General features: G+C 45.7%; 1 protein-coding gene across 1 annotated transcript; it reads left to right on the forward strand.

The window, feature by feature from the left end:
- The first annotated feature begins 61,676 nt into the window (after window positions 1-61,676).
- Window positions 61,677-113,182, forward strand: LOC137322201 (uncharacterized). The gene is made up of 5 exons (XM_067985316.1): window positions 61,677-61,859; window positions 65,163-65,292; window positions 68,457-68,631; window positions 72,031-72,144; window positions 113,029-113,182. The coding sequence occupies exons 1-5, from the start codon at window positions 61,716-61,718 to the stop codon at window positions 113,180-113,182; spliced, it is 717 nt and encodes a 238-aa protein (XP_067841417.1). The 5' UTR covers window positions 61,677-61,715.
- Window positions 113,183-144,179: the final 30,997 nt, after the last annotated feature.

Here is a 144,179-nt window from a genome sequence, read left to right on the forward strand (position 1 = left end):
CTGTTCCCTGGTTGGTTTCCCAACGTATTGGTCTAAGAAACAGTCCCTAATACACTCTATGAACTCCTCCTCAGGGCTATTCTTGCCAATTTGATTTGTCCAGTCCATGTGAAATTTAAAATCGCCCATGATTATTGCATTACCTTTTTTACAAGCCCCTCTTATTTCCTGATTAATATTTTGCCCTACAGTGCCCTACAGGGGTCGGTGCTGGGTCCCCAACTCTTTACAATCTATATTAACGATTTGGAGGAGGGGACCGAGTGCAACATATCAAAATTTGCAGATGATACAAAGATGGGAGGGAAAGTAGAGAGTGAGGAGGACATAAAAAACCTGCAAGGGGATATAGACAGGCTGGGTGAGTGGGCGGAGATTTGGCAGATGCAATATAATATTGGAAAATGTGAGGTTATGCACTTTGGCAGGAAAAATCAGAGAGCAAGTTATTTTCTTAATGGCGAGAGACTGGAAAGTACTGCAGTACAAAGGGATCTGGGGGTCCTAGTGCAAGAAAATCAAAAAGTTGGTATGTAGGTGCAGCAGGTGATCAAGAAAGCCAACGGAATGTTGGCTTTTATTGCTATTGGGATAGAATATAAAAACAAGGAGGTATTGCTGCAGTTATATAAGGTATTGGTGAGACCGCACCTGGAATACTGCATACAGTTTTGGTCTCCATACTTAAGAAAAGACATACTTGCTCTCGAGGCAGTACAAAGAAGGTTCACTCGGTTAATCCCGGGGATGAGGGGGCGGACATATGAGGAGAGGTTGAGTAGATTGGGACTCTACTCATTGGAGTTCAGAAGAATGAGAGGCGATCTTATTGAAACATATAAGATTGTGAAGGGTCTTGATCGGGTGGATGCAGTAAGGATGTTCCCAAAGATGGGTGAAACTAGAACTAGGGGGCATAATCTTAGAATAAGGGGCTGCTCTTTCAAAACTGAGATGAGGAGAAACTTCTTCACTCAGAGGGTGGTAGGTCTGTGGAATTTGCTGCCCCAGGAAGCTGTGGAAGCTACATCATTAGATAAATTTAAAACAGAAATAGACAGTTTCCTAGAAGTAAAGGGAATTAGGGGTTATGGGGAGCGGGCAGGAAATTGGACATGAAGCTGAGTTCGGATCGGTCAATGCCCTGTGGGTGGCGGAGAGGGCCCAGGGGCTATGTGGCCGGGTCCTGCTCCGACTTCTTGTGTTCTTTAGATTTGTGGTTGGGATCAGATCAGCCATGATCTTATTGAATGGCGGAGCAGGCTCGAGGGGCCGATTGGCCTACTCCTGCTCCAATTTCTTATGTTCTTATGTTCTTATGTAGCTGCTGTTAGGGGGCCTATATACTACTCCCACCAGTGATTTCTTTCCCTTGCTATTTCTTGCTCCACCCAAATTGATTCGACATCTTGATCTTCTGAGCCAAAATCATTTCTCACTATTATACCAATTTCATCCTTTATTAACAGAGCTACCCCACCACCTTTACCTTTTTTCCTATCCATCCGAAATGTTAAATAATACTGAATATTTAGCTCCCAACCTTGGTCACCTTGCAACCACGTCTCTGTAATGGCCACGAGATCATACCCATTTGTTTCTATTTGTGCCGTCAATTCATCTATCTTATTGCGAATACTGCGTGCATTCAGATGAAGAACCTTTCATTTTGCCTTTTTGCCATTCTTTCTTTCCCCGGCCCCATTTGCTACTGCACTCTTATGTTTGTACACTCTGTCCCTTCCTGACACACTCTGTTTATCATTACCCCCATCACTTTCCTGTACTACTTCCTTGTCTTTTCTCTTTATCAATCTAAATTTTGCCCCACCTGAGCCCTCCCCCCCCCTCTATTTAGTTTAAAGCCTTCTCTACCGCCCTAGTTATTCGGTTTGCCAGAACACTGGTCTCAATATGGTTCAGGTGAAGCCCGTCCCAACAGAACAGCTCCCTCTTTCCCCAATACTGGTTCCAGTGCCCCATGAGTCAAAACCCACTTCTCCTACACCAATCTTTGAGCCACACATTCATCTCTCTGATCTGATTTACACTGTGCCAATTTGCTCGTGGCTCAGGTAATAATCTGAGATTATCACCTTTGTGGATCTGCATTTTAATTTAGTCCCGAGCTGCTCAAAATTCCTCAGCAGAACCTCTTTCTTAGTCCTACCTATGTTGTTGGTACCGAGGTGGACCACGACAACTGAATCCTCCCCCTCCCACTCCAAGTTTCTCTCCAGCCCTGAGGAGATGTCCTTAACCCTGGCAACACAGCCTTCGGGACTCTCGCTCTTGGCTGCAGAGAAGTAATGGAGGCCTTATTCACAAGAGCAAACACTTCGATCAAGTTTATTCTCCAGCAGGTTCTGCTGTTAATGAGGAGACCTTGAGCTGATTAATACACTCAGACAGCACCTCATGATCTATTGTTTGGCCAATTGTGACCCAAACCTGACTTCAGTATTTCTCCAGTTCATTAATTTTAAAGTGGTTTGAAAGTGTCCAGAAACTCAAATATCAGAGTGTTGGAATCACCCTGGAGATCCAAATATCTCATTAATCTGTGACTGACATTTGCTTCCCAGCCGTGAGATTCAGAACTTTTCTCCAATCCCCAACATAATGTGGATAGCAGGGCTAGATGGACCAAAGGTCTTCTCCTGCCTATTATGTTACTTACTATGTAACAGTGACCAGTTTTATTTCTGAGTAAGAATCTAACATGAGACCAAGTGTTGTGATGCATCACCCTCTTTATTTCACAGTGAGAATACATTCCCAGCAGTTTGAAAAACAAAAGACAAACAAAGGCTAGAAGACAATGGATTATTTACACCACAAGAGAAGCCTGTGAATGGGCCGCCTGTTAACAGGAGCAATATCTGAATAGATCATTTTCTCAATCACAGATTCAGTCCGTGTATATTCCAAGTGTGAGCACCCAGTATAGGTGTGAGGAGATCTGAATCTGAAATTTATACCATCTTCAGTCTCTGGATTTGTGCTGATCTGAGTACGGTCAAACTGGATTCAGAAACTCCCTTTCTTCTCATCATTAACACAATGTCCAGTGTTTGCACATTAGGAATGGTCGGAAAAGGGAATATTTTACTCCTCACACAGGGGGTCCCCATTAGCAGGTTTCTCCAGTGAATGTATTGCTCTTCCTACAATTCACAGCATGAGGTCGACATTGTCTATTATACAGTCTATTCCCATTAGTGTGGAGATGCCGGTGATGGACTGGGGTTGACAATTGTAAACAATTTTACAACACCAAGTTATAGTCCAACATTAAAAATAAAATTGTTGGACTATAACTTGGTGTTGTAAAATTGTTTACTATTCCCATTAGAGTACAGGAGACAGAACAATTTAAACAAAGAAGGAAATTCTTCAAAATTTCGCGTTCAAAGCCTCAACAATTTACAAATATTAAACACACTGCATTTTTACAGTTCAAATATTCTTTCGTAAGTAATTCATTATTTTCAGTGTTGAACTAACTCTTGCAGATAAAATGCACATCATTTTGTCTAAACCATTTAACTGAATGAATTATGTTGTTTACTTGCTGAATATTTGAGGCTGAGTGGACAATCTACCCCAGGAAAGACAGACTTTTGCTGGGCAGCAAAAGGAGTGTGAGAGGGGCCTGGTGACAGCTTGCTCTGTGGGAGCACCTGGTCTCTGCCTGTGGTCAGCAACTCACAGAGTGAGAGACCCCAGGTACGATCCCACATCTGACCACTCCATGATTCCACATGGAACAACTTCAATACTCTGTGCTCTGAAATACTTTCCATTTTCCATTGGCTCTTTTCACATCACCTTTAAATGTTCTGATCAGCATGACTGGGATAAACAGAAACATAATCCATCGCTGTGTGAAGATAGAACATCCTCGAACGAGATCTGCCACCAGATCCATCTCAATCTCAGTCTGTGCACGATTCATTTAAAGCAAGATTATAGAAAAGAGAAATTACTGTCGTGAATAATACCTGTTGACCAAAGGAGGGCCCACCACCCATGTACAACTGGATATAGCCCTGTGTATGTGCAGTGTGGAGACGTCAAACAAATATCTTGTTGTCTTAATGGTTCCTTTTTAAAATTCCTAGATTTCTATTTTTTTTATCATTCATTCTCAGATGTGAACACCACTGGCAATCCCGGCATTTATTACCCATCCCTAGTTGCCATGAGAAGGTGGTCGTGAGTCTGCTTATTGAACCACTGTGATCTGTGTGGTGAAGGTGCTCCCACAACACTGTTATGTAGGGGGTTCAAAGGTTTTGACCCAGCAACGATGAAGGAAAAGCTATGGGAGTCAAGAGATGAGGTAGTCGCTGCAGAACACCCAGCCTCTGACCTGCTCTAGGAGCCACAGCATTGATGGGACTGATTCACTTGAGTTTCTGATCATGGTGACCCCCCAGGATGTGGATCGTGGGGGACTGAGTGATGGTAATCCTATTGAATCTCAAGGGGTGGTGGTTAGTCTCTCCCTTGCTAGAGATGGCCATTGCCCAGTACTGGTGTGGCCCGAATGTTACTTGCCACTTATCAGCCCAAGCCTGGACGTTGTCCATGACTTGCTGCATGAGGACATGGACTGCTTCATTATCTGAGGAATTGTGAATGGAACTGAACACTGTGCAATCATCAGTGAACAGCCTCACTTCTGACCTTATGATGGAGGGAAGGTCATAGATGAAGCACCTGAAGATAGTTGGACCTGGGATGCTGCCCAGAAGAAATCCTGCAGCGTTTTCCTGAGACTGAGATGATTTGCCTCCAACAACCACAACTATTTTCCTTTGTGCCAGGTATGACTCCAGCCACTGGAGAGTTTTCCCCTGATGTCGACTGTCCTCAGGTTTACTAGAGCTCCTTGGTGCCACACTCATCAAATGCTGCCTTGAAGTTAATGGCAGTTACTCACACCTCACCTCGCAAATTCAGCTTGTGCCCATGTTTGGACCATGGGTGCAGTAAGGTCTGGAGCTGAATGGTCCTGGCAGCACCCAAACTGAGCAGGTTGTTGGTGAGCCAGTGGCACCTGATGGTACCGGTGACGACTCCTTCCATCACTTTCCTGATGATTTGGAGTGGACTGATGGGGCGATAATTGGCCAGATTGCTATTGTACTGCTTTTTCTAATGGGAAATGGTTCAATGTTATGAGGAGGGGGTTCCTATTACTGGCTGATTAATTCTCCTTTGTCCTTCAGAGTGGTTTCTCCACACTTACACAGCTGGTTGATCACCATAGTTGCCCCTCAGATGTGGTCGGTCAGCAATGAATCTGGGAGTTTGGCAAATAACTTGGAATTGAAGGGGGCATCAAATTATAAACAATATTAAAAGGAACAACAGCAGCCAGGACTCCTCTGTCGGGGCATGGGGGGAATCTATCAAAATCCCAATACTGACACGCACATGGTTAAATCCAGTGTGTACATCATGGGACGCTCAAATTAAAGTTAAAAATAGAGTTAAGCACATCTCACTGTTTGATGTCTGTAAAGGTAACAGAACCTTTCAGAAATGAGCTCTGTTTCATTTCTTCAAAGTAGCAATTCGCATTAACCCACGTGTGTTATACCAATCAATGTAAAAGAAATCCCTGTAAAAGGGACGATTGTCTTGGTCCAAGTCCTTTATGAATTCCTTGACGCGGCTGCCAAGATCTTGGTTGTGATGCCGGAAAGTCCTGCAAAACAAATAAGAATAAAGATACTTTATATTTTTATTTCTCCTGTCAAAACCTATCAAAAGATATTGAAAGGGAGATGGTCTCATCACTCCCTCTGGACACAGGGTCACAGAATTAGCCCCAAGTAATGAAAATCAAAGGATGCTCACCATTTGGAGGCCTCTGAATTCCCCCTCCCTCAGTCCCTTTATTCCCCCACCCTCATAAACCTGATGACCCTCCCCTCAGAAGGACTCAAAGGTCACATCTTTGGTGACCTCCCTCCTGCCTGCAACTTCTGCCCTCTGTTATTTGCAGCCTTCTCCTCCAAGTCGACATGAAAATGACTCATGTGAACAACAAATAGATGCTGAAGAGGGTGTGATGGTGTGGTTATAGCACTAGACTAGTAGTCTTAGCTATAATGAATTCAAATCCCAGCTTGGCAAGTTGTGGAACTGAATGTAGTAAATCTGGTACAAGGCAGGGGAGAAAATGACAGTGAAAGTTTCCAGATTTTTGTAAGGACAAACGGGGTAGATCTTGACTTTGTGCAATAGTGTAAAACGGGTGATCGCGAGTCGACAGCCCCTTTTACATGCCTACCGATTTGTATTTCCATTGACGTCAATCGGGAGAGATGTAAAACGGGCTGCTGACTCGTTATCACCCATTTTACATTATCACACAAAGTCTAGATTTACCCCAACAAGTTCACTGATGTCCTTCAGGGAAGGGAACCCGTCACCTCTGTGCAGTGCTCAAAATAGTCAACAGATTCACTAAGATGGATACAGGGTAACTATGACCTCTGGTGGAGGAATGTGGAACTGGAAGGCTTAATATTAAAATAAGAGCTGGATCATTCAAAGTGAAATCAGGAAGCACTTTTTCACACAGAGGAGTGGAGATCTGAAACTCTCTCTCCCCCAAAAGGCTTGGGGTCAATTGAAACTTTCAAGACTGAGATTGATGGATTTTGTTGGTAAGGATAACAAGGGATATTGAAGAGGACAGGTCAATGGAGTTGAGGTACAGATCAGCCATGATCTAATTGAATGGCAGAACAGGCTTGAGGGGCTGAATGGCCTACTCCTGCTTTGATGTCCTAGAAGATGAGTTCCACTAAAGTTACCAGGACAAGAGCCACCTGATGTGAGTGTGTGAACATGGAGCTATGAGACCCTTGTGCTGGTGTCATATCTCTGGTGCTTTATACTTAATCCATTAATTGCTGACATAGGCAGCACTGTGATATGGCAAAATGGCCAAGAGAAACAGAAGAGAATGAGCATTTCTGGGCATTTACAGGGATCGGCAGTTCTGAAAGTGTCCTGCGTTCCCCCTCTGTGATGCTGCAGCAATTGAGGAGCAATAAAGAAACTTGGAAAGTCAATCTCTGGAAGTGATGTCACGAGTTTACACACTTACGTTCACAGAAACCAAGATCTCCTTTCTCACCTGCTGCCAGGTTGGGGCCACAAGTGAGACTGCACTGATGCACTGTGTCATCTCCAACCGTGGTGCTCTGCAGTTCTCTTTATTGCTGGGAGGTCTCTCCTCCAAATAAGGTCTCCCTTTGCTGGAGGACCTCCTGAACCAGGCCCACCAGCACCTGATCGTTGAATGGGATCATTCTGCACCCACCTAAGATGCAACTTCAATGGCCACTAGCAGCCCTTTAAGAGCTGTTGTAATTATTGTATTAATTATAATCTGGAGTAGGTAAATCTCACACAACAACTCGACCACATACTGCCAACCTAAAGAAAGAATGATCCGTACCCAGCCTTCATTTCTATCTCCGAAACAACTCATACACCACATTCTGTACTTTAGAGGAAACACTTCCACTCTCTCTGATCTATTTATATAAGAGGGCTGATTCCCTGATCGGCAGCTCCTGGAGTGAATGACGAGTGACGAGGAGCACAGGTTGGGAAATCACAGGCCTGAAGCCTCGGATTTTCTGACATTTTATATGAACAGTAAATCAGGCCCTGAGGGCCCTTTATCTCCCAAACACACTCCCTCTGATCTCCACTCCTCACGGGGAATAACCCATCGTGGAAACTCCACTGACGATAAAATAACACCACAGCTCCTAACGAAAGGTGCACTGTCAGAGAGGAGGACATTGTCCACATCGGGGATCATGCTGTGTAGTGACCCTCATTGATAGTGTGAGTTGGTGAATGTGGAGTGAGGAAATGACTGGGCCCAGCTCTGATGCTCTCTCTGATCAGTAAATCACACTGACGTTCATCGTCCAGACACATATGTGGAAAATATCCCCTCCACAGGGCACTGGAGGGTGGGCGGTAACACTGGAACCGTGTAATTCATGACTGTGACCAGAAGAGAGCAGATCATAGAATCATAAAATCATAGAAAGTTATGGCACAGAAGGAGGCCATTCGGCCCATTGCGTCCGTGCCGGCCGAGGAAGAGCTATCCAGTTGAATCCCACTTTCCAGCACTTGGCCCATAGCCCTGTAGGTTACAGCATTTCAAGTGCACATCCAAATACTTTTTAAACGAGTTGAGGTTTCTGGCTCTACCACCCTTTGCCTTGCTTTTCCTAACTTTTTCCCCAGAGCGGCAGTGGACCTGAGCAGTAGAAGACTGAGATTGGGGAATAAAAGCAGCAGCAGACCTGCAACAAGAGAAAACTACTGTGCGACGTCACAGGTGAGGCAGAGGTGAGCACAGTATAAAAGGAGAGACCGAGAGCGGGAGGAGAGTCTGATAGTCTAAGGCAAGTCATGGCAGCAGAGCTCGCACCCGTGATATGCTCCTCCTGCACTATGTGGGAAGTCATGGACAATACCAGTGTCCCTGGTGGCCATGTGTGCAGGAAGTGTGTCCAGCTGCTGCGACTGGCTAACCGTATTTCGGAGCTGGAGCTGTGGGTGGATTCACTGTGGAGCATCCGCCATGCTGAGACTATCGTGGATAGCACGTTCAGTGAGGTGGTCACACCGCAGGTAAAGATTATGCAGGCAGAAAGGAAATTGGTGACCGCCAGGCAGAGTAAAAGGTAGAGCAGGAGTCCCCTGGGGCCATCTCCCTCTCAAACAGATATTCTGCTTTGGATACTGTTGGGGGAGATGGCTTATCAGGGGAAAGCAGCAAGAGCCAAGTTCGGGGCACCACGGGTGGCTCTGCTTCACAGGAGGGGAGGAAGAAGAGTGGCAGGGCTATAGTGATAGGGGATTCAATTGTAAGGGGAACAGATAGGCGTTTCTGTGGCCGCAAACGTGACTCCGGGATGGCATGTTGCCTCCCTGGTGCTACGGTCAAGGATGTCACGGAGCGGCTGCAGGGAATTCTGGAGGGGGAGGGTGAACAGCCAGTAGTCATGGTCCATATTGGTACCAACGACATAGGTAAAAAAAGGGATGAGGTTCTGCAAGATGAATTTAAGGAGTTAGGAGATAAATTAAAAAGCAGGACTTCAAAGGTAGTGATCTCAGGATTACTACCAGTGCCACGTGCTAGTGAGTATAGGAACAGGAGAATAGACCGGATGAATGCGTGGCTGCAGGGATGGTGTAGGAGGGAGGGATTTAGATTCCTGGGACATTGGGACCAGTTCTGGGGAAGGTGGGACCTGTACAAGTGGGACGGGTTACACCCGAGCAGGACCGGGACCAATGTCCTCACGGGGGTGTTTGCTAGTGCTGTTGGGGAAGGTTTAAACTAGAGTGGCAGGGGGATGGGAACCTGAGCGGGGAGTCAGAAGGGAGTAAAGTTGAGAGCAGCAAGAGAGGGGAAGACCCAGGGGAAATTTACAATACAAATAGTACAAACAGTTGTTCAAGAACAAGTGAAAGGGAAAAGCTTAGAGCAGCGGAAAGAAAGTGTACTTCAGGCACTACAGATAAAGTGAAAACTAGAAGGTGTAAGGCGATTAACTCAGCATCAAAGCTGAAGGTCAGGCTAGGGTGTGTGGCCCAACTAAGAGTTCTATATACAAATGCACGGAGTATAAGGAATAAATTAAATGAACTACAGGTTCAAATTCAAATTGGAGGGTATGACATGATAGCTATTACTGAGACATGGCTGCAGGATGGTCAGGATTGGGAACTAAATATACCGGGTTATAAGGTCTACAGGAGAGACAGGGAAAATGGAAGAGGGGGAGGAGTAGCCTTAATGATTAGAGATGAAATCACTTCAATGATAAAGGGGGACTTAATGAGAGGTAAGCAGCCAACAGAGACCTTATGGGTTAAATTGAGAAATAGGGAAGGATCTGAGACTATAGTGGGAGTTGTATATAGGAGCCCTGGCAGCAGCTCTGAAGTGCTAGATTGTATAAATGCAGAGATTAGACAAGCGTGTAAGAGGGGCATAGTGGTCTTAATGGGGGACTTTAACCTTCATATAGATTGGGAAAAGCAGACTAGCAACTGTAAGAAAGGTAGCGAATTTCTTGAGTGTGTCCGGGATAGTTTTCTACAGCAGTATATCCTAGAGGCAACAAGGGGGCAAGCCATACTCGATTTAGTAATGAGTAATGAACTAGATTTAGTTATCGGCTTAACTGTGCATGAAAATCTATCTGATAGTGATCATAACATGATCGAGTTCAATGTAGTGTTTGAAAGGGAAAAAAGTGAGTCAGCTGCTAAGATTCTAGACTTGGGCAAGGCCGACTTCAATGGGATGAGACAGAGACTGTCCACAGTAAACTGGGCAAATCTGTTAATGGGTAAAACGACTGATGATCAGTGGGAAATGTTTAAAGAAACATTTAACGTGATACAGAATCGGTTTATACCCCTGAGGGGCAAGAACTCCACTTGCCAAAAAAAACAGCCATGGACAACTAAAGAGATAAGGGACAGTATAAGACATAAGGAAAGGGCATACAAAAAGGCAAAAAATGGCACAGATCTTGGTGAATGGGAAAGATACAAAGATCAACAAAGGGTCACAAAACAGAAAGTAAGAGCGACAAAAAGAGAGTATGAAAAGAAACTCGCAAGGGATATCAAAACCAATACAAAGAACTTTTATAGTTATATTAGGAAAAAGAGGGTGGTCAGGAGCAATGTTGGCCCCTTAAAAACTGAAAGTGGGGATATTGTCATTGACAATGAGGAAATGGCGGACATGTTGAACAATTACTTTGCGTCAGTATTTACAGTCGAAAAAGAGGATAGCATGCCGGAAATCCCAAGAAAACTTATATTGAATCGGGGACAGGGACTCAATAAAATTAATATAAGTAAAGCAATAGTAATGAAGAAAATAATAGCACTAAAGAGTGACACATCCCCAGGACCAGATGGTTTCCATCCCAGGATTTTAAAGGAAGTAGGTGAGCAGATTGCAGATGCCCTAACTGTAATCTTTCAAAGTTCTCTAGATTTTGGAACTGTCCCTCCAGATTTGAAAATTGCACATGTCACTCCGCTTTTTAAGAAAGGAGAGAGAGGGAAACCGGGGAATTATGGACCAGTTAGCCTAACATCTGATGTGGGGAAAATGCTGGAGTCTATAATTAAGGATAGGGTGACTGAACACCTCGAGAATTTTCAGTTAATCAGAGAGAGCCAGCATGGATTTGTGAAAGGTAGGTCGTGCCTGACAAAACTGATTGAATTTTTTGAAGAGGTGACTAAAGTAGTGGACAGGGGAATGTCAATGAATGTTATTTATATGGACTTCCAGAAGGCATTTGCTAAGGTCTCACAAAAGAGACTGTTAGCTAAGATAGAAGCCCATGGAATCGAGGGAAAAGTACGGACTTGGTTAGGAAGTTGTCTGAGCGAACGGCGACAGAGAGTAGGGATAATGGGTAGGTACTCACATTGGCAGAATGTGACCAGTCTAGTCCCGCAGGGATCTGTCTTGGGGCCTCAATATTCACAATATTTATTGACGACTTAGATGAAGGCATAGAAAGTCTCATATCTAAGTTTGCCGATGACACAAAGATTGGTGGCATTGTAAGCAGTGTAGATGAAAACATAAAATTACAAAGCGATATTGATAGATTAGTTGAATGGGCAAAACTGTGGCAAATGGAATTCAATGTAGACAAATGTGACGACATCCACTTTGGATCAAAAAAGGATAGAACAGGGTACTTTCTAAATGGTAAAAAGTTAAAAACAGTGGATGTCCAAAGGGACTTTGGGGTTCAGGTACATGGATCATTGAAGTGTCATGAACAGGTGCAGAAAATAATCAAGAAAGCAAATGGAATGTTGGCCTTTATATCTAGAGGACTGGAGTACAAGGGGGCAGAAGTTATGCTGCAGCTATACAAAACCCTGGTTAAACCGCACCTGGAGTACTGTGAGCAGTTCTTGGCACCGCACCTTCAGAAGGACATATTGGCCTTGGAGGGAGTGCAGCGTAGGTTTAAGAGAATGATACCCGGACGTCAAGAGTTGAGTTACGAGGAGAGATTACACAAATTGGGGTTGTATTCTCTCGAGTTTAGAAAGTTAAGGGGTGATCTGATCGAAGTTTATAAGATATTAAGGGGAACAGATAGGGTGGATAGAGAGAAACTATTTCCACTGGTTGGGGATTTTAGGAGTAGGGGGCACAGTCTAAAAATTAGAGCCAGACCTTTCAGGAGCGAGATTAGAAAACATTTCTACACACAAAGGGTTGTAGAAGTTTGGAACTCTTCTGCAAACGGCAATTGATACTAGCTCAATTGCTAAATTTAAATGTGAGATAGATAGCTTTTTGGCAACAAAAGGCATTAAGGGATATGGGCAAAAGGCAGGTATATGGAGTTAGATCACAGATCAGCCATGATCTTATCAAATGGCAGAGCAGGCACGAGGGGCTGAATGGCCTACTCCTGTTCCTATGTTCCAATGTTCCCCTTTCATGTAGTGAGTTCCAGACCCCCACCAAATTTCTCCTCCTCTCCCCTCTAATCCTTCTACCAATTTCTTTTAACCTATGCCCCCTGGTCGCTGGTCGCTCTGCTAAGGTAAATAGGTCCTCTCTATCCACTCTATCTAGTCCCACCATAATTTTATATACCTCAATTAAATCTCCCCTCAGCCTCCTTTGTTCCAAAGAAAACAACCCAGCCTGTCCAATTTTTTCTGATAGCTAAAATTCTCCAGCCCTGGCAACGTCCTCATAAATCTCCTCTGTACGCTCTCGAGTGCAATCACATCTTTCCTATAATGTGTTGACCAGAACTGTACGCAGTACTCAAGCTGTGGTCTAACCAATGTTTTATACAGTTCTAGCATAACCTCCCTGCTTTTATAATCTATGCCTCGGCTAATAAAGGAAAGTATCCTGCATGCCTTTTTAACCACCTTATCTACCTGTCCTGCTACATTCAGGGATCTGTGGACATGCACTCCAAGATCCTTTTGTTCCTCCACACCTCTCAGTATCCTCCCATTTATTGTGTACTCCCTTGTCTTGTTTGCCCACCCTAAATGAATTATCTAAAACTTCTCTGGATTGAATTCCTTTTGCCACTTCTCTGCCCACCTGACCAGTCCACTGATATCTTCCTGCAGTCTACAGCTTTCCTCCTCACTATCAACCACACGGTCAATTTTTGTATCATCTGCAAACTTCTTGATCAAGCCCCCCACAATCAAGTCCAAATCATTAATATATACCACAAAAAACAAGAGACCTAGTACTGAGCCTTGCGAAACCCCAATGGAAACTGCCTTCTAATCGCAAAAACATCCATCGACCATTACACTTTGCTTCCTGCCACTGAGCCAATTTTCGATCCAACTAGCAACTTTCCCTTGGATCCCATGGGCTTTTACTTTTTTGACCAGTCTACCACGTGGGACTTTGTCAAAAGCCTTTCTAAAATCCATGCAGACGACATCAAAAGTGTTACCCTCATCATCCCTCCTTGTTACCTCCTCAAAAAATTCAATTAAGTTAGCCAGACACCACCTTCCCTTAAGAAATCCATGTTGACTGTCCTTGATTAATCCATGCCTTTCTAATTGACGAATAATACTGTCTCTGAGAATTGAATCCAATAATTTGACCACCACCGAGGTTAGACTGACTGGCCTGTAACGACTAGATCTATCCTTTTATCCCTTTCAAACAACGGTACAATGTCAGCAGTCCTCCAATCCTCCAGCAACACGCCTGTAGCCAGGGAGGATTGGAAAATGATGGTCAGAACCTCCGTTATTTCCTCCCTTAATTCTCTTAACAGCCTGGGATACATTTCATCTGGACTGGGCGATTTATCTAGACTCAAAGACACTAAACCCCTTAATAGTTCCTCTCTCACTATGTTTATCCCTTCCAATATTTCACACTCCTCCACCTTAACTACAGATAAAGGGACATTTAAAATAATTACAGTAGAATAGAACATCTCACATCTCAATGAAATTATGTTATATTTTGGGAACTGATCAAAGGAAGTGAAAGTTTTTCCCAAAAATACAGAATGTGGTACGTGTGAGAATATCTGAAATACAGGAGCCGGCCCCATTATTGTTACAATAGAGGAGTCTAATACTAATGGGACAATCCAGCAGAGAAAAGCCCAACTACTTTAGTTACAAGGTATAGATTTCACATCCTGGGATCGTGTCCCGAGGAATTGTGGGTCCGCCATGTCCAGTGCTCCAGATGAACCTGAGTAATGTGAGTGTGGAGGTCCAGCCGTGTCCTCAGAAGAAGGAACTGAAGGATGTGAGACATGAACAACCTCATTACATGATCAATGTTGGCCAACGTCCCCACTTGACTGGACCAGCCCAGTAATCACAGTCTTACTACAGGTTGAGTGGTGTTGGCAAGACAGGAAATGTAAAGATATATCAGTCACAACAAACCATCAACGAGACTGACCTGATGTAAAGATTAATAGGAGGCGAAGTCGATATTAGAACTGTTGGATCTTTTGGTTCGGGTGGACTACGGACCAAAGGTGATAAATAAAGATAGACCTGGAATTCCCGTTGTATTTTGCCGTTCAGCAATGATACTTTTATCCCCCAAGGAGCAGAGACAGGAACAATTGTTTCTGCAGACAAAGAAAAACACTGTTATAGCATTTCACTAGCAGATCACCTGTGGCATTGCTCATGGTGAGTCAGGAGTTACAGGACGGGGCAGGGTGAAGACACTCACATGGTACCTTATCAAATGCATTTTAAAATCCATATCAACCACATCCACTGCATTTCCTTCATCCGTCTTCTCTGTTATTATTTCAAAGACGGTTGGTCAGGTTTGACCTGCCATTTGGAAACCTGTGCTGACTGGCCCTGATTAAATTATGAATTTCCAAATATGGAGTCATTTCTTCCTGTATTATAGACTCCAGGTCCCAGAGCCAGCGTTGAACGAGGACATTGAGTGAGATGAGTGAGACGATACTGTTGACATTGAGGATAGTGAGGAAGAGGGAGGGCTCCAACACCAGCTCATAGCCAGAGTCATTGAGCAGCAGCTCATTGAAGTGTGTTTCAGCTGAACAAATCCTGCATTAACAGTCATGACCAACAATCCCAGTCCTTCCACCCTCCAATAAACTACATCTGCCCAAACACCAACATTGATCTTCATGTCACCTGACATTGCAGGGTCACCAGCTACTACAGGAACACACTGCACACAAAGATTTCAAAAAGGTTTAGCATTTTACTGTCTTAGACAAATGTCTACAAACTAATTATCACCCAGGTGTGAGCCTATACTGCCTTTCTTAAATGTCACCTGACCTATTCTACTACTCCTACGAGATGTGCTTCCAGTGGCTTCAACATGGCAGGTGGAAAGTTGCTGTGGACTCCCTGAGCCAAGAATTCCCACCGAGTCTCAAACAGGACATGGTGGTTCAGTGGTGTCCTGTACATTGAGAGAGATGAGGGGTGCTAAATCATGCCATTTAGCATCCATTGTTTCGGCTCTACGCGGCCTCCCAAAATGCCAAAATGGCATCTCGGCTGAGGGCGCACGTTTCCAGCATGACGTGCGCCAGATGCCATCTTGGTTTCGGAGTTTGCGCAAGTGCAGATAATGAACGCTGGAATCATGTAAAGTAAGGAGAAAATGGACACAATTAGTGTGCAATGCTGATTTAAAGTAAGAGACACCATTTTGGGATTTAACGCTCAAGTCAACGTACAGTTTTAACCCCAACCGTATGAACGTGTCTTAGATTGCCTGGAGGACCCCCCACAGCGCTATTTAAAGGAACCATGCAGGATTTACAGGTTAGTGGCTGGATTATTGCTTCTGGTTGCCCAGATATTTATAACTGTTTTTGGAGGTCTCCTATACTTGAATACTAGTTCTAGGGTCATAGCCTAACATTTAGAGCCAGGACATGCAGGAGTGAAGTTAGGAAATGCTTCTACATGCAAAGGGTGGGAGACGTTTGGAACGCTCTCCTGCAGACGGCAGTTAATGCGAGCTCAATTGTGAATTCTAAATCTGAGATTGATAGATTTCTGTGAACCAAGGGTATTAAGGGATATGGGGCTAAGGCGTGATCTCATGATCTCATTGAATGGCAGAACAGGCTCGAGGGGCTGAATGCCACTGCCACTTGCTGCCTCCTGATATGTGTTACCTTCTCCTGCAAGAAAGCTGGATGTGTGCCTGGGTGATCAATAGAATCATAGAATCATAGAAAATTTACGCCACGGAAGGAGGCCTTTCGGTCCATCGTGTCTGCTGGCTGAGAAACGAGCCATCCAGCCTAATCCCACTTTCCCGCATTTGGTCCGCAGCCCTGCAGGTCACAGCTCTTCAGGTGCACATCCAGGTATTTTTTAAATGAGTTAAGGGTTTCTGCCTCTACCACCCTCTCAGGCAGTGAGTTCCAGACCCCCACCACCTTCTGGGTGAAAACAATTTTCCTCATTTCTGCCCTAATCCTTCTAGCAATCACTTTAAATCTATGCCCCCTGGTTATTGACCCCTCCGCTAAGGGAACTAGGTCCTTCCTATCAACTCTATCTGGGCCCCTCACAATTTTGTACACCTTTTTTTTTATTCGTTCATGGGATGTGGGCGTTGCTGGCGAGACCTCAATCAAATCCCCCCTCAGCCTCCTCTGCTCCAAGGAAAACAACCCCAGCCTATCCAATCTGTCATCACAGCTAAAATTCTCCAGTCCTGGCAACATCCTCGTAAATCTCCTCTGCACCCTCGCCAGTGCAAAGACATCCTTCCTGTAATGTGGTGTCCACAACTGTACACAGTACTCAAGCTGTGGCCTAACTAGTGTTTTATACAGTTCCAGCATAACATCCCTGCTTCTATATTCTATGCCTCGGCTAATAAAAGAAAGCATTCCATATGCCTTCTCAACCAACTCAAGACGCCACTTGACACTTGACCTCACTCATCTTGACCACTCATGTCAAAGCATTGAACTTCTTCCTGCACTGCATCCATGTTCATGATGCCATGCGCCTGGCATTGACTTCATCCCCTACTGCCTCCCGCTGCCTTTTGGGTACATGTCTGGAGGGCCTCTTGACCCCTCCCCCCCAACTCTCCGGATATAGGATGTCCCTCCTTCTGTCCACCTCTTGCACCAAGGCCTCCAATGCATCAGCAGAGAACCTTGGTGCACGGACTCTCGCAGGCCTGGTATAAACTCAGATCGGCAGATTGGTGAGGTATGGCATGCAGATTGGATTTAGTGGTGCGCAACCTTTATTCAATGTTTTAACATAAGACCATAAGACCATAAGAGATAGGAGCAGGAGTAGGCCATTCGGCCCCTCGAGCCTGCTCCACCATTCAATGAGATCATGGCTGATCTGATTTTTACCTCAACTTCACTTTCCCAACTTTTCCCCATATCCTTTGACTCCCTTGCTGATCAAAAATTTGTCTAACTCAGCCTTGAATGTATTCAATGACTCAGCCTCCACAGCTTTTTGGGGTAAAGAATTCCAAAGATTTGCGATCCTCTGGGAGAAGAACTTCCTCCTCATTTCCGTCTTAAACGGGCGACCCCTTATTCTGAGACTATGCCCACTAGTTTTAGATTCCCCCATGAGGGGTAACATCCTCTCAGCATCTACCCTATCGAGTCCCCTCTGAATCTTGTATGTTTCAATTAGATCTCCTCTCATTCTTCGAAACTCCAGAGTATAGACCCAACCTGGAGTCATAGAGTCATAGAGTTATACAGCACGGATAGAGGCCCTTCAGCCTATCGTGTCCGCGCCGGCCATCAGCCCTGTCTACTCTAATCCCATATTCCAGCATTTGGTCCGTAGCCTTGTATGCTATGGCATTTCAAGTGCTCATCCAAATGCTTCTTGAATGTTGTGAGGGTTCCTGCCTCCACAACCCTTTCAGGCAGTGAGTTCCAGACTCCAACCACCCTCTGGGTGAAAAAGTTCTTTCTCAAATCCCCTCTAAACCTCCCGCCTTTTACCTTGAATCTATGTCCCCTTGTTATAGAACCCTCAACGAAGGGAAAAAGCTCCTTAGTATCCATCCTATCTGTGCCCCTCATAATTTTGTACACCTCAATCATGTCCCCCCTCAGCCTCCTCTGCTCCAAGGAAAACAAACCCAATCTTCCCAGTCTCTCTTCATAGCTGAAGCGCTCCAGCCCTGGTAACATCCTGGTGAATCTCCTCTGCACCCTCTCCAAAGCGATCACATCCTTCCTGTAGTGTGGCGACCAGAAGTGCACACAGTACTCCAGCTGTGGCCTAACCAGTGTTTTATACAGCTCCATCATAACCTCCTTGCTCTTATATTCTATGCCTCGGCTAATAAAGGCAAGTATCCCATATGCCTTCTTTACCACCTTATCGACCTGTTCCGCCGCCTTCAGGAATCTGTGAACTTGCACACCAAGATCCCTCTGACCCTCTGTCTTGCCTAGGGTCCTCCCATTCATTGTGTATTCCCTTGCCTTGTTAGTCCCTCCAAAGTGCATCACCTCGCACTTTTCCGGGTTAACCTGTTCAATCTTTCCTCATAAGACAACCCTCCCATACCCGGAATCAACCTCGTGAACCTTCTCTGAACTGCCTCCAATGCAAGTATGTCCTTCCTTAAATAAGGGCACCAGAACTGTAGGTCGTACTCCAGGTGTGGTCTCACCAGCATCCTGTACAGTTGTAGCATGACTTCCCTGCTTTTATACTCCATCCCCCTAGAAATAAAGGCCAATATTCCGTTTGCCTTCCGGATGACCTGCTGCACATGTAGTTGACTTTTTGTGTTTCATGTACGGGGATACTCAGATCCCTCTGTACCGCAGCATTTTGTAGTATTTCTCCATTCAAATAATATTTTGCTTTTTTATTTTTCCTCCCAAAGTGGATGACTTCACATTTTCCCACATTATATTCCATCTGCCAAATTTTTGCCCATTCACTTAACCTGTCAATATCCCTTTGCAGACACTTTGTGTTCTCATCGCAACTTGCTTTTCCACCTATCTTTGTATCATCAGCAAATTTGGCCACAAGACAACCTGTTCCTTCATCCGAGTCATTGATATATATTGTAAATAGTTGAGGCCCCAGCACTGAGCCCTGCGGCACCCCACTAGTTACAGATTGACATTTTGAAAATGACCCTTTTATCCCGACTCTTTGTTTCTGTTAGTTAGCCAATCCTCTATCCATGCCAGTATACTATCCCCAACACCATGAGCTCTTATCTTGTGCAGTAATCTTTTATGTGGCACCTTATCGAATGCCTTTTGGAAATCCAAATATACTGCATCCATTGGTTCCCCTTTATACACCCTGCCTGTTACTTCCTCAAAGAACTCTAATAAATTTGTCAGACACGATTTCCCCTTCATAAAACCATGTTGACTCTCCTTGATTGTATTATGAGTCTCCGAATGTCCTGCTACTACTTCCTTAATAATGGATTCTCGCATTTTCCCAATGACAGATGTTCGGCTGACTGGTCTATAATTACCTGCTTTCTGTCTCACTCCCTTCTTGAATAGGGGTGTTAAGTTTGCGGTTTTCCAATGCGCTGGGACCTTTCCAGAATCTCGTGAATTCTGGAAGATTACAACCAATGCATCTATTATCTCTGTAGCCACTTCCTTTAAGACCCTCGGATGCAAGCCATCAGGTCCAGGGGACTTGTCAGCCTTTAGACCCATTAGTTTACCTAATACTTTTTCTCTAGTGACAGTGATTGTTTTTAGTTCCTCCCTCCCCTTAGCTCCTTGATTTTCTACTATTATTGGTACATTATTAGTGTCTACTACTGTGAAGACAGATACAAAATATCTGTTCAATTCCTCTGCCATCTCCTTGTTTTCCATTATTATTTCCCCAGTCTCATCCTCAAAGGGACCAATGTTTACTTTAACTGCCCTCTTCCTTTTAATAACTCATAATTCATAACTCATCACTGTGTAAATATAGTGATGGAACCAGCATCTGTGCTTTACGTGTGTGATGTCTGATCTCCGTTCAGACTCCGTGCAGATAGTGGGCTGTTTTTTCAGTAAATAACGGGTATCAGCTCCTTTAAGAGATTTCGAACAGCCAGCTTGTCAGAGATTGGCGCTCACCCTGCTGGTGGAAAGTGTGAATTGCATGGAATCCTCGTTCAACACTTATTTCCAAAGCAGATTGCAGGTGAGTCCTCAGGCCTGACGAAAATCAGGTCCTGCCTACGCAGGGACGATTGGGCACGGGGTAACAGCGAATCGTGCTACTCCCGCCCAAAAACACGCCATATCCAATTTTCCCCCCGAGGTCTATCAGCCTCCACAAGGTCCATGTGGGCTCCACCAGAGGAGTCCATTCCTGGGAAGGATACGGTGGTGTAGTGGGGCTGTTAGTAGACTAGTGATCCAGAGTCTTGGGCTAATAATCGGGAGGACGTGACCTCATATCCCACTGTTGAAGTTTGAGAATTTGAATTCATTGTTTAAAATTTGGAAATCAAAAAGCTGATATCAGAAGAAGTGACCATGAAGTTATTGGATTGTCACAAAAATCCAACTGGTTCGCAAATGTCCTTTAGGGAAAGAAATCTGCGGTCCTTACCCTGTCTCAGATATCTGTGACTCCAGTCCCACACCAATGTGGTTGACTCTTAACTGCCCTTTGAATTTGTGTAGAAAGCCACACAGTTTAATGAAACTGGGGATGGGCAAGAAATACCAGCCTTACCCATGATGCCCGAGAACTAATAATAAAAAAGGGGCCAGCACTCCCAAACACAAAAATTTCTTTATCCGTAGAAATACATAGAATGTACAGCACAAGGACAGGCTCGTCGGCCCAACAGGTCCATGCAGGTGTTTATGGTCCACACGAGCCTCCTCCCTCCCCACTTCATCTAATCCTATCAGCAAATCCTTCTATTTCTTCCTCCCTCATGTGTTTACCAACCTTCCCCTTAAATGCATCTATGCTCGTCACCTCAACTACTCCTTGTGGTCGCGAGTTCCACATTCTAACCACTCTCTGGGTAAAGAGGTTTCTCCTGAATTGCCCATTGGATTTATTAGTGACCATCTTATATTTATGACCCCTAGTTCTGGTCTCCCCCACAAGAGGAAACATCTTCTCTTCGTCCACCCTATCAAACCCTATCATCATCATAAAGACCTCTATCAGGCCACCCCTCAGTTTTCCCATTTCGAGAGAAAAGAGCCCCAGCCTGCTCAATCTTTCTTGATGGTGTAACCTCTCAGTTCTGGGATCATCCCAGTAAATCTTTTCTGCACCTTCTCCAATGCCTCTATATCCTTTTTATAATATGGAGACCGGAACTGTTCACAATACTTCAAGTGTGGTCGAACCACGGTTCTATACAAGTTTAATATAACTTTTCTGCTTTTCAAGTCTATCTCTTTAGAAATGAACCCCAGTGCTTGGTTTGCTTTTTTTATGACCTTATTAACCTGTGTCGCCAATTTTAGTGACTTGCTCCCAGTATCTGTACTCCCAGATCTCTCTGCACCTCTACCCCATCGTGGGTGCTAAATTGGCCTGTGTAACGCCCATTGTTTCTGCGCTACACGGCCTCTTCGACATCCAAGATGGCGTCTTGGATGCGCACGCAGGTATTCTGCGTGACGTACGGCAGACGCTATCTTGGAAAAGGAGTTAGCGCAGGTGCAGATAATGAATACTGGAATCATGTAAAGTAGGGCGAAAATGGCTACAATCAATCTACAACGCTGATTTAAAGTGATGGACCACCATTTTGCAACTTAACACTTAACTCAATGCACAGTCTTAACCCCGACCATCTGAACGTGTCTGAGAGTGCCTGGAGGACCCCCTACCAGCACTATTTAAAGGGACCATGCAGAATTTACAGGTTAGTGGCTGGATTATTACTTCTGACTGCCCACACATTTACAACGGTTTTTGGAGGTCTCCTATTCTTGAATACAAGGACGCAGGGACATAGCCTAATATTTAGAGCCAGGACATGCAGGAGTGAAGTTAGGAAATGCTTTTACTTGAAAAGGTTGGGAGAAGTTTGGGAAGCTGTTCTGCAAACGGCAGTTGATGCTAGTTCAATTGTGAATTCTAAATCTGAGATTGATAGATTTCTGTGAACCAAGGATATTAAGGGATATGGGCTAAGGTAGAAATATGGAGTTAGGTCACAGGTCCACCACGATCTCATTGAATGGCGGAACAGCCTCAAGGGGCTGAATGCCACTGCCACTTGCTGCCTACTGATATGCGCTACCTTCTCCTACAAGAAAGCAGGACGTGGGTCTGGGCAATGTGCCTGTCATTTATGAACAGCTGCCAGTGTGTGTGGCCTGTGAGTTGTGGTTCGGCGGCTTGCAACAGTGGCGATGTGTGAGGGTGAGAGGAAGCATCTGATTGGAAGAGTTGAGTTCTGATGGAAAGAGTTTGATGGTATGTGGGTGATGGGGGGTGAAGTGAGTGGAGCAGTGGATGTGGCTCATGGTGCAGTTGGTAGGAAATGCCATTTGACAGTTGACCTCACTCACCTTGACCACTCATGTCAAAGCATTGAACTTCTTCCTGCACTGCATTCATGTTCATGATGCTGAGTGCCTGGCATTGACTTCATCCCTTACTGCCTCCCACTGCCTTTTGGGTGTCTGTCTGGAGGGCCTCTTTCTCCCTCCAACCGCCCCCCCCGCCCCCCCCCCCCCCCCGCGGATATAGGATGTCCCTCCTTCTGTCTACCTCTTGCACCAAGGCCTCTGGTGCATCAGCAGAGAACGTTGGTGTACAGAAACTTTAAAGGTGTATTCGACTCAGTGTTTGCTGAACCAGACTGAGGGTAAAAGAATCCAGTTTATCATTTGGTGTCAGAAGTGGGATCTCAACGGTCAGTCACCGAGAGTTCGCGGAGTAAGAGGCGGATTGTCTTGGACACGGAGGAAGGAGAGAGCGCGCCCGGTGTGAGTAAAATCTTTTTGCTACACTCGGCTTTCCGAAATCTGTTAAGTCTGACGACGAATTGTCCAATCGCTAACACTCTTGTGGCGTCCATATGAGATCCAGGTCAGTCTGGCGAATACACAGAAATAGGTCAGTGATCAAAATATCACTGAGAGTCAGGGTTCGAGTCCCTGGTGATTGAATATAAACCGGAACTTCGAGTCAGTGATCAAAATATCACTGAGAGTCAGGGTTCGAGTCCCTGGTGATTGAATATAAACCGGAACTTCGAGTCAGTGATCAAAATATCACTGAGGGTCAAGGTTCAAGTCCCTGGTGATTGGGTATAAACCAGAACTTCGAATCCCTGGGGAGTGGGTATAAACAGGAACTGATTGCTTGTGCTGATCGACTATATAAGGAAGTGCCTGTCTCAAACGTGCAGCCTTAGACCGGTTGTTAAGAGGGGAGATCCCCGCGCGAAGGTCAGGACCCTGAAGTGGGCGTAGAGGCCCCAAGGCACTTAGGATTGTGAAGCACAAGAAGTCAGGACCATCATTAAATCCAGTAAGCGACTGGGTGGTGATAATACGGTTGTGTTAACTAGTTGACTAAGAGTAAAGGAAAACGGGAAATAAAATGGGTAATTGTCTGGATACCACTGCGGAACCGGATAGTGCCTTACAGACTTTGTGTGAAAAATATCCGGACAAGGCAAAACTATTTAGACAATTGTCAGGGGGACCGAATGAAAGACTGGGGAATGGTCAATGGCCATTGGCAGGAACTAAAAACTTAGATGCCACCAAAAAGGCTCAGGAATTAATTTGGAAAAATAACAGAGGTACCACAGCCAAAGAACTAATTGCTTTATGGAGACAGTACTGTCAAGAAAAAAATATTGCATAAGTCAGCTGATTCAACTAAGTGCAGACGCCTGAGCTGGTTAAAGTAGGTGTAGAGAACACATGACGTCTTGTCCAATCAGCTGAATTATCAAGTATAGAATTGTGATGGTTAAGATAGGCCTTGATTGTTGTGTAATTATAGTGTGGAGGATTGTATAAACTATTGTATAAACTATAAGCCATGGGCGCCAAAGCTAGCAAAATCCCTCCAAAGGGAACACCTGCTGCTTACATGTACAGAAACCTTGGGAAAGAAACAACTGACGAGTTGATAGTTTGGTCCAAATGGACCAGGACTAAGAAATATCCCTTTCCAGAAGACGGTACATTTAATATGGATAGAATTAAGTGACTAGAAAAATGTTTAAAAGACAGAGACCCGAAAAAGAAAGGTTCTGTTGTTTCAGTGTACTGTCCCTTTAAAAAGCCTGTCCTGATCAGTGTTTTTTTTGTCGGTGTTGTGGGCCACGCCCCCTTCTTACTGCGTCTTACGTGTTTTCTTCTTTTGTGTAATGTATCTGTTTTGTCCTGTGTTTAATTCTGATATTGTTGAATTAAAATTGGAGTTATTGAGGTTAAGTGACCTATTAAATTCTGGTTCTGAAAAATGTGAGCATGTCAAATTCCAGACAGGGGATCTTCTAAAAAATTGGCATTTTGAATTTTTATCTTGTGATTGGCTATGGTTAAAAAAAAAGAGGTTAAAAAATTATTAACGGGACAGATAAAAAAAAACTATCTGGTATCACCGTGATAGGAAAAGTCGGAAATCTGGAACAGCTCGGAGCGTTGATTATAATCACACCCACTAAAAGTATGTGGGAAAAAAAGTGAATTGGACAGCAAATTATAAAACTTACGAAGCAAAGTAAAGGTTGATCAGTACCTAAACAAAAGTTGATCACAACAATCTGGAAATACTAGACTAACTATAAACTAAAATGTACGATGGGAGATGTTATTTCCCGGTATGAATTTTAAAAAAAAGAATTTATGTGAAAATCACATTGACGTATGCTGAGAACGCTGCGTGAATCTGATATCTGACTCCGTCGGTTTGTTAAAAAAGTTAACCCTTCCAAGGACACCGACATCTGTTTTCAATTCACCAAGACAAAATGAGGTTTAATTGTAAAAGAAAAGATAAACTGCAGATTTAAAGAATTACAAGTTACAGTTGCAGGATGATCTCTAGTTATAAATTAAACTGATCTTTGATGCATTTTGTGCTGTTGTGATTGATTAAACACTATGATTAAAATAAATCTCAAAAATAGTGTGCAAAAAATATAGTGTAAAGCAATCCACAAATGTGAGAAGTGAGAAAAAATCAGTCAAACCTGTGTGAAGAGAAAATTTGAAGGTGGGATGTGGAGACTTGATCTCAGAGGCAGTAGTATCGATTTTCTGTTACACGAGAGAGCCAGTTAATGTTAACCCCTTTCATCCCAAGACGCCAGACTGTCATGCCAAGAGCAGTTCAAACAGAAAGAAATGACCCAGTCGGTTGAGAACTGTCTGAGGCTTGCCCAGAACACAGGTGAACATGAGGTAATAATTGGTATAGGGTATATTATTAAAATTGACGCAATTACTCGGAAATGCCAAAGGCTACAATTGACTGAGATATAAGTTTCCACACAGACAATGCTACAGTGAGAAAAAATTGATAAGAAAGGTGAATGTAAAACAAATCGTATGAAAAGAAAGCATAGGTTAGACAATTGGAAGTCCATTACTTGAGCTATGTACTGACACAGGGTACTAAACGCCTATCAGTTTTACCCCGCCACAGTTCGACAAGTTCTGGGGCGATTCAATTCTCTTTGAAACTAATAGTAGCTCCAATACAAGATCTGACCAAAGAGGGAAGACCTTCCCTGACAAATTATATAACTCGAATTGAGACTGCTAAGAAAACTCAACAATTATATCAACACCTCCTAACTCAAGTGTTAAAACAAAGCACGACATGGAATGGAGGTGGACATCGTAAAAGGGATAGACAAATATGGAGACGTAAAGATCTGTGATAAGTGATATAGCAACTGCCTTTGCCTCAGTTGTTAACACCATTGATTTGACAACATTAGATCAAAAGGTCAGAGATTTAGGGTCTCGCATTAAAGATATATTAAAAATAAATGAAAATACAGATAAGAAATTGTCTGAGGATCAAATGCTGACCATACATTTGCAAAGGATAGCTACAGTGCTAGAAACACATGCCCAAACCATTAATAAATTAATAAAAGAGGAATATAACGTATCTTAGCAGGCGGCTGCTAATGATATCTGCTTAATGTGGTTACATCTTGAAAGCACAGAGATTAGGATTTGGAGTTGGAAATTCCAGTCTGCAGTCCTGCGTACATCTGTATGTGGGAGAGACAGTGTTTATTTCAGACAGGTTGCGTGCTCCAGAGAGAGAGAGAGAGGGACTAGGCAATTTCTCTCTCCTGTTTTGTTTTCTGATTTTGTTTCGGGTAAAAGGATTATTCCTTTGGACAAAATAAATAATAAATCATGATTTGACAAATTAACCCCTTGGGCTCTCAAGAAGAGCCGCAATGGATTTTCTGTGTTTCTTTTAAAACAGGTGACCCTGGTTTTTGGGACCACGTGAGTGTTGATGGTGCAGGATTACCAAGAGTAGTTCTTTGACATAAAATGGCTTTACAAAGTTACGGTGCAACCTTTGCTGGAGAAATTTGGTGCAGGAAATGATCCAGTGGTGTTAAAAATTTAAGACTTTAGCTGCAGACATCAGCAGATATCAAATGTCACAGCGTGGTGATATCAACCTGATTCTCTTCTTTTGAAAACATTTTGATTTGTTTTGTTTTAACCCATTTATTGTCTTCTGAGACAGAGTGCTCGAGGTGGGAAGATATGGGAGTTACATCCAAAAGTAATTACGAGCACTTCATCTCTACTAAAAAACCACAAAGCCTGGACATAATTTGTTTCTGAAATTGGAATTGATAAGAAAAGTTTATATGAGTTGCTATTCAAGCACTCGAGAAAGAAAATTTTAAGGGGATAATCAAATTATATTTTAAAATAAAAGAAGTCCAGTCTAAATGGTTCCTATTGAATGCTGTGTATCAAGGAAGAATTCTTTTCAAGAGGGAAGAAAATTTTACATTGACAAATCCTGTCAGTCCAACAATACTGCTCTCAAGTTGGGATAATTGTGAAATGATAGAAGGGACTCGGGCACAACGTAGTGGGATATTTTGGGAAATGAAAAGCGGTTCAAGAAGAAATTACTTAAAATGAATAAATTTGGGGATGTTGGTCCGGACTGTAAATATTGTATCGGACAGTAACGTTCCTCCAGGGCTCATGATAGGTAATATAATGGGTTATGTAAAATTGGATGAGAGGAAGTGATTGAGAATTAAAGTAAAGAAACAGAGAAATTACACCAAATGGGAATTTCTCTAAAGTCATTGAACTGCGCATGATTAAAAAAAAATCAATCTGGCATAAATATACAATCTAGTGAAAGTCAGGAAAGTGTAGTTGAGAATAGTAAATTGATAGCTTTCTCATGGAGATATTTGTGTCTTTGCCTATAATGAACAATGAGAAAGCTACACTCAATAGCCTGGCCACTACCCTGACATTGGGACCATGCAGGGGGAGATAAGCACTCCAGACACCCCTGATCTTTTTGATAAGATAACCTGAAAACCTAAGAATGGCTACAGTGGACATAAAAGATTCAAATGTATGTTGCCATCATCTGAAACGGAGACCAGGATGAAGAACATGATTACAAAGGCCTATGGCCTGGTGAGCTCGTGCAACCACTCTTCAAACAAACCAGTTGCTTTTACAGGACTGAATCCTACAGGACATATGATGTGTGCCATGGAAAATGCGTTCGGAAATACCATGAGGGAAAAAGAGACTGGCCAGCAGAAAGTTAATATCCAAGAACACTACCTATGATATGTTGCTAGTATCCGGAAATACATGAAGAAGATACACTGAAGAATGAGTCTCAGACAGGCTCAGTTACTTGACGACAGCACAACATGAAATGGTTAATGTGGTCCAGGCGAGTGAGAAATCCTTTTAAACAAGGCACTGACACATGGTCCATAGAGAAACCGACTAATTAATGAAACAGTCAGGAAACACTGGTACTAAACAGAAGGACTGAAATTAAAGTAAAGAGGGACATAGTAATTTGGATTTCCAAAATTCAGGGTTAGGTTCCCATCAGTTAACAATGAAATTGAAAGAAACAATACTTAGAAGATATCCGCACGATGGATACAAAATTACAAAATTATGAGGGGCCCAGATAAAGTAGACAGGAAGTACCTGTTTCCCCTAGCAGAGGGTTCAAGAACTAGAGGACATAGATTTAAGCTGATTGGCTGGAACAAAATTAAAGGGATGTGTTACTAGACATGCTGTCACTGTGTGTCCACATAGTGTTGGACACAGCCCAGAAGCACAGTGTGGGTTTAACAATACCGGTACCAATCGGGATATTAACTGTACCATGGAGGCCCTAGAGGCGGATCTAAAACCCATTCAAGTGGCATATGCCGGAGAGGGCGAATACTGTGTTACAACTAATTTGAAAACATTTAAATATGCCAATCTAACTTGTGATATTTTAAGTCCAGAATTCTACTCCATTCCTGAAGTCCTGGTTCGGATTGGACCCGAGGAACTGGTAGAGATACACCGGCATAACCTCACCACCTTACAAGTTTCTGAGAATGTCAGAAAGGACTTAAAAGAATATCAGGACACATTTGGGTATCTGACACCCCTGTTGCCTAAATACTTGAAAGCATTGCGAATGGAGATACGCCTCTCCCAGAAGGTTTATTATAACCTACAACAGGACAATAAAAAATATTAAGCATGACATTGACCACTTGGTGAGATGACCTCTGGAATTTGGGACTGAATATACAGATCCATCCTTGGATTAGGTTAATTTCATATGTATTAGTCGTAGTGCAGTTGTTGTAATGTGCTTCTTGATTTTCATTGCATGTAATAAATGTAAGCAGAGGATGAAGGGTTTGGCAAAGATAGTAAAACAGAGCCTGGGTGAGAATGTCCCCATTGTCTCTGTGGTTTCAACTAATTAAACATCTTAATGGTACCGGGAGTAGCACCCGCTGGGGTAAGGTACATGTAAAAGGGAAGACAATCATAGTTTGATAGGATTATCAGATGCTCTGCCTCTCTTCCACCCGGACTGGTGGCCAACACGAAGGGAACCTGGTTAAAATGAGGTACAGCATCTAAGAGGATATTGTAGGGATAAAATTTGGATTAAGGGATATAAAGGGGAGGGCCCCAATTCACAGGTATAAAATGGTCTGAAAGGTACCATTCAGTCCAGTGAGGTTGGAAACAAAATATAAAGCACCATGGGATATTTGACTATGTTAGCCCTTTTCAAACTAACATAGATAGGTGTTGTGGGAAAAAATCACCACTCGGAGTCAGACTTAAAGATTCAACATGCAGTTTATTGGACAAAGTACTCTGGGAGAAGGCTGGACATTCCGCAATGTACGCATATACCTTCTCAACTTTAAAATGGTTGTCATGCTTTTTTATACCTTTGAAATACAGATTTCAGTAGCTTTTACATCATAAATCTTGATTACACACATTAACCAATTAAGTCCGCACAGCAACAACGGACAGTTTACACATTAACCAATTAAGTCCGAACAACTATTATCACCTTAAGACAGCATGCCTTTGTTTTATGCAGTCTGGTTCTATAGTTTTATCAGTTCGTTATGAAATGTCCTTTGTATTCCCAGACTGTAAGCCAGTTCTGGAATGTACAAACTCAACACTTTTAACTGTCTTTCCCACAGTCACAGAATCTATTTTATTTAATAGTGTCCCTTTGTTAATAGAATCCATTTTGTTTAATAGTGTCCATTTTATTAATAGTCAAGCGTTATATTTAAGCCTTTAATTAAGGTTAGTCTAATCTACACAAAGCGCATTTCAATGTGGTTTTAGGGTAAATACCACTGTCATGTACCCATCAGTCACTTCATCGTTGCCTTTAATTCAACAGTCCAAAATCCACGCTAACATAGGTTTAGCTGACCAAGGACATTCGCAGCTTACTTGAGAAATGTTTAGAAGGAGTCTGTTCCTGAGAAGAGATAAGAGTACAAAGGCGTATTGATGAAACATGTCTGAGTTCTATTGGGACTTCGCTAGTTCAAGGGCTAGTCATATTTGTTGTTATAATTCTTATAGGTTATTGCTTACTTAAATGTTGCTGCGCTGCAGAACCAGTGAGCACCGTAATAATTGGTTATCATGGAATGATAAAAGGAGGGAATGTGGAAAACCATAAAGACCACATTAATGTAAGAAATACGTGAACAGTTACTTGACCATAAAAAAGAGAAAAGCATGATGGAATAAGTTGACCATGTTAGCTGACCAGCTGAATATATATTGGGAAGCTTAAAGTGTTCATGTTCCCAGCAAAGACACACAGAAGGGCTATTGTCTGCTTATGAGATAACTGTCTAACTAACAGTAATTAATGACCATATAGCCTTGAGACTAGGAACAGTGTCTTCTGATGAGGAGCAGTGTTGCTAAGGCAACGTGTTCCCAGATATTGTTGAGGGGCCATCCTGACAGACATGAGAAACTGGAGGGTGGGTTCCCTGCTTGATTGACTAACCACTCGAACCAATGGAAAGATACCAGGGCGTGACTACCAGAATGTGTACCGCTTATGAGTCATGCTAATGTTCTTGCTAAAAATGTATAAGAATGTAACGCACTGAATGTTAACTGCTTGTTCTGTTGGACTTGACAGACTCTGTGGGAGTCACTGTCAAGGCAATAAGACCAAGTCCTGCGCGCAGAATAAAGATTCTGTTTAACTCTGAAGGTGTATTCGACTCAGGGATTGCTGAACCAGACTGAGGGGAAAAGAATCCAGTTTATCAAAGGCACACGGACAACAGGCACTAAGGGAATGCACAAGGGTGAATAGTTCTGTTCTGTTTCCATAGTTTCATTTATTCATTGATAAATGTAACTTTGAATTTGCATTTGGTGGTGATTTTTATTTGTGTGATGAGCTGAGGGGGAAACCAAGGTGTAATCAGATGGAGGGCGATTTGATTGTCTTGTGGGAGAGGAAAGGTGGGGAGTGTAGGACTGTTGGTGAGTTGGGAGATGTCGTGACATTATTGATAGCAGGCACGGATCAGGTGAGCATGCAGAGCCCTTACAGACAAGACGTGTGGTTCCTGTTGCACCTTGCGTCTTCCTCCACTTCCTCTTCCGGCTCCTCCCCTTCCTCCGCCTCAGCCTCTTCCTCTTCCTCCTCCTCAGCCTCCTACTCCTCCACCTCTGGCTCAGGGTCTTCTCCGATCATTGGTGGCAAAGGCTGGTCCCTCATGATGGTGAGGTTATGCAGCATGCAGCAGACCACCACAAATCTGCCCACCCGTTCGGGGGAGCACTGCAGGGCTCCTCCAGACCGATCCAGGCAGCGGAAGCATTGTTCGAGGGGGTCTATGGTCTGCTCCATGATGTTCCATGTGGCAGCATGGCTCTCATTATAGGCCTGCTGTGCACGTGTGCGTGAATTCCTGACCGGTGTCATGAGCCACGGCGTGAGGGGATAGCCCTTGTCGCCCCGTAGCCAGCCTTTGACTTGCCGAGTCGGGTGAAAGATAGCTGGCACGTTGGACTGCTGCATGTCAAAGGCATCGTGACTACTCCCAGGGTGGCGGGCATCGACCTCCATGATTCGATACGTGTGGTCGCACATCAGCTGCACGTTCAGGGAGTGAGACCCTTTCAGTTGACGAAGATGTCTGAGTTGATATGTGGGGCACGCAGGGCAATGTGCGTGCAGTCCATGGCACCCTGCACCATGGGGAAGCCAGCAATGCGGGTGAACCCCTGTGCTTGCTCGTTCTGCTTGTCTCTGTGCAGAGGGAAGGTGATGAACCTTTTCCTCATCTGGCACAGTGCGTCTGTGACCTCCCTTATACAGCAGTGCACTGCATACTGCGAGATGTTGCACATGTCGCCAGCAGAGGCCTGAAATGCTCCTGAGCCGTAGAAATTCAGTGCCACGGTGACCTTCACAGTCACAGGCAATGCTGTCCTCGCCCTGCTCTGAAGTTGCAGTTGTGGCCGCACCAGATCTCGGTCACGGCTTCCTTGGTGAACCTCAGCCACCGGATGCAATCCTCCTCGATCATGTTTAGGAAAGAGAATTAGTCCCGGAAGGCTCTCATTGGATACGGCCTCCCGCTCAGTGCCCTGCAGCTCCTCGTCCTCCCTCTCCTCACAGGTTGACCCACTGTGCGTGGTCTCTCTGCATGCTCCCAGTCGTGCTCAATGCCCAGCAGGAGCCCGAGCAGATTGCCAGGTTGTAACTTTCCGAACTGTAAGGCAGTACCTGCCAAACCATCTCAAATGTACTCTAGGAACTCTCAGTAAGTATAGGGAGCTTCAAAAAACTCTTCCTACTCCCCCAGCAGCCAGAAGCCATAATCCAGCAACTAACCTGTAAATCCTGCATGGTCCCTTTAAACCATACGTCTTGTCTGCAAGGGCTCTGCATGCTCACCTGATCCGTGCCTGCTATCAATAATGTCACGACATCTCCCAACTCACCAACAGTCCTACACTTCCCACCTTTCCTCTCCCACAAGACAATCAAATCGCCCTCCATCTGATTGCACATTGGTTTCCAACTCAGCTCATCACACAAATAAAAATCACCTTTCTCGAGTGCAATTAGGGATGGGCAATAAATGCTGGCCTCGCCAGCGACGCCCACATCCCGTGAACAATTTTTTTTTTAAAATAGCGCTGGTGGAGGTTGCACCAGGCACTCTAAGATATGTTCAGGTGTGTGTGATGAAGACTGTGCTTTGAGTTGAGCGTTAAGGTCCAAAATGGTGTCTATCACTTTAAATCCGCGTTGCACACTGATTGCACACATTTTCTCCTTACTTTACATACTTCCGGCATTTGGTATTTGCGCATGCACTAACTCCTATACCAAGATGGCGTCTGCCATACGTCATGCTGGAAACACGCCATCTTAGATGTTTGAGAGGCGTAGCGCTGAAACAACGGGCACTACGTGGCCCAATTTAGCGCCCAAAGTATTAAAAGCAGAGCTGTAATTCTCAGATTCACATGGTTGAGCAGCAATTAATTCCAGAAAGTGCTATGTGATAAGATAACCAGAATAAGGAATTGTACCGATGCCATTACCTGAACTGTAGATAATTATACGTTTGCTAGGAATTCAGCCTGTTAACTGAGTTATAGATAAGGTATATACTCACTTAATAGTTTCTCCTTGTGTGGAATTGTGTTTAACTCTTTTGGCCCAATCATGTAATGGGTAGATGTGTCAGTGGGCACGTATACCTGAGGCATTGATGGTTGAAAATGGAAAACTTTGAGCAGCTCTGTGAGTTCAACCCCGGGAGCACACAAACTAGAATTAGCCCAGGCTGGTGAAATTACTGGTGTCTCCCAGATTGGCAATCTATCATCTGTTTATGTCTATCGAGTAAACCTTTGCAAAGAGGCTTTTGGGGGTGGAGTGTCTCATTGTAGAGCCTCAAGCCTAAATTATGGACTAAATTTTAAAAAGGGTTATAAACCTCAGATCTGAACGGTTTAACTCTTATAGAAATGCACCAGGGGAATAGTGTGGATTGGAGGGTTTGATGGACCAAAGGTCTTCTCCTGCCTATTATGTTACTTCCTATATAACAGTGACCAGTTTAATTTCTGAGTAAGAGACCATGAGACCAAGTGTTGTGATGCATCACCCTCTTTATTTCACAGTGAGAATACATTCCCAGCAGTTTGAAAAACAAAAGACAAACAAAAGCTAGAAGACAATGGATTATTTACACCACAAGAGAAGCCTGTGAATGGGCCGCCTGTTAACAGGAGCAATATCTGAATAGATCATTTTCTCAATCACAGATTCAGTCCATGTATATTCCAAGTGTGAGCACCCAGTATAGGTGTGAGGAGATCTGAATCTGAAATTTATAACATCTTCAGTCTCTGGATTGCACATTAGGAATGGTCGGAAAAGGGAATATTTTACTCCTCACACTGGGGGTCCCCATTAGCAGGTTTCTCCAGTGAATGTATTGCTCTTCCTACAGTTCACAGCGTCCAGTCGACACTGTCTGTTATACAGTCTATTCCCATTAATATCTCAGAGTACAGGAGACAGAACAATTTAAACACAGGAGGAAATTTTTCAAGATTCCTCGATGAAAGCCTCAACATTTTACAAATGTTAAACACACTGCGTCTTTACAGTTTAAACATACGATTGTAATTAAATGATTCAGTGTTGAACTAACTCTTGCAGTTTAAATGCACATCATGCTGTCTAAACCATTTAACTGAATGAATTATGTTGTTAGTTGCTGAATATTTGAGGCTGAGTGGACAATCTGCCCCAGGAAAGACATACTTGTGCTGGGCAGAAAAAGGAGTGTGAGAGGGGCCTGGTGACAACTTGCTCTGTGGAAGCACCTGGTCTCTGGCTGTGGTCAGCAACTCACAGAGTGAGAGACCCCAGGTACGATCCCACATCTGACCACTCCATGATTCCACATGGAACAACTTCAATACTCTGTGCTCTGAAACACTTTCCATTTTCTATTGGCTCTTTTCACATCACCTTTAAATGTTCTGATCAGCATGACTGGGATAAACAGAAACATAATCCATCGCTGTGTGAAGATAGAACATCCTGGAACTATATCTGCCACCAGATCCATCTCAATCTTAGTCTGTGCACGATTCATTTAAAGCAAAATTATAGAAAAGAGAAATTACTGTAGTGATTAATCCCTGTTGCCCAAAGGAGTGCCCACCACCCATGTACAACTGGATTTCGCCCTGTGTATGTGCAGTGTGGAGACATCAAACAAATATCTTTGTGGTTCTTTTTCAATATTCGTAGATTTCTATTTTTATTATTATTCTTTCTCAGGATGTGGGTGTCGCTGGCATTGCCAGCATATGCAGTTGTTTAAACAGGGAACGAAGGATAGACCGAGTAATTACAGGCCACCATTCAGCCTAACCTCGGTGGTGGGCAAATTAATGGAATCAATTCTGAGGGACAGGATAAACTGTCACTTAGAAAGGCACGGGTTAATCAAGGACAGTCAGCACAGATTTGTTGAGGGGAGGTCGTGTCTGACTAACTTGATTGAATTTTTCAAGGAGGTGACAAGGAGGATCAATGAGGGTAGCACAATTGATGTAGTCTACATGGATTTTAGCAAGACTTTTGACAAGGTCCCACATGGTAGCTTGGTCAGAAAAGTAAAGGCCCATGGGATCCAAGGGAAAGTGGCAAATTGGATCCAAAATTGGCTCAGTGGCAGGAAGCAAAAGGTAATGGTCGACGGGTGTTTTTGCGACTGGAAGGCTGTTTCCAGTGGAGTGCCGCAGGGCTCGGTACTAGGTCCTTTGCTTTTTGTGGTATACATTAACAATTTGGACTTAAACGTAGGGGGCATGATTAGGAAATTTGAGGATGCCACAAAGATAGGCCATGTGGTTGATAATGAGGAGGAAAGCTGTAGACTGCAGGAAGATATCAATGGACTGGTCAGATGGGCAGAAAAGTGGCAAATGGAGTTCAATCCAGAGAAGTGTGAGGTAATGCATTTGGGGAGAGCAAACAAGGCAAGGGAATAAACAATAAATGGGAGGATACTGAGAGGTATAGAGGAAGTGAGGGACTTTGGAGTGCATATCCACAGATCCCTGAAGGTAGCAGAACAGGTGGATAAGGTGGTTAAGAAGGCATATGGAATGCTCTCCTTTATTAGCCGAGGCATAGAATATAAAAGCAGGGATGTTATGCTGGAACTGTATAAAACACTAGTTAGGCCACAGCTTGAATACTGCACGCAGTTCTGGTCACCTCATTACAGGAAGGATGTGATTGCACCAGGGAGGGTGCAGAGGAGATATATGAGGAGGTTGCCAGGACTGGAGAATTTTAGCTGTGATGACAGATTTGATAAGCTGGGGTTGTTTTCCTTGGAGCAGAGGAGGCTGAAGGGTGATTTGATTGAGGTGTACAAAATTATGAGAGGCCTCGATACAGGGGATAGGAAGGATCTATTTCCCTTAGCGGAGGGGTCAATAACCAGGGAGCATAGATTTAAAGTGATTGGTAGAAGGATTAGAGGGGAGCTGAGGAAAAATGTTTTCACCCAGAGGGTGGTGGGGATCTGGAACTCACTGCCTGAGAGGGTGGTAGAGGCAGAAACCCTCAACTCATTAAAAAAATACCTGGATGTGCACCTGAAGAGCCGTGACCTGCAGGGCTACGGACCAAATGCGGGAAAGTGGGATTAGGCTGGGTGGCTCGTTTCTCAGCCAGCGTGGACACGATGGGCCGAATGGCCTCCTTCTGTGCCGTAAATTTTCTATGATTCTGCGATTCTATATTACCCATCCCTAGTTGCCGTGAGAAGGTGATGGATTTTTATCTCGTAATGATGAAGGAAATGCTATGGGAGTCAAAAGATGAGCCACTTACCGCAGAACACCCAGCCTCTGACCTGTCCTAGGAACCACGCCATTTATGTGACTGGTTCACTTGAGTTTCCGGTCATGGTGACCCCCAGGATGTGGATTGTGGGGGTCACAGAGCTGGTTATCCTATTGAATCTCAAGGAGAGGTGGTTAGATTCCCTCTTGCTAGAGATGGCCATTGCCTGGTACTTGTGTGGCCCGAATGTTACTTGCCACTTTTCAGCTCAAGCTTGGATGTTATCCAAGTCTTGCTACATGCGGACATGGACTGCTTCATTATCTGAGGAACTATGAGTGGAGCTGAACACTGCATTCATCAGTGAACAGCCCCACTTCTGACCTTATTTTTTTTATTATTCGTTCATGGGATGTGGGCGTCGCTGGCGAGGCCGGCATTTATTGCCCATTCCTAATTGCCCTTGAGAAGGTGGTGGTGAGCCGCCTTCTTGAGCCGCTGCAGTCCGTGTGGTGAAGGTTCTTCCACAGTGCTGTTAGGAAGGGAGTTCCAGGATTTTGGCCCAGCGACGATGAAGGAACGGCGATATATTTCTAAGTCGGGATGGTGTGTGACTTGAAGGGGACCGTGCAGGTGGTGTTGCTCCCATATACCTGCTGCTCTTGTCTTTCTAGGTGGTAGAGGTCGCGGGTTTGGGAGGTGCTGTCGAAGAAGCCTTGGCGAGTTGCTGCAGTGCATCCTGTGGATGGTACACACTGCAGCCACAGTGCGCCGGTGGTGAAGGGACTGAATGTTTAGGGTTGTGGATGGGGTTCCAATCAAGCAGGGAAGTTCATGAATGAAGCACCTGAATACAGTTGGATCTAGGATGCTGCCCTGAAGAACTCCTGCAGCGTTTTCCTGAGACTGAGATGATTTGCCTCCAACAACACAACTATTTTCCTTTGTGCCAGGTATGACTCCAGGCACTGGAGAGCTTTCCCCTAATGTCGACTGTCCTCAGGTTTACTAGGGCTCCTTGGTGCCACACTCACTCAAATGCTGCCTTGAAGTTAATGGCAGTTACTCACCCCTCACCTCGCAAATTCAGCTTGTGTCCATGCTTGGACCATGGGTGCAGTAAGGTCTGGAGCTGAGTGGTCCTGGCAGCACCCAAACTGAGCAGGTGGTTAATGGACCACTCCTTCCATCACTTTGCTGATGATTGGGAATAGGCTGATGGGGCAATAATTGGCCTGATTGCTATTGTCCTGCTTTTTCTAATGGGAAATGGTTCAATATGTGGTGGGGGGGTGGTTTCTGTTCCTGGCTGATTGATTCTCCTTTGTCCTTCAGTGTGATTTCTCTGCATTTACACACCTGGTTGATGACCAAAGCTGCCCCTCGGAGGTGGTCGGTCAGCAATGAATCTGGGAGTTTGACAAATAACTTGGAATTGAAGAGGGCACCAAATTATAAACAATATTAAAAGGAACAACAGCAGTCAGGATTCCTCTACCGGGGGCAGTCAGATCTGCCAGGGTCGGAGCTAAATGTCTGGTTAATGTGTGGGTGGACGATCAGGTGGCTCCCCAACATATTTGGGGAATGTCAAGGAGGTCCATCCCCCGGTGAAAACCAGGGACTATCTGTCACAGGATGACAAGTGGTGACACATTGAACTGGGCACCTGGAAAGAGCCATTGGTTAGACTCATCGGACAAAACCAAATAATGTGAACAGTGAATGTAAAATACAAAACAGAAAATGCCAAAGCAAACTTCACTGTTGGAATTATCGTAGCTGAATAATTCTGAATAAAGAAGCTCCACCTCACAATGTAGCAGTGTGGGTGGGAGAACTCGTGTGGGGCATTGGGGGGAGTCTATCAAAATCCCAACACTGACACACGCACATGGTTAAATCCAGTGTGTACTTCATGGAACGCTCAAATTAAAGTTAAAAATAGAGTTAAGCACATCTCACTGTTTGATGTCTGTAAAGGTAACAGAACCTTTCAGAAATGAGCTCTGTTTCATTTCTTAAAAACAAGAATTTGCATTAACCCACTTGTGTTAAACCATCCGATGTAAAAGAACTTCCTGTAAAAGGGACGATTGTCTTGGTTCAAGTCCTTCATGAATTCCCTGACACGGCTGCCATACTCTTGGTTGTCATGCTGGAAAGTCCTGCAAAACAGTTAAGAATAAAGATACTTTATATTTTTATTTCAAAAGATATTGAAAGGGAGATGGTCTCATCACTCCCTCTGGACTTGGTACACAGGGACACAGAAATACCCCCAAGTAATGAAAATCAAAGGATGCTCACCATTTGGAGGCCTCTGAAATCCCCCTCCCTCAGTCCCTTTATTCCCCCACCCTCATAAACCTGATGACCCTTCCCTCAGGAGGACTCAAGGGTCACAGCTTTGGTGACCTCCCTCCTGTCTGCAACTTCTGCCCTCTGTTATTTGCAGCCTTCTCCTCCAAGCCGACACGAAAAGGATCCATGAAAACAAGAAATAGATGCTGAGAGGGTGTGATGGTGTGGTTATAGTACTAGACTAGTAGTCCTTGCTGTAATGAGTTCAAATCCCAGTTTGGCAAATTGTGGAACTGAATGTCGTAAATCTGGTACAAGGCACAGGGGAAAAAATGACCATGAAAGTTTCCCGATTTTTGTTAAGACATAACGGGGGTTAAATTGGACAAGGCCAATAATTGGGTCTGAGTAGTGCGATCCACGACTAACCCACGCCCGGTGATTCCTGCGCAGGCAGGACGAGACATTCGTCAGGCCTGAGTACTTACCTGAAAGCAGCGTTAAAAACCAGGCCTGATAAGAGGATTCAAGGAAATGTGCACTTTCCACCAGCAGGGGGAGCCTGAATGTCTAATGGAGGATGTCTCTGAAAATCTCTTGAAGGAAGCTGATACTTGTTATTTGCTGAGAATAACAGTCTGCTCTCTGCACGGAGTCTGAACGGAGATCGGATATCGCACACGTAAAGCACAGATGCAGGTCCCATCCTTATGTTTACAAACTGATGAGTTATGTTAAAACATTGAATAAATGGTACGTACTACTAAATCCCACATCCTCCAATCTGCACACCAGACCTCACCAATCTGCCGACCTGAGTTTATACCAGGCCTGTGAGAGTGCGTGACCAAGGTTCTCTGCTGATGCACTAGAGGCCTTGGTGCAAGAGGTGGACAGAAGGAGGGACATCCTATATCCGCAGGAGGGCAAGAGCCCCTCTGGACAAATGCTCAAACGGCAGTGGGAGGCAGTGGGGGACGAAGTCAATGCCAGGCGCATAGCACCACGAACATGGATGCAGTGCAGGAAGAAGTTCAATGCTTTGACATGAGTGGTGAAAGTGAGTGAGTTCAGTTGTCAAGTGGCCTCTCCGACCAACTGCACCACAAGCCACATCGACTGCTCCACTCACTACACCCCCCATCACCCACCAGAGGTGGCGCTACAGTGATATACAGTCAGGAGGGAGTGGCCCTGGGAGTCCTCAACATTGACTCTGGACCCCATGAAATCTCATGGCATCAGGTCAAACATGGGCAAGGAAACCTCCTGCTGATTACCACCTACCGTCCTCCCTCAGCTGATGAATCAGTCCTCCTCCATGTTGAGCACCACTTGGAGGAAGCACTGAGGGTAGCAAGGGCACAAAATGTACTCTGGGTGGGGGACTTCAATGTCCATCACCAAGAGTGGCTCGGTAGCACCACTATTGACCGAGCTGGCCGAGTCCTGAAGGACATAGCTGCTAGACTGGGCCTGCGGCAGGTGGTGAGCGAACCAACACGAGGGAAAAACTTACTTGACCTCGTCCTCACCAATCTGCCTGTCGCAAATGCATCTGTCCATGACAGTATTGGTAGGAGTGACCACCGCACAGTCCTCGTGGAGATGAAGTCCCGTCTTCGCACTGAGGACACCATCCAACGTGTTGTGTGGCACTACCACCGTGCTAAATGGGATAGATTCAGAACAGATCTAGCAGCTCAAAACTGGGCATCCATGAGGCGCTGTGGGCCATCAGCAGCAGCAGAATTGTATTCCAGCACAATCTGTAACCTCTTGGCCCGGCATATTACTCACTCTACCATGACCAAAAGTCAGGGGATCAACCCTGGTTCAATGAGGAGTGTAGAAGAGCGTGCCAGGAGCAGCACCAGGCGTAGCTAAAAATGAGGTGCCAACCTGGTGAAGCTACAACTCAGGACTACATGCATGCTAAACAGCGGAAGCAACATGCTATAGACAGAGCTAAGCGATTCCACAACCAACGGATCAGATCAAAGCTCTGCAGTCCTGCCACATCCAGTCGTGAATGGTGGTGGACAATTAAACAACTAATGGGAGGAGGAGGCTCTGCAAACATCCCCATTCTCAATGATGGCGGAGTCCAGCACGTGAGTGCAAAAGACAAGGCTGAAGCGTTTGCAACCATCTTCAGCCAGAAGTGCCGAGTGGATGATCCATCTCAGCCTCCTCCCGATATCTCCACCATCACGGAAGCCAGTCTTCAGCCAATTCGATTCACTCCGCGTGATATCAAGAAACGGCTGAGTGCACTGGATACAGCAAAGGCTATGGGCCCCGACAACATCCCAGCTGTAGTGCTGAAGACTTGTGCTCCAGAACTAGCTGCGCCTCAAGCCAAGATATTCCAGTGCAGCTACAACACTGGCATCTACCCGACAATGTGGAAAATTGCCCAGGTATGTCCTGTCCACAAAAAGCAGGACAAATCCAATCCGGCCAATTACCGCCCCATCAGTCTACTCTCAATCATCAGCAAAGTGATGGAAGGTGTCGTCGACAGTGCTATCAAGCGGCACTTACTCACCAATAACCTGCTCACCGATGCTCAGTTTGGGTTCCGCCAGGACCACTCGGCTCCAGACCTCATTACAGCCTTGGTCCAAACATGGACAAAAGACCTGAATTCCAGAGGTGAGATGAGAGTGACTGCCCTTGACATCAAGGCAGCATTTGACCGAGTGTGGCACCAAGGAGCCCTCGTAAAATTGAAGTCAATGGGAATCAGGGGGAAAACTCTCCAGTGGCTGGAATCATACCTAGCACAAAGGAAGATGGCAGAGGTTGTTGGAGGCCAATCATCTCAGCCGCAAGGCATTTCTGCAGGAGTACCTCAGGGCAGTGTCCAAGGCCCAACCATCTTCAGCTGCTTCATCAATGACCTTCCCTCCATCATAAGGTCAGAAATGGGGATGTTCGCTGATGACTGCACAGTGTTCAGTTCCATTCGCAACCCCTCAGATAATGAAGCAGTCCGAGCTTGCATGCAGCAAGACCTGGACAACATCCAGGCTTGGGCTCATATGTGGCAAGTAACATTCACGCAGGATAAGTGCCAGGCAATGACCATCTCCAACAAGAAAGAGTCTAACCACCTCCCCTTGACATTCAACAGCATTACCATCGCCGAATCCCCCACCATCAACATCCTGGGGGTCACCATTGACCAGAAACTTAACTGGACCAGCCATATAAATACTGCGGCTACGAGAGCAGGTCAGAGGCTGGGTATTCTGCGGCGAGTGACTCACCTCCTGACTCCCCAAAGCCTTTCCACCATCTACAAGGCACAAGTCAGGAGTGTGATGGAATACTCTCCACTTGCCTGGATGAGTGCAGCTCCAACAACACTCAAGAAGCTCGACACCATCCAAGATAAAGCAGCCCGCTTGATTGGCACCCCATCCACCACCCTAAACATTCACTCCCTTCACCACCGGCGCACTGTGGCTGCAGTGTGCACCATCCACAGGATGCACTGCAGCAACTCGCCAAGGCTTCTTCGACAGCACCTCCCAAACCCGCGACCTCTACCACCTAGAAGGACAAGAGCAGCAGGCGCATGGGAACAACACCACCTGCACGTTCCCCTCCAAGTCACACCACATCCCGACTTGGAAATATATCGCCGTTCCTTCATTGTCGCTGGGTCAAAATCCTGGAACTCTATTCCTAACAGCACTGTGGGAGAACCGTCACCACACGGACTGCAGCGGTTCAAGAAGGCGGCTCACCACCACCTTCTCGAGGGCAATTCGGGATGGGCAATAAATGCCGGCCTTGCCAGCGACGCCCACATCCCGTGAACAAATAAAAAAATACACTTTCAATCAGTACTCAACTCTTCCAATCAGATGCTTCCTCTCATCCTTACACATTACCACTGTTGCAAGCCGCCTCCCCACAACTCACAAGCCACTCACACCCTAACCCTAACCCTAATGCACCGACAGCTATTCAACCATGACTGGCATATCACCCAGACACACGTCCCTCTTTCTTGCAGGAGAAGGTGGCACATAACAGGAGGCAGCAAGTGGCAGTGACATTTGGGCCCTCAAGCCTGTACCGCCTTTCAATGCTATCATGGTGGACCTGTGACCTAACTCCATATACCCGCCTTCGCCCCAAATCCCATAGTACCGTTGGTTCACAGAAATCTATCAATCTCAGATTTAAAATTCACAATTGAGCTAGCATCAACTGCATGAACTTCTTCCTGCACTGCATCTATATTCGTGGTGCTATCCACCTGGCATTGATTTCGTCCCCAGCTGCCTCCCACTGACCTTTGAGAATATGTCTGGAGGGCCTCTTGCCCCGCCTGAGGATATAGGATGTCCCTCCTTCTGTCCACATCTTGCACCAAGTGCATCAGCAGAGAACCTTTTTGCATGCACTCTCGCAGGCCTGGTACAAACTCAGATCAGCAGATTGTAGAAGAGCGCTCCAAACTTCTCCCACACTTTGCGTGAAGAAGCGCTTCCGAACTTCACTCCTGCACTTCCTGGCTCTAAATGTTAGGCTATGTCACCTAGTCCTAGTATTCAAGTGTAGGAAACCTCCAAAAACAGTTACAAATGCATCAGCAACTAGAAGCAATAATCCAGCAATTAACCTGTAAACCGTGCGCGTGCGCAGCCAAGACGCCATTTTGGCACTTCGAGAGGCCGCGTAGCACCGAAACAACGGGCGCAACGTTCATCGTCCAGACACATATATGGAAAATATCCCCTCCACAGGGCACTGGAGGGTGGGCGGTAACACTGGAACCGTGTAACTCATGACTCTGATCAGAAGAGAGCAGATAAAGGGATATTTAAAATAATTACTGTGGAATAGAACATCTAACATCTCAATGAAATGATGTTAGATTTTGGGTGCGGAACTGATCAGAGAAAGTGAAAGTGTTTCCCAAAAATACAGAATGTGGTGCGTGTGAGAATATCTGAAATACAGGAGCCGGCCCCATTATTGTTACAATAGAGGAGTCTAATACTAATGGGACAATCCAGCAGAGAAAATCCCAACTACTTTAGTTACAAGGTATGGATTTCACATCCTGGGATCGTGTCCCGAGGAATTGTGGGTCCGCCATGTCCAGTGCTCCAGATGAACCTGAGTAATGTGAGTGTGGAGGTCCAGCCGTGTCCTCAGAAGAAGGAACTGAAGGATGTGAGACATGAACAATCTCATTACATGATCAATGTTGGCCAACGTCCCCACCTGACTGGACCAGCCCGTTAATCACAGTCTTACTACAGGTTGAGTGATGTTGGAAGACAGGCAATGTAAAGAAATATCAATCACAACAAACCATCAACTGAACTGACCTGACGTAACTAGAAAGAGCAGAATTAAAAGTCATTATTTGAACTGTTGGATCTTTTGGTTCAGGTGGACTGTGGACCGAAAATGGTAAATAAAGATAGACCTGGAATTCCCGTTGTATTTTATCGTTCAGCAATGATGCTTTTATCCCCCAAGGAGCAGAGACAGGAACAATTGTTTCTGCAGACAAAGAAAAACACTGTTATAGCATTCTACTAGCAGATCACCTGTGGAATTGCTCATGGTGAGTCAGGAGTTACAGGACAGGGCAGGGTGAAGACACTCACATGGTACCTTATCAAATGCATTTTAAAATCCATATCAACCACATCCACTGCATTTCCTTCATCCGTCTTCTCTGTTATTATTTCAAAGACGGTTGGTCAGGTTTGACCTGCCATTTAGAAACCTGTGCTGACTGGCCCTGATTAAATTAGGAATCTCCAAATATGGAGTCATTTCTTCCTGTATTATAGACTCCAGGTCCCAGAGCCAGCGTTGAACGAGGACATTGAGTGAGATGAGTGAGACGATACTGTTGACATTGAGGATAGTGAGGAAGAGGGAGGGCTCATAGCCAGAGTCATTGAGCAGCAGCTCATTGAAGTGTGTTTCAGCTGAACAAATCCTGCATTAACAGTCATGACCAACAATCCCAGTCCTTCCACCCTCCAATAAACTACATCTGCCCAAACACCAACATTGATCTTCATGTCACCTGACATTGCAGGGTCACCAGCTACTACCGGAACACACTGCACACAAAGATTTCAAAAAGGTTTAGCATTTTACTGTCTTAGACAAATGTCTACAAACTAATTATCACCCAGGTGTGAGCCTATACTGCCTTTCTTAAGTGTCACCTGACCTATTCTACTACTCCTATGAGATGTGCTTCCAGTGGCTTCAACATGACAGGTGGAAAGTTGCTGTGGACTCCCTGAGCCAAGAATTCCCACCGAGTCTCAAACAGGACATGGTGGTTCAGTGGTATCCTGTACATTGAGAGAGATGAGATGTATCGGCCTCCACAAGGTCCATGTGGGCTCCACCAGAGGAGTCCATTCCTGGGAAGGATACAGTGGTGTAGTGGGGCTGTTAGTAGACTAGTGATCCAGAGCCTTGGGCTAATAATCGGGAGGACGTGGCCTCATATCCCACTACTGAAGTTTGAGAATTTGAATTCATTGTTTAAAATTTGGAAATCAAAAAGCTGGTATCAGAAGAAGTGACCATGAATTGTTGTAAAAATCCAACTGGTTTGCTAATATCCGTTAGGGAAAGAAATCTGCTGTCCTTACCCTGTCTCAGATATCTGTGACTCCAGTCCCACACCAATGTGGTTGACTCTTAACTGCCCTTTGAATTTGTGTAGAAAGCCACACAGTTTAATGAAACTGGGGATGGGCAAGAAATACCAGCCTTACCCATGATGCCCGAGAACTAACAATAAAAAAGGGGCCAGCACTCCCAAACACAACAATTTCTTTATACGTAGAAATACATAGAATGTACAGCACAAGGACAGGCTCGTCGGCCCAACAGGTCCATGCAGGTGTTTATGATCCACACGAGCCTCCTCCCTCCCCACTTCATCTAATCCTATCAGCAAATCCTTCTATTTCTTCCTCCCTCATGTGTTTATCTCGCTTCCCCTTAAATGCATCTATGCTCGTCACCTCAACTACTCCTTGTGGGAGCGAGTTCCACATTCTGACCACTCTCTGGGTAAAGAGGTTTCTCTTGAATTCCCGATTGGATTTATTAGTAACTATCTTATATTTATGGCCCCTGGTTCTGGTCTCCCCCGCAAGACGAAACACCTTCTCACGGTCCACCCTAACCCTTTCATCATCATAAAGATCTCTATCTGGTCACCCCTCAGTCTTCTCTTTCCGAGAGAAAAGAGCCCATGACTGCTCAATCTTTCTTGACCTCTCAGATCTGGTATCATCCTCGTAAATCTTTTCTGCACCTTCTTCAGTGCCTCTCTATCCTTTTTATAAAATGGAGACCAGAACTGTTCACAGTACTTCAAGTGTGGTCTAACTAAGGTTCGATACGAATTTAACATAACTTCTCTGCTTTTCAGTTCTATCACTCCAGAAATGAACCCCAGTGTTTGGTTTGCTTTTTTTATAACCGTATTAAGCTGCGTCAACAATTTTAGTAACTGTACCCTCAGATTCCTCTGCTCCTCTACCCCATTTAGAATCTTATTATCCAAGAAGTGTGTAGCTCCCTTATTCTTCCTACCAAATGTAATACCTCACGCTTACCGATATTCATTTGCCAATTACATGCCCATTCTGCAAGTTTATTAATGTCTTCCTGTATTTTTTCGCACTCCTCTTTGGTATTAACCGTACCCCGCAATTTGATGTCGTCCGCAAATTTTGAAATTGTACATCCACTTCCCCAATCCAAATCGTTTATGTAAATGGTGAACAACAGTGGTCCCAGCACCGATCCTTGTGGAACACCACTTCCCACCTTTTGAAAAGAATTATACCGTGGGTGGCCCCCCACAATTGGGGCCTGATTGAAGTCATGACTGGAGTTGAGCACAAGGGCTTGGCATCCCACCCCTCCATGTGGGGCGGCTGCCCAGATTCTGGTCGCACAGGGTTAGATGGGCACCATTGAAGCACTTCAATTGGCACATCCGCCCAATGGTCCCACACAAATGAGGAACCCTCCCATTGACCCCTCCAAGCTCTAGCAGGGGTGAGAGTTGGAGGGCTCCAGGGTGCAGAATCCCAGCCCAACCACCTGGAATGCCAAACATGGAATTCTGGGGCCAATGTGTCTCTCTTTCCAGGAGTTTCAAATAAACAGGTCAAACAGCGAAGCCTTGCTTTACATTCTGTGCTGTTACATTGAAGGAACATCGAAAGTACCTGCAGCATTCGATAAATTTGAATATTTCAAAAGTTTTTCCAGGCCGGTCTTTAATGCAGTCTTCATATCCGTCCCACTAACATCTGTTTCAACCCATTGGAGGCTTGGAAATTCCATCTCTTCATAATTCTAAGGTAACAAGAGGAAAGATATCACCACATGGCACAACTGTACAGTTACTGAAACACATCTATGTTAAGAGGACTATCCCAGGGGCCCAGGTGTGGCAGCAGTATTCATGTTCTGGATGGACTGGGCTTTAAGGAGAGTTAAGAGCTTTTGATGGGACTCCTGGCATCAACACTTCCTGATTCACTTTCCTTTCTCTCTCACTCTTTCACCCCTGGTGCTGTCCTGCACTATGGGCCTTGGTCCTTCCCTTTGGGTTTTCAATAAACATCGAGAACATTATTAAAAGCTTTCCACACTGAATGGGTGCTCATGACTTTAGCCCGAAGACGGGAAGGGGGTGGGGTTCGAATTGAGGATGGGAAATCCAGAAGTACGGGATTTCCCTGGCGCGCTTTCGATTTTGACATAAGGTCGGACGCCTTTAATTTTTTTTTGCTGTCCGACTGGCCCGACTGATTGACAGGCTGGTCTCAGTGGGACGGGAGCAGAGCAAAGAAGAGGACCTCATCAGATAAGTGTTCAGGTAAGTCATAGATTGTATAGATGGGGGGGGGCAGGTGATGGGGGGCATGTGGGGACATGGAATCATTGATGGGCATGGGGGCATCGATGGGCATGGGGGCATCAGGGGTTTGGGGCCATGGGTGGGCATGAGGGTATCGGCAGGCATAGGGGTCAGCTGGGGGGGGTCGTCAGTCATCGGGGGGGGTCAGGCATCAGAGGTCAGTCATCAGGGGGGCAGTCAGTTATCGGTGGGGAGATCGGGGGTCATGTGGGGATCAGTAATTAGGGGGGTCAGTCACAGGGGGTCAGCCATTGGGGGGGTCAATCATCGGGCGTCAGTCATCGGGGGGGATTGGGAGTCATGGGGGGGTGATTGTTTGTCAGTCACTGGGGTGGGGTCTGTCACGGGGATCGTAATCATTGTGGGGGTCTTGCGATCATTGGGGGGAGGTCGCTGCAGGTAGTCGTGCAGGTAGTTCTGCTCCTCTGGGCCCACAAGCAGTGCCTCTCAAGCGGCATGAAGGAGAACACCTGGGAATCCCGGCTCACAGAGGTTGAAATCCCGCAGCCTCCTTGAAAGGTTTTCATGTCCAGCCAGCCTCCTGAGAGGGGGTTGGTTGCCCGCCCCTCGTCCCACCCCGGTGAAAACCGTTCCGGTCTGAAATTGTTCCAATTTTCAATCCCCCCTCCGACCCCAACCCACCCATTTTCATATTTAAAATCCTGCCCCATGTCTCCAGGTGCAGAGTTTCCCCCTGAGTCTTTTACCACATTATCTTTCAACAGACATGTTTCAATATCTGAGTATCAACCACTGGGGAACAGTGTTGAAACTTTGACTTGCCTGAGACGAGTGAGCTCAGTTGTAAAGTGGACAGCAAACGATCCTTTCATCTCAAGGGAATGGGTTTGAACCCAGCTCAGGCTGACAGGATGAAGGTCTCCTCTCTCTGTCAGCTGTAAGGATCCAATGTGAAAGGAGTTTGTGGAGTTTAGACCCAGTTCCTAGAGGGGCTGGATCCAGAAGATAGAATGGCTCGAACTATCCACTCATTGATAATCTGACTCAGAGTGGGGAAAGGATCAAGTGTTGTGGGAAATGGAAGTGTCCAACTGGTGGAGGAGTGGTTGCTCTTGTGAACTTTGGCCTGAGGTTCCAGTTGGGACTTTACTCTGCAGCTGTCTGTGTTACAGCCGGTCCAGGAGTACTTGATGCTGACTGGGACCATCTGAATTGTGGAGAACATTCCAGTCCCCACACTGACATCTCTTCCCCTGACACTTCCACCTCTGTAAATTTGGTGATCAGTGTCTATCTGGAGAAATTGTGTAAACTGCGATTTATGCCGTTTCTCTGGGGTTTCTGTCAAGTATACAATGAGAGCAGGAATATAGGAACAGGAGTGGGCCATTCAGCTCCACAAGCCTGTCCTGCCATTCAATTTGATCTTGGCTGATCTGTACCTCAACTCCATTTACCCACCTTTGCTCCATATCCCTTGATACCCTCACCGAACAAAAATCGATCAGTCTCAGTCAATTTAAATTGTCCCAGCATCGACAGCACTTTGTGGGAGAGAGTGCCAGATTTCCACTGCACTTTGTGTGAAAAAATCCTTCCTGATTTCACAGCAAAATGGCCTGGATCTAATTTTAAGATTATTCCCCCTTGTTCTGGATTCCCCAATCAGAGGAAATAGTTTCTCTGTATCTACCCTATCGCAGCACTTTATCAATTGAAAATCCTCGAATAGATCACCATTCAACATTCTAAACTCCAGGGAATATAAAGCACGTTTATAAAACCTGTCCTCATAATTCAACCCTTCAGGGCCAATAGATCCTTCCTGAGGTTCGGTGCCCAAAACTGAACACAATATTCCAGATGGGGTCTGACCAAGACTCTGGACAGCTGAAGCATCATCCTCACTTTTGAATTCAAACCCTCTTGAGATAAAGACCAACATTCCTTTAGCCCTTTTGATTTCCTTTTTACCTGTACACTAGCTTTAAAATTCCTTTGCTCCTCCTCAGCTCCTGGACTCTCACCATGAAGAAAATATTCTCATTTGTCTTTCTCAGATCCAAAGTGAATAACCTCACACTTCCCCACATTGAACTCCATCTACGACAGTTTTGCCCATTCACTTTTTCTGTCTATTCCTTTTCAGCTTCCTTCTCCTATTTACGCAACTTACTCTTCTCCCAATATAAAACTATCTATCCTTCATCCTGTCCGATGTTTTATTGTTTCTTACTGAAGAGAGAAAAATGAACTGGTAGAAATGTGCCAGCAAACGGTAGATGTTAAACTTTACTTACATTGCGTTGAATTATTTGTGTGGGCTGGTGACAGATAATCTGCTGGCAGAAATCGATCACCGCTTGATCTGCTCCTGTTGCTGTAATTTGAAGCCCGAGTAGGACAGACAGAGTTAAGCAGAGTCTCAGCATCTTGGTGTCCATTCTGATCACTGTTGAACGCACTGATTGACTCTCAGGCCCTTCAGGTGGATCTGGTGTTTGAGCAGCGAGTTCAGATCTTTTTATACTGTTTTATAAAGATGATTTTGAATACAACTATCTGCAGGCAGGAACATTAGATGCTGGAGAGAAAAGCAGGTGATATATTATGGAAATGTTGCTTTGTTCCAACCTTGTGATGGATTTAGAAATCATTAACTCTCTGAGTGCCGGATCCAGGGAAGTCTGATCACCCGGGGCAGCTCCCATTTTTTAAAATGTTTCCAGCTCACACACTGTAAGGCTGAAAAACTCCCCAATAATACAGTAATAACATTGATGAAGTGTCAGGAGTGGCTTGTTCTGTGTGTTACATTTCAGCCTCTCCCAATACTCTCTCCTTGTTCTCACTGCAAAAGACAGATTCCAAATCGAGTGACGATGCATCTGCATGAAAGCTGGCCTTCTGTTCCAGAAGAGATACAGGGGCATTGAGATTTTCAGCACCTGAAATAAAAGAGAGGGACAAGAGTTAGCTTTTAGTGTGAAGAGAGAGCAGGGAGAGATGAGTGGTTGGTGAATGCAGCTGCAGTTTGTCATGCAGAGTGTGTAGGATGAGATACAAGTCGAAGGGGAAAAGGGGAGAAGGTGTGAAGAAACCCTACGCGATGTCTCTCCAGAGTTACCACTCGCCACGGACATGACCCTCCCTCTGCCCGTGATGGCCAGCACATTTTCTTCCAGAGGGGACAGGGCGTGCAGGCGGTCTCTGCCTCCTCCCGTCATGGCCTGCTGTCGCAAGTTGTGCACCACCTTCTCCTGTAAGAATGTAATGTGCTGGTGACAGCCTTCGGAGGTGTTTTGAGAACGTGACTGTCATGATGGAAGAGGTCATATGTTGTGCGGAGCAGTGATTGCAGGAGAGTGATGGGAAGCAGGGGAGGGAGTGTTGTGAGTCGTGCAGCTGTAGGTGGTGGAGGTGTGAAGAGAGAGTAATTGAGGTGAGAGATAAGATTCTTACCTTGACAACTCTAGTGAGGTCATTGAACTTTTTGTTGCATCACAGCCATGTTCTGGAAGCTATGCTCCTGGCATTGACTTGCTTTGTAACGTCTTCCCACTGTCTTCGGATCAAATTGCCTATAAGGAGTTCAGCCTCCTGGAGGGGAATAGGATCTTCCTCCTTCTGTCCTCCACCTGGACCAGAACTTCTAAATCATAATCAGAGCCCGATAAGCAGGCCTTGCAGCCATTTATTTCTTCAGAAGCATTCCCTGCTGCCTGCAGCCTGAATGTAATTTCCCTTCAAGAGGTGCTGGCTGCCTTGAAGTGATGCCAGAGAAGCCTGATTTCGCGGCCCTCTGAAACAGGTGTGCAACCAATGAATATCAGGGGGAGCTGGCTGTTCACCTGACTTATTACTGGAAGCACCAATTTAACCAGGTCCCTTCAACCACATGAACAGACTCCTGACACGTCCCCTGTTTGCCTGTTTTTGGGCCCAATCGAATTTGTAGGCCGTCATGTTTAAAAATGGGTCTCTGGAAATCTACTGTTTTCTCAGTTGATAAGTTGGCCTGCAGTGTGGAACAGAACCATAAAGACCAGCTAGGACTGAGGTTTAATCTCCAGTCTGTGCTCAGTCATCTGATCTCAGTCAGGTGGCTGTAGTGACACAACAGTCAGTCTAATATCCCGAGTCTGGGAAATGGGAAAAGAGCAGCAGGGTTCCTGTTACTGGCGACTATCCACTGATCCCTGCTGAAAAATGTACGTGTGTGGGTGTGAGGAGAGGACAGGATTGGGCTCAGCTGTGCTGCTGTCTCGTTCCCTGGTTCCATTGGGAATAAATGAAGTGTGCAGCCCATCAGAGGAGAGCATCAGTCGGAATCTTAATGTAATCATGAGTTGCTGCCTGAATAATATGGAAAAATATGAATAATGGTGTCTGGAAGGTCCAGTTACAAAGAAATTCAAGACGGTGGTTGCTTTGAGTGGAAAAGATGGTGGAAGTGGGCTGCAGGTCTTCAACCAGTAGTTGACATATCTCCCCAGTAGTCTCCAGGAAGCAGTGAGGCTTTCTGAGGCAGTGAACTGCAGAGAAATATAAGCCTGTCTTACCTGTGAACCCTGGTGAGTGCACATCTGCACATAGTGAGCTTACGCCTTCTGTGATACCTCACTCCAGGAGCCTCCAACTTAACTTCTTCCAACTGCACTTCCTCTTCAAAAGTTCATGTCCAGAGTGCTAGTCATCCCAACCTGGTCAGGCCTACATGAGACTGTAATTCAAACAACATGGCTCACTCTTAATATGCTCTGACATGGCCCAGCAAGCCCCTTCATTCAGTTGTACTTGCGTGTGATGAGGTGCTATTAATGTCCCAGCACATTCAACCACAGAATATAACAAGCTCATCCAAACCGATCTCAGTGTAATAGGTTTCCACATTCCACCAGTGGGTCGAAAGGAGGAGCAAAGATATTAGTGAAAGCAGGAGGTGTTTTTTTTAATGCATTCATGGGATGTGGGCGTCGCTGGCAAGGCCAGCATTTATTGCCCATCCCTAATTGCGCTTGAGAAGGTGATGGTGAGCCGCCTTCTTGAACCGCTGCAGTCTGTGTGGTGAAGGTTCCCCCACAGTGCTGTTAGGAAGGGAGTTCCAGGATTTTGACCCAGTGACAATGAATGAACAGCGATATATTTCCAAGTCGGGATGGTGTGTGACTTGGAGGGGAACGTGCAGTTGGTGGTGTTCTCATGCATCTGCTGCTCTTGTCCTTCGATCATGGCTGATCGTCTAACTTAGTACCCTGTTCCCACGTTTTCCCCATATCCCTTGATCCCTTTAGCATAAAGAAATTTATCTATCTCCTTCTTGAATACATCTAATGACTTGGCCTCCACTGCCTTCTGTGGTAGAGAATTCCACAGGTTCACCACCTTCTGAGTGAAGAAATTTCTCCTCATCTCAGTTCGAAATGGCATACCCCATATCCTGAGACTGTGTCCCCTAGTTCTGGACTCTCCAGCCATCGGGAACATCCTCCCTGCATCTAGTCTCTCTAATCCTGTTAGAATATTATATGTTTCGATGAGATCACCTCTCATTCTTCGAGACTCCAGTGAATATAGGCCAAGTCGACCCAATCTCTCCTCATACGCAGTCCTGCCATCTCAGGAATCAGTCTGGTAAACCTTTGTTGCACTCCCTCCACGGCAAGGACATCCTTCCTCAGATAAGGAGACCAAAACTGCACACAATACTCTAGATGTGGTCTAATCAAGGCCCTGTACAACTGCAGTAAGACATCACTGTTCCTGTACTCAAATCCTTTTGCAATGAAGGCCAACATACCATTCACCTTCCTAACTGCTTGCTGCACCTGAATGCTCGCTTTCAGCAACTGGTGTACAAAGACAACCAGGTCTCGCTGCACCTCCCATTTTCCCAATCGATCACCATTCAGATAATAATCTGTCTTTCTGTTTTTACAACCAAAGTGGATAACCTCACATTTATCCACATTATATTGCATCTGCCATGTTCTTGCCCACTCACCCAATTTGTCTAAATCACATTGAAGCCTCTTTGCATCCTCCTCACAACTCACATTCCACCCCAGCTTTGTGTCGTCTGCAAACTTGGAAATGTTACATTCCGTTCCCTCATCCAAATCATTGATATATATTGTGAATAGCTGGGGCCCAAGCACTGATCCCTGCGGTACCCCACTAGTCACTGCCTGCCACCCGGAAAAAGACCCGTTTATTCCTACTCTCTGTTTCCTGTCTGTCAAACAATTCTCAATCCATGCCAGTATATTCCCCCCATCCCATGTGCTTTAATTTTGCACACTAACCTTTTGTGTGGGCCTTATCGAAAGCATTCTGAAAATCCAAGTACACCACATCCACTGCTTCTCCCCTATCTATTCTACTAGTTACATCCTCAAAAAACTCCAGTAGACTTGTTAAGCATGATTTCCCTTTCATAAACCCATGCTGACTTTGTCCAATCCCATTAATGCCTTCCAAGTGTTCTGTTATCACATCCTTTATAACAGACTCGAGCATTTTCCCCACTACTGATGTTAGGCTAACTGGTCTGTAATTCCCTGTTTGTTCTCTCCCTCCTTTTTTAAATAGTGGGGTTACATTTGCCACCCTCCAATCTGTAGGAACTGTTCCAGAGTCTATAGAATTTTGGAAGATGACCACCAATGCATCCACTATTTCCAGGGCCACTTCCTTTAGTACTCTGGGATGTAGATTATCAGGCCCTGGGGATTTGTCAGCCTTTAGCCCCATTAATTTCCCGAGCACTATTTTTTTTACTAATACTGATTTCCTTCAGTTCCTCCCTCTCACGAGACCCTTGGTTCCCTAACATTTCCGGCAGATTATTTGTGTCCTCCTTTGTAAAGACAGAACCAAAGTATGTGTTTAATTGTTCTGCCATTTCTTTGTTCTCCATTATAATTTCCCCCATTTCTGACTGTAAGGGACCTACATTTGTCTTCACTAATCTTTTTCTCTAGACATCTTTATAGAAGCTTTTACAGTCAGTTTTTATGTTCCCTGCTACTTTGCTGTCATACTCTCAATGAGCTCTGGGGCCGAGTGGTCCTGGCAGAACCCAAACTGAGCATCGGTGAGCAGGTTATTGGTGAGTAAGTGCCGCTTGATAGCACTGTTGACGACACCTTCCATCACTTTGCTGATGATTGAGAGTAGACTGATGGGGCGGTAATTGGCCGGATTGGATTTGTCCTGCTTTTTGTGGACAGGACATACCTGGGATAATTTCCACATTGTCGGGTAGATGCCAGTGCTGTAGCTGTACTGGAACAGCTTGGCTAGAGGCACGGCTAGTTCTGGAGTACAAGGCTTCAGCACTACAGCCAGGATGCTGTAGGGGCCCATAGCCTTTGCTGTATCCAGTGCAGTCAGCCGTTTGTTGATATCACGTGGAGTGAATCAAATTGGCTGAAGACTGGCTTCTGTGATGGTGGAGATTATGGGAGGAGGCCGAGATGTATCATCCACTTGGCACTTCTGGCTGAAGATACTTCAGTTCCACCGTTAGTATCAGTTGGTTCGAGGCCTGGGATTATATCGCCTGTCCGAGCAATCAGATGGAAATTGGTGAATGGCACAGAGAGACCTGAGGCCTAAAAGACAAAATAAATAAGATAATGATGGAAAATATTATATTTTATAAATAAAAAGAGAGACTTGTGTGCACCTGACCATAAATGATCTGATTTCAGTAAATTCCCAGCTATTTGGTGAATTGAGAAGAACTGGCCCACTGAGGTCACTTTCTGACCTCTGACACACACTGCTCTTCGTTGCTGACAACCAGTTTGGCTTCAAGCTGAAAACAAGATGTAAAGCACCTTGTAAATGTTCCAGGGATTAAAGAGCCAGAGAGAATTGCTGGTACATTTCATGCCTCAATTATAATATCTCCCATTAGTAAAATTCAGGTATTCGGTTTGTCCAAAGGAACAGGTCCAGATGAGGTCACTTTCCGACTTGTGACAATGTTTTTCTTCATCTCTCATGAGCTCAACATAAAAAGATGTAAATCACCTTGTAAATGTTACTGTGGAGAGGGGCCAAGGGATGACTTGTGACTCTTAATGCAAAGTAATAAAATCAGCTCGATACCTCGCTCAAAAACAGGGTCATTGTAAATGTGGTTGCGATCTGGACCACCCAAAGTTCACTGAGGTGAAGCCGACCTCCAAAGGAGGATCTGGAGCCAAATTCCAATTGTCCATCCCGACATTGACAGGATCTCCATTTCAGAACAATACGTGGAGGTGATTTTTATATTTGTAAATTGTTCAAGTGCTCTTCAGTCACGGAGCTCAATCCTTTTCCCTTATGTGGGTTTGTTCAAAGAAAAGGACATTGTGGAGTGAGGAAAATAATCCCCCAAAAATGCAGCTGACCCCAACATTGAAATATTGATGAGAAGCCCTGATGGGAGTAAGCTGCTGAGGTGCATAGATATTAAAGTGCAGTGTTTAAACAGTCAGTGCTGGCTGAAGATTGCAGCAGCAGGCTGGGGTGTAGCAGGTTGGTAAGAAATAGTTAAATAAAACCAGAAAATGCTGAAAGCACTCAGCAGGTCAGGCAGCATCTGTAGAGAGAGAGAAACAGAGTTAATGACCTTTCATCAGAACTGGAAGAAGTTAGAGATTTAACAGTTTTGAGAACAACATCTCCTCCCTTGTCAGGAGGTTTAATGACAATGAGAGGGTTGGACCTGAGAGAACGGAGTGCTGCAAGTTCAGAGGCAGATAGATTCGAGTGAGTGAGGGGAGTAGAGAAATTGAGACGACCGATGTCACGCCGGCAGTACCCAATGAAAAGATCAAGAGAGGGTAAAAGGCCAGAGGGAGGGGTCCAGGTCCAGCATCACGTCGAGCTCGAAATTCATTGAGGTGGGGGCTTAAGGAAATGAAGCTGAGGCCATTGCTGAGGACTGATCGTTCGGGGTCACAGGGGGAAAGGTCAGAGGGGATGGTAAAAACACGACAAGGCATGAGATTGGAAGGAGGGTTGGGGTCAGAAGAAAGTGACAAGAAAGTCGGATCAGGAGGGGTGTTGGCATCGAAGAGTTGTTGAAGATTGTGGTCCTTGAAGTAACGGAGAGAGTTGATGACGGTAGTGCGGTAGATTTTATGTACATGGACTTTCAAAAGGCATTGGATAAGGTACCACATAATAGATTTGTTTACAAAATTGAAGGCCATGGGAATTAAAGGGGCAGTGACAGCATGGATTCGAAATTGACTGAGAGACAGAAAGCTGAGAATAGTGGTGATGGGTCTTTTTTTGACTGGAGGGAAGTATACAGAGGTGTCCCCCAGGGGTCGATATTAGGATCACTGCTCTTTTTGATATATATTAATGACCTCGACTTAGGTATACAGGGCATAATTTCAAAATTTGCAGATGACACAAAACTCGGAAATGTAGTAAACAGTGAAGAGGATAGGAATAGACTTCAGGAGGACAGAGGCAGTCTGTTGAAATGGGCAGACATGTGGCAGATGCAATTACACACTTAGATGTGTGAAGTGATGCATTTTGGTAGGATGAATGAGGAGAGGCAATATAAACTAAATGGTATAATTTTAAAGGGTGTGCAGGAACAGACAGACCTGGGGCTGTCCCTACACAAATCTATGAAGGTGGCAGGACAAGTTGAGAATCCTGTTAAAAAAGCATATGGGATCCTTGGCTTTATAAACAGCAGCATAGGGGCCATGAAGAGAGTGGGAGAGGGGGAAGGAAGATTTCCGGACGGGAAACCTGGAAGTTCGAGTTTCCCGGACGCCCAGACGATTTTGTCCTCAGGACATCTTTTAAATTTTCTCAGCGCGTTTCCCGCTAAACAGGCCGCCAGATTGATAAGCTGGCTGCTTATTGGGATGGGAAGGAAGTTGGGGAGCAGATGCCAAATAAGTGGGGTATCAGAATGGGGGTAGGTCATCGGTGATGGGCGGGGGGGTCGGAGATCGTGGGGGTTGTCAGAAATCGTCGGGGTTCGGTCATCACAGCGGGGGGGTCGGAGATCGTAGGTTGGGGGTCAGAGATTACGGATGGGATCAATAGTGGGTGGTTGTCGTAGATCATGTGAATTGTTGGACATGGTGGGGGTTTGGCCTATCATGTCGGTGGGGGGGTTCAGAGATCATGGGGGTGGTTGGATATCATCGGGTGGGGTGTTCGGACACAGTGGAGGGGGTAGGGTCGGGCGATTGTGGGGTGGCAGGTTCAGAGATCATGGGAGTTTGGTATCATCGGGGGGTTTTGGACATGGTGGGGGCGGGGGTGTGGGCCGGCCGGTTGTAGGATGAGGTTTGGAGACCGTGGTGGGGGTCAGAGATCGTCGGATGCGGGTGTTTGGACATGGAGTGGGGGTTCGGCCGATCGGTTGTGTGAGATCATGGCAGGTAAGTGAGGGCCTTCTCGCCTCCTCTCATGTGTCATGAATCAGAAGGCCCGGGAATCCCAGCCTCCAGGAGTTAAAAATAAAAAACCTATTAAAATGGAGGCCCACACCCTCCTTAAAAGATTTTACTGATCGACCCGCCTCCTGAGAGTGAGTTAGTCGCCCACCCTCTGACCGGCCTCTGTTAAAACCGGAAGTGGGCGGGTTGGAACGAGTTGGGGTCGGGGTTTACATTTTTACAATTTTTACCTTCTCATCCGCCCCCAACCCACCCGTCGCTGGGGTTAAAATTACCCCCATAGATTACAAAAGCAAGGAAGTTATGCTCAACCTTTATAATTCACTGGTTAGGCCCCAGCTGGAATATCCTGTCTGATTCTGGGCACCACACTTTAGGAAGGATGTCAAGGTCTTAGAGAGGATGCTGAGGAGATTTACTAGATTGGTACCTGTGACGAGTGACTTCAGTTATGTGGAGAGGCTGGAGAGGCTGGGGTTGTTCTCCTTAGAGCAGAGAAGGTTAAGGGGAGATTTGATAGAGGTGTTCAAAATCATGACGGGTTTTGAAAGAGTAAATAAGGAGAAACTCTTTCCAGTGGTAGAAGTATCGGTAACCAGAGGACTCAGAGGAAAGGGTAGGGAAGGGAACTAATTGGATAGCTCGTTCAAAGAACTGGCAGAGGTACGATGGGCCGAATGGCCTCCTTCTGTGCTGTAGCATTCTATGATTCTATGATTGACACCTGAAAGGAAGTGAAAAAGTTTTTTGTTCAAGTGCCGGATGAGGCGAAGGATGAAATGGAACTGCGGTCCAGGACAGCTCTGAAATAGAGTGAGTCTCTATTCCTTCATCTAACATCTAACCCTCCACAATACACTCTGGTTAGGGGGAGTACAAACTCGGGATTTCCCCATATGGCTACCTATCACCTCATGATGGTTCACACAATCTTCAACTGCAAGCCTTCGCCTAATTTACTCAATCTTCTTCAGGTAAAATTGCGCTCAATGCCGGCAACAGGCAGAGCAACTGGAGGAGCATCTCCAACCTAAATCACCTCATGCCCTTACATTTATCTTTATGTTGTGTGGGGGAGAGGGGTTCTGGTTTTCAATGGTTGGGGAATGATTGTAAATTGATTCTTCCATTCTGCCCAATGTGGACTTTGTGGTGATCTGTCTCCACACCTCTCCCCATTGTCTGGTGGCCGAGGTCTGGTTCCCTGTCCCACTTTAAACTTTCTTTGTTGCCATGGAGTTCAATAAGGAGATGGAACTGTGTTTGTGGGATGGAGGGAATTCTTTACTGTGTCGGGGGTGGTGGTGTGTGTCAGCTTCACCTCTGACTTCTGAGTGGTTCAAATCGCTCCCACTCCCTGGGTTCTAGATCTTGGTCTTATTTGGGGATTGTGACAAAGTGCAGCAGACAACTGGTTTTGGTGCAAGAAACTTTGACCTTTATTCAAGAGAGAAAATACAACACAACAATCTTAACACTCTAATAAAATGGGGAACACTTCGATACACACGAGGGAAATTACAGTCGAAAGATACCTCACCCCTCCCAATCCCACTAACTAGCTAAGTTGGACTCTCAAGGACCAGAGATAATGCTCCCCAAATGAATCCTTGACAGTAATTCACCCAGAGGTAAGTCAGAAATAGATTGTGGAGTGGAAACTTTGCGGATCTTCGGTTTTCTCCCAAGTTGGTTTTCTTTGGTCGCGGTGGCCCAATATTACCCGGTTGGTTGGTGGTAATATTCGGTTGGTTGTTTCGAAAGGCCCTTGTTGCCGTGAGGTGTCCGATAGTCACTGGGGCTGTTGCTCTGATTTCTTCTTGTGTGTCGGCCTGCTTCTAGAGCTGCTGACCTTCTCTCTGTTGCCCCCTCGCCTTGTTGTTCGCTGGAAGCTGCTCTTCCTTCCAGAGACAGGCAGAACAAGACAAGCAGCTCACAAGCGCCAGCAAGAATCAGACAAAGAGAGAGAGTTATCGAGTTTCTACTTCTATATCCCTCTCTTACAATGGTTTTCGTCACTTTTAAAAAAAATTTCATGTCTGTTGAAACAGTTCATACAAAGTCCTTAAGAATCTTTGATGGCTTTTTGATGGTCCCTCATCATGTTGCAATTGCTTCTCGCGATGGGTCATTGTTAATTACGATTTTTAGAGCTTGTCACACAAGGCTTCCTTTTGTATCCAACGTCCTAGGTGTTGATCGGTTTTGCTTTAAAACAAAGACATGGCCCCACCAAGTCTGGAGCAGTTCCCTCTTTCAATGGCCGACTGCCTTTCGAATTAGTGCTGAATGTTGACCACCTGATGTAGGCTTTGCATTAAAACAGAGACATGTCTGAAGCAGTAATTCTCCCGCATTCCACTGTGTGTTGTGGTGGATTCGTCTAGTGACCTCTCACCTATCCTTCCATCTTAGGATTACAGTCAAGGTCCAAAGTTTTTCCATACTCAGGGAAAAGGTGACTTTCTTTCGGGTTTTTCTCCGAGTTTTGGGGGATCTGTGAATTTTGAGAATCTTACAACAATAAGAGTAGCTGTAAGACCTTCCTCAGAACTGAAAACTGAAAGATATCCCAGCCTCTCAGCTTTCAGTCTTACACCTGAATCATTAACCCCGCCCGTTTTACTCCCCACCCGTTTTACACCCTGCCTGTTTTATATCTTACCCAATTTATACCCGGCCCGTTTTTCTTTTTTATTCAATTTAACATCTCATCCGTATTTCACATGAAACGTTAAACCAAGGCCCTTTCAGGTTGATGTAAAAGATCCAACAGCACTATTTGAAGAAGAGCAGTAGAGTTCTCCCAGTGTACTGGCCAATATTTATCCCTCAACCAACACCTAAAACAGATGATCTGGTCATTATCTCATTGCTGTATATGGGAGCTTGCTGTGTGCAAATTGGCTGCTGTGTCTCCTACGTTGCAACAGTGATTACACTTCAAAAGTACTTCATAGGCTGTAATGCACTTTAGGACGTCCTGAGGTTGTGAAAGGCGCTATGTAAATGCAGGTTCTTTCTTTCTTTCGATTGACTCCAATGGAAAAATAAATCGAGCAGAGTGTAAAACGGGTGATGATTCACTATCGTCCAACACGGATATCTCCCTCGAGGAATGGGCCTGATAATGGAATCTGCCTTTTACAGAGAACAAGGAGAGAGTTTTGGGAGAGGCTGAATTGTAACACACAGAACAAGCCACTCCTGACACTTCATCAATGTTATTACTGTATTATTGGGGAGTTTTTCAGCCTTACAGTGTGTGAGCTGGTATCATTTAAAAAATGGGAGCTGCCCCGGGTGTTCAGACTTCCCTGGATCCGGCACTCAGAGAGTTAATGATTTCTAAATCCATCACAAGGTTGGAACAAAGCAACATTTCCATAATATATCACCTGCTTTTCTCTCCAGCATCTAATGTTCCTGCCTGCAGATAGTTGTATTCAAAATCATCTTTATAAAACAGTATAAAAAGATCTGAACTCGCTGCTCAAACACCAGATCCACCTGAAGGGCCTGAGAGTCAATCAGTGCGTTCAACAGTGATCAGAATGGACACCAAGATGCTGAGACTCTGCTTAACTCTGTCTGTCCTACTCGGGCTTCAAATTACAGCAACAGGAGCAGATCAAGAGGTGATCGATTTCTGCCATGAAGTTTACTGCCTTGAGCCCCTGTCGTTCACCTCACACGGAGTAAGTATAGTTAGGAGTCCACTCTTTGCTGTCATGTTTGTGCCAGTAGATTTTACTTTTCATAAAATTCTCTATGGTTTTAATCGAAAATCTAACGTGAAGGACCGAGGCTAATAGTGCAGGACGCAACTAAGGGTTTTATTTTTATTCGTTCATGGGATGTGGGCGTCGCTGGCAAGGCCAGCATTTATTGCCCATCCCTAATTGCCCTTGAGAAGGTAGTGATGAGCCGCCTTCTTGAACCGCTGCAGTCCGTGTGGTGAAGGTTCTCCCACAGTGCTGTTCGGAAGGGAATTCCAGGATTTTGACCCAGCGACGATGAAGGAACGACGATATATTACCAAGTCGGGATGGTATGTGACTTGGAGGGGAACATGCAGGTGGTGTTGTTCCCATGTACCTGCTGCTCTTGTCCTTCTAGGTGGTAGAGGTCGTGGGTTTGGGAGGTGCTGTCGAAGAAGCCTTGGCGAGTTGCTGCAGTGCATCATGTGGATGGTACACACAACAGGCACAGTGCGCCGGTGGTGAAGGGAGTGAATATTTAGGGTGGTGGATGGGGTGCCAATCAAGTGGGCTGCTTTGTCCTGGATGATGTCGAGTTTCTTGAGTGTTGTTGGAGCTGCACTCATCCAGGCAAGTGGAGAGTATTCCATCACACTCCTGACTTACATAAGAACATACGAAATAGGAGCAGGAGCAGGCCAATCGGCCCCTCGAGCCTGCTCCGCCATTCAATAAGATCATGGCTGATCTGATCCTAACCTCAAATCTAAATTCATGTCCAATTTCCTGCCCGCTCCCCGTAACCCCTAATTCCCTTTACTTCGAGGAAACTGTCGATTTCTGTTTTAAATTTATTTAATGATGTAGCTTCCACAGCTTCCTGGGGCAGCAAATTCCACAGACCTACTACCCTCTGAGTGAAGAAGTTTCTCCTCATCTCGGTTTTGAAAGAGCAGCCCCTTATTTTCAGATTATACCCCCTAGTTCTAGTTTCACCCATCCTTGGGAACATCCTTACCGCATCCACCCGATCAAGCCCCTTCACAATCTTATATGTTTCAATAAGATCGCCTCTCATTCTTCTGAACTCCAATGGGTAGAGTCCCAATCTACTCAACCTCTCCTCATATTTCCACCCCCTCATCCCCGGGATTAACCGAGTGAACCTTCTTTGTACTGCCTCGAGAGCAAGTATGTCTTTTCTTAAGTATGGACACCAAAACTGTGTGCAGTATTCCAGGTGCGGTCTCATCAATACCTTATATGACTGCAGCAATACCTCTCTGTTTTTATATTCTATCCCCCTAGCAATAAAAACCAACATTCCATTGGCCTTCTTGATCACCTGCTGCACCTGCGTGCTAACTTTTTGATTTTCTTGCACTAGGACCCCCAGATCCCTTTGTACTGCAGTACTTTCCAGTTGCTCGCCATTAAGATAATAACTTGCTCTCTGATTTTTCCTGCCAAAGTGCATAACCTCACATTTTCCAATATTGTATTGCATCTGCCAAATCTCCGCCCACTCACCCAGCCTGTCTATATCCCCCTGTATGTTTTTTATGTCCTCCTCACTCTCTACTTTCCCTCCCATCTTTGTATCATCTGCAAACTTTGATATGTTACACTCGGTCCCCTCCTCCAAATCGTTAATATAGATTGTAAAGAGTTGGGGACCCAGCACCGACCCCTGCGGAACACCACTGGCTACTGGTTGCCAGTCCAAGAATGAACCATTTATCCCAACTCTCTGCTTCCTGTTAGATAACCAATCCTCCACCCATGTCAGAATATTACCCCCAATCCAGTGATTCTTTATCTTGAGCAATAATCTTTTATGGGCACCTTGTCGAATGCCTTCTGGAAGTCCAAATACACTACGTCCACTGGTTCCCCTTTATCCACCCTGTACGTTATGTCCTCAAAGATCTCAAGCAAATTTGTCAGACATGACTTCCCCTTCGTAAAGCCATGCTGACTTTGTCCTATTAAATTATGTTTATCCAAATGTTCTGCTACTGTCTCCTTAATAATAGACTCCAAAATTTTACCCACCACAGATGTTAGGCTAACTGGTCTATAATTTCCAGCTTTCTGCCCACTACCCTTTTTAAATAAGGGTGTTACATTAGCAGTTTTCCAATCTGCCGGGACCTTTGCCGAGTCCAGAGAATTTTGGAAAATTATTACCAAAGCATCCACAATCCCTGCTGCCACTTCCCTCAAGACCCTCGGATGTAAGCCATCAGGTCCAGGGGATTTATCCGCCTTGAGACCCATTCATTTACTGAGTACCAATTCCTTAGTGATTTTAATTGTATTTAGCTCGTCCCCCGCTAGAGCCCCCTGTTTGTCCAGTGTTGGGTTATTCTTCGTGTTCTCTACCGTAAAGACTGAAACAAAATATTTGTTCAGCATTTTTGCCATCTCCATGTTTCCCACCATTAATTTCCCGGTCTCATCCTCTAAGGGACCTACGTTTGCCTTAGCCACCCTTTTTCTTTTTATATAACTGTAGAAACTCTTGCTATCTGTTTTTATATTTTTTGCTAATTTATTTTCTTAATCTATCTTCCCTTTCTTAATCAATCCTTTAGTTACTTTTTGCTGTCTTTTGAAGACGTCCCAATCTTCTATCCTCCCACTAAGTTTGGCTACCTTATATGTCCTTGTTTTTAGTCAGATCCTATCCTTAATTTCTTTACTTGGCCACGGATGGCTGTCATTTCTTTTACACCCTTTAACACACTTGTGCCTTGTTGATGGTGGAAAGGCTTTGGGGAGTCAGGAGGTGAATCACTCGCCGCAGAATACCCAGCCTCTGACCTGCTCTTGGAGCCACAGTTTTAATATGGCTGGTCCAGTTAAGTTTCTGGTCAATGGTGACCCCCAGGATGTTGATGGTGGGGGATTCGGCGATGGCAATGCCGTTGAATGTCAAGGGGAGGTGATTAGACTCTCTTCTGTTGGAGATGGTCATTACCTGGCACTTGTCTGGTGCGAATGTTAGTTGCCACTTATGAGCCCAAGCCTGGATGTTGTCCAGATCTTGCTGCATGCAGGCTTGGACTGCTTCATTATTTGAGGGTAAATGAATAAAAGAGAAAACAAGGTGAATCATGAAGTGCTGATGCTCAGACTCCCATCAAAAACTCCGAACTCTCTTTAAAGCCCAGTCCATCCAGGACTTGAATACTGCTCCCAGACCTCGGTACCGAGGACAGTCCCCTCAACACAGGTGTTTTTTCAGTAACTGTACAGTGATGCCATGAGCTAATATTTTTGTACTTGTTGTCTTAGACTTACGAAGAGAATGAATTTCCAACCCTGCAATGGGTTGTAACAGAAGTTAGTGGAATGGATATGAAGAATGCAGTAATTACTGGCATGGACAAACTTTTGAAATATTCATATTTTTCCAATGCTGCAGGTATATCAGATCTTAATTAGTGTAACAAGACGGAATGTAAAGCAAACTTTCACTGTTTGACCTGTCTTATTTGAAACTACCTGTACAGAGAGATACACGGGTCCCACAATTCCACAGTTGGCCATCCTGGAGCTTGTTCTGGGATTGTGCCCACTGATGCCCTCCAGCACACCCCCTGCCAGAGTTTGTGGGGTCACTGGGAGGGTTCCACATTTAGGGTGCTACTTTGGCAGCGACCTGCCCCATGCACCATGAATCTGGTGTGGTCGCCACCTCAAGGGAGGGTGAAATGTCAAGGCCCCCCCAAACCCCAGTCATGGGTCTAATTGGCCCCTGAGTGTGGAGGCTGATCCAGGAGATAAGTTTCTCAAAATTAAGTTGTCCTCTCCAGAGTCCATACACCTTGCCAGGCTTAGATCCCACCAGTGGAGCCCACATGTGCCCCTGTGGAGCCCAATACACATCATCTTTCTCGGTGTGCCTGGTGCCATTGAAACACTGGGCCCCATGGAAGGAACTCCTGGCTTGGGGAGTCCACACTCTGGCCCCTACATCAGCCCACCATTCACCCTGTAAGAGGCAGAAAGTAGCTCTTTCCCTAACAACGCATTGTGGAAACTGGCAGGAATGATGGACAACCAATGTAACCAGGTCTTCCCCTTTTTATCAGGGTTTCCACTGGTCTCCTGCTCAAGTTACCATGGAGACCGTAGAACCATCCTGGAATTTCTGGGCCATTTTTGGTATCACACAACATTTCCAGAGTTTGTTTTTTGAGTTGACCCAGACTCAGGATAAAAATCGACAGTTTACAGTTTTTTTATATATAAGACAAAATGGTAAAAATTTAGTAAACAACTGAATCCAAACAAAAATCGATGTGTTTTAATTCACAGAGATAAGAAACAAAATTATAGAATGGTCATTGATTAAAACAGAAATTCATGACCTAATATCTGTAAGTGAAGCAGGGCTACAGCCGGGTCAGCATTGGTGATTCAATAATCCTGGGTATAAAACTTTCAGGAGGGACGGAATAAAGGGAGGAGGAGCAGCAGTATTAATTGGAAACAATATCAGAGAGCACTAGGATTTAAATAGAGAAGTGGGACAAACAAATTTCCTTTTCATTCAGCTGAGGAATAGGAAGGGATCAGTGACATTACTGGGGGTCTGTTGCAGACTGACAAACAGTGGAAAGAAATTGAGGATAAAATTTGGAGACAAATTAGAGAATCATGTCTAAATAAAAATGGAATAATTGTGGGAGAATTTAATTGGAATTATCGATTCATACAGCACAGCAGGAGGCCATTCAGCCCATCATGCCTGTGCCGGCTCTTTGAAAGGGCTATCCAGTTAGTCATCAATTAATTGTCAAAAAATATACTGGGACAGGGAAAATGTTTGTGGTGAGAAGGGGAGGTGGTGCTGCAGTGTGTTCAGGACTGTTTTCAGTATGTTCCTTCATTCTACCTGAGAGAGGAGGAACGACTAGACCTGGTTCTGGGTAATGAAATGGAGCAAATAGGTGAACTAACAGTATGGAACATTGGGAAACAGTGACGACTATTTGGGTTCAGTGTAAGAATAGAAAAGCAAAAAGAAAAGTCCAGGATAAGGGCACTTGACTGGGAAAAAGCCAAATTATAACAGTGTAAAATGGGACCTTTTCCAGTTTAAATGGGCAAATAGAACCATAGATCAGCAATGGAACATATTTGAAGAGGATTTGGAAGGGGTACAAATCGGCATCGGCCCGAATTAAATGCCGTCGAGCTGCATGAGCGAAATGGACAAACTCGGCCATTTCTAACTGAATTTCACATTTGGGGTTCTACAACCCTTAAGACCCCAATTTGCATATTTAAGGAACCGCATGCCTGTTTCAGGTGGGTGCCCTGGCAGAATAATAATCGTCCGAGAAAGGTTGGCATCTGTTGCACTTCCAGTGCAGTTTAGGCACGACAGATCACAACATGAAACTCAGGGGTCGAACGCTGATTTTATGCTGGAAAAACAGGCAGTACTGAGTTAAATTTCTCCCCATGATGGTAGACCAATCACTGGGACCTGATGGTTTATACCTGAGGAAAGCTGGAGAAGAAATATCAGAGGCTCTAACTATGGTTAAATTGTGCCAGAGAACTGGGGTGTGACAAATGGGAAAACTCTCCTCAGAACAGGTGACAGAGATAAGTGAGGAACATCTCGCCCACTAGAACTCACTTCAGTTATTGATCAGTACCTGGCACCTGAAAATCCAGGGTTGGGGAAGGGCAGGAATGGTGAGTTTTGAGCGGTATCCTGATCAACCGGGTTTACAGCTCCTGTAAGAAGCTTCATAAATTCTAATTGGGGGGTGGGCAGGTGGGTCCTCCGTGCCCCCGCCCACCCACTCTCCCCCCCACTCTCCCCCCCACTCTCCGCCCCACTCTCCCCCCATTCTCCCCCAACATACCCCCTGTTTATGCAGTAAACCTTGGAGGTGAGACTGTGGAAATTCCCCGACGAACTGGGAATTGCACTCAGTACCCAACCTGAGAACTGGACCATCGGACGGTCTCAAGACTGGGGACCCGATCCCAGAGTGTCGATCTTCTTTACGGTGATGCCCTTTTGCTCCCTGTGGAGAATTGAAAGAAATTTGCTTGTCTTTTCTCTTCGGCCCTTCCCATATAAGATGCCGCTCCACCTGTCACCAACACAGCAGAGCGAGTGCCCTCTGTTGCACCTCTACAGACACGGGCTGCCCACCCACACTGTGGAAATGACCCCGGCCCTGTCATTTCAGATGAGGGTCAACCCCAAAGGTATTTCTGGAGGTGGAGCAGGGCCTCCAGAATTTCAGGGGTCCCAGAGTCTAGAATACAGGATGGAATTACTCAGTATTTGGAGAATCCAGATTTAATCAGAGCGAATCAACACAGATTTCTAAACGACAGGTCACACCTGACCAAACTGATAGAATTCTTTGACGAAATAATCGAGACGAGGGATGAAGGAAATGCAGTGGATGTGGTTCATACAGATTTGAAAAAGCTTTTAATAAGGTCCACCCCAGTGCCGTTCCCCCTGCCCCCACCTGTAACTTCTGATTCACTCTGAGCAACTCCACGGTGATCTGCTAGTAAAATGCTGTAACTGTTTTTCTTTGTCTGCAGCGACAATTGTTCCTGTCAGTGCACCTTGGGTGATTCAAGGACACTTGGTAGATGGGACAGTGCAGCAGAAATTCAATGTGTCCCTTAATTTACCTCCTTTGATCATCAGTCCACCCGAACCAACTGATCCAACAGTTAAAATTATAAAGGAATCTTCTCTTCATTATTTTATCAGGTGAGCTTAGTTGGTAGTTTGTTGTGATTGATATTTCTCAACAACGGTTGCCATGGTAACACCACTCAGCCTGTAGTTAGACTGTGATTACTGGGCTGGTCCAGTCAGGTGGGGACGTTGGCCAATATTGATCATGTAATGAGGTTGTTCATGTCTCACATCCTTCAGTTCCTTCTTCTGAGGACACGGCTGGACCTCCACACTCACATTACTCAGGTTCATCTGGAGCACTGGACATGGCGAACCCACAATTCCTCGGGACACGATCCCAGGATGTGAAATCCATACACTGTAACTAAAGTCGTTGGGCTTTTCTCTGCTGGATTGTCCCATTAGTATTAGGCTCCTCTATTGTAACAATAATGGGGCCGGCTCCTGTATTTCAGATATTCTCACACGCACCACATTCTGTATCTTTGGGAAACACTTTCACTTTCTTTGATCAGTTCCGCACCCAAAATATAACATAATTTCATTGAGATGTTGTATGTTCTGTTCTACTGTAATTATTTTAAATATCCCTTTATCTGCTCTCTTCTGATCAGAGTCATGAATTACACGGTTCCAGTGTTACCGCCCACCCTCCAGTGCCCTGTGGAGGGGATATTTTCCACATATGTGTCTGGGCGATGAACGTCAGTGTGATTTACTGATCAGAGAGAGCATCAGAGCTGGGCCCAGTCATTTCCTCACTCCACATTCACCAACTCACACTGTCAATGAGGGTCACTACACAGCATGATCCCCGATGTGGACAGTGTCCTCCTCTCTGTCAGTGCACCTTTTGTTAGCAGCTGTAGTATTATTTTATCATCTGTGGATATTCCAGGACTGGGTGTTCCCACCGAGGAGTGGTGATCGGAGGGATCGCAGGTTGGGAGATCACGGCCATTGGGGTCTGATTTTCAGTCAGTTGAAATTGTTAACAGAAAATCAGGGGTTTTGGGCCTGTGATTGACTAACTGCTCCCTGTGAGCATCGATCCAGGAACCCCCCAATCAGGGAATTAGCCCTCATATCTGGAAAGCTCAGAGAAAGTGGGATTATTTCCTCTAAATGTACAGAATGTGGTGTAGGAGGAGTTTCTGAGATAGAAATGAAGGCTGGATGTGATCACTCTTTATATGGGTTGGCAGTATGTGGTAGAGTTGTTGTATGAAGACTACTTACTCCAGATTATAATTAATAAAATAATCACAACAGCACTCACAGGGCTGCTAGCTGCCCTTGAAGTTGCATCTTAGATTTTACCTAAATAAATAACTGGGTGCAGAATAACCCCACACAGCGATCAGGCAATGGTGGGTCTGGGGCGGGAGGTCCTCCAGCTAAGGGAGACCTTAATTGGAGGAGAGACCACCCAGCAATAAAGAGAACTGTCAGAGCACCATGGTTGGAGATGACACAGTGCATCAATGCAGTCTCACTTGAGGCCCCAACCTGGGAGTTGGTGAGAAAGAAAATCTTTGATTTCTGTGAATGTAAGTGTGTGAACTAGTGACATCACTTTCAGAGATTATCTTTCCAAGCTTCTTTATTGCTCCTCACTTGGAGCAGCATCACAGAGGGGGAACGCAGGGCACTTTACCAACTGCTGATCCCAGACATGCTCATTCTCATCTGTTTCTCTGGGCCATGTTACCAAACCACTGTGCCGTCCATGTTGTTTATTAATGGGTTAAATATGAAGCACCAGGGATGTGACACCAGTACAAGGGTCTCACAGCTCCATGTTCGCACACTCACATCAGGTGGCTGTTGTCCTGGTAACATTGGTAGAACTGATCTTCTCTCACAATGAAGGGTGGATAAAGGGGAACCAGTGGACGTAGTGCATTTAGACTTCCAGAAGGCGTTCAACAAGGTGCCACATAAAAGATTATTGCTCAAGATAAAGAATCACTGGATTGGGGGTAATATTCTGGCATGTGTGGAGGATTGGTTATCTAACAGGAAGCAGAGTTGGGATAAATGGTTCATTCTCGGACTGGCAACCAGTAGCCATTGGTGTTCCTCAGGGGTCGGTGCTGGGTCCCCAACTCTTTACAATCTATATTAACGATTTGGAGGAGGGGACCGAGTGTAACATATCAAAGTTTGCAGATGATACAAAGATGGGAGGGAAAGTGGAGAGTGAGGAGGACATAAAAAACCTACAGGGAATTATAGACAGGCTGGGTGAGTGGGCGGAGATTTGGCAGATGCAATACAATATTGGAAAATGTGAGGTTATGCACTTTGGCAGGAAAAATCAGAGAGCAAGTTATTATCTTAATGGCGAGAAACTGGAAAGTACTGCAGTACAAAGGGATCTGGGTGTCCTAGTGCAAGAAATTCAAAAGGTTAGTATGCAGGTGCAGCAGGTGATCAAGAAGGCCAATGGAATGTTGGCTTTTATTGCTCGGGGGATAGAATATAAAAACAGGGAGGTATTGCTGCAGTTATATAAGGTATTGGTGAGACCGCACCTGGAATACTGCATACAGTTTTGGTGTCCATACTTAAGAAGAGACATACTTGCTCTCGAGGCAGTACAAAGAAGGTTCACTCGGTTAATCCCGGGGATGAGGGGGTGGACATATGAGGAGAGGTTGAGTAGATTGGGACTCTACTCATTGGAGTTCAGAAGAATGAGAGGCGATCTTATTGAAACATATAAGATTGTGAAGGGGCTTGATCGGGTGGATGCGGTAAGGATGTTCCCAAGGATGGGTGAAACTCGAACTAGGGGGCATAATCTTAGAATAAGGGGCTGCTCTTTCAAAACTGAGTTGAGGAGAAACTTCTTCACTCAGAGGGTAGTAGGTCTGTGGAATTTGCTGCCCCAGGAAGCTGTGGAAGCTACATCATTAAATAAATTTAAAACAGAAATCGACAGTTTCCTCGAAGTAAAGGGAATTAGGTGTTACGGGGAGCGGGCAGGAAATTGGACATGAATTTAGATTTGAGGTTAGGATCAGATCAGCCATGATCTTATTGAATGGCGGAGCAGGCTCGAGGGGCCGATTGGTCTCCTCCTGCTCCTATTTCTTATGTTCTTATGTTCTTATTTCTTGCATTGGTCCTTTTCATATCTGCTGGGAGGAGAAGGCCACAAATAACAGAGGGCAGCACTCGGCAACAGAAGGGTGGTCACCAAACCTTTGACCCTTGACTCCTTATAAGGAGATAGCCATCAGGATTACGGGATTGGGGCAACAGAGGGACTGGGGGATGGTGAATTCAGAGGCCTCCAAATGGCGAACATTCCTAGTTTTAAATTCCCAGGGGGTAATTCTGTGATCCCATTTACCAAGGCCGGTGGGAGTGATGAGACCATCTTTCTGTCAACCTGCTTGGTTTTCACACAGGCTTTGATTGGAGAAATTAAAAGTCTTTTCATTCCTAATTATTTTGCAGGACTTTCCATGACAAGACTGACGTCCAAAACCATGGCTCACTGGTCAAGGAATTCATGAAGGACTTGGAAGATGGTCAACGATCCTTTTATAAGAGTTCCTTTTTTATTGCTTGGTATAAGAGACATGGGCTAATGCAAATAGTCTTTCTGAAGAAGGAACAGTAGAATTTTTCTGAAAGGTTCTATTACCTTTACAGATATCAAACAGTGAGATGTGCTTAACTCTATCCTTAATCTTCAGGTGGGCCTCCTGCCAACTACACATTGGATTTAACCCTGTGCATGAGACAGTATTGGGATTTTGATCGATTCTCCCCATGTCCCATCCCAAGAGCCCTGTGCATGGTGACCCTGTTTATAAATACTGCCCTTTCCTGGCAGTTGGCAGGTTTTCTCTCCCACCCACACTGCTGCACTGAAGACAAGGCTCGAGTTTTTCTTTCAAAAAATATACTTTATTCATAAAACTTGCAAAAATACATACAATACAGTTGTCATATCATATTTCAAATGTACACAATACAGATTATACAATTTGCAAGATACATAAAGTACAATTCAAATATGATTCCAACAATACAGTTACACATCGTACATGATGACAGTTCATGACACTCTCGGGTTCCTCAATGCATTATAATCAATACAGCTCGTTGATTACAGATTCATTACAGGTACATTACATTTCATTACATAAATTTGTATTTTACATTCTGGGGCCGAGTGGGTTTTCCCTGATTGTAGCCCTTCGGTATACAATGGCGGGAAGGCCCTAAACGGTTGCCTTTCCCCACAGAGACTTTGTGGCGGCTGCACCCAGCTTCAGTGTGTCCCTCAGCACGTAGTCCTGGACCTTGGAATGTGCCAGTCAGCAACACTCGGTCGAGGACCTGCACTGGAAGACCAGCAAGTTTCGGGCTCTAGTCTTCTATCCGACACTACCTGGTTATCACACTTTTTATAGTGGGCCTATCTTTGGGTAAGAGGGATTAATCTCCGCATTAATTTCCCTTTTCTGTAATCGTAATTTAAATGAATCGTGCACAGACTGAGATTGAGATGGATCTGGTGGCAGATATAGTTCCAGGATGTTCTATCTTCACACAGCGATGGGTTATGTTTCTGTTTATCCCAGTCATGCTGATCAGAACATTTAAAGGTGATGTGAAAAGAGCCAATAGAAAATGGAAAGTGTTTCAGAGCACAGAGTATTGAAGTTGTTCCATGTGGAATCATGGAGTGGTCAGATGTGGGATCGTACCTGGGGTCTCTAACTCTGTGAGTTGCTGACCACAGGCAGAGACCAGGTGCTTCCACAGAGCAAGCTGTCACCAGGCCCCTCTCACACTCCTTTTGATGCCCAGCAAAAGTATGTCTTTCCTGGGGCAGATTGTCCACTCAGCCTCAAATATTCAGCAACTAACAACATAATTCATTCAGTTAAATGGTTTAGACAACATGATGTGCATTTTATCTGCAAGAGTTAGTTCAACACTGAACAATTAAGAGAATATTTGAACTGTAAAAGCACAGTGTGTTTAATATTTGTAAAATGTTGAGGCTTTCATTACATCATCTTGAAGAATTTCCTCCTGTGTTTAAATTGTTCTGTCTCCTGTACTCTGAAATATTGATGGGAATTGACTGCATAACAGACAGTGTCGACTGGACGCTGTGAACTGTAGGAAGAGCAATACACTCACTGGAGAAACCTGCTAATGGGGACCCCCAGTTTGGCCATAGTCAGATCAGCGCAAATCCAGAAACGGATGATAGTATAAATTTCAGATTCAGATCTCCTCACACCTATACTGGGTGCTCACACTTGGAATATACACGGACTGAATCTGTGATTGAGAAAATGATCTATTCAGATATTGCTCCTGTTAACAGGCGGCCCATTCACAGGCTTCTCTTGTGGTGTAAATAATCCATTGTCTTCTAGCCTTTGTTTGTCTTTTGTTTTTCAAACTGCTGGGAATGTATTCTCACTGTGAAATAAAGAGGGTGATGCATCACAACACTTGGTCTCATGTTAGATTCTTACTCAGAAATAAAACTGGTCACTGATCACATGACTATACCTATACTGGGTAGGATATTTAGGACTGAGATGAGGTGAAATTTCTTCACTCAGAGGGAGGTGAACCTGTGGAATTCTCTACCATAGAAGGCTGAGGAGGCCAAGTCACTGAATGTATTTAAGAAGGAGATTGATAGATTTCTAGACACAGAAGGCATCCAGGGATATGGGGAGAGAGCGGGAATATGGTATTGAGATTGGGGATCAGCCATGATCATATTGAATGGTGGAGCAGGCTCGAAGGGCCGAATGGCCTACTCCTGCTCCTATGTTCTATGTTTCTATGTTTCATATTAGATAAACTTTTCAGATTTCAGTGCAATGATTCAATCAGAATATTGAAGTGTAAAAATAAAGAGTGAGAAAGAACGAACAGACAGAGGGGTGAAAATGAGTCTGGTCCTGGTTTCAGGCCCAGAATCGGGGCTGCGCAGACAGCACCCACCCTAACCGTGAGGCCCAAAGCCAGCTCAACATTGGGCCTCGGGACTCTGCAATAATTTGGGTCAATTGCCGGCGTCTGCCGTGGCTCCAGAAGCAGCTTGTCCATCACCTCAGGTAATTGCCGGGAGAGGAGGGGGTGAACTACAATGAGAGGGGGGCTGAACATTGCTGGCAGGAGTACTGGTTCCAGGTGAATAATAAGAAAAAATAATACCTTTTACAGGCGACCACCCCAGACGCCTGAAAAATGACCCGACCCTTTGGGAAAGATTTTTTTCAGGAATCTTGGGGACGCAGGATGTTGGACCCCGAAATTGGACCTCATTGCTCCCATTTTACGCCCATAAAAAGGTGTGTCAAGGTCCAATTTCTTGCCCACAGAGTAATTTAGTGAGGAACGTAGCACCTGGAGAATGGGCTCCATATTCTTCAGGTGACAGTCACATCTCCGTGCAGCCTGACACTTGAATCTGTTCAACTTCACTCTGAAGAGTGATTAGAACTCTGTTAATGGGATTTCACGAATGAAGTCACGGGATGGAGGGAGACCAATATTCATGGATCTACCATGTTCTTGGGGGTAATTTTAACCCCCAAGAACGGGTGGGTTGAGAGCGGGTTGGAGGTTAAAATAACAGTTTTTTGGATGGGATCGCATCCCGGCCTCAACTCACCCACTTCTGCAGGTTTTTATGCCTGAGCTCAACAGACACCAGGCAGTTCTGACGAAGGGCCATCGATCTGAAAGGTTAACTCTCGATCCCCACAGGTGCTGCCTGAATTGCTGAGGATTTCCAGCATTTTCTGTTTTTAGACCAGGAAGTCCCACCCCCACTTAAAGCCAGTGGGCCGTTACTTAAAGGGGCAATGTATCTCATTGAAATACTTGAGGTATTTAATTCATCATGCAATGGAAAACTTAGATGAGTTTAACCTCATCTGATCAGGTTTCCCATCACTTCCGATTCACATCAAGTGAAAGCAGGAAGGGTCAGATCCATGAGGTGAGTGCCTTTATTGCACTGCTTGTGGGCCTGGAGGAGCAGGAGGCCGAGCTCACCTGGCCGACAGAAACCCCGCAATCGCGCCCCCCGTCCCCGCCCCCTGCCGATGGTGGACCCTCCCCTCTATTGTGGAAACCCCCCCACCGCTCTATGGTGGCCCCCACCTCGACTCGTCAACTGGCCTCCGATCTCCAAGTCTTGGTCCATCCGATCTCCTCCCCTGCCCATCCGATTGGCTCCGCGACCTATCCGATCTCCTCCCGGTCCATCCGATTGTCCCCCCAGTCCATCCGATCTCCTCCCGGTCCATCCGATTGTCCCCCCAGTCCATCCGATCTCCGCCCGGTCCATCCGATTGTCCCCCCAGTCCATCCGATCTCCTCCCGGTCCATCCGATTGTCCCCCCAGTCCATCCGATCTCCTCCCGGTCCATCCGATTGTCCCCCCAGTCCATCCGATCTCCTCCCGGTCCATCCGATTGTCCCCCCAGTCCATCCGATCTCCTCCCGGTCCATCCGATTGTCCCCCCAGTCCATCCGATCTCCTCCCGGTCCATCCGATTGTCCCCCCAGTCCATCCGATCTCCACCCGGTCCATCCGATTGTCCCCCCAGTCCATCCGATCTCCACTCGGTCCATCCGATTGTCCCCCCGAGTCCATCCGATCTCCTCCTGGTCCATCCGATTGTCCTCCCAGTCCATCCGATCTCCACCCGGTCCATCCGATTGTCCCCCCAGTCCATCCGATCTCCACTCGGTCCATCCGATTGTCCCCCCAGTCCATCCGATCTCCTCCCGGTCCATCCGATTGTCCTCCCAGTCCATCCGATCTCCACTCGGTCCATCCGATTGTCCCCCCAGTCCATCCGATCTCCTCCCAGTCCATCCGATTGTCCCCCGAGTCCATCCGATCTCCTCCCGGTCCATCCGATTGTCCCCCCAGTCCATCCGATCTCCTCCCGGTCCGTCCGATCTCCCCCCGGTCCATCCGATCTCCTCCCGGTCCATCCAATTGTCTCCCTGGCCCATCCGATCTCCTCCCGGTCCATCCAATTGTCTCCCCAGTCCATCCGATGTCCTCCCGTTCAATCCGATTGTCTCCCTAGTCCATCCGATCTCCTCCCGGTCCATCCAATTGTCTCCCAGGGCCATCCAATTGTCTCCCTGGTCCATCCGATCTCCTCCGGGTTCATCCAATTGTCTCCCTGGCCCATCCGATCTCCTCCCGGTCCATCAAATCTCCTCCGGGTTCATCCGATTGTCTTTCTGGCCCATCTGATTTCCTCCCCGGTCCATCCGATCTCTCCCAGTCCATCCGATTGTCTCCCCGGTCCATCCGATCTTCCCAGTCCATCTGATTCCTTCCCGGTCCACTTGATCTCATTCCCGGTACATTCGATCTCCTCCCGGTCCATCTGATTGTCTCCCCAGTCCATCTGATTGTCTCCCCGGCCCATCCGATCTCCTCCCCGGTCCATCCGATCTCCTCCCAGACCCATGATCCCTCCATCCCTCCCTCCAACCCCCTGCTGCGACCTGCTACCACAGACCTACCTGTCTGACAGCCAGCTAGCCCGTCAATCAGGCTGGCTGCCGGGCGCAAAGAATTTGTTGACCTCATTAAGTCCGCCAACTTACCATCCGGGGTTCACACCCGAAAATCTTCCTCCCCGCTCCCTTCCCAGCTCGAGGTCAAATTTCTGTCCTTGATGTCAGAATCAGAGCAATAAGACAGTAGAGAATGTGAAGAGATGTTGGGGATTGGAGAAAAGTTCTGAATCTCACGGCTGGGAAGCAAATGTCAGTCACAGATTAATGAGATATTTGGATCTCCAGGGTGATTCCAACACTCTGATATTTGAGTTTCTGGACACTTTCAAACCACTTTAAAATTAATGAACTGGTGAAATACTGAAGTCAGGTTTGGGTCAATTGACCAAACAATGGGGCCCTGAAATTCCTGAGGCAGTATGAACTTAATAGTGCAATTCAAAAGGGGGTGCAGGAACAGAGAGACCTGGGGGTTCACAGACACAAATCTTTGAAGGTGACAGGACAAGTTGATGAAGTCGTTAATAAAGCAGATGGAATCCTTGTCTTTATAAATAGAGACTATGGCCCCAATATTCACGGGGAGTCGGGGAGGGAGCAGGGGAGTGTGTTTGCGACCGGGAAATCCGGAAATGCCGGGAAAACGGAGGTGCTCCCAAATTTAACGCCAGGACCTCATCAGCACTTTTTAAACTCCTTTTCCCGCCTTCAGCCGGTCAGGTTACCAGGTGGGAAAGTCAACGTTCGAAGGCCACATCCAGGGACTGCTGGGAAGGGTCCCCGGCAATTGGAGGAGATGCCAGAGGACTGGAGAATTGCAAATGTTACATCCTTGTTCAAAAAAGAGAGTAAGGATAAACCCGGCAATGACAGGCCAATCAGTTTAACCTCGGTGGTGGGGAAGCTTGTAGAAAGGATAATCCGGGATAAAATTAATAGTCACTTGGACAAGTGTGGATTAATAAAGGAAAGCAAGCATGGATTTTTTCAAGGCAAATCACGTTTAAAATCACAGAATAATAGAATCATAGAAAGGTAACAGCGTGAAAGGAGGCCATTCGGTCCATCGAGTCCATGCCGGCTTTATTCAAGATCAATCCAGCTAGTCCCACTCCCCTGCCCTATCCTCGTAGCCCTGCAAATCTTTTCCTTTCAAGTATTTATCTAATTCACATTTGAAAGCCATGATTGAATCTGCCTCGACCGCCCCCTCAGGCAGTACATTCTGAGGGGGTGGTGGGGCAGATCCTAACCACTCGCAGTGTAAAAAAGCTTTTCCTCATGTCGTCTTTGGTTCTTTTGCCAATCACCTTAAATCTATGTCCTCTGATTCTTGACGCTCCCGCCAAAGGGAACAGTTTCTCTCTATCTACTCTGTCTCGACCCTTCATGATTTTGAATACCTCTATCAAATCTCCTCTCAACCTTCTCTATTATGAGGAGAACAATCCCAGCTTCTCCAGTCTATCCACGTAACTAAAGTCCCTCATCCCTGGAATCATTCTGGTAAATCTCTGCTGCACCCTCTCTTAGGCCTTCACATCTTTCCCAAAGTGCAGTGCCCAGAAGTGGACACAATACTCCAGTGGCCGAACCAGTGTTTTATAAAGGTTCATCATGACTTCCTTGCTTTTGTACTCTTTGCCTCTATTTATAAAGCCCAGGATCCCATTTGCTTTTTTAACCACTTTCTCAACCTGCCCTGCCACCTTCAATGATTTCTACACTTATACCCCCAGATCTCTCTGTTCCTGTACCCCTTTTAGAATTGTGCCCTCTAGTTTATATTGCCTCTCCTCATTCTTCCTACCGAAATGTATCACTTTGCATTTTACTGCATTAAATTTCATCTGCCATGTGTCCGCCCATGACACCAACCTGTCTATATCCTCTTGAAGTCTGTCACTATCCTCCTCACTGTTCACTACACTTCCAAGTTTTGAGTCATTTGCAAATTTGGAAATTGTGCCCTCTAATCCAAGTCCAAGTCATTAATATATATCAAGAAAAGCAGTGGTCCTAGTACCGACCGCTGGGGAACACCACTGTACACCTCCTTCTATTCCGAAAAACAACCGTTCACCACTACTCTCTGTTTCCTGTCATATGGCCAATTCTGTATGCATACTGCCCCTTTTATTCCACGGGCTTCAACCTTGATGACAAGCCTATCATGCGGCACTTTATCAAATGCCTTTTGAAAGTCCATATTCACCACATCAACTGCAATGCCCTCATCGACCCTCTCTGTTAGCTCATCAAAAAACTCTATCAAGTTAGTTAAACATGAATACTCTCCACTTGCCTGGATGAGTGCAGCTCCAACAACACTCAAGAAGCTCGACACCATCCAAGATAAAGCAGCCCGCTTGATTGGCACCCCATCCACCACCCTAAACATTCACTCCCTTCACCACCGGCGCACTGTGGCTGCAGTGTGCACCATCCACAGGATGCACTGCAGCAACTCGCCAAGGCTTCTTCAACAGCACCTCCCAAACCCGCGACCTCTACCACCTAGAAGGACAAGGGCAGCAGGCGCATGGGAACAACACCACCTGCACATTCCCCTCCAAGTCACACACCATCCCGACTTGGAAATATATCGCCGTTCCTTCATTGTCGCTGGGTCAAAATCCTGGAACTCCCTTCCTAACAGCACTGTGGGAGAACCGTCACCACACGGACTGCAGCGGTTCAAGAAGGCGGCTCACCACCACCTTCTCGAGGGCAATTAGGGATGGGCAATAAATGCCGGCCTTGCCAGCGACGCCCACATCCCGTGAACGAATAAAAAAAAATAAAAAAAAAAATTTGCCTTGAACAAAACTATGCTGGTTTTCCCTAATCAATCCACACTTGTCCAAGTGACTGTTAATTCTGTCCCGGATTATTGTTTCTAAATGTTTCCCCACCACCGAGGTTAAACTGACTGGCCTGTAGTTGCTCGGTTTATCCTTACACCATTTTTGCACAAGTGTGTAACATTTGCAATTCTCCAGTCCTCTGGCACCAGCGTCGGATCAAAAGATGTTTGGAAGATTATGGCCGGTACTTCCGCAATTTCCCTCAGCGAACTAGGATGCATCCCATTCGGACCAGGTGACTTATCCACTTTAAGTACAGCTAGCCTTTCTAGTACCTCCTCTTTATCAATTTTTAGCCCATCCAGTATCTCAACTACATCTTCTTTTACCACGATTCTGGCAGCATATTCTTCCTTGGTAAAGACAGATGCAAAGTACTCATTTAGTACCTCGGCCATGCCCTCTGTCTCCATGAGTGGATCTCCTTTTTGGTCCCTAATCGGTGCCACCCTTCCTCTTACCACCTGTTTACTGTTTACATGCCTGTAGAAGATGTTTGGATTCCCTTTTGTGTCGACCGCCAGTCTATTCTTATCCTCTCTCTTTGCCCCTCTTATTTCCTTTTTTGCTTCCCCTCTGAACTTTATATACTCAGCCAGTTTCTCACTTGTGTTAGCAACCGGACATCTGTCATACACCACTTTTTCCTGCTTCATCTTATTCTCTATCTCTTTTGTCATCCAGGGAGCTCAGGCTTTAGTTGCCCGACCTTTCACCCTCATGGGAATGTACCGAGACTGAACCCGAAACATCTCCTCCTTAAAGACCGCCCATTGTTCAATTACAGTTTTGCCTGCCAATCTTTGATTCCAATTTACCCAGGCCAGATCTGTTTGCATCCCACTGAAATTTAACTTTTTTTTTATTTGTTCATGGGAAGTGGACGTCGCTGGCAAGGCCAGCATTTATTGCCCATCCCTAATTGCCCTTGAGAAGGTGGTGTCGAGCCGCCTTCTTGAACCGCTGCAGTCCATGTGGTGTAGGTTCTCCCTCAGTGCAGTTAGGAAGGGAGTTCCAGGATTTTGACCCAGCGAGGATGAAGAAACGAAGATTTATTTCCAAGTCAGGATGTTGTGTGACATGGAGGGGAACATGCAGATGGGATTGATCCCATGTGCCGACTGTCCTTGTCTTTCTAGGTGGTAGAGGTCGCGGGTTTGGGAGGTGCTGTCGAAGAAGCCTTGGCGAGTTGCTGCAATGCATCCTGTGGATGGTACACACTGCAGCCATGGTGCGCCGGTTTTAAAGGGGGTGAATGTTTAGGATGGTGGATGGGGTGCCAATCAAGTGGGCTGCTTTGTCCTGGATGGTGTTGAGCTTCTGGAGTGTTGTTGGAGCTGCACTCATCCAGGCAAGTGGAAAGTATTCCATCACACTCCTGACTTGTGCCTTGTAGATGGTGGAAAGGATTTGGGGAGTCAGGAGATGAGTCACTCGCCGCAGAATACCCAGCCTCTGACCTGCTGTCGTAGCCACAGTATTTATATGGCTGGTCCAGTTAAGTTTCTGGTCAATGGTGACTCTCAGGATGTTGATGGTGGGGGATTTGGCGATGGTAATGCCGTTGAATGTCAAGGGGAGGTGGTTGGACACTCTCTTGTTGAAGAATTCTTGTTGAATTCAATTAATTAATTAAATTCAATTCATTAAATTAAAAAAAAATCTGGAATTAAAATACTAGTATCAGTAATGATGGCCATGAAACTACCGGATTGTCATAAAAACCCATCTGGTTCACTAATGTCCTTTAGGGAAGGAAGCCTGCCGCCCTTACCCGGTCTGGCCGATATGTGACTCCACAACCACAGCAATGTGGTTGATTCGTAATTGCCCTCTGAAATGGCCTAGCAAGCCACTCAGTTGTAAAATCTCGCTACGAAAAGTCATAATAAGAAAAAAACCGGACGGACCACCCGGCATCGGACCACTAGGCACCGGACACGACAACGGCAAAACACCAAGCCCAGTCGACCCTGCAAGGTCCTCCTTACTAACATCTGGGGACTTGTGCCAAAATTGGGAGAGCTGTCCCACAGACCAGTCAAGCAACAGCCTGACATAGCCATACTCACAGAATCATATCTTTCAGCCAATGTCCCAGACTCTTCCATCACCATCCCTGGGTATGTCCTGTCCCACCGGCAGGACAGACCCACCAGAGGTGGCGGTACAGTGGTATACAGTCAGGAGGGAGTGGCCCTGGGAGTCCTCAACATTGACTCTGGACCCCATGAAATCTCATGGCATCAGGTCAAACATGGGCAAGGAAACCTCCTGCTGATTACCACCTACCGTCCTCCCTCAGCTGATGAATCAGTCCTCCTCCATGTTGAACACCACTTGGAGGAAGCACTGAGGGTAGCAAGGGCACAAAATGTACTCTGGGTGGGGGACTTCAATGTCCATCACCAAGAGTGGCTCGGTAGCACCACTACTGACCGAGCTGGCCGAGTCCTGAAGGACATAGGCTGCTAGACTGGGCCTGCAGCAGGTGGTGAGCGAACCAACACGAGGGAAAAACTTACTTGACCTCGTCCTCACCAATCTACCTGTCGCAAATGCATCTGTCCATGACAGTATTGGTAGGAGTGACCACCGCGCAGTCCTCGTGGAGATGAAGTCCCGTCTTCGCACTGAGGACACCATCCAACGTGTTGTGTGGCACTACCACCGTGCTAAATGGGATAGATTCAGAACAGATCTAGCAGCTCAAAACTGGGCATCCATGAGGCACTGTGGGCCGTCAGCAGCAGCAGAATTGTATTCCAGCACAATCTGTAACCTCATGGCCCGGCATATTCCTCACTCTACCATTACCAACAAGCCAGGGGATCAACCCTGGTTCAATGAGGAGTGTAGAAGAGCATGCAAGGAGCAGCACCAGGCGTACCTAAAAATGAGGTGCCAACCTGGTGAAGCTGCAACTCAGGACTACGTGCATGCTAAACAGCGGAAGCAACATGCTATAGACAGAGCTAAGCGATTCCACAACCAACGGATCAGATCAAAGCTCTGCAGTCCTGCCACATCCAGTCGTGAATGGTGGTGGACAATTAAACAACTAATGGGAGGAGGAGGCTCTGCAAACATCCCCATTCTCAATGATGGCGGAGTCCAGCACGTGAGTGCAAAAGACAAGGCTGAAGCGTTTGCAACCATCTTCAGCCAGAAGTGCCGAGTGGATAATCCATCTCAGCCTCCTCCCGATATCCCCACCATCACGGAAGCCAGTCTTCGGCCAATTCGATTCACTCCACGTGATATCAAGAAACGGCTGAGTGCACTGGATACAGCAAAGGCTATGGGCCCCGACAACATCCCAGCTGCAGTGCTGAAGACTTGTGCTCCAGAACTAGCTGCGCCTCTTGCCAAGCTGTTCCAGTACAGCTACAACACTGGCATCCACCCGACAATGTGGAAAATTGCCCAGGTATGTCCTGTCCACAAAAAGCAGGACAAATCCAATCCGGCCAATTACCGCCCCATCAGTCTACTCTCAATCATCAGCAAAGTGATGGAAGGTGTCGTCGACAGTGCTATCAAGCGGCATTTACTCACCAATAACCTGCTCACCGATGCTCAGTTTGGGTTCCGCCAGGACCACTCGGCTCCAGACCTCATTACAGCCTTGGTCCAAACATGGACAAAAGAGCTGAATTCCAGAGGTGAGGTGAGAGTGACTGCCCTTGACATCAAGGCAGCATTTGACCGAGTGTGGCACCAAGGAGCCCTAGTAAAATTGAAGTCCATGGGAATCAAGAGCAATTAGGGATGGGCAATAAATGCCGGCCTTGCCAGCGACGCCCACATCCCGTGAACGAATAAAAAAAATTAAAAAAAGATGGTCATTGCCTGGCACTTGTCTGGCGTGAATGTTACTTGCCACTTATCAGCCCAAGCCTGGATGTTGTCCAGGTCTTGCTGTGTGCGGGCATGGACTGCTTCATTATTTGAGGGGTTGTGAATGGAACGGAACACTGTGCAATCATCAGTGATCATCCCCATTTCTGACCTTATGATTTAACTAACTTGATCGAGTTTTTTGATGAGGTAACAAACGGTTGATGAGGGCAATGCGGTAGATGTGTATATGGACTTTCAAAAGGCGTTTGATAAAGTCCCACATAATAGGCTTGTCAGCAAAATTGAACCCATGAAATAAAAGGAGCAGTGACAGCATGGATATGAAATTGGCCCAGTGACAGGAAACAGAGGGTCGTGGTGAACGGTTGTTTTTCGCACTGGAGGACGGTATACAGTGGTGTTCCCCAGAGGTCGGTACCAGGACCGCTGCTTTTTTTGATATATATTAATGACTTGGGCTTGGGTGTACAGGGCACAATTTCCAAATTTGAGAGTGCAGTAAACAGTGAGGAGGATTGTAATCTGAAGATATTGAAATCTGTGTTAAGTCCAGAAGGTTGGAAAGTACCTAAATGACAAATGAGATGCTGTTCCTTGAGCTTACCTTGAGTTTGATTGGAACAGTGCAAGAGGCAGAGGACAGAGAGGTCAGAGAAGGAGTGGGACGGGGAATTAAAATGGCAAGCGACCGGCAGGTCAGGGTCATGCATGCAGACAGAGCGGAGGTGTTCAGCAAAGCAATCACCTGATCTGCATTTGGTCTCCCCAATGTAGAGGAGCGAATACATAAACTAAATTGGAAGAAGTACAAGTAAATCGCTGTTTCACCTGGAAGGAGTGTTTGGGTCCCTGGTTGGTGGGGTGGGAGGAGGTGAAGGGGCAGGTGTTGCATCTCCTGCGCTCACACGGGAAGGTGCCGTGGGGAGGAGAGTGGGTGTTCGGGGTAATGGGAGTGTGGACCAGGATGTCGTAGAGGGAGCAGTTCCTTCGGAATGCTGAAAGAGGAGGGGAGGGGAAGATGTTTTTGGCGGTGGGATCGCGTTGGAGTTGATGAAAATGGAGGAGGATGATACTTTGAATGTTGACAACCTTCTGGACTCAACATTGATTTCAATAACTTCAAGAACCACTGCTCCCAAATTTTTTTTATTCGTTCATGGGATGTGGGCGTCGGTGGCGAGGCCTGCATTTATTGTCCATCCCTAATTGCTCTTGAGACGGTGGTGGTGAGCCGCCTTCTTGAACCGCTGCAGTCCGTGTGGTGAAGGTTCTCCCAACAGTGCTGTTAGGTCGGGAGTTCCAGGATTTTGACCCATCGATGATGAAGGAACGGCGATATATATCCAAGTCGGGATGGTGTGTGACTTGGAGGGGAACGTGCAGGTGGTGTTATTCCCATGTGCCTGCTGTCCTTGTCCTTCTAGGTGGTAGAGGTCGTGGGTTTGGGTGGTACAGTCGACGAAGCCTTGGCGAGTTGCTGCAGTGCATCCTGCAGATGGTACTCACTGCAGCCACTGTGCGTTGGTGGTGAAGGGGGTGAATGTTTAGGGTGGTGGATGGGGTGCCAATCAAGCGGGCTGCTTTGTCCTGGATGGTGTTGAGCTTCTTGAGTGTTGTTGGAGCTGCACTCATCCAGGCAAGTGGAGAGAATTCCATCACACTCCTGACTTGTGCCTTGTAGATGGTGGAAAGGATTTGGGGAGTCAGGAGATGAGTCACTCGCCGCAGAATAACCAGCCTCTGACCTGCTCTCGTAGCCACATTATTTATGTGGCTGTTCCAGTTAAGTTTCTGGTCAATGGTGACCCCCAGGATGTTAATGGTGGGGGATTCGGCGATGGTAATGCCGTTGAATGTTAAGGGGAGTTGTTTGGACTCTCTCTTGTTGGAGATGGTCATTGCCTGGCATTTGTCTGGCGCGAAAGTGACTTGCCACTTATCGGCCCAAGCCTGGATGTTGTCCAGGTCTTGCTGTATGCGGGCATGGACTGCTTCATTATCTGAGGGGTTGCGAATGGAACTGAACACTGTGCAATCATCAGCGAACATCCCCATTTCTGACCTTATGATTGAGGGAAGGTCATTGATGAAGCAGCTGAAGATGGTTGGGCCGAGGACACTGCCCTGAGGAACTCCTGCATCAATGTCCTGGGGCTGAGATGATTGGCCTCCAACAATCACTACCATCTTCCTTTGTGCTAGGTATGACTCCAGCCACTGGAGAGTTTTCCCCCTGATTCCCATTAACTTCAATTTTACTTGGGATCCTTGGTGCCACACTTGGTCAAAGGCTGCCTTGATGTCAAGGGCAGTCACTCTCACCTCACTTTCATACAGCCAGTGCTGGTAATGGTTCTGCTGTTGCCACTCACAGCTACTCAATCCAATCTTATCATAGAATCATCGAAGTTACAACATAGAAACAGGCCCTTCGGCCCAACATGTCCATGTCGCCCAGTTTATACCACTAAGCTAGTCCCAATTGCCTGCACTTGGCCCATATCCCTCTATACCCATCTTACCCATGTAACTGTCCAAATGCTTTTTAAAAGACAAAATTGGACCTGCCTCTCCTACTGCCTCTGGCAGCTCGTTCCAGACACTCACCACCCTTTGAGTGAAAAAAATTGCCCCTCTGGACCCTTTTGTATCTCTCCCCTCTCACCTTAAATCTATGTCCCCTCGTTATAGACTCCCCTACCTTTGGGAAAAGATTTTGACTATCTACCTTATCTGTGTCCCTCATTATTTTATAGACTTCTATAAGATCACCCCTTAACCTCCTACTCTCCAGGGAAAAAAGTCCCAGTCTGTCTAACCTCTCCCTATAAGTCAAACCATCAAGTCCCGGTAGCATTCTAGTAAATCTTTTCTGCAGTCTTTCTAGTTTAATAATATCCTTTCTATAATAGGGTGACCAGAACTGTACACAGTATTCCAAGTGTGGCCTCACCAATGCCCTGTACAACTTCAACAAGACATCCCAACTCCTGCATTCAATGTTCTGACCAATGAAACCAAGCATGCCGAATGCCTTCTTCACCACCCTATCCACCTGTGACTCCACTTTCAAGGAGCTATGAACCTGTACTCCTTGATCTCTTTGTTCTATAACTCTCCCCAACACCCGACCATTAATGGAGTAGGTCCTGGCCCGATTCGATCTACCAAAATGCATCACCTCACATTTATCGAAATTAAACTCCATCCGCCATTCATCGGCCCACTGGCCCAATTTATCAAGATCCCGTTGCAATCCTAGATAACCTTCTTCACTGTCCACAATGCCACCAATCTTGGTGTCATCTGCAAACTTACTAACCATGCCTCCTAATTTCTCATCCAAATCATTAATATAAATAACAAATAACAGCGGACCCAGCACCGATCCCTGAGGCACACCGCTGGACACAGGCCTCCAGTTTGAAACACAACCCTCTACAACCTTGTCTTCTGTCGTCAAGCCAATTTTGTATCCAATTGGCTACCTCACCTTGGATCCCATGAGATTTAACCTTATGTAACAACCTACCATGCGGTACCTTGTCAAAGGCTTTGCTGAAGTCCATGTAGACCACGTCTACTGCACAGCCTTCATCTATCTTCTTGGTTACCCCTTCAAAAAACTCAATCAAATTCGTGAGACATGATTTTCCTCTCACAAAACCATGCTGACTGTTCCTAATTAGTCCCTGCCTCTCCAAATGCCCGTAGCTCCTGTCTCTCAGAATACCCTCTAACAACTTACCCACTACAGATGTCAGGCTCACCGGTCTGTCGTTCCCAAGCTTTTCCCTGCGGCCCTTCTGAAACAAAGGCACAACATTTGCTACCCTCCAATCTTCAGGCACCTCACCTGTAGCGGTGGATGATTCAAATATCTCTGCTAGGGGACCCGCAATTTCCTCCCTAACCTCCCATAACGTCCTGGGATACATGACATCAGGTCCCGGAGATTTATCTACCTTGATGCGCGTTAAGACTTCCAGCACCTCCCTCTCTGTAATATGTACACTCCTCAAGACATCACTATTTATTTCCCCAAGTTCCCTAACATCCATGCCTTTCTCAACCGTAAATACCGATGTGAAATATTCATTCAGGATCTCACCCATCTCTTGTGGTTCTGCACATAGATGACCTTGTTGATCCTTAAGAGGCCCTACTCTCTCCCTAGTTACTCTTTTGCCCTTTATGTATTTGTAGAAGCTCTTTGGATTCTCCTTTGCCTTATCTGCCAAAGCAATCTCATGTCCCCTTTTTGCCCTCCTGATTTCTCTCTTAACTCTACTCCGGCAATCTCTATACTCTTCAAGGGATCCACTTGATCCCAGCTGCCTATGCATGTCATTTGCCTCCTTCTTCTTTTTGACTAGGGCCTCAATCTCCCGAGTCATCCAAGGTTCCCTACTTCTACCAGCCTTGCCCTTCACTTTATAAGGAATGTGCTTACCCTGAACCCTGGTTAACACACTTTTGAAAGCCTCCCACTTACCAGACGTCCCTTTGCCTGCCAACAGACTCTCCCAATCAACTTCTGAAAGTTCCTGTCTAATACCATCAAAATTGGCCTTTCCCCAATTTAGAATTTTAACTTTTGGGCCAGACCTATCCTTCTCCATAGCTATCTTAAAACTAATGGAATTATAATCACTGGTCCCAAAGTGATCCCTCACTAACACTTCTGTCACCTGCCCTTCCTTATTTCCCAAGAGGAGGTCAAGTTTTGCCCCCTCTCTAGTCGGGCCATCCACATACTGAATGAAAAATTCCTCATGAATACACTCAACAAATTTCTCTCCTTCCAAGCCCCTAAAGTGATGGCTGTCCCAGTCAATGTTGGGAAAGTTAAAGTCCCCTACTATTACCACCCTATTTTTCTTGCAGCTGTCTGTAATCCCCTTACATATTTGCTCCTCAATTTCCCGTGGGCGAACCCTCGGATATATCCCCTCTCACTACTGCCGTGATGTTCTTCCTAATCAAGAACGCAACTCCCCCTCCTCTCTTACCTCCTGCTCTATCTTTCCAATAGCATCTGTACCCTGGAACATTGAGCTGCCAGTCCTGCCCCTCCCTTAGCCATGTTTCAGTGATAGCTATAACATCCCAGTCCCATGTACCCATCCATGCCCTGAGTTCATCTGCCTTGCCCATCAGACTTCTTGCATTGAAATAAATGCAGTTTAATCTAGACTTCCCTTGGTCTTTGCCCTGCTTTCTCAGACCATCTGTCCGGTCATGTTCTGTACACTCTCCCTTACTGCCTTTTGTTTCTGTCACCACTTTATTTCCCACTGACTTCCTGCATCGGTCCCCATCCCCCTGCCACATTAGTTTAAACCCTCCCCAACAGCACTCGCAAATACTCCATTTTATTTGCTCCATTACTACCCTCCTTGCCTTTCACCATCATCCCTTTTCTCATTTAATCTCTCCTGCCCGCTACCCAATCACAGACCTTTCCTTTTATTCTTTACTCCCCTCCCCTTCCACCCACCTCTCACCCCCCTTTCCCTGGCTCTGGACTTGCTTAAAACTTTAACTCATAGAATCATAGAAGTTTACAACATGGAAACAGGCCCTTCGGCCCAACATGTCCATGTCGCCCAGTTTATACCACTAAGCTCGTCCCAATTGCCTGCACTTGGCCCATATCCTTCTATACTCATCTTACCCATGTAACTGTCCAAATGCTTTTTAATAGAATCAACTCTTTAACTTCTTCCAGTTCTGACGAAAGGTCTTCGACCTGAAACATTAACTCTATTTCTTTCTCCACAGATGCTGCCTCACTTGCTGAGCTTTTCTACCATTTAGTTTTTTTGCCTCTCCTCATCCTTCCTACCAAAAGGCATCATTTTTTGCATCTGCCATGTGTCTGCCCATTTTGCCCGTCTATGTCCTCCTGAAGTCTATTACTATCCTCCTCAATGTTTACAACATTTCCAATTTTCATGTCATCTGCAAACTTTGAAATTATACCCTGTATACCCAAGTCCAAGTCATTAATACATATCAAATAGAGCAGTGGTCCTAATACCGACCCCTGGGGAACACCAATGTATACTTCCCTCCAGTCAACAAAACGACTGATTACCACGACTCTCGGCTTTCTGTCTCTTCACCAATATCAAATCCATGCTGCCATTGCCCATTTAATCCCATGAGCTTCAAACTTGGTAACAAATTTATTGTGTGGTACTTTATCAAACTCCTTTTAAAAATCCATGTAAACAACGTCAACCGCACGACCGTCATTAACCCTTTCCGTTACTTCAAGAAACATAAAGTGCAACAAATCTCCTGATCCTACATTCCCTTCACTTTCTTCTGACCCCATCCCTCCTTCCAATCTCATGCCTTGTCGTGTTTTTACCATCCCCTCTGACCTTTCCCCCTGTGACCCCGAACGATCAGTCCTCAGCAACAGCCTCAGCTTCATTTCCTTACGCCCCCACCTCAATGAATTTCGAGCTCGACGTGATGCTGGACCTGGACCCCTCCCTCTGGCCTTTTACCCTCTCTTGATCTTTTCATTGGGTACTGCCGGCGTGACATCGGCCGTCTCAATTTCTCTACTCCCCTCACTCACTCGAATCGATCTGCCTCTGAACTTGCAGCACTCCGTTCTCTCAGGTCCAACCCTGTCATTGTCATTAAACCTGCTGACAAGGGAGGAGATGTTGTTCTCAAAACTGTTAAATCTCTAACTTCTTCCAGTTCTGATGAAAGGTCATTAACTCTGTTTCTCTCTCTCTACAGATGCTGCCTGACCTGCTGAGTGCTTTCAGCATTTTCTGGTTTTATTTCACTATTTCTTACTAACCTGCTACACCCCAGCCTGCTGCTGCAATCTTCAGCCAGCACTGACTGTTTAAACACTGCACTTTAATATCTATGCACCTCAGCAGCTTACTCCCATCAGGGCTTCTCATCAATATTTCAATGTTGGGGTCAGCTGCATTTTTGGCGGATTATTTTCCTCACTCCACAATGTCCTTTTCTTTGAACAAACCCACATAAGGGAAAAGGATTGAGCTCCGTGACTGAAGAGCACTTGAACAATTTACAAATATAAAAATCACCTCCACGTATTGCTCTGAAATGGAGACCCTGTCAATGTCGGGATGGACATTTGGAATTTGGTTCCAGATCCTCCTTTGGAGGTCGGCTTCACTTCAGTGAACTTTGGGTGGTCCAGATCGCAACCACATTTACAATTACCCTGTTTTTGAGCGAGGTATCGAGCTGATTTTATTACTTTGCATTAAGAGTCACAAGTCATCCCTTGGCCCCTCTCCACAGTAACATTTACAAGGTGATTTACATCTTTTTATGTTGAGCTCATGAGAGATGAAGAAAAACATTGTCACAAGTCGTAAAGTGACCTCATCTGGACCTGTTCCTTTGGACAAACCGAATACCTGAATTTTACTAATGGGAGATATTATAATTGAGGCACAAAATGTACCAGCAAATCTCTCTGACTCTTTATTCCCTGGAACATTTACAAGTTGCTTTACATCTTGTTTTCAGCTTGAAGCCAAACTGGTTGTCAGCAATGAAGAGCAGTGTGTGTCAGAGGTCAGAAAGTGACCTCAGTGGGCCAGTTCTTCTCAATTCACCAAATAGCTGGGAATTTACTGAAATCAGATCATTTATGGTCAGGTGCACACAAGTCTCTCTTTTTATTTATAAAATATAATATTGTCCATCATTATCTTATTTACTTTGTCTTTTCAGCCTCAGGTCTCTCTGTGCAATTCACCAATTTCCATCTGATTGCTCAGACAGGCGATATATTCCCAGGCCTCCAACCAACTGATACTAAAGGTGGAACTGAAGTATCTTCAGCCAGAAGTGCCGACAAGTGCCAGGCAATGACCATCTCCAACAAGTGAGGGACTAATCACCTCGCCTTGACAATCAACGACATTACCATTCCCCACCGTCAACATCCTGGGGGTTACTGTTGACCAGAAACTTAACTGGACCAGCCACATATATACTGTGGCTACGAGAGCAGGTCAGAGGCTGGGTATTTTGCGGCGAGCGACTCACCTCCTGACTCCCCAAAGTCTTTCCACCATCGACAAGGCACAAGTCAGGAGTGTGATGGAAAACTCTCCACTTGCCTGGATGAGTGCAGCTCCAACAACACTCAAGAAGCTCGACACCATCAAGGAGAAAGCAGCCCGCTTGATTGGCACCCCTTCGACCACCCTAAACATTCACTCCCTCCACTACCTGCTCACTGAGGCTGCAGTGTGTACCATCCACAGGATGCACTGCAGCAACTCGCCAAGGCTTCTTCGACAGCACCTCCCAAACCCATGACCTCTACCACCTCGAAGGACAAGAGCAGCAGATGCATGGGAACACCACCAACTGCACGTTCCCCTCCAAGTCACACACCATCCCGACTTGGAAATATATCGCCGTTCCTTCATTGTCACTGGGTCAAAATCCTGGAACTCCCTTCCTAACAGCACTGTGGGGGAACCTTCACCACACAGACTGCAACGGTTCAAGAAGGCGGCTCACCACCACCTTCTCAAGCGCAATTAGGGATGGGCAAAAAATGCCGGCCTTGCCAGCGACGCCCACATCCCATGAATGCATTAAAAAAAACACCTCCTGCTTTCACTAATATCTTTGCTCCTCCTTTCGACCCACTGGTGGAATGTGGAAACCTATTACACTGAGATCGGTTTGGATGAGCTTGTTATATTCTGTGGTTGAATGTGCTGGGACATTAATAGCACCTCATCACACGCAAGTACAACTGAATGAAGGGGCTTGCTGGGCCATGTCAGAGCATATTAAGAGTCAACCATGTTGTTTGAATTACAGTCTCATGTTGGCCTGACCAGGTTGGGATGACTTGCACTCTGGACATGAACTTTTGAAGAGGAAGTGCAGTTGGAAGAAGTTGAGTTGGAGGCTCCTGGAGTGAGGTATCACAGAAGGCGTAAGCTCACTATGTACAGATGTGCACTCACCAGGGTTCACAGATAAGACAGGCTTATATTTCTCTGCAGTTCACTGCCTCAGAAAGCCTCACTGCTTCCTGGAGACTACTGGGGAGATATGTCAACTAATGGTTGAAGACCTGCAGCCCACTTCCACCATCTTTTCCACTCAAAGCAACCACCGTCTTGAATTTCTTTGTAACTGGACATTCCAGACACCATTATTCATATTTTTCCATATTATTCAGGCAGCAACTCATGATTACATTAAGATTCCGACTGATGCTCTCCTCTGATGGGCTGCACACTTCATTTATTCCCAATGGAACCAGGGAACGAGACAGCAGCACAGCTGAGCCCAATCCTGTCCTCTCCTCACACCCACACACGTACATTTTTCAGCAGGGATCAGTGGATAGTCGCCAGTAACAGGAACCCTGCTGCTCTTTTCCCATTTCCCAGACTCGGGATATTAGACTGACTGTTGTGTCACTACAGCCACCTGACTGAGATCAGATGACTGAGCACAGACTGGAGATTAAACCTCAGTCCTTGCTGGTCTTTATGGTTCTGTTCCACACTGCAGGCCAACTTATCAACTGAGAAAACAATAGATTTCCAGAGACCCATTTTTAAACATGGCGGCCTACAAATTCGATTGGGCCCAAAAACAGGCAAACAGGGGACGTGTCACGAGTCTGTTCATGTGGTTGAAGGGACCTGGTTAAATTGGTGCTTCCAGCTCAGTGTAATAAGTCAGGCGCTAGATAAATGCAGGTTCTTTCTTTCTTTCTTTCTGTTGACTGGGGAGTTTTTTAGCCTTACAGTGTGTGAGCTGGAAACATTTTTAAAAATGGGAGCTGCCCCGGGTGTTCAGACTTGCCTGGATCCGGCACTCAGAGAGTTAATGATTTCTAAATCCATCACAAGGTTGGATCAAAGCAACATTTTCATAATATATCACCTGCTTTTCTCTCCAGCGTCTAATGTTCCTGCCTGCAGATAGTTGCATTCAAAATCATCTTTATAAAACAGTATAAAAAGATATGAACTCGCTGCTCAAACACCAGATCCACCTGAAGGGCCTGAGAGTCAATCAGTGCGTTCAACAGTGATCAGAATGGACACCAAGATGCTGAGACTCTGCTTAACTCTGTCTGTCCTACTCGGGCTTCAAATTACAGCAACAGGAGCAGATCAAGAGGTGGCTGATTTCTGCCAGCAGGTTATCTGTCACCATCCCACACAAATAATTCAACTCAATGTAAGTAAAGTTTAACATCTACCGTTTGCTGGCACATTTCTACCAGTACATTTTTCTCTCTTCAATAAGAAACAATAAAACATCGGACAGGATGAAGGATAGATAGTTTTATATTGGGAGAACCAGTAAGTTGCATAAATAGGAGAAGGAAATTGTCAAGGAATGGACAGAAAAAGTGAATGGGCAAAACTATCGTAGATGGAGTTCAATGTGGGGAAGTGTGAGGTTGTTCACTTTGGATCTGAGAAAGACAAATGAGAATATTTACTTAATGGTGAGAGTCCAGGAGCTGTGGAGGAGCAAAGAAATTTAAAAGCTAGTGTACAGGTAAAAATGAAATCAAAAGGGCTAAAGGAATGTTGGTCTTCATCTCAAGAGGGTTTGAATTCAAAAGTGAGGATGATGCTTCAGCTGTCCAGAGTCTTGGTCAAACCCCATCTGGAATATTGTGTTCAGTTTTGGGCACCGAACCTCAGGAAGGATCTATTGGCCCTGAAGGGTTGAATTATGAGGACAGGTTTTATAAACGTGCCTTATATTCCCTTGAGTTTAGAATGTTGAGTGGTGATCTATTCGAGGATTTTCAAATGATAAAGTGCTGCGATAGGGTAGATACAGAGAAACTGTTTCCTCTGATTGGGGAATCCTGAACAAGGGGGAATAATCTTAAAATTAGATCCAGGCCATTTCGCTGTCAAATCAGGAAGGATTTTTTCACACAAAGTGCAGTGGAAATCTGGCACTCTCTCCCACAAAGTGCTGTCGATGCTGGGACAATTTAAATTGACTGAGACTGATCGATTTTTGTTCGGTGAGGGAATCAAGGGATATGGAGCAAAGGTGGGTAAATGGAGTTGAGGTACAGATCAGCCAAGATCAAATTGAATGGCAGGACAGGCTTGTGGAGCTGAATGGCCCACTCCTGTTCCTATATTCCTGCTCTCATTGTTTACTTGACAGAAACCTCAGAGAAACGGCATAAATAGCAGTTTACACAATTTCTCCAGATAGACACTGATCACCAAATTTACAGAGGTGGAAGTGTCAGGGGAAGAGATGTCAGTGTGGGGACTGGAATGTTCTCCACAATTCAGATGGTCCCAGTCAGCATCAAGTACTCCTGGACCGGCTGTAACACAGACAGCTGCAGAGTAAAGTCCCAACTGGAACCTCAGGCCAAAGTTCACAAGAGCAACCACTCCTCCACCAGTTGGACACTTCCATTTCCCACAACACTTGATCCTTTCCCCACTCTGAGTCAGATTATCAATGAGTGGATAGTTCGAGCCATTCTATCTTCTGGATCCACCCCCTCTAGGAACTGGGTCTAAACTCCACAAACTCCTTTCACATTGGATCCTTACAGCTGACAGAGAGAGGAGACCTTCATCCTGTCAGCCTGAGCTGGGTTCAAACCCATTCCCTTGAGATGAAAGGATCGTTTGCTGTCCACTTTACAACTGAGCTCACTCGTCTCAGGCAAGTCAAAGTTTCAACACTGTTCCCCAGTGGTTGATGCTCAGATATTGAAACATGTCTGTTAAAAGATAATGTGGTAAAAGACTCAGGGGGAAACTCCGCACCTGGAGACATGGGGCAGGATTTTAAATGGGAAAATGGGTGGGTTGGGGGCGGAGGGGGGATTGAAAATTGGAACAATTTCAGACCGGAACGGTTTTCACCGGGGTGCGGGGGTGACGAGGGGCGGGCAACCAACCCCCTCTCAGGAGGCTGGCTGGACACGAAAACCTTTCAAGGAGGCTGCGGGATTTCAACCTGTGTGAGCCGGGATTCCCAGGAGTTCTCCTTCATGCCGCTTGAGAGGCACTGCTTGTGGGCCCAGAGGAGCAGAACTACCTGCACGACTACCTGCAGCGACCTCCCCCCAATGATCGCAAGACCCCCACAATGATTACGACCCCCGTGATGACCCCTCATCCCGACCGCAGCCCTCCGTGACTGACCCCACCCCAGTGACTGACAAACAATCACCCCCCCATGACCCCCGATCCCCCCCGATGACTGACGCCCGATGATTGACCCCCCCAATGACTGACCCCCTGTGACTGACCCCCCCAATTACTGATCCCCACATGACCCCCGATCTCCCCACCGATAACTGACTGCCCCCCCGAAGACTGACCTCTGATGACTGACCCCCCCGATGACTGACGACCCCCCCAGCTGACCCTCATGCCTGCCGATACCCTCATGCCCACCCATGCCCCCAAACCCCTAATGCCACCATGCACCCTGATGCCCCCATGCCCATCGATGCCCCCATGCCCATCAATGATTCCATGTCCCCACATGCCCCCCATCACCCGCCCCCCCCCCATCCATACAATCTAAGACTTACCTGAACACTTATCTGATGAGGTCCTCTTCTTTGCTCTGCTCCCGTCCCACTGAGACCAGCCTGTCAATCAGTCGGGCCAGTCGGACAGCAAAAAAAAATTAAAGGCGTCCGTCCTTATGTCGAAATCGAAATCACTCCAGGGAAAACCCATACTTCTGGATTTCCCATCCTCAATTCGACCCCCCCCCGCCCCCTTCCCGTCTTTGGGCTAAAATCCTGGCCGTGGTCATGAGCACCCATTCAGTGTGAAAAGCTTTTAATAATGTTCTCGATGTTTATTGAAAACCTAAAGGGAAGGACGAAGGCCCATAGTGCAGGACAGCACCAAGGGTGAAAGAGTGAGAGAGAAAGGAAAGTGAATCAGGAAGTGTTGATGCCAGGAGTCCCATCAAAAGCTCTTAACTCTCCTTAAAGCCCAGTCCATCCAGAACATGAATACTGCTGCCACACCTGGGCCCCTGGGATAGTCCTCTCAACATAGATGTGTTTCAGTAACTGTACAGTTGTGCCATGTGGTAATATCTTTCCTCTTGTTACCTTAGGATTATGAAGAGATGGAATTTCCAACCCTCCAATGGGTTGAAACAGATGTTAGTGGGACGGATATGAAGACTGCATTAAATACAGGCCTGGAAAAACTTTTCAAATATTCAAATTTATCGAATGCTGCAGGTACTTTCGATGTTCCTTCAATGTAACAGCACAGAATGTAAAGCAAGGCTTCGCTGTTTGACCTGTTTATTTGAAACTCCTGTACAGAGAGATACATTGGCCCCAGAATTCCATGTTTGGCATTCCAGGTGGTTGAGCTGGGATTCTGCACCCTGAAGCCCTCCAACTCTCACCCCTGCTAGAGCTTGGAGGGGTCAATGGGAGGGGTCCTCATTTATGTGGGACCATTGGGCGGATGTGCCAATTGAGGTGCTTCAATGGTGCCCATCTAGTCCTGTGCGACCAGAATCTGGGCAGTCGCCCCACATGGAGGGGTGGGATGCCAAGCCCTTGTGCTCAACCCCAGTCATGGCTTCAATCAGGCCCCAATTGTGGGGGGGCACCCAGGGTGTAATTCTTTTCAAAAGGTGGGAAGTGGTGCTCCACAAGGATCGGTGCTGGGACCACTGTTGTTCACCATTTACATAAATGATTTGGATTGGGGAAGTGGATGTACAATTTCAAAATTTGGGGACGACATCAAATTGGGGGGTATGGTTAATACCAAAGAGGAGTGCGAAAAAATACAGGAAGACATTAATAAACTTGCAGAATGGGCATGCAATTAGCAAATGAATTTCAATATCGGCAAGTGAGAAGTATTACATTTTGGTGGGAAGAATAAGGGGGCCACATCATGCTTGGAGAATAAGATTGTAAATGGGATAAAGGAGCAGAGGAATCTTTTTTTTTTATTCGTTCATGGGATGTGGGCGTCGCTGACGAGGCCGGCATTTATTGCCCATCCCTAATTGCCCTTGAGAAGGTGGTAGTGAGCTGCCTTCTTGAACCGCTGCAGTCCGTGTGGTGACGGTTCTCCCACAGTGCTGTTAGGAAGGGAGTTCCAGGATTTTGACCCAGCGACGATGAAGGAACGGCGATATATTTCCAAGTCGGGATGGTGTGTGACTTGGAGGGGAACGTGCAGGTGGTGTTGTTCCCATGCGCCTGCTGCTCTTGTCCTTCTAGGTGGTAGAGGTCGCGGGTTTGGGAGGTGCTGTCGAAGAAGCCTTGGCGAATTGCTGCAGTGCATCCTGTGGATGGTGCACACTGCAGCCACAGTGCACCAGTGGTGAAGGGAGTGAATGTTTAGGGTGGTGGATGGGGTGCCAAACAAGCGGGCTGCTTTATCTTGGATGGTTCTCGAGCTTCTTGAGTGTTGTTGGAGCTGCACTCATCCAGGCAAGTGGAGAGTATTCCATCACACTCCTGACTTGTGCCTTGTCGATGGTGGAAAGGCTTTGGGGAGTCAGGAGGTGAGTCACTCGCCGCAGAATACCCAGCCTCTGACCTGCTCTCGTAGACACAGTATTTATATGGCTGGTCCAGTTCAGTTTCTGGTCAATGGTGACCCCCAGGATGTTGATGGTGGGGGATTCGGCGATGGTAATGCCGTTGAATGTCAAGGGGAGGTGGTTAGACTCTCTCTTGTTGGAGATGGTCATTGCCTGGCACTTATCTGGCGCGAATGTTACTTGCCACTTAAGAGCCCAAGCCTGGATGTTGTCTGGGGGTACAGATACGCAAGACACTAAAATTGTCGACGCAGCTTAATACGGTTATAAAAAAAGCAAACCAAACACTGGGGTTCATTTCCAGAGTGATAGAACTGAAAAGCAGAGAAGTTATATGAAACTTGTAAAGAACCGTGGTTCGCCCACACTTGGAGAACTGGGAACAGTTCCGGTCTCCATATTATAAAAGGGCGAGAAACGCACTGGAGAAGGTGCAGAAAAGATTTACTCGGATGATACCAGAACTGAGAGGTTATACGTATCCTGAATAATTGAGCAGGCTTGGGCTCTTTTCTCTTGAAAAGAGAAGACTGAGGAGTGGCCTGATAGATGTCTTTATGATGATGAAAGGGTTTGATAAGGTAGATGTAGAGAAGATGTTTCCTCTTGCGGGGGAGACCAGAACTAGGGGTCATAAATATAAGATGGTCACTAATAAATCCAATGGGGAATTCAGGAGAAACCTCTTTACTCAGAGAGTGGTTAGAATGTGGAACTCGCTACCACAAGGAGTAGTTGAGGTGACGAGCATAGATGCATTTAAGGGGAAGCGAGATAAACACATGAGGGAGGAAGAAATAGAAGGATTTGCTGATAGCATTAGATGAAGTGGGGAGGGAGGAGGCTCGTGTGGATCATAAACACCTGCATGGACCTGTTGGGCCGACAAGCCTGTCCTTGTGCTGTACATTCTATGTATTTCTATGTATAAAGAAATTGTTGTGTTTGGGAGTGCTGGCCCCTTTTTTATTATTAGTTCTTGGGCATCATTTGATGGGTAGGTAGCGTAGTGGTTATGTTACTGGACCAGTAATTCAGAGGCCTGGACTAATTATCCGGAGTCATGAATTCAAATCCTGCCATGGCAGCTGGGGAATTTAAATTCAATTGATTAAATAAAATCTGGAATTAAAATACTAGTATCAGTAATGGTGGCCATAAAATCTACTGGATTGTCGTAAAAACCCATCTGGTTTACTAATGTCCTTTTGGGAAGGAAACCTGCCGTCCTTACCCAGTCTGGATTATATGTGACTCCAGACCCACAGCAATGTGGTTGATTCTAAATTGCCCTCTGAAATGGCCGAGCAAGTCACTCAGTTGTAAAATCTCGCTTAAAAAAAAGTCATAATAAGAATATAGGCGGACAGACCACCCGGCATCAGACCACTAGGCACCGACACGACAAAGGCAAACCAAGCCCAGTCGTCCATGCAAAGTCCTCCTCACTAACATCTGGGGACTTGTGCCAAAATTGGGAGAGCAGTCCCACAGACGAGTCAAGCAACAGCCTGACAGAGCCATACTCACAGAATTATACCTTTCAGCCAATGTTCCAGATTCTTCCATCACCATCCCTGGGTATGTCCTGTCCCACCGGCAGGACAGACCGACCAGAGATGGCGGTGCAGTGATATACAGTCAGGAGGGAGTGGCCCTGGGTGTCCTCAACATTGACTCTGGACCCCATGAAATCTCATGGCATCAGGTCAAACATGGGCAAGGAAACCTCCTGCATGATGACCACCATACCGCCCTCCCTCAGCTGATGAATCAGTCTTCCTCCATGTTGAACACCACTTGGAAGAAGCACTGAGGGTAGCAAGGGCACAAAATGTACTCTGGGTGGGGGACTTCAATGTCCATCACCAAGAGTGGCTCGGTAGCACCACTACTGACCGAGTCCTGAAGGACACAGCTGCCAGACTGGGCCTGAGGCAGGTGATGAGGGAAAAACTTACATGACCTCGTCCTCACCAACCTACCTATCGCAAAGGCATCTGTCCATGACAGTATTGGTAGGAGTGACCACCGCACAGTCCTCGTGGAGACGAAGTCCCGTCTTCGCACTGAGGACACCATCCAACGTGTTGTGTGACACTACCATGTGCTAAATGGGATAGATTCAGAACAGAACTAGCAGCTCAAAACTGGGCATCCATGAGGCACTGTGGGCCATCAGCAGCAGCAAAATTGTATTCCAGCACAATCTGTAACCTCATGGCCCGGCATATTCCTCACTCTACCATTACCAACAAGCCAGGGGATCAACCCTGGTTCAATGAGGAGTGTAGAAGAGCACGCCAGGAGTGTCGGGGGTGGTGGTGTGTGTCAGCTTCACCTCTGACTTCTGAACGGTCCGAATCGCTCCCACTCCCTGGGTTCTAGACCTTGGACTTATTTGGGGGTTGTGACAAAGTGCAGCAAACAATCGGTTTTGGTGCAAGAAAAAAAAACTGGGTTTATTGAAGTCACAAATGAACTTATAACATTAGGAAAACACTAAGATTATACAGACATACAAAATACACTTAGTTAAGATTGGGGAACACACGGCATAACGAGGGAAAATTACCCTGCTAATCCCCTTACCCTTGTCCCACCCCCAAAACCTAACTAAATTGAACGAGGAGAGGTCAGCGATCATGCTCACCAACCATGGTTCCTTGACAGTTCGAAATCCAGCCAGGTAAGCCGGTTGCAGTTTTGAGGTAAGCTCTTTGTGTCCTCTGGGCCCTGCCGTCCCCACGTGGTCCTGGTCTGTGGAATCTGCGAAGGTTCTTCAGTTGGATAGGGTCTGTTGGTGCGGTAAGGCGCAGTTGTGGGTGGGCGATCTTTTTTTTTATTATTCGTTCACGGGATGTGGGCGTCGCTGGCGAGGCCAGCATTTTATTGCCCATCCCTAATTGCCCTTGAGAAGGTGGTGGTGAGCCGCCTTCTTGAACCGCTGCAGCCCGTGTGGTGACAGTTCTCCCACAGTGCTGTTAGGAAGGGAGTTCCAGGATTTTGACCCAGCGACAATGAAGGAACGGCAATATATTTCCAAGTCGGGATGGTGTGTGACTTGGAGGGGAACGTGCAGGTGGTGTTGTTCCCATGCGCCTGCTGCTCTTGTCCTTCTAGGTGGTAGAGGTCGCGGGTTTGGGAGGTGCTGTCGAAGAAGCCTTGGCGAGTTGCTGCAGTGCATCCTGTGGATGGTGCAAACTGCAGCCACAGTGCGCCGGTGGTGAAGGGAGTGAATGTTTCGGGTGGTGGATGGGGTGCCAAACAATCGGGCTGCTTTATCTTGGATGGTGTCGAGCTTCTTGAGTGTTGTTGGAGCTGCACTCATCCAGGCAAGTGGAGAGTATTCCATCACACTCCTGACTTGTGCCTTGTAGATGGTGGAAAGGCTTTGGGGAGTCAGGAGGTGAGTCACTCGCCGCAGAATACCCAGCCTCTGACCTGCTCTCATAGCCACAGTATTTATATGGCTGGTCCAGTTCAGTTTCTGGTCAATGGTGACCCCCAGGATGTTGATGGTGGGGGATTCGGCGAGTGTAATGCCGTTGAATGTCAAGGGGAGGTGGTTAGACTCTCTCTCGTTGGAGATGGTCATTGCCTGGCACTTATCTGGCGCGAATGTTACTTGCCACTTATGAGCCCAAGCCTGGATGTTGTCCAGGTCTTGCTGCATGCGGGCTCGGACTGCTTCATTATCTGAGGGGTTGCGAATGGAACTGAACACTGTGCAGTCATCAGCGAACATCCCCATTTCTGACCTTATGATGGAGGGAAGGTCATTGATGAAGCAGCTGAAGATGGTTGGGCCAAGGACACTGCCCTGAGGAACTCCTGCAGCAATGCCCTGGGGCTGAGATGACTGGCCTCCAACAACCACTACCATCTTCCTTTGTGCCAGGTATGACTCCAGCCACTGGAGAGTTTTCCCCCTGATTCCCATGGACTTCAATTTTACTAGGGCTCCTTGGTGCCACATTCGGTCAAATGCTGCCTTGATGTCAAGGGCAGTCACTCTCACCTCACCTCTGGAATTCAGCTCTTTTGTCCATGTTTGGACCAAGGCTGCAATGAGGTCTGGAGCCGAGTGGTCCTGGCGGAACCCAAACTGAGCATCGGTGAGCAGGTTATTGGTGAGTAAGTGCCGCTTGATAGCACTGTCGACGACACCTTCCATCTCTTTGCTGATGATTGAGAGTAGACTGATGGGGCGGTAATTGGCTGGATTGGATTTGTCCTGCTTTTTGTGGACAGGACATACCTGGGCAATTTTCCACATTGTCGGGTAGATGCCAGTGTTGTAGCTGTACTGGAACAGCTTGGCTAGAGACGCAGCTAGTTCTGGAGCACAAGTCTTCAGCACTACAGCTGGGATGTTGTCGGGGCCCATAGCCTTTGCTGTATCCAGTGCACTCAGCCGTTTCTTGATATCACGTGGAGTGAATCGAATTGGCTGAAGACTGGCTTCCGTGATGGTGGGGATATCGGGAGGAGGCTGAGATGGATCATCCACTCGGCACTTCTGGCTGAAGATGGTTGCAAACGCTTCAGCCTTGTCTTTTGCACTCACATGCTGGACTCCGCCATCATTGAGAATGGGGATGTTTGCAGAGCCTCCTCCTCCCATTAGTTGTTTAATTGTCCACCACCATTCACGACTGGATGTGGCAGGACTGCAGAGCTTTGATCTGATCCGTTGGTTGTGGAATCGCTTAGCTCTGTCTATAGCATGTTGCTTCCGCTGTTTAGCATGCATGTAGTCCTGAGTTGCAGCTTCACCAGGTTGGTACCTCATTTTTAGGTACGCCTGGTGCTGCTCCTGGCATGCTCTTCTACACTCCTCATTGAACCAGGGTTGATCCCCTGGCTTGTTGGTAATGGTAGAATGAGGAATATGCCGGACCATGAGGTTACAGATTGTGCTGGAATACAATTCTGCTGCTGCTGATGGCCCACAGCGCCTCATGGATGCCCAATTTTGAGCTGCTTGATCCGTTCTGAATCTATCCCATTTAGCATGGTGGTAGTGCCACACAACACGTTGGATGGTGTCCTCAGTGCGAAGACGGGACTTCATCTCCACGAGGACTGTGCGGTGGTCACTCCGACCAATACTGTCATGGACAGATGCATTTGCGACAGGTAGATTGGTGAGGACGAGGTCAAGTAAGTTTTTCCCTCGTGTTGGTTCGCTCACCACCTGCCGCAGGCCCAGTCTGGCAGTTATGTCCTTCAGGACTCGGCCAGCAGTGGTGCTACCGAGCCACTCTTGGTGATGGACATTGAAGTCCCCCACCCAGAGTACATTTTGTGCCCTTGCTACCCTCAGTGCTTCCTCCAAGTGGTGCTCAACATGGAGGAGGACTGATTCATCAGCTGAGGGAGGACGGTAGGTGGTAATCAGCAGGAGGTTTCCTTGCCCATGTTTGACCTGATTCCATGAGATTTCATGGGGTCCAGAGTCAATGTTGAGGACTCCCAGGGCCACTCCCTCCTGACTGTATATCACTGTACCGCCACCTCTGGTGGGTCTGTCCTGCCGGTGGGACAGGACATACCCAGGGATGGTGATGGAAGAGTCTGGAACGTTGGCTGAAAGATATGATTCTGTAAGTATGGCTATGTCAGGCTGTTGCTTGACTTGTCTGTGGGACAGCTCTCCCAATTTTGGCACAAGTCCCCAGATGTTGGTAAGGAGGACCTTGCAGGGTCGACTGGGCTTGGTGTTTTGCCGTTGTCGTGTCCAGTGCCTAGTGGTCCTATGCCGGGTGGTCCGTCCGGTTTTATTCTTATTATGACTTTTCGTAGCGAGATTTTACAACTGAGTGGCTTGTTAGGTCATTTCAGAGGTCAATTAAGAATCAACAACATTGCTGTGGGTCTGGAGTCACATATCGGCCAGACCGGGTAAGGATGGCAGGTTTCCTTCCCTGAAGGACATTAGTGAACCAGATGGGTTTTTACGAAAATCCGGTAGTTTCATGGCCATCATTACTGATACTGGTATTTTAATTCCAGATTTTTATTTAATTAATTGAAATTAATTAATTAATTGAATTTAAATTCGCCAGCTGCCGTGGCGGGATTTGAATTCATGACTCTGGATTTTTCGTCCAGGCCTCTGGATTACTAGCCCAGTAACATAACCACTATGTTACCGTACCCGGTTGCGCCTTGTTGCTGCTCCAAAACTGCTGTTTAAAACCTGTTCCAAAACCAACTTAAAACCTGCTCCAAAACTGCTGCTCAAAAACTGAACTGCTTCGAACCTGGTCCAAAACAAAAACCCCCCTGTGCTTCGTAACTGGTGGCCCAGTTATACTGTTTTTCGAATTTCTTATCTGAATCCAAAACAATGTTAGTTCTTTGTCTGATTATGGTGGGCTTCTTCAGGTGATTGTTGGCTTCCTGTCCCCGTAACTAGTCTTGAACTGAAAGCCATTGTCTGTGACGTATTGATGGGTTTGCATAATTGCACTGATTGCTACCTTCCTACTTTAGTAGTTAGTATCGATAATTTATGCAAGGTTTTGATGGGCTTTAGTTTCGTGTAAGCTGAAGTCTTTCTCTGGGTTGATTGTTTTAAAGGGAAGAATGCGTAATCTGTCTCCTCTCGTTGTCTGGTTTCAGGCAACAATCCACACTGCACCCAACAAGCCCGGGCATGTCCAGTCCCAGGCCCTCATGGGCCTAACCTCCTGTCTGCAGGGATCCACATTTAACCCAGCAGTTGGGTCCTCTGCCATAAAAGTCCAAAAGTCATATCCTCATTGATGATATGAAAAATGTGGGAATTTTGAGAACCCTTCAGGAGCAGCACCAGGTGTACCTAAAAATGAGGTGCCACCCTGGTGAAGCTACAACTCAGGATTACATGCATGCTAAACAGTGGAAGCAACATGCTATAGACAGAGCTAAGCGATTCCACAACCAACGGATCAGATCAAACCTCTGCAGTCCTGCCACATCCAGTCGTGAATGGTGGTGGACAATTAAACAGCTAATGGGAGGAGGTGACTCTGCAAACATCCCCATCCGCAATAATGGCGGAGTCCAGCACGTGAGTGCAAAAGACAAGGCTGAAGCGTTTGCAACCATCTTCAGACAGAAGTACCGAGTGGATGATCCATCTCGGCCTCCTCCCAATATCCCCACCATCACAGAAGCCAGTCTTCAGCCAAATCGATTCACTCCACGTGATATCAAGAAACGGCTGAGTGCACTGGATACAGCAAAGGCTATGGGTCCCGATAACATCCCAGCTGTAGTGCTGAAGACTTGTGCTCCAGAACTAGCTGCGTCTCTAGCCAAGCTGTTCCAGTACAGCTACAACACTGGCATCTACCCGACAATGTGGAAAATTGCCCAGGTATGTCCCGTCCACAAAAAGCAGGACAAATCCAATCCGGCCAATTACCGCCCCATCAGTCTACTCTCAATCATCAGCAAAGTGATGGAAGGTGTCATCGACAGTGCTATCAAGTGGCCCTTACTCACCAATAACCTGCTCACCGATGCTCAGTTTGGGTTCCGCCAGGACCACTCAGCAGCAGACCTCATTACAGCCTTGGTCCAAACATGGACAAAAGAGCTGAATTCCAGAGGTGAGGTGAGAGTGACTGCCCTTGACATCAAGGCAGCATTTGATTGAGTGCGCCACCAAGGGGCCCGAGTAAAATTTAAGTCAAAAGGAATCAGGGGGAAAACTCTCCAGTGGCTGGATTCATACTTCGGACAAAGGAAGATGGTAGTGGTTGTTGGAGGCCAATCATCTCAGCCCCAGGACATTGATGCAGGAGTTCCTCAGGGCAGTGTCCTAGGCCCAACCATCTTCAGCTGCTTCATCAATGACCTTCCCTCCATCATAAGGTCAGAAATGGGGATGTTCGCTGATGATTGCACAGTGTTCAGTTCCATTCGCAATCCCTCAGATAATGAAGCAGTCCGAGCCCGCATGCAGCAAGACCTGGACAACATCCAGGCTTGGGCTCATAAGTGGCAAGTAACATTCGCGCCAGACAAGTGCCAGGCAATGACCATCTCCATCAAGAGAGAGTCTAACCACCTCCCCTTGACATTCAACGGAATTTCCATCGCCGAATCCCCAACTATGAACATCCTGGGGGTCACCATTGACCAGAAACTGAACCACACCAGCCATATAAATACAGTGGCTACAAGAGCAGATCAGAGGCTGGGTATTCTGTGGCGAGTGACTCACCTCCTGACTCCCCAAAGCCTTTCCACCATCGACAAGGCACAAGTCAGGAGTGTGATGGAATACTCTCCACTTGCCTGGATGAGTGTGACAAACCGGATTCTTTTACCCTTCGTCTGGTTCAGCAAAAACTGAATCGAATACACCTTGAAAGTTCAACACAATTTTATTAGCTGTAACAGCTGACCTATTCTACAGAATCGATTTCAACTCTAATAGAGTCTTTGTCAATCTCATAGAACAGGCAAAATTACATGTGAAGATCCAAACAATTATACATTTTCAGACAGGGGAGGGACATGATTATCAAAGGGTTAACACCAATCATAAGCTGAGTCTGGTCAAGCCAGGCTGAGTGACATAATGGCCGACCACTCACAGGTATTGTGTATGCCAAGGAAAAGGGGGGCTTCCTTATCTCTGGCTCGGTATGTTTTTCGACCTTGTCTGAAAAGGGAGATCCATTCATTACTGCAGCTGCACAAGACCCCCACACCAGAACTCAGTCCCATCTTATCTCTTCACTTGATTAACACAAGGTATGCTTATTCATAAAGGAAATTAATAACGTAAACAAGTCGTCAAAGAAGAAGCTCATTGTTTCTAATTCGAGCTAGCAAAATGGGCTACTTATATTAACCCGTCGTTCACCACACTGCTACAGGCTATGGAGGTATCTCACTGAACTACTAAAAGCTTATATGCATTTTAAGTAGAGGGGGCACCCTTAGACATTCTCATCTGCAGCTCCAACAACACTCAAGAAGCTCGACACCATCCAGGACAAAGCAGCCCGCTTGATTGGCACCCCATCCACCACCCTAAACATTCACTCCCTTCACCACCGACACACAGTGGCTGCAGTGTGTACCATCCACAGGATGCACTGCAGCAACTCGCCAAGGCTTCTTCAACAGCACCTCCCAAATCCGCGACCTCTACCACCTAGGACAAGAGCAGCAGGCACATGGGAACAACACCACCTGCACGTTCCCCTCCAAGTCACACACCATCCCGATTGGAAATATATTGCCGTTCCTTCATCGTCGCTGGGTCAAAATCCTGGAACTCCCTTCCTAACAGCACTGTGGGAGAACCGTCACCACACGGACTGCAGCGGTTCAAGAAGGCGGTTAACCTCCACCTTCTCAAGGGCAATTAGGGATGGGCAATAAATGGTGGCCTCGCCAGCGACGCCCACATCCCATGAATGAATTTTAAAATAAATCATGGGTAAGGCTGGTATTTCTTGCCCATCCCCAGATTCCTTAAACTGGGTGGCTTTCTACGCAAATTCAAAGGGCAGTTAAGAGTCAAGCATATTGGTGTGGGACTGGAGTCACATATACATGAGACAGGGTAAGGACAGCAGATTTCTTTCCCGAAAGGAAATTTGCAAACCAGTTGGATTTTTACGACAATCCAATAACTTCATGGTCACTTCTTCTGATACCAGCTTTTTGATTTTCCAAATTTAAACAATGAATTCAAATTCTCAAACTTCAATAGTGGGATATGAGGTCACGTCCTCCCGATTATTAGCCCAAGGCTCTGGATCACTAGTCTGCTAACATCCCCACTACACCACTGTATCCTTCCCAGGAATGGACTCCTCTGGTGGAGCCCACATGGACCTTGTGGAGGCCGATACATCTCATCTCTCTCAATGCACAGGATACCACTGAACCACCATGTCCTGTTTGAGACTCGGTGGGAATTCTTGGCTCAGGGAGCCCACAGCAACTTTCCACCTGCCATGTTGAAGCCACTGGAAGCACATCTCGTAGGAGTAGTAGAATAGGTCAGGTGACACTTAAGAAAGGCAGTATAGGCTCACACCTGGGTGATAATTAGTTTGTCTAAGACAGTCAAATGCTAAACCTTTTTGAAATCTTTGTGTGCAGTGTGTTCCTGTAGTAGCTGGTGACCCTGCAATGTCAGGTGACATGAAGATCAATGTTGGTGTTTGGGCAGATGTAGTTTATTGGAGGGTGGAAGGACTGGGATTGTTGGTCATGACTGTTAATGCAGGATTTGTTCAGCTGAAACACACTTCAATGAGCTGCTGCTCAATGACTCTGGCTATGAGCTGGTGTTGGAGCCCTCCCTCTTCCTCACTATCCTCAATGTCAACAGTATCGTCTCACTCATCTCACTCAATGTCCTCGTTCAACGCTGGCTCTGGGACCTGGAGTCTATAATACAGGAAGAAATGACTCCATATTTGGAGATTCCTAATTTAATCAGGGCCAGTCAGCACAGGTTTCCAAATGGCAGGTCAAACCTGACCAACCGTCTTTGAAATAATAACAGAGAAGACGGATGAAGGAAATGCAGTGGATGTGGTTGACATGGATTTTAAAATGAATTTGATAAGGTACCATGTGAGTATCTTCACCCTGCCCCGTCCTGTAACTCCTGACTCACCGTGAGCAATGCCACAGGTGATCTGCCAGTAGAATGCTATAACAGTGTTTTTCTTTGTCTGCAGAAACAATTGTTCCTGTCTCTGCTCCTTGGGGGATAAAAGCATCATTGATGAACGGCAAAATACAACGGGAATTCCAGGTCTATCTTTATTTACCATTTTCGGTCCACAGTCCACCTGAACCAAAAGATCCAACAGTTCAAATAACGACTGTGCTTCTTATTAATTTTTACGTCAGGTCAGTCCAGTTGATGGTTTGTTGTGACTGATATTTCTTTACATTGCCTGTCTTCCAACATCACTCAACCTGTAGTAAGACTGTGATTAACGGGCTGGTCCAGTCAGGTGGGGACGTTGGCCAATATTGATCATGTAATGAGGTTGTTCATGTCTCACATCCTTCAGTTCCTTCTTCTGAGGACACGGCTGGACCTCCACACTCACATTACTCAGGTTCATCTGGAGCACTGGACATGGCGGACCCACAATTCCTCGGGACACGATCCCAGGATGTGAAATCCATACCTTGTAACTAAAGTAGTTGGGCTTTTCTCTGCTGGATTGTCCCATTAGTATTAGACTCCTCTATTGTAACAATAATGGGGCCGGCTCCTGTATTTCAGATATTCTCACACGCACCACGTTCTGTATTTTTGGGAAACACTTTCACTTTCTCTGATCAGTTCCGCACCCAAAATCTAACATAATTTCATTGAGATGTTGGATGTTCTAATCTACTGTAATTATTTTAAATCATTTTAGTTAAGGAGGAGGAGTGTGTAAAATTAGATGGGATAAACATAGTGAGAGAGTTATTATTAAGAGGTTTAGCATCTTTGAGTCTAGATAAATTGCCAGGCCCGGATGAAATTTATCCCATGCTGTTAAGAGAAGCAAGGGAGGAAATAGCAGAGGTTCTGACCATCATTTTCTGATCCTCCCTGGCGACAGGCGTGGTGCCGGAGGATTGGAGGACTGCAAATGTTGTACCATTGTTTAAAAAGCGATAGAGGGATGGACCGAATAATTACAGGCCAGTCAGTCTAACCTCGGTGGTGGGCAAATGAATTCTGTGAGACAGTATAAACCGTGATTGAGAAAGGCACGGATTAATGAAGGACAGTCAACATGGATTTGTAAATGGAAGGTCATATCTGACTAACTTGATTGATTTTTTTGAGGCGGCAACAAGGAGAGTCGATGAGGGTAATGCATTTGATGCAGTCCACATGGATTTTTAGAAAGGCTTTTGACAAGGTCCCACATGGCAGACTGGTCAAAAAAGTAAAAGCCATGGGATCCAAGGGAAAGTGGCCAAAATTGGCTCAGTGGCAGGAAGCAAAGGGTAATGGTTGATGGATGTTTTTGAGACTGGAAGGCTGTTTCCATTGGGGTTTTGCAAGGCTCAGTACTGAGTCCCTTGCATTTTGTGGTATATATTAATGATTTGGACTTGATTGTGGGGGGCTTGATCAAGAAGTCTGCAGATGATACAAAAATTGACCATATGGTTGATAGTGAGGAGGAAAGCTTCAGACCGCAGGAAGATATCAATGGACTGGTCAGGTGGGCAGAGAAGTGGCAAATGGAATTCAATCCAGAGAAGTGTGAGGTAATGCATTTGGGGAGGGCAAAGAAGCCAAGGGTATACACAATAAATGGGACAATACTGAGAGGTGCAGATTAAAAAAAGGACCTTGGAGTGCATGTCCACAAATCCCTGAAGGTAGCAGGACAGGTTAGATAAGGTGGTTAAAAAGGCATGTGGGATACTTTCCTTTATTAGCTGAGGCATAGAATATAAGAGCAGCGTGGTTATACGAGAACTGTATAAAACATTGGATAGGCCACAGCTTGAGTACTGTGTACAGTTCTGGTCACCACATTACAGGAAAGATGTGATTACACTAGAGAGGGTACAAAGGAGATCTACGAGGATGTTGCCAGGGTTGGAGAATTTTAGCAATGGGAAATGATTGGATAGGCTGGGATTGTTTTCTTTGGAACAAAGGAAGCTGAGGGGAGATTTAATTGAGCTATATAAAATTATGACGGGACGAGATAGAGTGGATAGGGATATTTCCCTTATCAAAGGAGTCAGTGACTGGGGGCATAGATTTAAAGTAATTGGTAGAGGATTAAAGGGGAGAGGAGGAGAATTGTTTTCACCCAGAGAGTGGTGGGGATCTGGAACTTACTGGCTGAAAGGATGGAGGAGGCAGAAACCCTCAACTCATTTAAAAAGTACTTGGAAGTGCACTTGAAGTGCCGTAACCTACAGTGCCTCGGACCAAGTGCTGGAAAGTGGGATTAAACTGGATAGCTCTTTTTCGGCCGGCAGAGACATGATGGGCTGAATGGCCTCCTGTGCCATAAGTTTCTATGATTCAATGATCTGCTCTCTTCTGATCAGAGTCATGAATTACACGGTTCCAGTGTTACCGCCCACCCTCCAGTGCCCTGTGGAGGGGATATTTTCCACATATGTGTCTGGATGATGTACCTCAGTGTGATTTACTGATCAGAGAGAGACTCAGAGCTGGGCCCAGTCATTTCCTCACTCAACATTCACCAACTCACACCATCAATGAGGGTCACTACACAGCATGATCCCTGATGTGGACAATGTCCTCCTCTCTGACAGTGCACCTTTCGTTAGGAGCTGTGGTGTTATTTTATCGTCAGTGGAGTTTCCACGATGGGTTATTCCCTGTGAGGAGTGGAGATCGGAGGGAGTGTGATTGGGAGATAAAGGGCCATCAGGGCCTGATTTACTGTTCATATAAAATGTCAGCAAATCCGAGGCTTCAGGCCTGTGATTTCCCAACCTGTGCTCCTCGTCACTCGTCATTCACTCCAGGAGCTGCCGATCAGGGAATCAGCCCTCTTATATAAATAGATCAGAGAGAGTGGAAGTGTTTCCTCGAAAGTACAGAATGTGGTGTATGAGTTGTTTCGGAGATAGAAATGAAGGCTGGGTACGGATCATTCTTTCTTTAGGTTGGCAGTATGTGGTCGAGTTGTTGTGTGAGATTTACCGACTCCAGATTATAATTAATACAATAATTACAACAGCTCTTAAAGGGCTGCTAGCGGCCATTGAAGTTGCGTCTTAGGTGGGTGCAGAATGATCCCATTCAACGATCAGGTGCTGGTGGGCCTGGTTCAGGAGGTCCTCCAGCAAAGGGAGACCTTATTTGGAGGAGAGACCTCCCAGCAATAAAGAGAACTGCAGAGCACCACGGTTGGAGATGACACAGTGCATCAGTGCAGTCTCACTTGTGGCCCCAACCTGGCAGCAGGTGAGAAAGGAGATCTTGGTTTCTGTGAACGTAAGTGTGTAAACTCGTGACATCACTTCCAGAGATTGACTTTCCAAGTTTCTTTATTGCTCCTCAATTGCTGCAGCATCACAGAGGGGGAACGCAGGACACTTTCAGAACTGCCGATCCCTGTAAATGCCCAGAAATGCTCATTCTCTTCTGTTTCTCTTGGCCATTTTGCCATATCACAGTGCTGCCCATGTTAGCAATTAATAGATTAAGTATAAAGCACCAGAGATATGACACCAGCACAAGGCTCCATGTTCACACACTCACATCAGGTGGCTGTTGTCCTGGTAACACCTTCTCAGCATCCCCTCAGCAGAAGTTGCATGCAGGAGTGAGGTCACCAAAGCTGTGACCTTTGAGTCCTTCTGAAGGGAGGGTCATCAGGTTTATGAGGGTGGGGGAATAAAGGGACTGAGGGAGGGGGATTTCAGAGGCCTCCAAATGGTGAGCATCATTTGATTTTCATCACTTGGGGGTAATTCTGTGTCCCTGTGTACCAAGTCCAGAGGGAGTGATGAGTCCATCTCCCTTTCAATATATTTTGATAGGTTTTGACAGGAGAAATAAAAATATAAAGTATCTTTATTCTTGTTTGTTTTGCAGGACTTTCCGGCATCACAACCAAGATCTTGGCAGCCTCATCAATGAATTCATAAAGGACTTGGACCAAGACAAACGTTCCTTTTACAGGAAGTTCTTTTACATCGGTTGGTTTAACACACGTGGGCTAAAGCAAATTGCTTTTGTGAAGAAATGAAACAGAGCTCATTTCTGAAAGGTTCTGTTACCTTTACAGACATCAAACAGTGAGATGTGCTTAACTCTATTTTTAACTTTAATTTGAGCATTCCATGATGTACACACTGGATTTAACCATGTGCCTGTGTCAGTATTGGGATTTTGATAGATTCCCCCCAATGCCCCACACGAGTTCTCCCACCCACACTGCTACATTGTGAGGTGGAGCTTCTTTATTCAGAATTATTCAGCTACGTTAATTCCAACAGTGAGGTTTGCTTTGCCATTTTCTGTTTTGTATTTTACATTCACTGTTCACATTATTTGGTTTTGTCCGATGAGTCTAACCAATGGCTCTTTCCAGGTGCCCAGTTCAATGTATCACCACTTGTCATCCTGTGACAGATAGTCCCTGGTTTTCACCGGGGGATGGACCTCCTTGACATTCCCCAAATATGTTGGGGAGCCACCTGATCGTCCACCCACACGTTAACCAGTCATTTAGCTCCGACCCTGGCAGATCTGACTGCCCCCGGGAGAGAAATCCTGGCTGCTGTTGTTCCTTTTATTCATAGAATCACAGAGTAATAGAAAGCTTACAGCACAGAAGTAGGCCATTTGGCCCCTCGAGTCCATGCCGGCTCTATGCTTTTTTAACCGCTTTCTCAACCTGTCCTGCCACCTTCAATGATTTGTGCACATATGCCCCCAGATTTCTCTGTTCCTGTACCCCTTTTAGAGCTGTGCCCTCTAATTTATATTGCTCTCCGCGTTCTTCCTACCGAAATGTATCACTTTGCTTTTTTCTACATTAAATTTCATCTGCCACATATTCATGTTGCTGCTGCTCCCTTTATTCCATGGGCCGCAATCTTGATGATCAGCCTACAATGCGGCACTTTATCAAATGCATTTTGAAAGTCTACATACACCGCATCAACCGCATTGCCCTCATCTACCCTCTCTGTTACCCCATCAAAAAATTCTATCAGGTTAGTTAAACACGAGTTGCTTTTAATAAATCCGTGCTGGCTTTCCCTAATCATTGCACACTCATCCAAGTGACTGGTAATTCTGTCCCAGATTATCGTTTCTAAAAGTTTCCCCACCACTGAGGATAAACTGACTGGCCTATAGTTGCTGGGCTTACCCTTACACCCTTGTTTTACACAAGGGTGTAACATTTGCAATTCTGCAGTCCTCTGGCACCACCCCCCGTATCTACGGAAGATTATGGCCAGTACCTCTGCAATTTCCACCTTTAATTTCCTCAGCAACCTAGGATGCATCCCATCCGGACCAGGTGACTTATCTACTTGAAGTACAGCTAGCCTTTCTAAACCTCCTCTTGATCAATTTTTAGCCCATCCATTATATCAGCTCCATCTTCCTTTACTGAGACTGGCAGGATCTTCTTCCTTGGTAAAGACAGATGCAAAGTACTCATTTAGTACCTCGGTCTCCTCTCTGCCTCCATGAGTAGATCTCTCTTATGGTCCCTAATCGGTTTATAATTAGGTGCACTCTTCAATTCCAAGTTATTTGCCAAACTCCCAGATTCATTGCTGACCAACCACTCTGAGGGGCAATTTTGGTGATCTACCAGCTGTGTAAGTGCGGAGAAACCACATTGAAGGAAAAAGGAGAATTACTCAGCCATTAATAGGAACCCCCTCCCTGCCACATTGAATCATTTCCCATTAGAGAAAGCAGGACAATAGCAATCTGGCCAATTATCGCCCCATCAACCTAGTCCCAATCATCAGCAAAGTGATGGAAGGAGTCGTCACCGGTACCATCAGGTGCCACTGACTCATCAATAACCTGCTCAGTTTGGGTGCTGCCAGGACCATTCAGCTCCAGACCTTACTGCACCCATGGTCCAAACATGGACACAAGCTGAATTTGCGAGGTGAGGTGTGAGTAACTGCCATTAACTTCAAGGCAGCATTTGATGAGTGTGGCACCAAGGAGCCCTAGTAAACCTGAGGACAGTCGACATTAGGGGAAAACTCTCCAGTGGCTGGAGTCATACCTAGCACAAAGGAAGATGGTAGTGGTTGTTGGAGGCCAATCATCTCAGCCCCAGGACATTGCTGCAGGAGTTCCTCAGGGCAGTGTCCTAGGCCCAACCATCTTCAGCTGCTTCATCTATGACCTTCCCTCCATCATAAGGTCAGAAGTGAGGCTGTTCACTGATGATTGCACAATGTCCAGTTCCATTCGCAATTCCTCAGATAATGAAGCAGTCCACGTCCGCATGCAACAAGACTTGGACAACGTCCAGGCTTGGGCTGATAAGTGGCAAGTAACATTCGGGCCACACCAGTACTGGGCAATAGTCATCTCCAGCAAGGGAGAGACTAACCATCTACCCTTGAGATTCAATAGGATTACCATCACTCAGTCCCCCACCATCCACATCCTGGGGGTTCACTATGACCAGAAACTCAGATGAACCAGTCACGTCAATGCAGTGGCTACTCGGGCAAGTCAGAGGCTGGGTGTTTTGCGGCGTGTAGCTCATCTCTTGACTCCCATAGCTTTTCCTTCATCGTTGCAGGGTCAATATCCTAGAACCTCCCACATAACAGTGTTGTGGGAGCACCTTCACCACACAGATCACAGTGGTTCAAAAAGCAGGCCCACGACCACCTTCTCACGGCAAGTAAGGATGGGTAATAAATGCCGGGATTGCCAGTGGTGCTCACGTCCCAAGAATGAAAAATAATAAAAATAAAAAACAAGGAATTTTGAAGAAAGAACCATTAAGCCAAATATGTATTTGTTTATAGTTTCCACACTGCATATACACAGGGCTAAATCCAGTCGCACTTGGGTGGTGGGCCCTGCTTTCATCAAGAGGGATTAATCACTACAGTAATTTCTCTTTTCTATAATCTTGCTTCAAATGAATCGTGCACAGATTGAGATTGAGATGGACCTGTTGGCAGAAAGAGTTCCAGGATGTTTTATCTTCACACAGCGATGGATTATGTTTCTGTTTATCCCAGTCATGCTGATCAGAACATTTAAAGGTGATGTGAAAAGAGCCAATAGAAAATGGAAAGTGTTTCAGAGCACAGAGTATTGAAGTTGTTCCATGTGAAATCATGGAGTGGTCAGATGTGGGATCGTACCTGGGGTCTCTCACTCTGTGAGTTGCTGACCACAGGCAGAGACCAGGTGCTTCCACAGAGCAAGCTGTCACCAGGCCCCTCTGACACTCCTTTTGCTGTCCAGCACAAGTGTGTCTTTCCTGGGGCAGATTGTAGCCAATCTGGGGCAGATTGTCCACTCAGCCTCAAATCTTCAACAAGGAAACAACATAATTCATTCAGTTAAAGGGTTTCGACAGCATGATGTGCATTTTACTGCAAGAGTTAGTTCAACACCGAATCATTTAATTACAAGTATGTTTAAACTGTAAAGACGCAGTGTGTTTAACATTTATAAAATGTTGAGGCTTTCATCGTGGAATCTTGGAGAATTTCCTTCTGTGTTTAAATTGTTCTGTCTCCTGTACTCTGAGATATTAATGGGAATAGACTGTATAACAGACAGTGTCGACTGCACGCTGTGAACTGTAGGAAGAGCAATACATTCACTGGAGAAACCTGCTAATGGGGATCCCCTGTGTGAGTAATAAAATATTCCCTTTTCCAACCATTCCTAATGTGCAAACACTGGACATTGTGTTAATGATGAGAAGAAAGGGAGTTTCTGAATCCAGTTTGGCCGTACTCAGATCAGCACAAATCCAGAGACTGAAGATGTTATAAATTTCAGATTCAGATCTCCTCACACCTATACTGGGTGCTCACACTTGGAATATACACGGACTGAATCTGTGATTGAGAAAATGATCTATTCAGATATTGCTCCTGTTAACAGGCGGCCCATTCACAGGCTTCTCTTGTGGTGTAAATAATCCATTGTCTTCCAGCCTTTGTTTGTCTTTTGTTTTTCAAACTGCCGGGAATGTATTCTCACTGTGAAATAAAGAGGGTGATGCATCACAACACTTGGTCTCATGGTCTCTTACTCAGAAATTAAACTTTTGTAAACAATTTTACAACACCAAGTTATAGTCCAGCAATTTTATTTTAAATTCACAAGCTTTTGGAGGCTTCCCCCTTCGTCAGGTGAACGATGTGAAAATGAAATCCTCGAAATGAAATCGCATTTATAATTCACAGAACAATGCTTGACTGCCTCCCAAAGATACACAAAGCCAACACACCCGGACGTCCTATCGTATCAGGCAACGGAACCCTGTGTGAGAACCTCTCTGGATACATCGAGGGCATCCTGAAACCCATCGTACAGGGAACCCCAGCTTCTGTCACGACACTACAGACTTCCTACAAAAACTCAGTACCCACGGACCAGTTGAACCAGGAACACTTCTCACCACGATGGACGTCTCGGCACTATACACCAGTATCCCCCACGATGACGGCATCGCTGCGACAGCATCAATACTCAACACCAACAACAGCCAATCTCCGGACGCCATCCTACAACTCATCCGCTTCATCCTGGATCACAATGTCTTCACCTTCGATAACCAGTTCTTTACCCAAACACACGGAACAGCCATGGGGACCAAATTCGCACCCCAATACGCCAACATTTTCATGCACAAGTTCGAGCAGGACTTCTTCACTGCACAAGACCTCCAACCAACACTATACACCAGATACATCGACGACATTTTCTTTCTATGGACCCACGGCAAGGAATCACTAAAGAGACTACACGATAACATCAACAAGTTCCATCCCACCATCAAGCTCACCATGGACTACTCCTCAGAATCAGTTTCTTTCTTGGACACACGAATCTCCATCAAAGACGTGCACCTCAGCACCTCACTCTACCGCAAGCCCACGGACAACCTCACGATGCTCCACTTTTCCAGCTTCCACCCTAACCACGTCAAAGAGGCCATCCCCTATGGACAGGCCCTGCGAATACACAGGGTCTGCTCAGACGAGGAGGAACGTGATGGACACCTACAGACGCTGAAAGACGCCCTAGTAAGAACGGGATATGACGCTCGACTCATCGATCGACAGTTCCGACGGGCCACAACGAAAAATCGCATAGACCTCCTCAGGAGACTAACACGGGACGCAACCAACAGAGCACCCTTTGTCGTCCAGTACTTCCCCGGAGCGGAGAAACTACGCCATGTTCTCCGCAGCCTTCAACATGTCATCAATGAGGACAAACACCTCGCTATGGCCATCCCCACACCTCCACTACTCGCCTTTAAACAGCCACCCAACCTCAAACAGACCATCGTTCGCAGCAAATTACCTAGCTTTCAAGAGAACAGCGTCCACGACACCACACAACCCTGCCACGGTAACCTCTGCAAGACATGCCAGATCATCGACACAGATACCACCATCACACGAGAGGACACCACCCACCAGGTGCATGGTTCATACTCCTGTGACTCGGCCAACGTTGTCTACCTCATACGTTGCAGGAAAGGATGCCCCAGAGCATGGTACATTGGCGAGACCATGCAGACGCTGCGACAACGGATGAACGGACACCGCGCAACAATCGCCAAACAGGAGGGTTCCCTCCCAGTCGGGGAACACTTCAGCAGTCATGGACATTCATCCACCGACCTTCGGGTAAGCGTACTCCAAGGCGGCCTTCGAGACACACGACAACGCAAAATCGTCGAGCAGAAATTGATAGCCAAGTTCCGCACCCGTGAGGACGGCCTCAACCGGGATCTTGGGTTCATGTCACGCTACACGTTACCCCACCAGCGAACAAATGTTATCTGTTTTTAATATAACGGGTCAGTTGCTGTCTTTTCTATGTTTCTGCCTCTCTATCTCTGTTTTTTTTTGTTTGTTGTTTTTTTTTTGGTGATTTGTATATTCTGTGAGACCTGGCAGGTAACACCTGTCTGTCTGCACACTGATTGCCTTGGCAACGGGCAGTTGAAAAAACTGTCTGTACTCACCAAGCATTGTTCTGTGAATTATAAATGTGATTTCATTTCGAGGATTTCATTTTCACATCGTTCACCTGACGAAGGGGGAAGCCTCCGAAAGCTTGTGAATTTAAAATAAAATTGCTGGACTATAACTTGGTGTTGTAAAATTGTTTACAATTGTCAACCCCAGTCCATCACTGGCATCTCCACATCAGAAATTAAACTGGTCACTGTTATATAGGAAGTAACATAATCGGCAGGAGAAGACCTTTGGTCCATCAAACCCTCCAATCCACACTATTACCCTGGTGCATTTCTAAAAGAGTTAAACCATTCAGATCTGAGGTTTATAACCCTTTTATGACTTTCCCTCCATCATAAGGTCAGGAATGGGGATGTTCGCTGATGACTGCACAGTGTTCAGTTCCATTCGCAACCCCTCAGATAATGAAACAGTGCGAGCCCGCATGCAGCAAGACCTGGACAACATCCAGGCTTGGGCTCATAAGTGGCAAGGAACATTTGCGCCAGATAAGTGCCAGGCAATGACCATCACCAACAAGAGAGAGTTTAACTACCTCCCCTTGACATTCAACGGCATTACAATCGCCGAGTCCCCCACCATCAACATCCTGGTGGTCACCATTGACCAGAAACTTAACTGGACCAGCCATATAAATACCGTGGCTACGAGAGCAGGTCAGAGGCCGGGTATTCTGCAGCGAGTGACTCACCTCCTGACTCCCCAAAGCCTTTCCACCATCGACAAGGCACAAGTCAGGAGTGTGATGGAATATTCTCCACTTGCTTGGATGAGTGCAGCTCCAACAACACTCAAGAAGCTCGACACCATCCAAGATAAATCAGCCCGCTTGATTGGCACCCCATCCACCACCCTAAACATTCACTCCCTTCACCACCGGCGCACTCTGGCTGCAGTGTGTACCATCCACAGGATGCACTGCAGCAACTCGCCAAGGCTTCTTCGACAGCACCTCCCAAACCCGCGACCTCTACCACCGAGAAGGACAAGAGCAGCAGGTACATGGGAACAACACCACCTGCACGTTCCCCTCCAAGTCACACACCATCCCGACTTGGAAATATATCACTGTTCCTTCATCGTCGCTGGGTCAAAATCCTGGAACTCCCTTCCTAACAGCACTGTGGGAGAACCGTCACCACACGGACTGCAGCGGTTCAAGAAGGCGGCTCACCACCACCTTCTCAAGGGCAATTAGGGATGGGCAATAAATGCCGGCCTCGCCAGCGACGCCCACATCCCATGAACGAATAAAAAAAAAAGTTCAGGTAACGAGATCAGTACAATTCCTTATTCCTGTTATTTTATCACACACTGCAATTTCTTCCTGGAGTTAATTGTTGTTCAACCATTTGAATCTGAGAAGTACAGGTCTGCTTTTAATACAGTGTCTCTTCAATATATTGGGGGACATTTTCAGACCTTCTGCCTTGTGGAAACGGGGTAGTATTGCCCTGAAAATGGTGGGGAATGACTTTTCGCCCAATTCCCACAGTCATTGTGGGCACTGCGAACTTCTCCCACCCTAACGCTGGGTGCCCAGAGAGCCCACCTCATTCACACAGTCACACCATTGAAAATGCCAATCAGGATCCTATAAGGTACACAGGACCCCGATTGCCATTTTCGGACAGTCCTGGGTATAGAGTGCACCTCGTACACTCCACTCAGTGTCAGCTGGAGTTACAGCCGAAGAGGAGCCCGCAGTTAAGTTTTACTCTATTTTTTGTCGGACTGGGAGTAGCAGGAGTTCTTCACGGCTCCTCAAAACCTGCCTGGGAAACTGTCACTCCGGGTGCGCCCCCTCTGAGTTTGGAACCTCTCCCACAACCCCCCACCCCCTGACATGGACCAACCACAAGGACAACATCATTAAAGAGAGCAGTGGTATCAGGGTCAGTTTCAGTTCAAAAAGGGTGAGTTACTTCCAGTCGTGTCCTCACAGTGATGGCTTGCTTGATTTTTAAAATTCTGAAATAAGTTAAGATTAAGAGAGAATACGATGGAAATATTCGCACTGACCATAAAATAATTTTGCGATGCCACAAAAAGGAGGTGGGGAATGTAAGAATAGAGACATGTTTTTACATGATTCTAACACAGAACAATGGCAGAACAGGTTAGTAGACAGATTTGCTTTCAACTGTCTGCTCGCAAATTCTATCTTTTGATCACAATGACACTGCTAACATTGGAGAGGATGAATTACAGGTCCGGATGGGATTTTTAAAAAATTCATTCATGGGATGTGGGCGTCGCTGGCGAGGCCAGCATTTATTGCCCATCCCTAATTGCCCTTGAGAAGGTGGTGGTGAGCTGCCTTCTTGAGCTGCTGCAGTCCATTTGGTGAAGGTTCTGTTAGGTAGGGAGTTCCAGGATTTTGACCCAGCGACGATGAAGGAACGGCAATATATTTCTAAGTCGGGATGGTGTGTGACTTGGAGGGAAATGTGCAGGTGGTGTTGTTCCCATGTGCCTGCTGCCCTTGTCTTTCTAGGTGGTAGAGGTCCTGGGTTTTGTGGACTTGATTGTGGGGGGCTTGATCAAGAAGTTTGCAGATGATACAAAAATTGACCGTGTGGTTGATAGTGAGGAGGAAAGCTGTAGACTGCGGGAAGATATCAGTGGACTGGTCAGGTGGGCAGAGAAGTGGCAAATGGAATTCAATCCAGAGAAGTTTGAGATAATTCATTTAGGGTGGGCAAACAAGACAAGGGAGTACACAATAAATGGGAGGATACTGAGAGGTGTGGAGGAACAAAAGGATCTTGGAGTGCATGTCCACAGATCCCTGAATGTAGCAGGACAGGTAGAAAAGGTGGTTAAAAAGGAATGCAGGATACTTTCCTTTATTAGCCGAGGCATAGAATATAAAAGCAGGGAGGTTATGCTCGAACTGTATAAAACATTGGTTAGACCACAGCTTGAGTACTGCGTACAGTTCTGGTCACCACATTATAGGAAAGATGTGATTGCACTCGAGAGCGTACAGAGGAGATTTATGAGGACGTTGCCAGGGCTGGAGAATTTTAGCTATCAGAAAAAATTGGACAGGCTGGGTTGTTTTCTTTGGAACAAAGGAGGCTGAGGGGAGATTTAATTGAGGTATATAAAATTATGGTGGGACTAGATAGAGTGGATAGAGAGGACCTATTTACCTTAGCAGAGCGACCAGCGACCAGGGGTCATAGGTTAAAAGTAATTGGTAGAAGGATTAGAGGGGAGAGGAGCAGAAATTTGGTGGGGGTCTGGAACTCACTGCCTGAAAGGGGAACATTGGAACATAGGAACAGGAGTAGGCCATTCAGCCCCTCGTGCCTGCTCTGACATTTGATAAGATCATGGCTGATCTGTGATCTAACTCCATATACCTGCCTTTTGCCCATATCCCTTAATACCTTTGGTTGCCAAAAAGCTATCTATCTCACATTTAAATTTAGCAATTGAGCTGGTATCAATTGCCGTTTGCGGAAGAGAGTTCCAAACATCTACAACCCTTTGTGTGTAGCAATGTTTTCTAATCTCGCTCCTGAAAGGTCTGGCTCTAATTTTTAGACTGTGCCCCCTACTCCTAAAATCCCCAACCAGTGGAAATAGTTTCTCTCTATCCACCCTATCTGTTCCCCTTAATATCTTATAAACTTCGATCAGATCACCCCTTAACTTTCTAAACTCGAGAGAATACAACCCCAATTTGTGTAATCTCTCCTCGTAACTCAACTCTTGAAGTCCGGGTATCATTCTCGTAAACCTACACTGCACTCCCTCCAAGGCCAATATGTCCTTCTGAAGGTGCGGTGCCCAGAACTGCTCACAGTACTCCAGGTGCGGTTTAACCAGGGTTTTGTATAGCTGCAGCAAAACATCTGCCCCCTTGTACTCCAGTCCTCTCGATATAAAGGCCAAAATTCCATTTACCTTCTTGATTATTTTCTGCACCTGTTCATGACACTTCAATGATCTATGTACCTGAACCCCTAAGTCCCTTTGGACATCCACTGTTTTTAACTTTTTACCATTTAGAAAGTACCCTGTTCTATCCTTTTTTGATCCAAAGTGGATGTCGTCACATTTGTTTACATTGAATTCCATTTGCCACAGTTTTGCCCATTCACCTAATCTATCAATGTCGCATTGTAATTTTATGTTTTCATCTACACTGCTTACAATGCCACCAATCTTTGTGTCATCGGCAAACTTAGATATGAGACTTTCTATGCCTTCATCGAAGTCGTCAATAAATATTGTGAATATTGAGGCCCCAAGACAGATCCCTGCGGGACTCCACTGGTCACATCCTGCCAATGTGAGTACCTACCCATTATCCCTACTCTCTGTCGCCGTTCGCTCAGCCAACTTCCTAACCAAGTCCATACTTTTCCCTCGATTCCATGGGCTTCTATCTTAGCTGACAGTCTCTTTTGTGGGACCTTATCAAATGCCTTCTGGAAATCCATATAAATAACATCCATTGACGTTCCCCTGACCAGTACTTTAGTCACCTCTTCAAAAAATTCAATCAGGTTTGTCAGGCACGACCTACCTTTCACAAATCCATGCTGGCTCTCTCTGATTAACTGAAAATTCTCGAGGTGTTCAGTCACCCTATCCTTAATTATAGACTCCAGCATTTTCCCCACAACAGATGTTAGGCGAACTGGTCCATAATTCCCCGGTTTCCCTCTCTCTCCTTTCTTAAAAAGCGGAGTGACACGTGCAATTTTCCAATCTAGAGGGACAGTTCCTGAATCTAGAGAACTTTGAAAGATTATAGTTAGGGCATCTGCAATCTGCTCACCTACTTCCTTTAAAATCCTGGGATGGAAACCATCTGGTCCTGGGGATTTGTCACTCTTTAGTGCTATTATTTTCTTCATTGCTGTTGCTTTACTTATATTAATTTTATCGAGTCCCTGTCCCCGATTCAATATAAGTTTTCTTGGGATTTCCGGACGCAAAGTAATTACTTTGCGTCAGTAAATTGGGATTTACTGACGCAAAGTAATTATTCAACATGTCCGCCATTTCCTCATTGTCAATGACAATATCCCCACTTTCAGTTTTTAAGGGGCCAACACTGCTCCTGACCACCCTCTTTTTCCTAATATAACTATAAAAGTTCTTCGCATTGGTTTTGATATCCCTTGCGAGTTTCTTTTCATACTCTCTTTTTGTAGCTCTTACTATCTGTTTTGTGACCCTTTGTTGATCTTTGTATCTTTCCCATTCACCAGGATCTGTGCCATTTTTTGCCTTTTTGTATGCCCTTTCCTTATGTCTTATACTGTCCCTTATCTCTTTAGTTGTCCATGGCTGTTTTTTTTGGCAAGTGGAGTTCTTGCCCCTCAGGGGTATAAACCGATTCTCTATCACATTAAATGTTTCTTTAAACATTTCCCACTGATCATCAGTCGTTTTACTCATTAACAGATTTGCCCAGTTTACCGTGGACAGTCTCTGTCTCATCCCATTGAAGTCGGCCTTACCCAAGTCTAGAATCTTAGCAGCTGATTCACTTTTTTCCCTTTCAAACACGACATTGAACTCGATCTTGTTATGATCACTATTGGACAGATGTTCACGCACAGTTAAGCCGTTAACTAAATCTCGTTCATTACTCATTACTAGGCTTGCCCCCTTGTTGCCTCTAGGATATACTGCTGTGGAAAACTATCCCGGACACACTCAAGAAATTCGCTACCTTTCTGACAGTTACTTGTCTGCTTTTCCCAATCTATGTGAAGATTAAAGTCCCCCATTAAGACCACTATGCCTCTCTTACACGCTTGTCTAATCTCTGCATTTATAAAATCTTGCACTTCAGAGCTGCTGCCAGGGCTCCTATATACAACTCCCACTATAGTCTTAGATCCTTTCCTATTTCTCAATTCAACCCATAAGGTCTCTGTTGGCTGCTTACCTCTCATTAAGTCCCCCTTTATCATTGAAATGATTTCATCTCTAATCATTAAGGCTACTCCTCCCCCTCTTCCATTTTCCCTATCTCTCGTGTAGACCTTATAAGCCGGTATATTTAGTTCCCAATCCTGACCATCCTGCAGCCATGTTTCAGTAATAGCTATCATGTCATACCCTCCAATTTGAATTTGAACCTGTAGTTCATTTAATTTATTCCTTATACTCCGTGCATTTAGTATTCACAAAACAGAGAGAGAGAGGGAGAAACATCCGAAAGGAAGAGAAAGACAGAAAATGACCCGTTGTATTAAAAACAGATAACTTTTATTCGCTGGTGGGGCTACGTGTAGCGTGACATGAACCCAAGATCCCGGTTGAGGCCGTCCTCATGGGTGCGGAACTTGGCTGTCAATTTCTGCTAGTTTCTCCCTCTCTCCCTCTGTTTTGTGTTCTGGCCGTTTGTATATTCGGTGGTCCTGTAGGTAACACCTCTCTGTCTGAACACTTTGATTGCCTTGACAACGGGCAGTTGGAAAGATTATCTGTAATCACCAGGTGTTGTTCTCTGAATATAAATGCGAAACGTTCAAGGATTTCCACATTCACCTGACGAAGGAGAAAGCCTCCGAAAGCTTGTGATTTTCAAATAAAATTGTTGGACTATAACCTGGTGTTGTAAGATTCTTTACATTTGCCAACCCCAGTCCATCACCGGCATCTCCACATCATGTCTATCCATGCCAGTATATTACCCCCAACACCATGAGCTCTTATCTTGTGCAGTAATCTTTTATGTGGCACCTTATCGAATGCCTATTGGAAATCCAAATATACTGCATCCATTGGTTTCCCTTTATCCACCCTGCCTGTTACTTCCTCATAGAACTCTAATAAACTTGTCAGACACAATTTCCCCTTCATAAAACCATGTTGACTCTCCTTGATTGTATTATGAGTCTCCAAATGTCCTGCTACTACTTCCTTAATAATGGATTCTAGCATTTTCCCAATGACAGATGTTAGGCTGACTGGTCTACAGTTACCTGCTTTCTGTCTCACTCCCTTCTTGAATAGGGGTGTTACGTTTGCGGTTTTCCAATCCGTTGGGACCTTTCCAGAATCTAGTGAATTCTGGAAGATTACAACCAATGCATCCACTATCTCTGTAGCCACTTCCTTTAAGACCCTCGGATGCAAGCCATCAGGTCCAGGGGACTTGTCAGCCTTTAGACCCATTAGTTTACCTAGTACTTTATCTCTAGTGATAGTGATTGTTTTTAGTTCCTCCCTCCCATTTGCCCCTTGATTTTCTACTATTATTGGTACATTATTAGTGTCTTCTACTGTGAAGACAGATACAAAATATCTGTTCAATTCCTCTGCCATTTCCTTGTTTTCCATTATTATTTCCCCAGTCTCATCCTCTAAGGGACCAATGTTTACTTTAACTACCCTCTTCCATTTTATATACTTGTAGAAGCTTTTACTGTCAGTTTTTATATTTCTTGCTAGTTTACTCTCATAATTTATTTTCTCCCTCTTTATTATTTTTTTAGTTATCCTTTGCTGGTTTTTAAAGTTTTCCCAATCTTCAGGCTTACCAGTAATCTTTGCCATGTTGTAAGCTTTTTCTTTTAACCTGATACCATCCTTTACTTCCTTAGTTCGCCATGGTTGGTTCACCCTTTTTGTGGAGCTTTTCCTCCTTACAGGGATATATTTTTGTTGCGAGTCATAAAATATCTTTTTAAATGTTTGCCACTGCTTATCCACCATCATACCGTCTAATCTGTTTACCCCGTCCACTTCAGCCAATTCCATCCTCATTCCTTTATAATTGCCCTCATTTAAGTTTAATACAGTAGTTTCAGACCCAAGATTCTCGCTCTCAAACTGGATGTGAAATTCTATCATGTTATGATCACTGCTTCCCAAGGGATCTTTGACTTTGAGATCATCAATTAATCGTGTTTCGTTACCCATTACCAGATCCAAAATGGCCTGTTCCCTGGTTGGTTTCCCAACGTATTGGTCTAAGAAACAGTCCCTAATACACTCTATGAACTCCTCCTCAGGGCTATTCTTGCCAATTTGATTTGTCCAGTCCATGTGAAATTTAAAATCGCCCATGATTATTGCATTACCTTTTTTACAAGCCCCTCTTATTTCCTGATTAATATTTTGCCCTACAGTGCCCTACAGGGGTCGGTGCTGGGTCCCCAACTCTTTACAATCTATATTAACGATTTGGAGGAGGGGACCGAGTGCAACATATCAAAATTTGCAGATGATACAAAGATGGGAGGGAAAGTAGAGAGTGAGGAGGACATAAAAAACCTGCAAGGGGATATAGACAGGCTGGGTGAGTGGGCGGAGATTTGGCAGATGCAATATAATATTGGAAAATGTGAGGTTATGCACTTTGGCAGGAAAAATCAGAGAGCAAGTTATTTTCTTAATGGCGAGAGACTGGAAAGTACTGCAGTACAAAGGGATCTGGGGGTCCTAGTGCAAGAAAATCAAAAAGTTGGTATGCAGGTGCAGCAGGTGATCAAGAAAGCCAACGGAATGTTGGCTTTTATTGCTAGGGGGATAGAATATAAAAACAAGGAGGTATTGCTGCAGTTATATAAGGTATTGGTGAGACCGCACCTGGAATACTGCATACAGTTTTGGTCTCCATACTTAAGAAAAGACATACTTGCTCTCGAGGCAGTACAAAGAAGGTTCACTCGGTTAATCCCGGGGATGAGGGGGCGGACATATGAGGAGAGGTTGAGTAGATTGGGACTCTACTCATTGGAGTTCAGAAGAATGAGAGGCGATCTTATTGAAACATATAAGATTGTGAAGGGTCTTGATCGGGTGGATGCAGTAAGGATGTTCCCAAAGATGGGTGAAACTAGAACTAGGGGGCATAATCTTAGAATAAGGGGCTGCTCTTTCAAAACTGAGATGAGGAGAAACTTCTTCACTCAGAGGGTGGTAGGTCTGTGGAATTTGCTGCCCCAGGAAGCTGTGGAAGCTACATCATTAGATAAATTTAAAACAGAAATAGACAGTTTCCTAGAAGTAAATGGAATTAGGGGTTATGGGGAGCGGGCAGGAAATTGGACATGAAGCTGAGTTCGGATCGGTCAATGCCCTGTGGGTGGCGGAGAGGGCCCAGGGGCTATGTGGCCGGGTCCTGCTCCGACTTCTTGTGTTCTTTAGATTTCTGGTTGGGATCAGATCAGCCATGATCTTATTGAATGGCGGAGCAGGCTCGAGGGGCCGATTGGCCTACTCCTGCTCCAATTTCTTATGTTCTTATGTTCTTATGTAGCTGCTGTTAGGGGGCCTATATACTACTCCCACCAGTGATTTCTTTCCCTTGCTATTTCTTGCTCCACCCAAATTGATTCGACATCTTGATCTTCTGAGCCAAAATCATTTCTCACTATTATACCAATTTCATCCTTTATTAACAGAGCTACCCCACCACCTTTACCTTTTTTCCTATCCATCCGAAATGTTAAATAATACTGAATATTTAGCTCCCAACCTTGGTCACCTTGCAACCACGTCTCTGTAATGGCCACGAGATCATACCCATTTGTTTCTATTTGTGCCGTCAATTCATCTATCTTATTGCGAATACTGCGTGCATTCAGATGAAGAACCTTTCATTTTGCCTTTTTGCCATTCTTTCTTTCCCCGGCCCCATTTGCTACTGCACTCTTATGTTTGTACACTCTGTCCCTTCCTGACACACTCTGTTTATCATTACCCCCATCACTTTCCTGTACTACTTCCTTGTCTTTTCTCTTTATCAATCTAAATTTTGCCCCACCTGAGCCCTCCCCCCCCCTCTATTTAGTTTAAAGCCTTCTCTACCGCCCTAGTTATTCGGTTTGCCAGAACACTGGTCTCAATATGGTTCAGGTGAAGCCCGTCCCAACAGAACAGCTCCCTCTTTCCCCAATACTGGTTCCAGTGCCCCATGAGTCAAAACCCACTTCTCCTACACCAATCTTTGAGCCACACATTCATCTCTCTGATCTGATTTACACTGTGCCAATTTGCTCGTGGCTCAGGTAATAATCTGAGATTATCACCTTTGTGGATCTGCATTTTAATTTAGTCCCGAGCTGCTCAAAATTCCTCAGCAGAACCTCTTTCTTAGTCCTACCTATGTTGTTGGTACCGAGGTGGACCACGACAACTGAATCCTCCCCCTCCCACTCCAAGTTTCTCTCCAGCCCTGAGGAGATGTCCTTAACCCTGGCACCGGGTAGGCAACACAGCCTTCGGGACTCTCGCTCTTGGCTGCAGAGAAGTAATGGAGGCCTTATTCACAAGAGCAAACACTTCAATCAAGTTTATTCTCCAGCAGGTTCTGCTGTTAATGAGGAGACCTTGAGCTGATTAATACACTCAGACAGCACCTCATGATCTATTGTTTGGCCAATTGTGACCCAAACCTGACTTCAGTATTTCTCCAGTTCATTAATTTTAAAGTGGTTTGAAAGTGTCCAGAAACTCAAATATCAGAGTGTTGGAATCACCCTGGAGATCCAAATATCTCATTAATCTGTGACTGACATTTGCTTCCCAGCCGTGAGATTCAGAACTTTTCTCCAATCCCCAACATAATGTGGATAGCAGGGCTAGATGGACCAAAGGTCTTCTCCTGCCTATTATGTTACTTACTATGTAACAGTGACCAGTTTTATTTCTGAGTAAGAATCTAACATGAGACCAAGTGTTGTGATGCATCACCCTCTTTATTTCACAGTGAGAATACATTCCCAGCAGTTTGAAAAACAAAAGACAAAGGCTAGAAGACAATGGATTATTTACACCACAAGAGAAGCCTGTGAATGGGCCGCCTGTTAACAGGAGCAATATCTGAATAGATCATTTTCTCAATCACAGATTCAGTCCGTGTATATTCCAAGTGTGAGCACCCAGTATAGGTGTGAGGAGATCTGAATCTGAAATTTATAACATCTTCAGTCTCTGGATTTGTGCTGATCTGAGTACGGTCAAACTGGATTCAGAAACTCCCTTTCTTCTCATCATTAACACAATGTCCAGTGTTTGCACATTAGCAATGGTTGGAAAAGGGAATATTTTATTCCTCACACAGGGGGTCCCGATTAGCAGGTTTCTCCAGTGAGTGTATTGCTCTTCCTACAGTTCACAGCATGAGGTCGACACTGTCTGTTATACAGTCTGTTCCCATTAGTGTGGAGATGCCGGTGATGGACTGGGGTTGACAATTGTAAACAATTTTACAACACCAAGTTATAGTCCAACATTAAAAATAAAATTGTTGGACTATAACTTGGTGTTGTAAAATTGTTCACTATTCCCATTAGAGTACAGGAGACAGAACAATTTAAACAAAGAAGGAAATTCTTCAAAATTTCGCGTTCAAAGCCTCAACAATTTACAAATATTAAACACACTGCATTTTTACAGTTCAAATATTCTTTCGTAAGTAATTAATTATTTTCAGTGTTGAACTAACTCTTGCAGATAAAATGCACATCATGTTGTCTAAACCATTTAACTGAATGAATTATGTTGTTTACTTGTTTAAGATTTGAGGCTGAGTGGACAATCTGCCCCAGGAAAGACAGACTTTTGCTGGGCAGCAAAAGGAGTGTGAGAGGGGCCTGGTGACAGCTTGCTCTGTGGGAGCACCTGGTCTCTGCCTGTGGTCAGCAACTCACAGAGTGAGAGACCCCAGGTACGATCCCACATCTGACCACTCCATGATTCCACATGGAACAACTTCAATACTCTGTGCTCTGAAACACTTTCCATTTTCTATTGGCTCTTTTCACATCACCTTTAAATGTTCTGATCAGCATGACTGGGATAAACAGAAACATAATCCATTGCTGTGTGAAGATAGAACATCCTGGAACGAGATCTGCCACCAGATCCATCTCAATCTCAGTCTGTGCATGATTCATTTAAAGCAAGATTATAGAAAAGAGAAATTACTGTCGTGATTAATCCCTGTTGACCAAAGGAGGGCCCACCACCCATGTACAACTGGATTTAGCCCTGTGTATGTGCAGTGTGGAGACGTCAAACAAATATCTTGTTGTCTTAATGGTTCCTTTTTAAAATTCCTAGATTTCTATTTTTTTTATCATTCATTCTCAGGATGTGAACACCACTGGCAATCCCGGCATTTATTACCCATCCCTAGTTGCCATGAGAAGGTGGTCGTGAGTCTGCTTATTGAACCACTGTGATCTGTGTGGTGAAGGTGCTCCCACAACACTGTTATGTAGGGGGTTCAAAGGTTTTGACCCAGCAACGATGAAGGAAAAGCTATGGGAGTCAAGAGATGAGGTAGTCGCTGCAGAACACCCAGCCTCTGACCTGCTCTTGGAGCCACAGCATTGATGGGACTGATTCACCTGAGTTTCTGGTCATGGTGACCCCCCAGGATGTGGATCGTGGGGGCCTCAGTGATGGTAATCCTATTGAATCTTAAGGGGTGGTGGTTAGTCTCTCCCTTGCTAGAGATGACCATTGCCCAGTACTGGTGTGGCCCGAATGTTACTTGCCACTTATCAGCCCAAGCCTGGACGTTGTCCATGTCTTGTTGCATGCGGACATGGACTGCTTCATTATCTGAGGAATTGTGAATGGAACTGGACATTGTGCAATCATCAGTGAACAGCCTCACTTCTGACCTTATGATGGAGGGAAGGTCATAGATGAAGCACCTGAATATAGTTGGACCGAGGATGGTGTCCTGAAGAACTCCTGCAGCATTTTCCTGAGACTGAGATGATTTGCCTCCAACAACTACAACTATTTTCCTTTGTGCCAGGTATGACTCCAGCCACTGGAGAGTTTTCCCCTAATGTCGACTGTCCTCAGGTTTACTAGGGCTCCTTGGTGCCACACTCATCAAATGCTGCCTTGAAGTTAATGGCAGTTACTCACACCTCACCTCGCAAATTCAGCTTGTGCCCATGTTTGGACCATGGGTGCAGTAAGGTCTGGAGCTGAATGGTCCTGGCAGCACCCAAACTGAGCAGGTTGTTGGTGAGTCAGTGGCACCTGATGGTACCGGTGACGACTCCTTCCATCACTTTCCTGATGATTTGGAGTAGACTGATGGGGCGATAATTGGCCAGATTGCTATTGTACTGCTTTTTCTAATGGGAAATGGTTCAATGTGATGAGGAGGGGGTTCCTATTACTGGCTGATTAATTCTCCTTTGTCCTTCAGAGTGGTTTCTCCACACTTACACAGCTGGTTGATCACCATAGTTGCCCCTCAGATGTGGTCGGTCAGCAATGAATCTGGGAGTTTGGCAAATAACTTGGAATTGAAGGGGGCATCAAATTATAAACAATATTAAAAGGAACAACAGCAGCCAGGACTCCTCTGTCGGGGCATGGGGGGAATCTATCAAAATCCCAATACTGACACAGGCACATGGTTAAATCCAGTGTGTACATCATGGGACGCTCAAATTAAAGTTAAAAATAGAGTTAAGCACATCTCACTGTTTGATGTCTGTAAAGGTAACAGAACCTTTCAGAAATGAGCTCTGTTTCATTTCTTCAAAGTAGCAATTCGCATTAACCCACGTGTGTTATACCAACCAATGTAAAAGAAATCCCTGTAAAAGGGACGATTGTCTTGGTCCAAGTCCTTTATGAATTCCTTGATGCGGCTGCCAAGATCTTGGTTGTCATGCCGGAAAGTCCTGCAAAACAAATAAGAATAAAGATACTTCATATTTTTATTTCTCCTGTCAAAACCTATCAAAAGATATTGAAAGGGAGATGGTCTCATCACTCCCTCTGGACACAGGGTCACAGAATTAGCCCCAAGTAATGAAAATCAAAGGATGCTCACCATTTGGAGGCCTCTGAATTCCCCCTCCCTCAGTCCCTTTATTCCCCCACCCTCATAAACCTGATGACACTCCCCTCAGAAGGACTCAAAGGTCACATCTTTGGTGACCTCCCTCCTGCCTGCAACTTCTGCCCTCTGTTATTTGCAGCCTTCTCCTCCAAGCCGACATGAAAATGACTCATGTAAACAACAAATAGATGCTGAAGAGGGTGTGATGGTGTGGTTATAGTACTAGACGAGTAGTCTTAGCTATAATGAGTTCAAATCCCAGCTTGGCGAGTTGTGGAACTGAATGTAGTAAATCTGGTGCAAGGCAGGGGAGAAAATGACAGTGAAAGTTTCCAGATTTTTGTAAGGACAAACGGGGTAGATCTTGACTTTGTGCAATAGTGTAAAACGGGTGATAGCGAGTCGACAGCCCCTTTTCCATGCCTCCCGATTTGTATTTCCATTGACGTCAATCGGGAGAGATGTAAAACGGGCTGCTGACTCGTTATCACCCATTTTACATTATCACACAAAGTCTAGATTGACCCCAACAAGTTCACTGATGTCCTTCAGGGAAGGGAACCTGTCACCTCTGTGCAGTGCTCAAAATAGTCAACAGATTCACTAAGATGGATACAGGGTAACTGTGACCTCTGGTGGAGGAATGTGGAACTGGAAGGCTTAATATTAAAATAAGAGCTGGATCATTCAAAGTGAAATCAGGAAGCATTTTTTCACACAAAGAGGAGTGGAAATCTGAAACTCTCTCTCCCCCAAAAGGCTTGGGGTCAATTGAAACTTTCAAGACTGAGATTGATGGATTTTGTTGGTAAGGATAACAAGGGATATTGAAGAAGGGCAGGTCAATGGAGTTGAGGTACAGATCAGCCATGATCTAATTGAATGGCAGAACAGGCTTGAGGGGCTGAATGGCCTACTCCTGTCCTTAGAAGATGAGTTCCACTAAAGTTACCAGGACAACAGCCACCTGATGTGAGTGTGTGAACATGGAGCCTTGTGCTGGTGTCATATCTCTGGTGCTTTATACTTAATCCATTAATTGCTGACATGGGCAGCACTGTGATATGGCAAAATGGCCAAGAGAAACAGAAGAGAATGAGCATTTCTGGGCATTTACAGGGATCGGCAGTTCTGAAAGTGTCCTGCGTTCCCCCTCCGTGATGCTGCAGCAATTGAGGAGCAATAAAGAAACTTGGAAAGTCAATCTCTGGAAGTGATGTCACTAGTTTACACACTTACGTTCACAGAAACCAAGATCTCCTTTCTCACCTGCTGCCAGGTTGGGGCCACAAGTGAGACTGCACTGATGCACTGTGTCATCTCCAACCGTGGTGCTCTGCAGTTCTCTTTATTGCTGGGAGGTCTCTCCTCCAAATAAGGTCTCCCTTTGCTGGAGGACCTCCTGAACCAGGCCCACCAGCACCTGATCGTTGAATGGGATCATTCTGCACCCACCTAAGATGCAACTTCAATGGCCGCTAGCAGCCCTTTGAGAGCTGTTGTAATTATTGTATTAATTATAATCTGGAGCAGGTAAATCTCACACAACAACTCGACCACATACTGCCAACCTAAAGAAAGAATGATCCGTACCCAGCCTTCATTTCTATCTCCGAAACAACTCATACACCACATTCTGTACTTTGGAGGAAACACTTCCACTCTCTCTGATCTATTTATATAAGAGGGCTGATTCCCTGATCGGCAGCTCCTGGAGTGAATGACGAGTGACGAGGAGCACAGGTTGGGAAATCACAGGCCTGAAGCCTCGGATTTTCTGACATTTTATACGAACAGTAAATCAGGCCCTGAGGGCCCTTTATCTCCCAATCACACTCCCTCCGATCTCCACTCCTCACAGGGAATAACCCATCGTGGAAACTCCACTGACGATAAAATAACACCACAGCTCCTAACGAAAGGTGCACTGACAGAGAGGAGGACACTGTCCACATCGGGGATCATGGTGTGCAGTGACCCTCATTGATAGTGTGAGTTGGTGAATGTGGAGTGAGGAAATGACTGGGCCCAGCTCTGAGTCTCTCTCTGATCAGTAAATCACACTGAGGTACATCATCCAGACACATATGTGGAAAATATCCCCTCCACAGGGCACTGGAGGGTGGGCGGTAACACTGGAACCGTGTAATCCCTGCCACTCTTCTTCCTCCCCTCCTGCATGCTTCACAGGAGGGGAGGAAGAAGAGTGGCAGGGCTATAGTGATAGGGGATTCAATTGTAAGGGGAACAGATAGGCTTTTCTGTGGCCGCAAACGTGACTCCAGGATGGTATGTTGCCTCCCTGGTGCTACGGTCAAGGATGTCACGGAGCGGCTGCAGGGAATTCTGGAGGAGGAGAGTGAACAGCCAGTAGTCATGGTCCATATTGGTACCAACGACATAGGTAAAACAAGGGATGAGGTTCTGCAAGATGAATTTAAGGAGTTAGGAGATAAATTAAAAAGCAGGACTTCAAAGGTAGTGATCTCAGGATTACTACCGGTGCCACGTGCTAGTGAGTATAGGAACAGGAGAATAGACCGGATGAATGCGTGGCTGCAGGGATGGTGTAGGAGGGAGGGATTTAGATTCCTGGGACATTGGGACCGGTTCTGGGGAAGGTGGAACCTGGACAAACGGGACGGGTTACAGCCGAGCAGGACCGGGACCAATGTCCTCACGGGGGTGTTTGCTAGTGCTGTTGGGGAAGGTTTAAACTAGAGTGGCAGGGGGATGGGAACCTGAGCGGGGAGTCAGAAGAGAGTAAAGTTGAGAGCAGCTAGAGAGGGGAAGACCCAGGGGAAATTTACAATACAAATAGTACAAACAGTTGTTCAAGAACAAGTGAAAGGGAAAAGCTTAGAGCAGCAGAAAGAAAGTGTACTTCAGGCACTACAGATAAAGTAAAAACTAGAAGGTGTAAGGCGATTAACCCAGCATCAAAGCTGAAGGTCAGGCTAGGGTGTGTGGCCCAACTAAGAGTTCTATATACAAATGAATGGAGTGTAAGGAATAAATTAAATGAACTACAGGTTCAAATTCAAATTGGAGGGTATGACATGATAGCTATTACTGAAACATGGCTGCAGGATGGTCAGGATTGGGAACAAATATACCTGGTTATAAGGTCTACAGGAGAGATAGGGAAAATGGAAGAGGGGGAGGAGTAGCCTTAATGATTAGAGATGAAATCACTTCAATGATAAAGGGGGATTTAATGAGAGGTAAGCAGCCAACAGAGACCTTATGGGTTGAATTGAGAAATAGGAAAGTATCTAAGACTACAGTGGGAGTTGCATATAGGAGCCCTGGCAGCAGCTCTGAAGTGCTAGATTGTATAAATGCAGAGATTAGGCAAGCGTGTAAGAGAGGCATAGTGGTCTTAATGGGGGACTTTAACCTTCACATAGATTGGGAAAAGCAGACGAGCAACTGTCAGAAAGGTAGCAAATTTCTTGAGTGTGTCCGGGATAGTTTTCTACAGCAGTATATCCTAGAGGCAACAAGGGGGCAAGCCATACTAGATTTAGTAATGAGTAGTTATCGGCTTAACTGTGCGTGAACATCTATCCAATAGTGATCATAACAAGATCGAGTTCAATGTCGTGTTTGAAAGGGAAAAAAGTGAATCAGCTGCTAAGATTCTAGACTTGGGTAAGGCCGACTTCAATGGGATGAGACAGAGACTGTCCACAGTAAACTGAGCAAATCTGTTAATGGGTAAAACGACTGATGATCAGTGGGAAATGTTTAAAGAAACATTTAACGTGATACAGAATCGGTTTATACCCCTGAGGGGCAAGAACTCTACTTGCCAAAAAAAAACAGCCATGGACAACTAAAGAGGTAAGGGACAGTATAAGACATAAGGAAAGGGCATACAAAAAGGCAAAAAATGGCACAGATCCTGGTGAATGGGAAAGATACAAAGATCAACAAAGGGTCACAAAACAGATAGTAAGAGCCACAAAAAGAGAGTATGAAAAGAAACGTGCAAGGGATATCAAAACCAATATGAAGAACTTTTATAGTTACATTAGGAAAAAGAGGGTGGTCAGGAGCAGTGTTGGCCCCTTAAAAACTGAAAGTGGAGATATTGTCATTGACAATGGGGAAATGGCGGACATGTTGAATAATTACTTTGCGTCAGTATTTACAGTCGAAAAAGAGGATAGCATGCCGGAAATCCCAAGAAAACTTATATTGAATCGGGGACAGGGACTCGATAAAATTATTATCAGTAAAGCAACAGCAATGAAGAAAATAATAGCACTAAAGAGTGACAAATCCCCAGGACCAGATGGTTTCCATCCCAGGATTTTAAAGGAAGGAGGTGAGCAGATTGCAGATGCCCTAACTATAATCTTTCAAAGTTCTCTAGATTCAGAAACTGTCCCTCTAGATTGGAAAATTGCACAGGTCACTCCGCTTTTTAAGAAAGGAGAGAGAGGGAAACCGGGGAATTATAGACCAATTAGCCAAACATCTGTTGTGGGGAAAATGCTGGAGTCTATTATTAAGGATAGGGTGACTGAACACCTCGAGAATTTTCAGTTAATCAGAGAGAGCCAGCATGGATTTGTGAAAGGTAGGTCGTGCCTGACAAAACTGATTGAATTTTTTGAAGAGGTGACTGAAGTAGTGGACAGGGGAATGTCAATGGATGTTATTTATATTGACTTCCAGAAGGCATTTGATAAGGTCCCACAAAAGAGACTGTTAGCTAAGATAGAAGCCCATGGAATCGAGGGAAAAGTACGGACTTGGTTCGGAAGTTGGCTGAGCGAACGGCGACAGAGAGTAGCGATAATGGGTAGGTACTCACATTGGCAGGATGTGACCAGTGGAGTCCCGCAGGGATCTGTCTTGTGGCCTCGATATTCACAATATTTATTAACGACTTAGATGAAGGCATAGAAAGTCTCATATCTAAGTTTGCCGATGACACAAAGATTGGTGGCATTGTAAGCAGTGTAGATGAAAACATAAAATTACAAAGCGATATTGATAGATTAGTTGAATGGGCAAAACTGTGGCAAATGGAATTCAATGTAGACAAATGTGACGACATCCACTTTGGATCAAAAAAGGATAGAACAGGATACTTTCTAAATGGTAAAAAGTTAAAAACAGTGGATGTCCAAAGGGACTTCGGGGTTCAGGTACATAGGTCATTGAAGTGTCATGAACAGGTGCAGAAAATAATCAAGAAGGCAAACGGAATTTTGGCCTTTATATCTAGAGGACTAGAGTACAAGGGGACAGAAGTTTTGCTGCAGCGATACAAAACCCTGGTTAAACCGCACCTGGAGTACTGTGAGAAGTTCTGGGCACCGCACCTTCGGAAGGACATATTGGCCTTGGAGGGAGTGCAGCGTAGGTTTACGAGAATGATACCCGGACGTCAAGAGTTGAGTTACGAGGAGAGATTACACAAATTGGGGTTGTATTCTCTCGAGTTTAGAAAGTTAAGGGGTGATCTGATCGATGTTTATAAGATATTAAGGGGAACAGATAGGGTGGATAGAGAGAAACTATTTCCACTGGTTGGGGATTTTAGGAGTAGGGGGCACAGTCTAAAAATTAAAGCCAGACCTTTCAGGAGCGAGATTAGAAAACATTTTTACACACAAAGGGTGGTTGAAGTTTGGAACTCTCTTCCGCAAACGGCAATTGATACTAGCTCAATAGCTAAATTTAAATGTGAGATATATAGCTTTTTGGCAACCAAAGGCATTAAGGGATATGGGCAAAAGGCAGGTATATGGAGTTAGATCACAGATCAGCCATGATCTTATCAAATGGCAGAGCAGGCACAAGGGGCTGAATGGCCTACTCCTGTTCCTATGTTCCAATGTTCCCCTTTCAGGCAGTGAGTTCCAGACACCCACCAAATTTCTCCTCCTCTCCCCTCTAATCCTTCTACCAATTACTTTTAACCTATGCCCCCTGGTCGCTGGTCGCTCTGCTAAGGGAAATAGGTCCTCTCTATCCACTCTATCTAGTCCCGCCATAATTTTATATACCTCAATTAAATCTCCCCTCAGCCTCCTTTGTTCCAAAGAAAACAACCCAGCCTGTCCAATTTTTTCTCATAGCTAAAATTCTCCAGCCCTGGCAACGTCCTCATAAATCTCCTCTGTACGCTCTCGAGTGCAATCACATCTTTCCTATAATGTGGTGACCAGAACTGTACGCAGTACTCAAGCTGTGGTCTAACCAATGTTTTATACAGTTCGAGCATAACCTCCCTGCTTTTATATTCTATGCCTCGGCTAATAAAGGAAAGTATCCTGCATGCCTTTTTAACCACCTTATCTACCTGTCCTGCTACATTCAGGGATCTGTGGACATGCACTCCAAGATCCTTTTGTTCCTCCACACCTCTCAGTATCCTCCCATTTATTGTGTACTCCCTTGTCTTGTTTGCCCACCCTAAATGAATTATCTCAAACTTCTCTGGATTGAATTCCTTTTGCCACTTCTCTGCCCACCTGACCAGTCCACTGATATCTTCCCGCAGTCTACAACTTTCCTCCTCACTATCAACCACACGGTCAATTTTTGTATCATCTGCAAACTTCTTGATCAAGCCCCCCACAATCAAGTCCACATCATTAATATATACCACAAAAAACAAGAGACCTCGTACTGAACCTTGCGAAACCCCAATGGAAACAGCCTTCCAATCGCAAAAACATCCATCGACCATTACACTTTGCTTCCTGCCACTGAGCCAATTTTCGATCCAACTAGCAACTTTCCCTTGGATCCCATGGGCTTTTACTTTTTTGACCAGTCTACCACGTGGGACATTGTCAAAAGCCTTTCTAAAATCCACGTAGACGACATCAAAAGTGTTACCCTCATCATCCCTCCTTGTTACCTCCTCAAAAAATTCAATTAAGTTAGCCAGACACCACCTTCCCTTAAGAAATCCATGTTGACTGTCCTTGATTAATCCATGCCTTTCTGATTGACGAATAATACTGTCTCTGAGAATTGAATTCAATAATTTGACCACCACCGAGGTTAGACTGACTGGCCTGTAATGACCAGATCTATCCTTTTATCGCTTTCAAACAACGTTACAATGTCAGCAGTCCTCCAATCCTCCAGCAACACGCCTGTAGCCAGGGAGGATTGGAAAATGATGGTCAGAACCTCCGCGATTTCCTCCCTTAATTCTCTTAACAGCCTGGGATACATTTCATCTGGACCTGGCGATTTATCTAGACTCAAAGACACTAAACCCCTTAATAGTTCCTCTCTCACTATGTTTATCCCTTCCAATATTTCACACTCCTCCACCTTAACTACAGATAAAGGGACATTTAAAATAATTACAGTAGAATAGAACATCTCACATCTCAATGAAATTATGTTATCTTTTGGGAACTGATCAAAGGAAGTGAAAGTGTTTCCCAAAAATACTGAATGTGGTGCGTGTGAGAATATCTGAAATACAGGAGCCGGCCCCATTATTGTTACAATAGAGGAGTCTAATACTAATGGGACAATCCAGCAGAGAAAAGCCCAACTACTTTAGTGACAAGGTATAGATTTCACATCCTGGGATCGTGTCCCGAGGAATTGTGGGTCCACCATGTCCAGTGCTCCAGATGAACCTGAGTAATGTGAGTGTGGAGGTCCAGCCGTGTCCTCAGAAGAAGGAACTGAAGGATGTGAGACATGAACAACCTCATTACATGATCAATGTTGGCCAACGTCCCCACCTGACTGGACCAGCCCAGTAATCACAGTCTTACTACAGGTTGAGTGGTGTTGGCAAGATAGGAAATGTAAAGATATATCAGTCACAACAAACCATCAACGAGACTGACCTGATGTAAAGATTAATAGGAGGCGAAGTCGATATTAGAACTGTTGGATCTTTTGGTTCGGGTGGACTACGGACCAAAGGTGATAAATAAAGATAGACCTGGAATTCCCGTTGTATTTTGTCGTTCAGCAATGATACTTTTATCCCCCAAGGAGCAGAGACAGGAACGATTGTTTCTGCAGACAAAGAAAAACACTGTTATAGCATTTCACTAGCAGATCACCTGTGGCATTGCTCATGGTGAGTCAGGAGTTACAGGACGGGGCAGGGTGAAGACACTCACATGGTACCTTATCAAATGCATTTTAAAATCCATATCCACCACATCCACTGCATTTCCTTCATCCGTCTTCTCTGTTATTACTTCAAAGACGGTTGGTCAGGTTTGACCTGCCATTTAGAAACCTGTGCTGACTGGCCCTGACTAAATTATGAATCTCCAAATATGGAGTCATTTCTTCCTGTATTATAGACTCCAGGTCCCAGAGCCAGCGTTGAACGAGGACATTGAGTGAGATGAGTGAGACGATACTGTTGACATTGAGGACAGTGAGGAAGAGGGAGGGCTCCAACACCAGCTCATAGCCAGAGTCATTGAGCAGCAGCTCATTGAAGTGTGTTTCAGCTGAACAAATCCTGCATTAACAGTCATGACCAACAATCCCAGTCCTTCCACCCTCCAATAAACTACATCTGCCCAAACACCAACATTGATCTTCATGTCACCTGACATTGCAGGGTCACCAGCTACTACAGGAACACACTGCACACAAAGATTTCAAAAAGGTTTAGCATTTGACTGTCTTAGACAAATGTCTACAAACTAATTATCACCCAGGTGTGAGCCTATACTGCCTTTCTTAAGTGTCACCTGACCTATTCTACTACTCCTACGAGATGTGCTTCCAGTGGCTTCAACATGACAGGTGGAAAGTTGCTGTGGACTCCCTGAGCCAAGAATTCCCACCGAGTCTCAAACAGGACATGGTGGTTCAGTGGTGTCCTATACACTGAGAGAGATGAGGGGTGCTAAATCATGCCATGTAGCATCCATTGTTTCGGCTCTACGCGGCCTCCCAAAATGCCAAAATGGCATCTCGGCTGAGGGCGCACGTTTCCAGCATGACGTGCGCCAGATGCCATCTTGGTTTCAGAGTTTGCGCAAGTGCAGATAACGAACGCTGGAAGCATGTAAAGTAAGGAGAAAATGGACACAATTAGTGTGCAATGCTGATTTAAAGTAAGAGACACCATTTCGGGATTTAACGCTCAAGTCAACGCACAGTTTTAACCCCAACCGTATGAACGTGTCTTAGATTGCCTGGAGGACCCCCCACAGTGCTATTTAAAGGAACCGTGCAGGATTTACAGGTTAGTGGCTGGATTATTGCTTCTGGTTGCTCAGATATTTATAACTGTTTTTGGAGGTCTCCTATACTTGAATACTAGTTCTAGGGTCATAGCCTAACATTTAGAGCCAGGCCATGCAGGAGTGAAGTTAGGAAATGCTTCTACATGCAAAGGGTGGGAGACGTTTGGAACACTCTCCTGCAGACGGCAGTTAATGCGAGCTCAATTGTGAATTCTAAATCTGAGATTGATAGATTTCTGTGAACCAAGGGTATTAAGGGATATGGGGCTAAGGCGTGATCTCATGATCTCATTGAATGGCAGAACAGGCTCGAGGGGCTGAATGCCACTGCCACTTGCTGCCTCCTGATATGTGTTACCTTCTCCTGAAAGAAAGACGGATGTGTGCCTGGGTGATCAATAGAATCATAGAATCATAGAAAACTTACGCCACGGAAGGAGGCCTTTCGGTCCATCGTGTCTGCTGGCTGAGAAACGAGCCATCCAGCCTAATCCCACTTTCCCGCATTTGGTCCGCAGCCCCGCAGGTCACAGCTCTTCAGGTGCACATCCAGGTATTTTTTAAATGAGTTAAGGGTTTCTGCCTCTACCACCCTCTCAGGCAGTGAGTTCCAGACCCCCACCACCTTCTGGGTGAAAACAATTTTCCTCATTTCTGCCCTAATCCTTCTAGCAATCACTTTAAATCTATGCCCCCTGGTTATTGACCCCTCCGCTAAGGGAACTAGGTCCTTCCTATCAACTCTATCTGGGCCCCTCACAATTTTGTACACCTTTTTTTTTATTCGTTCATGGGATGTGGGCGTTGCTGGCGAGACCTCAATCAAATCCCCCCTCAGCCTCCTCTGCTCCAAGGAAAACAACCCCAGCCTATCCAATCTGTCATCACAGCTAAAATTCTCCAGTCCTGGCAACATCCTCGTAAATCTCCTCTGCACCCTCGCCAGTGCAAAGACATCCTTCCTGTAATGTGGTGTCCACAACTGTACACAGTACTCAAGCTGTGGCCTAACTAGTGTTTTATACAGTTCCAGCATAACATCCCTGCTTCTATATTCTATGCCTCGGCTAATAAAAGAAAGCATTCCATATGCCTTCTCAACCAACTCAAGACGCCACTTGACACTTGACCTCACTCATCTTGACCACTCATGTCAAAGCATTGAACTTCTTCCTGCACTGCATCCATGTTCATGATGCCATGCGCCTGGCATTGACTTCATCCCCTACTGCCTCCCGCTGCCTTTTGGGTACATGTCTGGAGGGCCTCTTGACCCCTCCCCCCCAACTCTCCGGATATAGGATGTCCCTCCTTCTGTCCACCTCTTGCACCAAGGCCTCCAATGCATCAGCAGAGAACCTTGGTGCACGGACTCTCGCAGGCCTGGTATAAACTCAGATCGGCAGATTGGTGAGGTCTGGCATGCAGATTGGATTTAGTGGTGCGCAACCTTTATTCAATGTTTTAACATAAGACCATAAGACCATAAGAGATAGGAGCAGGAGTAGGCCATTCGGCCCCTCGAGCCTGCTCCACCATTCAATGAGATCATGGCTGATCTGATTTTTACCTCAACTTCACTTTCCCAACTTTTCCCCATATCCTTTGACTCCCTTGCTGATCAAAAATTTGTCTAACTCAGCCTTGAATGTATTCAATGACTCAGCCTCCACAGCTTTTTGGGGTAAAGAATTCCAAAGATTTGCGATCCTCTGGGAGAAGAACTTCCTCCTCATTTCCGTCTTAAACGGGCGACCCCTTATTCTGAGACTATGCCCACTAGTTTTAGATTCCCCCATGAGGGGTAACATCCTCTCAGCATCTACCCTATCGAGTCCCCTCTGAATCTTGTATGTTTCAATTAGATCTCCTCTCATTCTTCGAAACTCCAGAGTATAGACCCAACCTGGAGTCATAGAGTCATAGAGTTATACAGCACGGATAGAGGCCCTTCAGCCTATCGTGTCCGCGCCGGCCATC

This window comes from Heptranchias perlo, chromosome 5 (genome assembly GCF_035084215.1).
Source record: "Heptranchias perlo isolate sHepPer1 chromosome 5, sHepPer1.hap1, whole genome shotgun sequence".
In the NCBI taxonomy this organism is placed as follows: Eukaryota; Metazoa; Chordata; class Chondrichthyes; order Hexanchiformes; family Hexanchidae; genus Heptranchias; species Heptranchias perlo.

Coding starts and splice junctions, on each gene's coding strand:
- LOC137322201 (XM_067985316.1), top strand. CDS start 61,716: ATGGACACCAAGATGCTGAGACTCTGCTTAACTCTGTCTGTCCTACTC. Junction 65,293..68,456: donor ATATTTTTCCAATGCTGCAG/GTATATCAGATC, acceptor CTTTGTCTGCAG/CGACAATTGTTCCTGTCAGT. Junction 72,145..113,028: donor AGTTCCTTTTTTATTGCTTG/GTATAAGAGACA, acceptor TTTGTTTTGCAG/GACTTTCCGGCATCACAACC.